The sequence below is a fragment of the Mesoplodon densirostris genome, chromosome 17 (assembly GCF_025265405.1).
Source record: "Mesoplodon densirostris isolate mMesDen1 chromosome 17, mMesDen1 primary haplotype, whole genome shotgun sequence".
NCBI lineage: Eukaryota > Metazoa > Chordata > Mammalia > Artiodactyla > Ziphiidae > Mesoplodon > Mesoplodon densirostris.
This window is the reverse complement of record NC_082677.1, coordinates 999,143-1,133,881: the sequence shown is the minus strand read 5'-3', so window position 1 is coordinate 1,133,881 and position 134,739 is coordinate 999,143. Positions and strand designations below refer to the sequence as shown.

At 43.2% G+C, this 134,739-nt stretch overlaps 1 protein-coding gene across 2 annotated transcripts; it reads left to right on the top strand.

The window, feature by feature from the left end:
* Positions 1-26,446: 26,446 nt before the first annotated feature.
* On the top strand, positions 26,447-134,021 carry XPO4 (exportin 4). 2 transcript variants are annotated; one of them, XM_060079910.1, is made up of 23 exons: positions 26,447-26,540; positions 42,005-42,110; positions 47,481-47,622; positions 51,797-51,935; positions 62,547-62,663; positions 63,379-63,532; positions 80,394-80,506; positions 85,012-85,169; positions 85,400-85,574; positions 113,888-114,064; positions 114,540-114,682; positions 115,185-115,330; positions 116,178-116,355; positions 120,025-120,184; positions 120,705-120,874; positions 121,649-121,823; positions 124,705-124,998; positions 125,917-126,100; positions 129,483-129,601; positions 130,981-131,112; positions 131,622-131,738; positions 132,130-132,222; positions 133,798-134,021. In XM_060079910.1, the coding sequence occupies exons 1-23, from the start codon at positions 26,472-26,474 to the stop codon at positions 133,993-133,995; spliced, it is 3,459 nt and encodes a 1,152-aa protein (XP_059935893.1). In that variant the 5' UTR covers positions 26,447-26,471; the 3' UTR covers positions 133,996-134,021. The 2 variants fall into 2 exon arrangements, with proteins under 2 accessions (XP_059935893.1, XP_059935894.1); XM_060079911.1 differs by lacking the exon at positions 26,447-26,540 and adding an exon at positions 47,219-47,373 and having other exon boundaries at positions 42,028-42,110.
* The last annotated feature ends 718 nt before the right edge of the window (positions 134,022-134,739 follow it).

Here is a 134,739-nt window from a genome sequence, read left to right as displayed (position 1 = left end):
TTTGCTTTAAGATGGTTGATGGTAGTAAGAAATACAGAAAATATCGTTTGTTTTACTCTGAGTTGGTCTTTTGAAAGGTGCAGTGACGTGGTCCCCACTGGGCACTCGCAACTGCACCAGGACAGGGAGGGGCCCCCCTTACTGCCGGCCCCCGCTTTCCTCTTAGGCTGCCACGTTGGGGAGGCATCGGCAGCCAACGGGCGTGGAGGTCCCAGCGTCCTGCCCTAGCAGGAGTTCTGGCACGTCACCCCAGCAGGACGCCGCGGGCTCTGCTGGCAAGGCCGGGGGCAGGGTTTTCTGGTCTGACTGGCTGTACTGGAGCAGTTACTGCCCGTCTGTCTGCCCGTCTCCTCTGGGACGGGGGGTCGGGCTGTCGCTGGGACCCGGCTTGCTGGCACTTGAAGGTTGCTGGCCTCAGCTCCAAGCCTGGAACCGAAAAGAAACCCCGGAGCACTTAGCGCCGCGTCGTTCCTCGGGCCCCGAGGCCCAGCTCCGCTGCCGCCGCCTCCCCACCTCTCAGCGTCTTCCGTTCCGCCTGCCGTGTCCAGGAGTTTGAGTTGTTCTTGGTGGGAGGCGTAGGAAAAATCTGCTGCACCTTCCTGTAGGTGGAAGTGGGTTTCGGTTTCAATTTCAGTTTTGAGTAACGAAGGCTCACAACTCACCTCCTCAGTCACGCCAGCCGCGTTTCGCAAGCTTGTCGCCGTGCGTGGTCAGCGGCCCACGCTGGGTAGCACGGGTCTGCGCAGAGTCCTCTGGCTGTGCGTTAGTCCTTGCGCTGGCATCTGGCAGAATCGGGGGACTAGCGGAGCGGTTGGCCTTCATCTCTTTCTCATGTGTCATTCCCTCCTGGGTAGTGGAGAGACCACCCTTCCTCGGCAGCGGGTCAGCTGACCTGACCACCCCCAGTGTCCAGCCTTCTGCTCTGCAGCAGCATCGCGCCCTCTGCCTTTCCTGCTTGTCCGCCGCTCGACCCTCCTAAAATCACCAGCTTCCTGCCTTTTCTAAGCCGATGATTGGTGTCTCCAAAAGGATCAGAGTAGCTTATGGATCCAGGACCCGGGTACAGACATGAAGCCCGCCTCCCTGCCCCTGCAGTGGGAGCTCGGAGTCTTAACCACTGGACCGCCTGGGAAGGCCCCAAATTATATTATTTTTAGAAAAAGAGTCTCTGTCCATGTCTCGCCATTTCCTGCTTCCCAAACACAGCCTCTCCCATGTCTTCTATGTCATTTTTCTGGCATTTTCACCAATAGGCTCTTAATGATATTTCTTGATTTACTTATTGTAAAATTTTCTACCAATGACACATGGTAATTCTCTTATAGGCCTTCCTCAACCTCTGTTTCCTAGTGTAAGTTCTCTCACAACTTTTAGTTAAATCAGTTATCAACGTAAATATTATTAAGACTATGTTGGGGAATTCCCTGGCAGTCCAGTGGTTAGGACTTTCACTGCCGTGGTCCCGGGTTCAATCCCTGGTTGGGAAAATAAGATCCCATAAGCCTCGAAGTGTGGCCAAAAACAAAACCCAAAAAAACAAAAAACAAAAGACTGCTAGGTTGTCTTTGAGCCAAATAGTGTATTCTGATTATGTTTCCTTCTCATACAAAAAAATTTTCCTCTTGGACTTAGTAATTACCTTGGTTTTTCATTTACTTGGTTTTCGTTGAAAGCACAGGCGTTTTGTCCATCCTTCCTTCCTTCCCTCTTTCCTCCCCTCCCTCTCTCCCTCCCTCCCGAGTTGCTGCCATGGATCTGTCAAATCCCAGACTGTTTTCCAGGAGCACAAGTGCTTTGTCCACCTTATCCTGCAGTCTGGACCACCTGCCCTTCAAGCCTGACAAACAGCTGTCATCTTGGGAATGCTCTTTGTCACTTTCGTATGTTGGATCCCATTTTGCCAAATGCCGTATCTTCCTTTTCCTCAGTTTACACCTGGAAAAAAGTTGGGGTTCTTGCTTGTCCAAAAATGTCCCTTTTCTACTTTATTGAAACTATAAATAAATCTAAGATTCTAGGATGAAATTCACACAGCATTTTGGAGGCATTAGTCCTCTGTTTCCCAGGTTCACAGTCTTGTTGAGTACCCTTTCTCTCTAGAAGCTTCTAGAATCATCTCTGTCTACCCTGTGGTCTACACTTCATGGCGATATTCCTCCATTGGTTTCATTTATTGTCCTGAACACTGAGGCTTCAACCTAGACATGTGTGCCCTTTGGCTCTGGGGAATTTTCTTGCATTATTTTTTTAAAATATTTATTTATTTATTTATTTATTTTGGCTACACTGGGTCTTAGTTGCAGCATGCATGGAGGGTCTAGTTCACCGACCAGGGATTGAACCTGGGCCCCCTGTATTGGGAGTGCCGAGTCTTACCCACTGGACCACCAGGGAAGCCCCTTCTTGCATTATTTTGAACTTTATTCTCTCCAAAGATTCTCCAACTCCTCAGCTGATTCTTTGATTTCTTATATTTATTTCCTGTCATCCATGTCTTTTTTATTCCACTTTCTGGAAGATTTCATTGACTTCATCTTACAGATTTCATATTAAATTTTGGGGGCGAAGGTATTCTCTTTTTAATTCCCAAGAGCTCATTCTTGTTCTCCAATCAGTCTGTCCTGGTTTTATGTCTTCAGTATTTGTGTTTGTTACCCCTCTTATCATTTCAAGGGTTTTTAATTCTGCTTCCAAATTGTCTGTATTTCCTCTGGGCTCCTTTGTATTATGTTTTTGCTGCTTGTTCTTTGTTTTACTCTTTCTCCAAATTCATGTTGGAGGCTTTCCTTAAATGACTCTGACCGACTTTTTTTTTTTTAAATAACTTGAATGAAAAAAAAAAATAATAAAAATAAATAAATAAATAACTTTAATGAGATATAATTCACATAAGTACAAAAATTCACCCACTTAAGGTATATCATTCAACAGTTTTTAGTATATTCACAGACTTGCAGAAACATCACCACAATCAACTTGAGAACATTTTTATCACTCAAGAAAGGCCCGGTTCCCTTCGGCCTTAACTCCCATTGTTCATGAGCATCACAAGTGCACTCCTCAGACAACCACTGATCTATCCTCTGTCTCTACGGGTTTGCCTCTACTGGACATTTCATATAGATGAAATCATACAGTAAGTGGCCTTTGGTGACTGGCTTCTTTCACTTAGCATCATACTTTAAAGGTTCACCCATGTGGTAGCACTGTCAGTATGTCATTCCTTTTTATTGTCAAATAGTATTGCATTGTGTAGATTTATCCCATTTTATTTCTGCTATTTATCCAGCAGTTAGTGAACGTTAGAGTTATTTCTGCCTTTCGGCTATTGTGCATAGTACTGCTCTGAGCGTTCATATGCAAGTGTTTGTGTGGACATACTTTATTTCTCTTGGGTGTAAGCCCAGCAGTGGCTTTACTGGGTCAAATGGCAACGCTAGGAACCTTCTGAGGTGGTGCCAGACTGTTTCCAGAACAAGTGCACCATCTTACATTCTCTCCAGCAATGTATGATGACTCTAATTTTTCCACATCCTCACCAATTTCATTTTTTCTTTGTGGTGTTCTTTGATGCCCCCCCCCCATTTTCTATTTTGCTGAGGTCCAACTTATCTATTTTTTTCTCTCGTTGTTTTTGCTTTGGGTGTCCTATCAGAGAAGACTTTGCTTAACCCAAGGCCATGAAAATTTACTCCTGTATTTTCTCCCAAGACTTTTATAGTTTAACCCTTCATTTAGGTCTGTGATCCATTTTTAGTTTATTTTTGTGCAGTGAGATGAGGGGTGTGATTTCACTAGTGTGCGCATGAGTACCAAGGAGTCCCAGAACCATTTCTTGAAAAGACTAACCATTCTTTCCCCGTTGCATTGACTTGGCACTCTTGCCAAAAATCAACTGACCCTGAAGTTTTGAAGGTCTGCCTCTGGACTGCCCATTATGTGTACTTGACCTAGCATCCGTCCTTACCGTCCATTCTCCTGTAAAGGCTCAGCACTGACCACTGACTGGAAGCCCCTCCGGGGGTCAGGGAGTGTGCTTTGGTGGCTGTGAGCCTGAGGTCTTTTTGTGTTTGCAGGGAGGGCATGCCTGCTGGTGCCTGCTGGTGGTCACACACCCAGGTACGGGCCTTCCCTGTGCACCCCCTCCCCCTCCCTCGAGAGCCCTGCCCCGCTGCTTCCACTTGGCCATGTGCTGCGTCTCCGGAAGGATCTTCCACGGTGTGGAAGGAAGCCTCCTTGCAGCTTGACGGCTACCTGAAAATGGTCCCTGGTTACTCGGCATCTGGCCCTGCCGGCGTGTCTGTGATCCTTAGATGGACCACTGCGGGCCCTCTTCACTCAGTGCCTTGTTCCCGTGCCTTCTGTTTGCACTGAGAGCTCTGTCTGTTTCCCTGGGACCAGAGGGGACCAGCTCCTCCTGCTGCTCTGCACCTCACCCTCTGTCACAGTGTGTTGTACGGGCCCAGCTGGCTACGGATCAGGCCTCTGGAGGTATCTGCATCCTCCCACTTCCCTGACACCATTGACATGACAGGAGAGAGATTTTGTAAATTAACACAACTTATTTTTCAGAGCAAAATGGAGCAGAAGTACAGAGAGTTCCTGTCCACCCCGTCCCCAGACACACAGCTTCCCCCCACCGTCAGCATCCCCCACAAGGTGGTAGCTTTGTTACAGTCAGAGAACTCACACTGACACGCCATCATCTCCCAGAGTCCACAGTGTGCATTAGGGGGTCACTCTTGGTGTCGTACTTGCTATGGTTTGGACAAATGTACAATGACGTGTATCCACCTTAGAGTCTCACATGGAGGAGGTTTTGCCCTACAAGCCCTCTGTGCTCCACCTATTCATCCCTCCCTCATGTAACTCCTGGAAACCACTGATGTTTTTTTACTGTCTCCATAGTTTTGGCTTTTCCACAACTATGGAATCACACAGTCTGTAACCTTCTCAAATTGGCTTCTTTCACTTAGTCATATGCACTTAATGTTCCTCCAGGTCTTTTCATGGCTGACAGCTCATTCCTTTTTAGCACTGAATTATATTCCATTTTCTGGATGGACCACAGTTTATTCATTCACCCACTGAAGGACATGTTATTTGCTACCCAGTTTTGGCAATTATGACTAAAACTTTTATAAACATCCAGGTGCAGATTTTTTTGTGGACATATTTTGACTCATTGGGGTAAGTACTAAGGAGTGCAGTTGCTAGATTGTATGGTGGGAGTGTGTTTAGTTTTGTAAGAAACTGCCAAACTACCTGCCACAGTGGCTCTTCCATTTTGCACTCCCACCAGCAGTGAATGAGAGTTCTGTTGCTCCACATCCTTGTCAGCTTTTGGTGTTGTCAGGGTTTGGGATTTTGGCCATTCTAATAGGTGTGTAGTGTGGGTCGTTTGAATTTGCTTGCATTCCCCTGATGATATGTGATGCTGAATGTGTTTCTGTGTGCTTTCTTGCTATCTGTACCCCTTCTTTGGTGAGGTTTCTGTTGAGATCTTTTGCCTATTTTTTGACAGGTTGTTTGTTTTCTTACTGCTGAATTTTAAGAGTTCTTTGTATATTCTGAATAACAGTACTTTATCAGATGTGTCGTTTGCAAATATTTTCTCCCAGTTTGTGGTTTATCATCTCATTCTCTTGACAGTGTCTTTCACAGAGAAGTTTTAAATTTTAATGAAGCTCAGATAATCAATTCTTCCTTTCATGGATTGTGCGTTTGGTGTTGTATCTAAAATGTCATCGTGGGTACTTCCCTGTCGGTCCACAGGTTAAGGCTGTGCTTCTAATGCAGGGGACGTGGGTTTGATCCCTGGTCGGGGAACTAAGATCCCACATGCCGTGCGGCTCAGCCAAAAAAAAAAGTCACTGTCATACCCAAGATCATCTAGGTTTTCTCCTATGTTATGCTCCAGGAGCTTTATAGTTTTCTGTTTTACATTGAGGACCATGATTTTTGGTGAAAATAGTTTTTGTGAAGGGTGTAAGGTATGTGTGTCTAGATTCACTTTTTTGCATGAGGATGTCCAAGTGTTCAGGGACCATTTGTTGAAAAGACAATCTTTGCCTTTTCTCCTTTGTCAAAGATCAGTTGACTATATTTATGTTTGTTTATTTGAATGTTGATCCAGCCTTTCTTACATGGGATAAATCACACTTGGTTGTGGTGTATAATTCTTTTTATACATTATTGGATTTGATTTGCTAATATTTGTTGAGGATCTTGCATCTATGTTCATGAGCGATATCGGTCTGTACTTTTCTTGTAACATCTTTGTCTGGTTTGGGTATTAGAGTAATGCTGGCCTTACAGAATAAGTTATATTCCCTTGGCTTCTATCTTCTGGAAGAGATTATAGAGAATTGGTATGATTTCTTCTTTAGTGTTTGGTAGAATTCACCGGTGAACCCATGTGGGCCTGGTGCTTTCTGTTTTGGAAGGTTATTCATTATTGGTGTAATTTCCTTAGTAGATACAGGCCTATTCAGATTATCTGTTTCTTCTTTTTCTTCTTCTTGTTTGTTTGGTTTTTTTTTTATCTATTTCTTCTTGTGTGAGTTTTGGCAGCTATTGTGTTTCAAAGAACTGGTCCATTTTATCTAGGTTGTCAGATTTACCCTTTTAATGCTCATGTGCTGGTGATAATCCCCTCCTGCATTTCTGATATTAGCAATTTGTGTTTTCTCTCTTTTTTTGTTAATAAGTCTGGCTAGAAGCTTATTGATTTTATTGATCTTTTCAGTGAACTGGCTTTTGGTTTTATTCATTTTTCTCTTCTGATTTCCTATTTTCAATGTCAGTGGTTTCTGCTCTCTTAAGTCTTTATCATTTACTTTCTTCTGCTTACTTTGTATTTAATTGCTCTTTTTCTAGTTTCCTAAGGTGAAAGTTTAGTTTATTGATTTTATATTCTTCTTCTTTTCTCATATACGCATTCAATACTATAAATTTCCCTCTTGTCACTGCTTCTGCCACATTCCACAAATTTTGATAAGCTGTATTTTCATTTTCTTTTAGTTTAAAATATTTTAAAATTTTCTTGAGATTTCTTCTTTGACCCATGTGTTATTTAGAAGCATGCTGCTTAATCTCCCAGTATTCTGGCATTTTCCAGACATCTTTCTGTTATTGATGTCTGGTTTAATTCCACTGAGGTCTGAGAGCTATGATTTCTATTTTTTGAAAGTATAAAAGTGTGTTTTGTGGCTCAGAATGCAGTCTATCTTGAATGTTCTTCCTAGAATAAAGAGGACTGGTTGAAAGTCTGCTTTAGAAGTTACCCAGGTCGTCTCCGCAGCTCCAGCCGGACACGTGGCTGCCCAGGAAAGTGTTCTCTGAGGATGGTAAGCTGCAGGGTTGCTATGGTTACAAGGCAGGGTTTGGGACAGAGCTATGAAGTGAGTATGTGCATACTGAACCCTTCAGCCCTCTTCTCCCACTCAGCTCTCGGAATACCGGCAACAGGATTGTCATCCTCTGGGCCGGAGATGGGTGGTCTCCTCTGGGGCCTCTGAACAGCCCAGGAGGAAAAGACTGGAAGATACTGATATCAGGGTTCCCCAGGTAGAGGGCCCGGCTGGATTACCTTGCGTGGCAGCTTCTCACCAGCATTTCCACGGCCAGCCCTCGGATGGGAACCTCTGAAGAGTAACGTGAAGCTGACATGGACGACGCAGACAAAAATGAGCCCAAATGAGATTGTACAAGAAGAGCGTCAACAAACTGTCACTGATATTTTCAAGATAAGAGAAGATGTTGCAACATCGAAACAAGAAGAGAATATATTTATTTATTTATTTATTATTTTTATTATTATTATTTTTTTTTGCGGTACGCGGCCCTCTCACTGTTGTGGCCTCTCCCGTTGCGGAGCACAGGCTCCACACGTGCAGGCTCAGTGGGCATGGTTCACGGGCCCAGCCGCTCCGCGGCATGTGGGATCTTCCTGGACCGGGGCACGAACCCGTGTCCCCTGCATTGGCAGGTGGACTCTCAACCACTGCGCCACCAGGGAAGCCCAAGAATATATTTAAAAGGAACATTCAGAGAACAAGAGGGAGGTCTTTGAAAAATTAACAATGATAGCAAAAATTAAAGTCCGTGGAAAGTTTGGACAGTAAAGTCAAGGAACTCCCCCAGAAGAAAAGAGTCAAAAAATGAAGAAATGGAAAACAAAAGGGAAATGTAAGGAAATTAGAAGATATGTCCATGTCCATATCTGAACTGTGGCAGTTTCAGAAAAAGAAAAATATGTTAATGGAGTTGAGGAAACCTTCAATTCAGTAATTCAGGAAAATGACCTAGAGCTAAAGGATATGTTTTTAGATTGAATGGAGCTGAAATGCCCAGAACAGTGGGTAGAAATAGACCCATACAAGTGTACATCATCAGATATTCCAGAATGTCTGGAACAAAGAGAGAATGCTACAAGCTTTGGAGAGATAAAACAGTTCATATACAAAGGATCAAGAATCAGAAGGGCTTTGAAGGTAACACCAGCTCTAGACATTAGAGGGTAATGGAACAAGGCCTTCAAATTTTGTGAAAATAATTGTTTTCAACCTTAAACTCTATCCCCAGACAAGCTATTAATCAAGTATGAGGGTAGAATAAAGACATTTCAGACATTCAAGAATTCAGAATGTTTTCCTCCCAAATCCTCTTTCTCAGGAAGCTGGAAGCAGACATGGGGTCCAAGAAACGGGTCTGACAAAGGGGAGGACGAAGGGGCTCAGTGGGAGCTGCTGAAGGGGTCCCAAGTGACAGCTGTGCCCCAGGGGCGGGGGGCAGGCTGCTCGCTCGGGACCAGCGGAGGGTCTAGGGTGGCCTTCGCCGGGAAGAGGTCCTTCGCCTGCCTTAGAGGAGATTCGGTACTTGGGGAACAGTTTGGGATTGGGTTTGGGTTGAGGATATAAAAAAAAAACTAAGCAAATGGAAAACATGAGCCAGTTATTAATTCTAGGGAAAACTAAAGGTTGTATGGAAAAGTGAAAGTGATTATAGGAATACTATGGTTCGTTTGGGGATAGCGTTTACATAGTCTTAGTAATATGTTAATTATTGACTTAACCAAACGTCCAAAAGTCTGACAACGTGCATTAGGAAGAAAAGGGAATGGGAAGGGCATGCCTGGGTATCAGGGGAAGAGGGTTTAAAAGGAGCTAAATTCTCATCGTCCATAACGGGAAGTAATTACATCATGCCGAGACAAAAACTCAAGACACTGCTTTACAAGGATGCAATCTGGATACAAGTCCTGCATATTGAGAATATTTTATCCCATTTCCTTAATGGTGTCTTTTAAGGAGCAGGTTTTAATTTTGATGAAGCCAAATGTATTATTTTTCTCTTATTGTTAGTGCTTTTGCTATTCTATTTAAGAAATCGTTTCCTTCCTCCAGATCGTGAAGAAATTCTCCTGTGTTTTCTTCTAGAAGCTTTTTAGCTTTAGCGTTTATATTTGGTCTGTGATCCACGTCAAAGTATTTTTGTGTTTAGTGATTTTTGCTAAAGTGAACATGTCTTACTCTTCCATTGACTTCCTGTGCCTTTTTTTTTTTTTTTTTTTTTTGCAGTACACGGGCCTCTCACTGCTGTGGCCTTTCCCGTTGCGGAGTACAGGCTCCGGACGCGCAGGCCCAGCGGCCATGGCTCATGGGCCCAGCCGCTCCGCGGCATGTGGGATCTTCCCGGACCGGGGCATGAGCCCGTGTCCCCTGCATCGGCAGGCAGACTCTCAACCACTGCGCCACCAGGGAAGCCCTTCCTGTGCCTTTTTGCACATAGCAGGCACTCGTATTTTTGTGGTATTTTATCTATATGCTTACCTATATGTTCCTTCTGAGCAGGACCTATGAGACAGTTATTTGTGTTCTCCCTGGCCCGTCCCCATCACACACTGCTCCACACGGTAACAACCCTCCGAAAAAGGAGCCCAGAGGAGCCAGGGCACCAGCCACAGCTGTTTGTCCCTGTGCCGCGGAGCCAGGCAATGCTGTGTTCCTCAGATCCAGAAGGTGCATCTCGCAGGCACAGGTAGAGCCCACCTGGGAAGGCCACACACTCTGGGCACTGGGCATGGGCAGTGGCTGGCCCTGGGGTCCGTCTTCTGGCCTTTTCTTCCTGGGATTTCACATGCCCAGATGCTGGCGTTCAGTTTCCGTGCTCTGAATTCTAAGCCAGCCTGTAAGCCAAGGCCACTTCTTTTCTCCCTGGGAACTCTTTGATCTTAAGCTTTATCTCCTAGTAGCATGGAGTCTCATTGTAAAATAAACCCCACCTGGGAGTGCACACAAAGTCAATATTAGTAAAACGTTAGTACTTAGACACAAACAGTTTTTTACTTTCATCTACCCAAATACAAAGTAAAATATCAACCACAATCATGGAATGCAGCCACCAGCTTCCTGCTGAGAAAACCCAAGTCTGCAGGGACTTCCCTGGTGGCGCAGTGGTTAAGAATCCACCTGCCAATGCAGGGGACATGGGTTTGAACCCTGGTCCAGGAAGATCCCACATGCCACGGAGCAACTAAGCCCGTACACCACAACTACTGAGCCTGTGCTCTAGAGCCCGCCAGCCACAACTACTGAGCCCACGTGCCACAACTACTGAAGCCCATGCGCCTAGAGCCCATGCTCTGCAACAAGAGAAGCCACTGCAGTGAGAAGCCCGCGCACTACAACAAAGAGTAGCCCCCGCTCGCTGCAGCTAGAGAAAGCCCGCACGCAGCAGCGAAGACCCAAGGCAGCCAAAAATAAATTAAAAAACCCCCCAAAACAAAAAACAACCAAATCTGCACTGGTTCCATCACCATCGAACAAGGACAGGAGCAGGAGGGACACTGAGGGCAGAGCTGGGGTGAGGTCCTGCCCCATCTCCCAGGACACTTGCCAGCTCTGGACTCGGGCACGGCTTCCAGCCCGGAGCATGTCCTTGTCCTCATTTTTCTGTGAGAAGGAATGACGTGAGGAGGCTGTGGAGGACCAGCCCTCCCCCACCCCCTTGGGGCCCTTGAGACCACTGCCCAGACGTGAGCTGCTGGTGCCCGCCTTCCGGAAACAGCCCCAGTCTGAGCGAATCATCTCCCTGATGAAGCGCCTTCCATGATTTCCGTTGCCCGAAGACAAGGTGGTCCAGTGCTGGAGAACCTGGCCAGCCCAGCCCAGGCCTCTCGCCTGTGGGGGATGGAATCGTGGGAAGCTTTGGCTTCGGATGGACTTGACTTTCAGTTCCTGGTGGGTCTGAAGCTGTGTGGCCTTGGGTGCTTTTCCTAACCTGGAAGAGTTGCTAAACACCTCAGAGGCTCAGGGCCCTTAATTCCTGAACACAAAATGATAACGGTGCCAGTGGGAGAATTAAATGAAAAGCATCTGCAAACTGATGCAGATACTCTAGATGCTCCTGCCCGGCCGGTTCCCCTCTCGGTTCCCCTCTCGCCTCCCGCCCAGCAGCCACCCGAAGCCACTCCTGCATGAATCCCTGTGCACTCGGCCCTCCTTTGCCTCTTTCCTTTACCTGAAAGGTGCTTGCCTTCAGGCCTTCACCCGAAATCTACCATGTCCCCTGAACACCAGGTCACTTGCCGGCATCACCGTGAAGGCCCGCCCACCCAAGGCACCCGTGGTCTAGCCCAGCCAGGGAGTGGGCCTCTGGCCCAGGAGCCACACCTGTGTTGTTAGGGCTAAGGCTTCTCTGAGGCTCCCTGGAGGCGTCGCTAGGACCCAGCACCGCTGGGCACACAAGGAAGCACTTGAAGTGTCTGCTGAGTAAATGAGTGAAAATTAGTACCTGTTGATCCCCTCCCACCCTGGTGTCTGAGGGAGGGCTGCCGCCCTTGTTAAATATGACCGTAATCTCTCTGAGCCTCAGTCTTCTTGTCTGTAAAATGGAGCTAATACTAGTGTCTATTTCAGAGACTTTATTGGTAAAAATGAAGGGATACACTGCAGGGAAGGGATGCACTGATGATCTTTTAAAGCATTAGGTCGCTGTCATCAAACTGTGCTGCCCTGGGTAAGTCACACAACTGCCCCTTCTCAGCCTGTGCATCTGTGAAAGGCCAGCGCAGAGCCAAGTCATTTCTAAAGCTATTCAAGCCTCCAAGGATTTCTGTAAAGTCAGTGTTTAACAAGCTCATATGATTCTGAAAGGGTGTTTATAGAATAAGCTCTCTTTTGTAGTAAGAAATTTGCAATTCAGGGGCGTGGGAGCACGGGATGGAGTCTAAAGCAGCTTTAGTAAATGAGTACAGCTGAGAAGTGATTCACTGAGAAGTGATTTTTATGGAATATTTTTTTAAAGTTTCTTAAATATCTACACAAAATAGAAAAACTAGTCTTCAGCTATTAACCTAACTGCGGATCCCTTTTTGTGTCAGGAAACGTCTCCACATCTGCCTTCACAGTGAACTGTCCATCACAAGAGCGTACTTTTTGTTGGTCACTCACAAAAATAACAGTTTACACTGGATGATATTTTTCAGCTTACAAGTATTTTCATGCCTATGACCTCATTTAAAATTTGTCACAGGGAGGGACTTCCCTGGTGGTCCAGTGGTTAAGACTTTGCCTTCCAATGCATGGGGTGTGGGTTTGATCCCCGGTTGGGGAACTGAGATCCCACAGGCCGCAGCCAAAAAGTAAAAAAAAAAATAAGTAAATAAAGAGAAGACAATTTAATAAAGAAAGAAAGAAAGAAAGAAAGAAAGAAAATTTGTCACAAACCTGAAAGATGGCAAATACTGGCAGTTCACCGTTCAGCTGGGGAAACCGAGGACGGGGAGACCTGCCTGGGAGAGCGAACATGTGTCACCTCTGTGCTCCCAGCCAAGCCTTCAGACTTCGTGTCCTTCTCAAAGATTCTGTTCAAAGGACACATGCATTCTTCAAAATAAACAGCCGCGTGGTGGTTAGTTTTATGTGTCAGCTCGACTGGCCACGGCCCGCGCAGATGAAATATTATCTGGGTGTGTGCGTGTGAGGGTGTTTCTGGATGAGATGAGCATTGAATCGATGGACTCATATTTTCTGTATATCTAAATTTTCTACAATGAAAGCGTGATCCTTTACATCCTAATTGTAAGAAGGTAGAAATGGGGGCTGGGCTCTAGGCTCTAAGTGCACTTTTCGCTCTAATATTCCACAGAGTTCACACTTCACAGCACACGAGGGTTTTTCCCTCCACTGGTATAGCAGGATGTGGTACAGGTTTGCTAACAGCAGTGCTGTCTGGCATTTCGCTTCTAAATCTCGGGCAAGACTGCATTGTTATCTGTAGAACTTAAGCGCTGGATCGTGTCCGTCTGCGAAGTTTGTCCACGCTGCCTGAGGACCAGACTGAGCTAAGACAGTAACGCATGGAGAAGGTGATAACATTTTACTTGTAAAGGTGACATCACAAGTGGCAGGGCAGTTGGTGCAGCACTTACTTATCCCAGGGGCGTGTTCCTTCCTCCAAGATGTGGTAACGCTTCTGACAGTTTCTTTAAGGCAAGGCGACGAGCCCAGCCTGCTCAGAAAGGCAGACCCAGGGGTGAACTCGGTGTCTGCGCGTGCGGCCATGTGTCAGTCCCGATTTCCTGTCTTTGTTCCCACCTGGGGAGGTGCTGTGTGCAGAGGGAGAGGCGGTCTGAACAGGCTGCCCCGGGGGGTTGGGTAGGAGGCCCCTGGCCGGCCAGGCCTGTCTTCGGGGCAGTCCGTGGCAAGGGAGGGCACTGCCTGCCTCGGGTCGCTGTGGGGGGCTGGCTGAGGCCCCGGCGGTCTCCTCTGGTGGCTCGTGCGAGGTGAAAGCAGGGCCTCCAGCCCAGATGGGTCCCGGCCTGAAGCCCCTCAGCTTCTTGACTCTGCCCTCACGGTCAAGGCGGTGGTGCCCCTTCTGGACAAGTATCCTGGACCGGGTCCCAGGCCTTGGGTGATGAGACACGGATTCCCGTTGGTCCCTCCCCTCCCCCGCCTGTCCCACGTTGAGTCCCCTCCCTGCAAAAGCCCGTTTCTCTACTTTCACAACCGACCTTTACACGCCCCCTTAAGGCCAGAACCCAAATCTTCAGCACTCCCCCCCCCCCCGCCCCCCCCCCGCCAAATGTGTTCCTCTCTCCTCCTGAGCCAGGATGGCTCCGTGTGGTGGGTGCATCTCTTCCACCAGCTCCTGGGTGGGTGCTTTGTGCTAGTCCCCCGAAGCCACAGTCTGGTCTGGAGGGGCAGGTGCTTTGTGTGCCTGCCCACGGTGTCCCGCTGGGGACTGCGCGCTGCTTCCCCTGCTCAGGCCACCCCGCCTGAGTGTCTCACGCTGTTCTTCCACAGGAAACAGAAATACGGTTGGTAGAAAAGAAACAGTTTCTTTTTAAAAATGCATGTCTTTGTACACAAGTCTTTTCTGCATCTCTCATTATACCCTTTAGACATTTCCGAGTGGATTTTCTGGAAGGGGTGTGCTAACTTACACCCCGTGGGAGCGTTAGCTCTTAATACCGTTTGTGAAGGTTCTCTTAGTCTTTAAGTTAAAAACATTTATGTATGTTATTTATTTGGCTGTTCCGGGTCTTAGTTGCGGCATGCAGTATCTTTAGTTGCGGCATGCGACATCTAGTTCCCTGACCAGGGATCGAACCAGGGCCCCCTGCATTGGGAGCGCGGAGCCTTACCCACTGGACCACCAGGGAAGTCCCTCATTTCTGTGTTTTGAATAAATGTACGACGTGATGTTTCCTGTGGGCTTTTCCTTCATTCCAGGCTCAAAGGCTTGGCCGGAGGTTGTTAACATCTCCACATTCCATTCCGGGAGCCTGGGGACACCCGGGCTTCCTGAGGCGTGCAGGGCGGCGGCCCACGTGCCACCTGTCAGCCCTCCAGACCCTCTCACTCCTGGCAGCAGAGACTTCTTCACTGGACGGACATCGGCTCAACCAGAGCTGTTGCCCGTCGGGAACCCTGTGTCCCCCCAGTGGGAGAAGGAAAGCTGGGGAGAGGTGAAGGTTCAGGGTGGGCAGGGGAGCAGCGCCCAGCTGGCCTCGGGGCCAACCCCTCCCTTGGGTGGAGTCGGGGCCGTGGGTGACCAGCGGACCGCAGGCAGCCAGCTTGAGAAGGTACGTGGGAGATCGGGTCCCAGGGCGAGCAGCAGCCTGGACACGGGGCCTCACCCCTCCGGCCCCTCCAGCGGCCGGCCTGGGACCCGTGCAGCCCCTGCGTGGGGAGGGCCACCCGCAGGGCTCGGGTCCCTCAGCGTCAGCCCGAGGGAAGGGGGTTACCGGTGGGAGCGGGGGACTTACCGTGAGGAGTCAGGTTCCAGCTCCAGGCCCCTCACCTGTGTGAGCCGTTTCTGTGTTACTACCTGAGGGTCCCCAACCTTTTGTACAGTTTTATGAGCTTCAGATCTCGACCTGCACGTGACGGGGGTCACAGGAGGAGCCCTCGGTCTCCCACACACTTCTTTCTCTGTCAGAGGTGCCAGGAAGGAGGAAAAAGGGGGCTGATGCACACCTCCTCGACTCCCACTTCAGGCACCAAAGCACTTATGCAGCGTGCATCAAAAGTCAGAGCATCTGCCCAAAATGTCTCTAAGGTACTGGCTACCCAGTGGAAGACGGTAGTTTGATTTTGGACAGAGTTCTTGGAGGTGAGGGTGGAGATAAATATGTGCTGTTCCAATGGATTGAGTCACCCAGGTTGGAAAGTTATAAAAGGATGTGTTGCTGTGGTTCTCAAACTGTGTGCCGAGGTGCCCATGTGCCGCCCACCCACAGGGGCAACGAGGGGGGTTTCAGATTCTCAGGGAGACAGTGATGCTGGTTGGATAGACTCTACCTACAAGCCAAGGTGGCTCACAGTTTCCACAGCACCTACACTACATTCCTCGCCATGACATACATCTTTGCAAAGCTGGGGTTTTACGGGTGCCTTGATAAAAAGCAAGCTCCTGGTGAAAGTCACTGTGGAATGGGAAACAAAGGTGGCCGCAGCGTCGGATCTTGTGCCAGGATTTGAGGAGTTGTGCAGTGCCCAACAGGCACACACGTCCCACTCGCAGTGGTGGTTACTTAAGAATGAAATTAAAATAGCATTTTTCTTTCAGTTTACTGTATTTTTTCCCAGATGGCTACTAGGTTTTTAGGACACAGACACTTCTTAAACTGTTTGGAACGAACTACCTAATAAACGAACTACTAGGCAGTCCTTTTGTCATAGAAGCCCTGAGAGAGATGCTAAGAACCCACGAAGTGAGAAAGTTTGGGAATCTGCCATGGGCATCCCACCCCACCCACGGAGGCAACCGCAGATGCTGGGTTTTGGTCCGTCCTAGAGATATTTAATGCACGTGATAGCAGCTAACATTTATTTAACTTCTACTTTGTGTCAAGCGCTGTTCTAAGCTTTGTGTTTCTTAACGAACTTAATCCTAGAGATGAGGCCACAAAAGCGCCTGAATCCACATCCCCCCACCCCACCCCCACTAAGGGCTTCAGGGGCTGAGCTGACACAGACCTGCTCTGCCTTACCTCTGTGCAAAGTCGGGGCATTAGCTTTATTTTTTATTTTATTTTATTTTTGCGGTACATGGGCCTCTCACTGTTGTGGCCTCTCCCATTGGGGAGCACAGGCTCCGGACGCTCAGGCTCAGCGGCCATGGCTCACGGGCCCAGCCGCTCCGCGGCATGTGGGATCTTCCCGGACCGGGGCACGAACCCGTGTCCCCTGCATCGGCAGGCGGACTCTCAACCACTGCGCCACCAGGGAAGCCCCGGGGCATTAGCTTTAAATACGTGTCAGTTTGATAGGAAAAAATAGCAGTTGTTAGAATATTAGTTTCATTAAATGCTTTTTTGTATCTTTTTTGGTCATTTATGTTTACTCTTTCCATGACTGACCTTTGTAAACATCTTTAAGCTTTTGAAATGTCACCGCTTTCTAGGTGTCTCTACAACATTAATGTGTTAATTATTTTGAAACACCCAGTCGTGCTAACTGGAACCTTCTCCTCCTCTAAACTTCAGTAGGTCAGATCCATTTTTTAAAATTAGATGTTTACCTGCTAGACTCAGAAAACGAATCCTGAGCTTTTCCCTCATAGCTTCTAGGTTAAAATGGTTATTTGAGAAAAAATAAAAAGAGAAGACTCTCCCTACCTCATAAAAGAAACCTTAGGGCTTGCCTGGTGGCGCAGTGGTTGAGAGTCCGCCTGCCGATGCAGGGGACACGGGTTCGTGCCCCGGTCCGGGAAGATCCCACATGCTGTGGAGCGGCTGAGCCCGTGAGCCATGGCCGCTGAGCCTGTGCGTCCGGAGCCTGTGCTCCGCAATGGGAGAGGCCACAACAGTGAGAGGCCCGCGTACAGCAAAAAAAAAAAAAAAAAAAAAGAACCCAACAACAACAGCAAAAAACCCTTAAAACGTTTGTCTCTGACAATCCGTGACTGTGAGCACTGCAGAAGTCACTTCTGCTGCTTGATTTTCTGGTAACAGGGGATTGTTTTTTTCCAAGTCTGAGGAAGAAATCGATGCTGTGTGACATTTTCTTATCCAGGTTTTCTGATGTTCACAACTGACCTTTGCTGACTGTCCTTCACTTCTCCATGTGAGACCTTGTTCCGCATCCTGGTTGGTCTGGAAGGGCTTTGGTCTCGCACTGCTGAGGCCTCCATTTACTGGCTGGCAGCCCCCTGAGTTCATGTGAGGAGTGGAGTTCTGAAGAGTCATGTAGGTTTCCTTTTATTATGTTACTAGTTAGTCCAGACAGGTTTAGTCCAGACAGCTAACCTGCAGCACAGGTGTTACGAAAACAAACTTGGGTCTGCTTGCCCCAGCATGGTAAAGCCAATCCACTGCCCCCAGGTTGTGGTGAGGAAAGGGCAGTGTTTACTGTGTTTAATTGCAGGCACCAAGCAAGGAGAACAGGGAGCTCAACGCTCAAAAGACCCAAACTCCCCGATGGCTTTCAGGGAAGGCCTTTTAAAGACAGGGGAGGGAGGGGGCTTGTGGAGGGCATGATCAGCTCATGGACATTCTTCTCATTGGTTGGTGGTGAGGTAATTGAGAGTCAACATCTTCAACCTTCTGGTTCCAATTGGTCTGGGGTCTCCGTGCTTGTGGGCAGCATGCAGTTAACTTCTCCCACCTGGAGGTGGTTTCAGTATCTGCAAAAGAGCTCAAAGAACATGGCTCAGAATATGATCTACAGCCCTGGAGGAGGAACTAAAGGTCCTTGACTTTGTTTAATGGCTAAACTATTATCATTTTGTCTTGCTTGACTGTTTTCCTTTCTTTCTGCATTTTCTCACTTCTCTGATTAATTTACTCTTTGGAACTCAGGGAAGACCTATGAGGCAAAGGTTTCTCTACAGACAAGAGGCAGGTGGAGGGCATAGCGGGGATGGGGGGGTGGGTGTGGGTGGTGTGTGTGGTGTGTGTGTGTGGGTGTGTGTGTCTCTCCTGGGAGGGCCCCACAGGGTCCCAAACAGTCACACATCAGCTATGATCTGGACTTCAAGAAAAGGTTGTTCCCATAGAGCGTGCTTTTTCTTGGATCACTTCACTTTTTTTACCCAAAGAGTGATTGTTGTATAAAAATATAAAGGATTCCTTTTTCCAAATAAACCTGTCTTTTCCAATTAATCTGGGGTCCTTAGAAACTAGTAAAATAATGTAGGTGAAAGACATTAGGTATATAGGTATAAACAGAGGAACAATATAGAAACTATGATAATGCACTTTATGAGTGGATCTATGAGTTTTTTTGTTTGTTTGTTTGTTTTTTGCGGTATGCGGGCCTCTCACCGTTGTGGCCTCTCCCGTTGCGGAGCACAGGCTCCGGACGCACAGGCTCAGCGGCCATGGCTCACGGGCCCAGCCGCTCCACGGCATGTGGGATCCTCCCAGAGCGGGGCACAAACCCGTGTCCCCTGCATCGGCAGGCGGACTCTCTACCACTGCGCCACCAGGGAAGCCCTATGAGTATTTTTTAAATTATTATTTACTTTAATTAAGGAGAAATAACTAGAATCCACCTTGGCGATTTCAAGAAGGCTTTAGTACTTGGAATGAAAAATAGTTTAAAGCTAGGGAAAGTAAATAAAATTGTTGCCCTAAATACAGCTGCAGGTTTTCTTCCTAATTAAATTAGTTGTTTTCCCCCCAGAATTGTGACCTTAAAGAGCTGATGAACTGAAGATGAAGGCTTCGGTTCAAGGCAGAGGTGGCCCCAGGGCATCATCTCAGCAGCTTGGGGATTTTCTGTTGAAGTGGCTAGTTGTTTGGATAAGTGGGGATTCACACCTAGAGGCTTTAGAACTCCATAGGTGGGGTTTGGCTACTCTGCCCTGATCTTCCACAAATAACTTACAGAGATCATCTGAATTTTGTTGAGCAGATTTTTTTTTTCATGTTTCTCTTCTGGCCCATGTAATTTGTACTAAATAGATATAAATAAATGTTGCAAGTCATTTCTTCACAATAAGAGGTTATATGATCACAGCTGAAACAAAAACAGAGATACTATTGAATATAATAGTAAGAATATATAGAGAAATGCTCTTGTGCAACTGTGTTTGGTGGTTTGATTTCCTTTACTCTGGAATATACATACAGAATAGACTCGCCTGTGCCTACTCCAGTAATAATGTATCCTGAATTCTATACAGAGTTTTAGTCCAGAAGGTACCACAGATTCTCTGAGTTCCAAGTTCAACCAACAGGCAGCAGAGGGAGCTGGATGCTTTTGCTACTGAGATTTGTGCTCACTTTGAGGGCTCACAAAATGTCTTGGCGTGCCCTTTCCACGGAGAGGAAAGTAAGGATTCTTATTAAACCACTCGCAAATTGCAGTGTTTTCTTTTCACATTTTTAAAAAATTGAAGTATAGTTGATTACAGTGTTGTGCTAATTTCTGCTGTACAACAAACTGACTCAGTTATATACATTTTAAAAAATATTCTTTTCCATTATGGTTTATCTCAGGAGATTGGATATAGTTCCCTGTGCTATATAGTAGGACCTTGTTGTTTATCCATGCAATGTTTTCTTTATTTCTTTTTATATCTATATATGCTAGGAAGGTGCAGTTGAACCTACACAGTCACTTAGAAGTGATAAGTACTGTGCAGATTTCTATGTTAAGGCAAGTCTGCGTTACGTGTCCTTCCCCTTCCCTCCTCCCCACAATTTAAAAACTAGACAATTGTCAAGGGACCCTGGAACGGCATGGCTTACTCGGTTCTTGAATCGCTGTGGGCACCTACTATTTGTTCATTACACATTGAGTCAACAGAAATATATCGGGCAGCACTGCGTTCAGTGTGTATATTGAGCGCCACCTGGCACATATTGAACCCTTCAAATGGAAGCTTGAATGTTTTAAAAGCCATGGGAGTCTCTACATAAATTTGTCACAAGTTTTTTGCAGGATGAACAGTATGAAGCAGATGGGATTAGCTGATTCAATGAATAAGTTCTCTAGTCATTACTTTCCTCAGACTTGGAGAGAAGATTATGTTAAGGCTACGGAAAGAACAGAGTTTTACCTGAAACGTGACTTTTCCTTTTATGTGAACAGTGCGGGGACACAGTCGGGCGAGCCAGCGGGGGCCGTCTTTGAGAAGGGGTGGGCTTGTGCTTTGTTGGAGGCTACACAGGACTGCAGTCATCACAGGAGGCAGGGATGCGGCTCCAGCTGAGGGTGGCAGTCGTGGGGACCGTGGGACCAGACTGGCCAAGGTTGTTAGAAAAGCAAGCAAGCCAGCACTTGCCAAATGCTGTGTTCCTTCCTACCAGACAAATTGGAGGACGCTCTTCCAGATGGCTGCATTCACCAGTGCAGCAGTTCTCATAGTTTTGTTTTGGATCCTTCACGGTCTTTTTTTTTTTATATATAAATGTATTTGTTTTATTTATTTATTTTTGGCTGTGTTGGGTCTTCATTGCTGCGTGCGGGCTTTCTCTGGTTGCGGTGAGAGGGGGCTACTCTTGGTTGCGGTGCGCAGGCTTCTCATTGCGGTGGCTTCTCTTGTTGCGGAGCATGGGCTCTAGGCACGCGGGCTTCAGTAGTTGTGGCACATGGGCTCAGTAGTTGTGGCTTGTGGGCTCTAGAGCGAAGGCTCAGTAGTTGTGGCTCACGGGCTTAGTTGCTCCGTGACATGTGGGATCTTCCCGGACCAGGGCTCGAACCCATGTCCCCTGCATTGGCAGGCGGATTCTTAACCACTGCATCACCAGGGAAGCCCTCCTTCACACTCCTAACAGGTACTGACAGCCCCACTGAGCAGGCTGCTGGCTGCGCTGTCAGGTCAGGAGAGGAGTTAACCGCTCTCCTTCTGGGCCTCTGTGAGCCAGGCCCCTCGCCCACCGTGGCCGCCGGATTTCCCTGTTTTGCTGGCATCAGGTCCACGCTGATGACACAGGGCTTTGTCCAGCAGGTAGAGGGATGGATCCAGAAGACCCTGCAGGGAGAGCCCATCCTCCCAGGAAGAACTGAGGAAGATAAAAATGAGACCAGAGGCTTTAAAAGGACCAGAATATTTTGGAATGTTTGGCAAAATATTGAAAGTTGCCATCAATAATGACACATAATACTCAGGTCAGAGGGTCCAAGTGCCAGTGTTAATGGTACCTGTGTCTGGTTGGAGGATGCTCTCAGGGCTCAAAGTGAGAAGACAGTTGGGTGGAGATGGCAGGACACCTCTGCCCCCAGGCCCAGAGCTCCTACGGGTCAGAGGACAAGGCCAAACACATCAAGAGCATGAACAGAAGCTGCTTCAAGACATGTATAAATTAAATCCCCACTTTCTCAAATTACCCGTTGGCTTAAAATGTGAAGAACAAAGCAGAGCTCTGCTGACAAAGCCCCAGATCCTCTCTTGGGGGCCTAGTGATTATTCCCAGGGGTGTCCAGCAGGAATAGCCTCCCCCAGGCCTTGTCCTGTGGAAACCCAGCCCAGGCGTCACTGTCGGTTCCTGGGTCGCAGGGCTCGAGCCTCTGTTGCAGGGGCAGGGACAGGGTCGCAGTTGCTGTTGAGACAAACCAACCCCGTCCCTGGGGGGCCTCCTCCCGGCCCAGTTCCTGGGGACTCACGGCAGAAGCCGGGCCGTGTTGTCCTTGGATGTCAGCCCTCTGAAGTCATTTAAGAGCCCCATCAGGCCTGCTTGAGGGGAACTTGGCCCCAGGCCGAGCCCGCCCTCGATCCCCTTGCTGCCTCCGCCCTCCGCTCTGCCGGGGCCCCGGCTCTGACCCTGACGTCCAGCAGCACCCCTGCTGCCGCCTCTGCATGACACCTTCTCAGTCGTGCCCCGAGGCGCCCGCAGTTTCCATCTTCTGGGCCCGGAAGCCCCTGCTCTTCGGTGGCCTTTCCCTGCAATGACATCATGCACTCTTGAACGGTACAGCAGCCGTTCAGATGGTCACTCCTTAGACGGAGTCTCCGGCCAGGGCGTCAGGAGGACTCCCAGCAGCAGGAGGCTCGGTTAAAGCCTTTGGGAATCTGTGAACAACTCATGCCTTTAGGTTGTTGGGTTGTAGGGACAATTCCAGAGATTTGTCTGGAAAAACAGAGGTCTTTATCACAATCTCAAAAAATTTTAATGGGATGGATGTCTTATAATGTTGAGCTTTATAAGGAAGGTGGCATATTCTACTTGGTTATTGATTAGAAGCATTTTACTTAATAGGAGAGTTGCTAAGTTTTTACATATATAAATTTAAAAAAGAAAGAAAAAGAAAAATAGACTCTATAATTATGGTGCCACCCTGCTGAATAGGGTTCAACAGCGTGAGAAAGTCTTGATTTCATGTTGTAAAATTAAAGTGGTTCAGAAATAAAGTTCAAGATGATAGGTTGTGAGAGCAGAAGGAATAAAGCCACTGACTACTTTTTGCAATTACTTTGATATACACACATCAAAACTGTGCTATATTAATCAAGTATTTAGTATTTAAGAACTCCAAAGAGTAACATTTCACAGACATATGTGCAGAAATACACTTTCTGTACAAGAGAACTATTTTAAAGACATATTTCCCTTTTGGTCTCATGTTTCTGTTTCTGGGGAAATATATTAAGTTCCTATAAATTTGACACCATAATACTTTCGGTTCTATACTGCTACCTTGAAAGGTTTCAGAACTTTGGGTTATAAGATCCCTTAACACTTTCTAGATCAGGTGTCTTCTATATCAAAAGGAATTATTAAGTGTTCCCATCTAATTTGGGCTTTAGAGATGCCTTCTAAAAGAGAGATTTTGTTCTTCTATGGAGTCTCTCAAGTAAAATAGAATAATCTCTCACTCTGTTGCATAATTCATCTATATTCGTATAGGGGCCTCACTGTAGTTTTGATTTGCGTGAAATTATTTTCTTAATTTCCTTTTCTGATGGTTCGTTGTTGGTATATAAAAATGCAACTGATTTTTTAAAATTGATTTTGTATCAGGCAACTTTGCTGAATTCATTTATTAGTTCTAATGGATTTTTGTGGAATCTTTAGGATTTTCTATATATATGATCACATCATCTGTGCACAGAGATAATTTTACTTCTTCCTTTCCAATTTGGTTGCCTTTTATTTCTTTATCATGCCTAATTGCTCTGGCTAGCACATCCATTAGTATGTTGAATAGAAGTGGTAAGAGGGAGCATATAGTTCGATCCTGTTTTTTATCCATTTAGCCAATCTATGTCTATTTTTAAAATTTATTAAAAAAATAAATTTATTTTATCTCTTTATTTTTGGCTGCGTTGGGTCTTCATTGCTGCGCATGGGCTTTCTCTGGTTGCGGCGAGCAGGGGCTACTCCTCGTTGCGGTGCATGGGCTTCTCATTGCAGTGGCCTCTCCTGTTGTGGAGCATGGGCTCTAGCCGCACAGGCCTCAGCAGTGTGGCACGCGGGCTCAGTAGCTGTGGCTCGTGGGCTCTAGAGCGCAGGCTCAGTAGTTGTAGTGCATGGGCTTAGTTGCTCTGCGGCATGTGGGATCTTCCCGGACCAGGGCTTGAACCCATGTCGCCTGCACTGGCAGGCAGATTCTTAACCACTGTGCCACCAGGGAAGCCCCCAGTCTATGTCTTTTGATTGGAGAGTTTAATCAATTTAAAGTAATTACTGATAGGATGATAGCCATATGAAAATTCTTTTGACCCAAGACCCTCTGATAGGATCTTAGGGACCTACTAGGTATTCTGGGACTTAACAAGTGTCCCCAGGCCACACTTTGAGAACTGCTGCTCTAAGGTATTTCATCAGTATGTTTATGTTGACAAGATGTTTATGACTTGACAAAAACAAACAAACCCAAGCCAAGCCTATGTTTCCAAGGAAAAATATATAATATACTCAACTAATCACTTTTGGTTAAGAATAAGTAGGAATAATTTTGCACCCCATGACATCATAGGTGTTAAAGGCATACCCTAAAAGTACAGGGGATGTAATATTTGTGAAATGGTTTTGATTCCAGGAACATTTCGAGCAGATTCTTAGGCCATAAATATTTTTCTTTTGTGTCTAGTGAGAAATTATTGGAATTTGCACAACTTTCTTCCCTTCTACTTCAGGATATGAAGAGCCTGTGGCTAGGCTGGACTACTACTCCTTACCCCGTCCCACACCCCCAGGAGGGTGCTACTGTTGCATAGTAAACCAAGAAATAACAAGAGTCAGGCATTGGAGGGGAGGTTAAATTAGTGGGTAAATTCTAGAATCTTCCAACAGTGAAATTCTACAACCCTGCCCTAAAATTCATGGCTCCATTATGGGAGATGTAACTTCAAAATGCTAATTTGAAAGGAAGCATACTCATCCTCACATTTAATACTTTTCCTTCTTCCTCTTTCTTAAAGAGTGTCCCGATGGAAAGTTCTTATGTAATTGCACAAAACAAATGCTTTGGAACACAGGGCCCAATCTGAAGCGTTGTAAGCCTCAAACATTTAATGTCACAAAATATTCATTTGTCTACACTTTTGCAGATATATCATGGAACTGCCGTAATTACTATTTGTAGTGGGTAGAGACATTTTGTAATCTTGTAGGTCGCTTTATATAAAGATCTTCCTTGACTTAGGATGGGATTATGTCCCAATAAACCCATCGTTAAGTTGAAAACATCCTAAGGTGAAAATGCTTTTAATACATCGAAACTACGAAACATCACAGCTTAGCCTCCCCTGCCTTAAACGTGGTTAGAACACTTAATATTAGCCTACAGTTGGGCAAAATCATCTAACACAGAGACTGTTTTAGAATAAAGTGTTGACTGTCTCATGTAGCTTGTTGAACACTGTACTGAAAGTAAAAACCAGAATGGTCGTAAGGGTACCAGTGGTTCACCCTCGTGATTGTGCGGCTGACTGGGCACTGTGCCCCACGAGGGTATATCGGACAGCGCATCGGGACCGTACATCGCAGCCCCGGAAGAGATCAAAAATCGAAGCACGGCTTCCAATGAATATGTAACGCTTTCACACCATCGAAATCGAAAAATCGTTAAGTCCAGACGTCTGTACTTAGTGAAGTATTTATTGAATGCCTACTACATGTTAACCACCTAGTTTCACACAATTCTTAAAGTAAAAAAGGCCATTCACTGCACTCTTTGCCCTTTTGTAACGAAATAAAAGGTACTTCGTTTCTCAAGCAATAAAAGCCTTGTTAATTCACTTCCTCAACTTCAAGTTGTAGAGATGCCCAATATAAGAAACCCGTTTTTCAATGGAGCTAATAATGCAATTCTGTTGCAGCAACATAAAAAAGGGAAAACCCCAAAGTATGGCTTATGTACCACTGGAAGAGATAAAGGAAGACGTCAACAGAGGAAACTTAACGAACACTTTAATGAACGTGACTTTCTGTGCAGCCCCAAGAAGCAGAACAGCACCAAGAACTAGAAACCTATGCGTAAGTAGGTGTCAGCTCAGAACAGAACAAGGTTTCCAGCAGTTGGAGCTGGTGTGAGCGCTGAAACAGTGAGGGGAGGAAGGGTGGGCTCCGAGGTCCCCTAACGGACCTTCCCTCCAGGCTCCACACCGAACATCGCTGCCGCGACGTCCCCACACGGCATAGCGGGGGCGGCGCGCTCCATCGACTCCGGCTGCCCGCCGAGGGGGCTCCGGCCTCGTCCCCGTCCGGTGCCCGCAGCTCGGGGCTGTGTGAGGGGAGGACGCGAGCGGGGAGGACGCGCGCTCCGCGGGGTCGCACACACTTCTAGTCCCGCAGGCCGCCCTACCCCAGAAGGAACGCGGCCGCAGAGGACACGTTCGGGCCGAAGGCGCCCCCGGGGCGGGAAGGCGAGCAAGCGGGCAGGCGGTGACCGGCCCAGGGCAGAGGAGCGCCCCGCCGCGTGCCCGCAGCCCTAACCCCGCGACCCCGCGTCGACGTCGGCGGCGGCGACGGCTCCGGCGGGAGCGCGCGAGCCCGAGGCGCCGCGCGATTGGCCGGCCGGGCGCCCGCTCCCAGAATGCAGCGCATGGCGCGTCATTGAAGAGAGACCATGATGGCGGCGGCGCTGGGGCCCCCAGAAGTGATCGCTCAGCTGGAGAACGCGGCCAAAGTTCTGATGGTGAGTGGCTGCGCCCCCGCGCCCAGCGTGCGCTGCCTCCGGCGGCCCTGCTGCGCTCGGCCTTGGCGCCCGCCGGGCTGGCGGCCGGCCGCGGCCTCCCGGGAGCCCGGGACTGGAGGGGGCGGCTGGCGTGGCGCAGGACTCTCCCTCCGGCTGTGCGCCTGCCTCCGTGCCCCTGGCCGGACTGTCCCTTCTCTGGGTGTCCGGCGCCCCCGCCGCGCCGTGGAGTGGGGAGCCGAAGGAAAGGGGCTTCTTGCGCCCCAGCTCTCCCGTGCGGGGTCGGGGGCTTGGGCGCGCCGCTGGGGAGTGAGTGCTGGCCTAGGGCTGGCCCGGCTCGGGTGCTGTTAGCAGCGCTCGTTCCCCTCGTGCCTTCGGGTCCTCGAGTGCTTTCTCCGGCCTGCAGCCACGGCTGGGCGACCTCAGTCGGCCGCACGTGGAAGGACCGGCGGGCGGGCGGGAGGGGAGTCTTAGAGACCAAGGTCATTGGGGGAAAACTTTGTCTAGTACTGAGCTCCGTGCGGGTCGCGCGTTGAGAAGAGTTGGGTCTTTGGCCCTCGTTGACTTCTTTCTTCCCCTTACAGTACAGTGAACAGAGCAATTTAGTGAGTAGGTTATTTACCGACTCAAGGAGGAGGTGAGGCCGAGTCAGAGGGTAAAGCCTTCCACGCAGGGAGTAGAAGTAAGGCTAAACCATATTTAATTACTCAGTAAACTGTATTTGCTGTCTCAGGTTTGTTTTTTGTAAATCATGACTTCCGTGCTTGTAGATCTCTTTGGAAGTTAGAGGCTTATTTGATTCCTTGAATTGACACAGTCTTTCTAAGAATTGAATGTAGCCAGCTTCGTTACCTTTTTGCACCTTTTTTCCCCTTTTGGTTCGGTGTTTGGGTTATGTTTTCAAGCATCACATTTTAAAATATTTGAACTAATTCTAGCATAGTTTGTAGTTCCTTTTCTCAAGTTTTGTTTTCACACACAACACCAGGTAGCTCATGAAATTTAGCTCATGAAACTGAGAAGCCTAATTAAAAGCAGGATTTACTTGCTGCATTATGAGCAAAGTTAGGTGAATCCTAAATCTTACTTGGCTAGTCAAATTCATAGAAACAGTGTAGGATGGTGGTTACCAAGGGCTGGAGGGAGGTGAAAAGGGGGAATTTTGTCACAAAAACTGACTTAGAGAACGTTTTCAGACTCTTGCAAGTTAAGTCCAGAAAAAAGTAGCTAGTATTCCCCCTTAATACAAAGTTCTTAAAATCTCTGACTTACAGCATTTCCTGAAATATCTGAAAAATGTCTAGGAGCTAGAGGCCCCATTTTCATTAGACTTTGGAAGGAGTATGTGACCCCCAAAACACTGCTTTAGTTCTTAGGTCGATAAGGTAAAAACGTGCCTTTCATCATTGGCCTGAGTATTAATTAGCATTTGTGCTTGCTAGGACCTTCTCTCTTCCCCGGCAAAGCTAGTTTTATCACTTATAAAGGAGTGGCTGAGAAGAATCGGAATACTGTTAATTGAGTGCACATTACCTGCCAGATGCTGTGCTTGATGCTTTACATACTTTGTTAATCCTTGCAGCCGCCTTACAAGGTTGAGAGAGAGCTTAAGGTGGCCCAGGTTATGTAATTACTAAGTGGCTGAATTAGGTCTAGAACTTGCATCTGTCTGGCTCTAATACTCGCTCTCTTTCTACTCTACCTTACCACCTCTCATATGTGTTGTATAGGTATCATTTACGTACTTTTAAACCTTTCCAGAAGAGAAGAGTATTGAAAAAAATGTTATTAAAAATAGGAAATTCCTGGGACTTTCCTGGCGGTCCAGTGGTTAGGACTCCATGCTTCCACTGCAGGGGGCCCGAGTTCCGTCCCTGGTCAGGGGAGTAGGACCCCACAAGCCTCGAAGCATGGCTGGAAAAAAAAAAAAAGGAAATTCCTTTTTGGAAGTGTCCACTTACTATTTAAAAATGTGGAAGAGTAGCACTTACTGCATGATTTCTCAGTATGAAAACTGCATTCCATTTTATTATAATTAATAATAATAGCTCACATTTTATTGGGTGCTTACCGTGTGTGAGGCACTGTGCAGGCACTTTGCATATATTACCGTATTTAATCATCAGTAACTATGGTAGTTATTACTTTCATTTCCATTTTATGGACTAAGGGACTGAAACATGTAGATGCTAAGTAATTTACCCAGGTTTTCAAGGCATTTAGTAGAGTGGGGACTCCAGCTCAGGTTTGTCTGTTATCAGCCTGTGGTTCTTGGCCTATGCGGTAGTGGGATTAGAAAGCAGGTAGATTAATTAATTTGGGGATAGTTAAGATTGTCAAATCTCCTTCAGTTACTTAGCATTAGAAGATTAAAAAAAAAAAAGAATGGGTGATTGTAGCATTTATCGGTCTGTGGGTCGGATGGATATCCATCTGAAGAAATTTTTTTTTTTTTTTTTTTTTTTTTTTTTTTGGCCGCGCCACGCGGCTTGTGAGATCCTAGTTCCCCGGCCAGGGATCAAACCTGTGCCCCCTGCAGTGGAAGCTTGGAATCCTAACCACTGGACCGCCAGGGAAGTCCTTGAAGAAATCTTGTTTGTAGAAAACTGCTGTGTATTTTAGCTGTTAATATGTTTTGGAATTCAAAGTAATTAGTGATGTCTTTCACAATTATTTTTGCTTAATTTTTCCATTTGGTAGTCTGTATATTTCTTTCATGAAAATCAGCTTGGAGTTTTAGTGTGTAAAACAATCTCAGGAGATCTTTTCGTGCAGAGGTCTTAGGGAGTTCACGATGGGTATTAGAAGGAAATTGTAAGTAAATTTTTGGATGCAGAGATACATTTTTGGTAATAGGGTTATTTTTGGTAATAGGGTTTATAGCTTTTATCAGCCTCTCTCAGGAAATAGAGACCCTGAAAAAAAATCTAGTTTAAGTGTTTTGCCTTCCATTCTACGGATGGGGAAACTGAGGTTCAAAGAGAGAAGTGACTTGCCAAAGGTAGGTCACAGAACAAATTTGTGATAAGAGTGATCCAGAACCTAGATCACCAGACTCCCATTTTAGAACTCTTTTAAAGTTTACTTACCCAACCATGTTACTTCTCAAAGTCAACATATTATAATACTATAAATGTTAAATTTTATTGCTTGATGGGAAATTTCAAAATGTGTTTTTGGTTATTGCAGTTGCTTCACTGTGAACACCTATATTCTTTCCTCTTTAGGTTATTGGATAAGCTGCCAATAAAGTAGTATATTAGACCTTTAGAGTAAAAAAGATATTTATGGGATTTATAGATGTAGGTCTCAACATAAAGCCTGATCCCCCCCCCAAAAGTAGTAATAGGGAGTATTTTCTGTACATGTTTGTGAATACTGCTTAGTCTTCTGATTCAAGACAGTGAGGTTACTTGCTGGAAAATAAATTTGAAGGTGAACAGACTAGAATGAGGAAGGGCTTTTGTAAATTAGTAACAGTATGCACGTGACACCATCTATTCTGAAAACAGTGTGCAAATGGAGCGTTGTTTAAAGAGGTCTTGAAATTTTCTTTTCCAAAAAGATTCCAGTTGTGGGCTTCTGCTTAAGATACCTAACCATGCATCTTTTGAGAGGATATTAAATACATACAGAGTAAGTAAAGTGGACCACACTTCTGTGCTGACATTCTCAGCAGTGAGAGAGTGTCTCTGACTGTAAGAACTTATAGCAGGTTACAGTTCCAGAGCTGAGAATTTGGTGTTGCTGATACATTTTATGTCATTTACAAATTAGGACAGTAATACTGGAACGTGTTATTTTAAAGTACATCAACAGCACACAGTGTACAGAATAAAAAGTGTTCCCTCCTTTCCCCACTCTCCGTCCCCCTTCCTAAGCAATCTGTATTAAGTTTGAATGTACTGTGACCTTATTTCCTATGCTTTTACAATATACATTATGTAGTGCTTTTTGTATAAATGATACACTGTAAATATTATCCTTGATTTAAAAAAATCTTATCAATGCCTTTCTGAATAGTAAGAAATTCAAGCTGTGCAGAAAGGTATATGGGGAAAGTAAAGGCTCCCTAAGCTCCCATCTCCTCTCTTCAGAGGTCACTGTTCCTTGGGTATCCATCTTGAAGATCTCTGAGCATATAAAAGCACACATATGTCCTTTTTTAAAATAATCAATCTATTTATTTATTTATTTATTTATGGCTGCATTGGGTCCTCATTGCTGTGCGCGGGCTTTTCTCTAGTTGCGGTGAGCGGGGGCTACTCTTCCTTGCGGTGTGCGAGCTTCTCATTGCGGCAGCTTCTCTTGTTGTGGAGCACAGGCTCTAGGCGTGCGGGCTTCAGTAATTGTGGCACAGGGCTCAGTAGTTGTGGCTCGCGGGCTCTAGAGCGCAGGCTCAGTAGTTGTGGCGCACGGGCTTAGTTGCTTTGTGGCATGTGGGATCTTCCCGGACCAGGGCTCGAACCCGTGTCCCCTGCAGTGGCAGGCGGATTCTTAACCACTGCGTCACCAGGGAAGTCCCTAATGTATTTTTTTACATAAATGAGATGGTGTGATCCATATCCTCCTGCACTTTTCTTTGTTGATTTCATCGTGGATGAATTTTAAAGAAGTTTATTTCCATTTTCTCCTTTATGTGAATAGATATAAAATAAAGGATGTGTTAGGATTTTACAGACACCATAATGGAGAAACCTAGTATTCTTTTGTTATTAATATTGCATTTGTTTGAACCATAAATCCAAAGAGTGATTTATTTATTGTCTTAAATTTCCTTGGTTTTGCTCCCCTGTCTCCCTTGGATAAAGGGTTGTCCATAACGAGTGTGTGCAGTGATAATATAAAATAATGCAGAGCAGGGGCCTCCCTGGTGGCGCAGTGGTTGAGAGTCCGCCTGCTGATGCAGGGGACACGGGTTCGTGCCCCGATCCCGGAGGATCCCACATGCTGCGGAGCGGCTGGGCCCGCGAGCCATGGCCGCGGGGCCTGTGTGTCCGGAGCCTGTGCTCCGCAACGGGAGAGGCCACAGCAGTGAGAGGCCAGCGTACAGCAAAAAAAAAAAAAAAAAAAAAAAAAAAAATGCAGAGCACATATGTTAACTGATACTTTATAGGAAAGTAATTTCATATGTATGTTAATTGATACTTTATAGGAAAGTAATTTCATATATTTGTTTTAAAGCTGGAATGGATTTTAAAATTTTTTTTTAATTTTTTTATTTTTTTGCGGTATGCGGGCCTCTCACTGCCGCGGCCTCTCCGGTTGCGGAGCACAGGCTCTGGACGCGCAGGCTCAGCGGCCATGGCTCACGGGCCCAGCTGCTCCGCAGCATGTGGGATCCTCCCGGACTGGGGCACGAACCCGTGTCCCCTGCATCGGCAGGCGGACTCTCAACCACTGCGCCACCAGGGAAGCCCTGGAATGGATTTTAATAAATCTAAATGCAACTTTAATGAGAGGGATTCATGATTGGTTTTCATGGCTTTTATTTTGGAATTTGGTTAACATTTTAAAAGCATCTGCAAAAATGTAGTGCTGTAGAAAAATTCTTACCATCTTGTTTGATTCACTTATTCTGCAGCATTTCTTCAGTACATGTGTGCTGGGCACGATGCTATGTATGCTGAGGAGACAGGAGAAACAGGCCTTGTTTTCAAGGAGAACAAAAGTCTAACGGGGAAGAAAGGCAAAACTATTAGCAAGTATTAGGTGATGTTATAATAGGAGCGTATGCTGCTGCTCTGTGAGAGTACAGAGGAGGGACGTCTATCTGAGGCTGAGATGGGACCTAGAGAGGGCTTCTCAAAACCTAGGTGATCCTTAAGCTGAGACGTGAAGGACAAATTGGAGTTCTCCAGTTGCATAGGGGTGCTCCAGGTAGAGGGGTGTATTTGTGTGAAGGCCTGAGAGAACCAAGTGCAGTGTGTTTGGGGAATAGTTGAGCATTTATTTAGTGTTTCCTGAGCCCCTTCTATGTATAAGGTATAATGCTTTGTGTGTGTGTGTGTGTGCGTGCGATCAATAGTGCACGTCAGGGCTTCCCTGGTGGCGCAGTGGTTGAGAGTCCGCCTGCCGATGCAGGGGACACGGGTTCGTGCCCCGGTCTGGGAAGATCCCACATGCCGCGGAGCGGCTGGGCCCGTGAGCCATGGCCGTTGAGCCTGCGCGTCCGGAGCCTGTGCTCCACAACGGGAGAGGCCACAACAGTGAGAGGCCCACATACCGCAAAAAAAAAAAAAAAAAATAGTGCACGTCATAAAATTAATAATTTTGCTTATAGCATATACTTTTCGTATTGAAAAGATTCATTGTATCGTGTAAGCATTTTTATTTATTTCAACCTTGTCTTTTCATCTCTGCTGTGGTGCTAGATATTAGACTGGCACTAACAGTTCTTATTCTCAAAAAACTAGATAATGGGAAATTTTTATTTAAAATTCAGTTTAATTAAATTTCTATTTTTCAGTTGGATTTGTGTCAAACTCAGCTAACTGGAACATAGCCAGTGATCCAAAGAAATGTGAAAGACGTTTGAAATCATCCATAGACACCTAAAAGGCAGTTGATAAAATTTAACAGCATTTTATGATTAAAAATTCAATAAACTAGGAAATGATAAATATATGATAAAAAATAATTATTTGAAACCACCAGTAAATGGAGATAGTCTTAAGAGTAAAATAGGGAGTTCTAATAAAACTATTTATTATTCAACACTTTCTGAAGGGGAGGGCCTAGCTGATACAGTAAGATAAGAGAAAGGAATAAGGGACTAACCTGGTGGTCCAGTGGCTAAGGCTCCGTGCTCCCAGTGCAGGGGCCCGGGGTTCGATCCCTCGTCAGGGAACTAGATCCCACACGCTCCAACTAAGAGTTCACATGCCGTAACTAAAGATCCTACATGCTGCACCTACAAAAAAGAAAAAAAAAAAAGATTCCGCATACCTCAACTAAAGATCTGCATGCTGCAACGAAGACCCAGTGCAGCTAAATAAGTAAATATTGCAAAGAAAAGTAAAAAGATCATAATTTGCAGGTGATATTCAGAAAGAAGAAATCCAAGGAAATTAACTAAACTATTACTAGAACCAATAATTGTTTGGTAAGGTGGCCAGATATAAGGCAAATCAACCAGTTGTAAGATTTCCTTTATACCAACAATGGTCAGCCTAAAAATGGAAAAAAAATCTCATTCTGTTAAGAATAAAAACTGGAGGAATAAACTATAGGGCACTATTTAATAAGAAATATACAACATTTTTGTGACAAAAACTAGACAGCTTATTTGAAGAATGTAAAAGAAGATCTGAATTAAATGAAGGTTATGTTCTTCAATCCAAAGAGTTAATCTGGTTAAGGTGGCAGTTCCTTCCTCATTAGTCTATCTACTGAATGTAATAGCAGTAAAAATCCCTCATCTCTCCTCACCCTTTTTTGAGGTGGGAGAAAAGCTTGACTGATTAATTAGAAAATATATGTTATCTGGAAGAGTATTGCATGACAGTAACAAAAAATGTTAAGAAAAAGAAGAAAGGAGGGTTTGGGGGAGTTTGTACCAGTTATTGAAATGTATTCAGAAGCTACAGTAATTGCAGGGTTGTGGTGCTGGCGTGGAAAAAGAATGGGAAGTTGGAATAGAATAGTGCAGAAACAGACCTGTGATTGAGATGATATTTCAGGCTGTGACTGTATGGAGATGGACAGCGTTCGTGGACGCGTAGCAGGCTGCAAGTTTGGAGATGGTCTGGAGCTGTGTTACAGGAGCCTTGAAAGTCTGCATGCCCTTTGACCCAGCTGTTCCACTTCTGCCCATTCATTCAGCCTTCCGAAATACTCGCACATATGGGAAAAGCACTTACTGTAGTGTCTATATACCTTGCTCTAGCAAAGAACTGAAACAGTGTGAATGTCTAGTTGGAAGAAATTTTGGTAAATAAACTGTGGTATTCTGTATAGTGGAATATTATGGAACTTTCAAGAAATGTGGGTCTAATATGTGATCGTTTTTTTGTTTGTTTTTTAATTTTTTGGCTGTGCCGCATGGCATGCAGGCTCTTAGTTCCCTGACCAGGGATCAGACCCGTGCCCCCTGCAGTGGAAGTGTGGAGTCTTAACCACTGGACCTCCAGAGAAGTCCCAAATTCAGGTTTTGCTTTTTGGAACTTTCTGGAATTTTTTCCCCAAATATTTACCCTCTGTAGTTGGTTGAATCCACAGATGTGGAACCTGAGGATTCAGAGGGAAGATGATAATTATTTACAAGTGTAAATTGTAGTACATTTACAGCTCATGATTCTTGCAGAACATTTTTTCTAAAAAGATTGAACTCTTCACATAAATCAGTTTCATGTGAGTTTGAATTTAATTTTAGGTGTAAATTTATGAATATTTTAATGTTCCTGTGACAGTTCTTGTTACTTGCAGAGGTTATACAAGAAACCACAAGTAGCTTAATGATTTGTATGTAATTAAAAACACTGATTTATGTATCCTGTGGTTGTGTCTTCAACTGTAGGAAAAAAGTAAAATTGTCTTCCTCATTAATAAATGGTTCATACAGAGCTTTATGTTAAAATAGCATTCTTCTCCATTGAATGTGGCAATCTCTAAATTTAATTTCTATTTCTAAACCTGTAGATGTTTGCTTTGCTGTAGCAGTTTGAAAATCAGAGATTCTTTTTTAAAAATATTTGTTTATTATTTGGTTGCACTGGGTCTTAGTTGCGGCAGGCGGGCTCCTTAGTTGCAGCTCGCCAACTCCTTAGTTGCAGCTTGCCAGCTCCTTAGTTGCGGCATGTGGGATCTAGTTCCCTGACTAGGGATTGAACCTGGGCCCTCTGCACTGGGAGCACAGAGTCTTAACCAGTGCGCCACCAGGGAAGTCTCCAGAGAGAAGAATCAAACTTTTTGAAAAATTCGAATAACTCCCTGAAATGCTTTATTGTGGTGTCCATTTTTGTTTTGTAGTTTACTGAGAAAGTTTACCGAGTTCCTGTCACAGTGCTCAGGCTGGAGAGTTAATGTTTGTGCAGGTGCCTCAGGGACATGGACAGGCAAGCTGGCCTCGCCATGGGTCCGGGTGCTGCTGCCTGTTTGGGCCCAGCTCCCACCCCAGCCACCTTGACCCGGTGCCCCAGGCTGCCTCGAGACACGTGCACGTGTGCCTGGCCACCAGCCTGTCCTCACTACTCCCATGCATGCTCCATTGTCCCACTGGCCTTCGCTTACAAAACACAGGTTCAGAGATAAAATGATTCAGAATTTCAGGATGGTGAGCGCGGAGTACCGCGTTAAGCATGGGGCCCTGTGGAGAGTTGGGCCCCATGCTGCTGCCCTGGTCACACATTGAGGAAGCTGCCCTTGGGCTGCGCAGACTGGGCATCAGTCCCCACACTGGATCTGCTCCCTCCTGCCTGAACCTTTCCCGCATGGACTCCCTCGGCTTGGAACACCCTTCTCCCTCTTTTGCCTAGTTGACATTTAATTTTTCAGATCTCAGTGTAGGTGTTTACTTTGACAGAAAAGTCTGACCACTCCGAACTAGATTAAATTCTCTTCCCATGGCACCATTTGCTTTAGTAACATTGATGGCATCCACAGTTTTATGCTGCTTATTTGATTATATGATTGACTTCTCTGCTGGATTGTAAGCTCCTTGGGAACACGGATTCTGTTTGTTTTTGTTTATCAATGACTCACTGTTGTGTCTGAAGCATCTAGCACATTGCCTGGCACGTAGTGGACATTCGATCGTAATTTATGGATGGAAATATGCTGTAAGGGAAGGGTTCCAGAGACAGATTACCCAGGTTTGAACTGAAGTTTTATTAGTGCTTTCTCTTTGTGAGGCTTTGGATAAGTTTTTATCTTTTCAGCTTCTTCCTTTTTTTTTTAAAAATTTATTTTATGTATTTATTTTTGGCTGTGTTGGGTCTTTGCTACTGTGCGTGGGCTTTCTCTAGTTGCGGCGAGCGGGGGCTACTCTTCATTGCAGTGCGCGGGCTTCTCATTGCGGTGGCTTCTCTTGTTGCGGAGCATGGGCTCTAGGTGTGCGGGCTTCAGTAGTTGTGGCTCGCGGGCTCAGTAGTTGTGGCGCACGGGCTTAGTTGCTCCGCGGCATGTGGGATCTTCCCGAAGCAGGGATGGAACCTGTGACCCCTGCACTGGCAGGCAGATTCTCAACCACTGCGCCACCAGGGAAGCCCATATTTCCAGCTTCTGAGGACCCTTCTCCCATCTCTTTTTTTCTGCATCAGCCACACCAGTTCTTTCTCCATCCTTCCCTCTCCTGTCCTTGGTCTTGTCACAGAACCTTTCATACACTGTTCCCTCTGCCTAAAGCGCTCTTCCTCTCTCTCACCTGATCCTTCAGGTCTCCCCATAGTCGCTTTCTCAGGAAAGCCTGCCTTAGCTTCTCAGAAAGGTGAGACTCACCTGTCCTATACTCAGATAACACCTGCCCCATCTGGAATTTTACATTTATTTGTGTGGTTAATGAATGTTGGTCTCCCTAGCTAGATGCTAATATGTGTTAGTTTAGGGACCTTGTTTGCACGTAATAGTTGCTTGGTAATATTTGTTGAATGAAAGAAATAAATGAAGGGGGAAGGGAGATGAGCCTAGGGAAATGGGCAGGGGCTGGGCTATCTAAGGTCTTATTTGCACAATAATTAGCTTGGACTCACCCTGTAGTGTGACATGTCAGTTCTGTGGTTTCACTCTGACAGCAGTGTGAAAATCTGATCTGAGGGAAGCAAGATGTGAGGTGGAAGACCAGTTAGGAGGCTGTTAAGTTCTGCAAAGAGATGATGAGACTCTGAACAAAGCCAGGGTGGAAGGGAATATATTAATATTCTTAAAAATTTTTTACTGCTAAGGTGACTCTTATGGTAAAAGAGAGTGAATATATATTTGGGGGGAGCTAGGGAGTACCCCAAAACAGCTTGTATAAGCTAAAATTTCTCAATTTTTATCTCAAAAAGTTAATAGAGGAACTTCCCTGGTGGTCCAGCAGTTAAGACAGCACGCTCCCAATGCAGGGGGCCCGGGTTTGATCCATAGTCAGGGAACTAGATCCCACGTGCTGCAACTAAAGATCCCGCATGCTGCAACTAAGACGGCACAGCCAAATAAATAAAATAAATATTTAAGAAAAGGTTAATAGAAGTTTTATTCTAGTCCATAATATATCCATGTTTTAATATAAAATTATTTGACCCCAGTCTTGCTGGTCTATCTATATTTTGTGGATTTGTGGCAGGGATTAGAGAACTAATTAGAAAACAACAGTAGTAAGATAGTGACCTAATCAGATAAGATGTTAGAAAAATCACCCTATTGCTAGACTAGGCAGCACACACGGAGCAGTGTTGACATTTAGGAATTGAGCAGCAGTAGAACATACAGGGTCTGGAGCCAGACTGTTTGCATTGCTCTTGACTCCACCCTGTGACTAGCTGTGTGACATTTGGCAAGTCACTTAACCTCTATGCGTCTGTTTCTTCATCTCTAAACTAGGAAAATAATTATTTCCAGGGAGTTAACGTGTAGATTAAATGATTTCGTTTACATTAAAAGGAAAGTGTTTAGAATAGTGCCTCATACATAATAAGTGCTGTATAAGTGATAGCAGTTATTTTATTTATTTATTTATTTATTTATTTTTGATAGCAGTTATTTTGCACATTAATCTATCACATAACATCGCATCAAATCATATGAATCTAGGTAACCTTATAGTAAGCACTCTGTAAATATTTGTTGAATTAATTAAATTTCTTCAAGAGTAGTGTCTTCTGTATCTGCACTCTCCAGTGTGGTGGCCAGTAGCCACATGTGGATGTTGAGCTCTTGAAACGTGCCTTGTGCAGAGGAGGAGCTGAATTTTTTACTTTAATTAATTTACATAGTCAGTGGGGGTAGGAGTTCCATATTGGGCGGCGCGAGTCTGGAGTGTGACTGTATCTCTTTGCGTTCATCTTCTGCTCTGTGAATACTGAGTCCAGGTTTCAAATACTCCTCATGGGTCCTGTCTCTACTCCTGGTTGTTACAAGCTCACCCTCAAAATGTCGTACTGATTCTAGACATCAGATGAATCTTTAATACATTTTCGCTTATTATTCTGATTCTTCTTCCTGCTTTAGAATCATCAAGACAATACTTTTGAAAACATTGATGGCATTTAATATTTTATGTATGTATGTATGTATGTATGTATGTATGTATGTCTGTGTTGGGTTTGTTGCTGCACATGGGCTTTCTTTAGTTGCAGCGAGCGGGGGCTACTCTTTGTTGCGGTGCGTGGGCTTCTCATTGCAGTGCCTTCTCCTGTTGGGGAGCACGGGCTCTAGGCGCGCGGGCTCAGTAGTTGTGGCACGTGGGCTCAGTAGTTGTGGCTCGCGGGCTCTAGAGCGCAGGCAGAGTAGTTGTGGTGCACGGGCTCAGTTGCTCCGCGGCATGTGGGATCTTCCCAGACGAGGGCTCGAACCCGTGTCCCCTGCATTGGCAGACGGATTATTAACCACTGCGCCACCAGGGAAGTCCCAATGGCATATAATATTGATGAACAGAAGATGACCATACTTTTTGCTTCCTAACTGTGAGTCATTTTTATTTTTAGATTTATAGACACCAGTTAGAATGAGCAAGACAATTTTTAAATTATCTTTGTATACACACCTGCCTTTAGCATTTATCCTTTTTTTTTTTTTTTTTTTTTTGCGGTACGCAGGCCTCTCACTGTTGTGGCCTCTCCCGTTGTGGAGCACAGGCTCAGCGGCCATGGCTCACGGGCCCAGCTGCTCCGTGGCATGTGGGATCTTCCCGGACCGGGGCACGAACCCGTGTCCCCTGCAGCGGCAGGCGGACTCTCAACCACTGCGCCACCAGGGAAGCCCTAGCATTTATCCTTTAATGAACTGTATCAAGCAAACTTTTTACACAGATATCGTAAGAGAGTAAAAAATATTGTCATATCCTTTTAGCAAAACAAGTTGGTTCCAGTTCTTGTCACAGAATATTGGGTAATAAAGTAATTCTAGCGTAATGACTGACTGGATGAGAATACCATGTTTCCTTTTTGTCCTTGGAAGTATATTGTTCATTCACTGATTCTTGAGTTTGAGAAAATTCACCTAGGGCAGGGTTTCTCAACTTTGTCACTGTTGGTGTTTTGGGCTGGGTTGTGCATTGTAGGATGTTTAGCAGCATCCCTGCCCTTTATACACTAGTTGCCAATAGCACTCCCCAGTGTGGCAACCAAAAATGTCTCCAGACACTGCTAGATGTCCCTTGTGGGACAAAGTTGCCTCAGTTGAGAACCACTGATCTAGAATATCATCATCTCAAGACTCAAGTTCTGAGGTTATACTTATATGATTAGTTTTATCATCATTAATGGAGTTTGTCCGTTAAAACTTTCTGCAGTGATAGGAGTGTTCTGAATCTGTGTTGCAGTGTGGTAGCCACCAGCCATGAGTGCTGTTAAGCACTTGAAATGTGGCTAGTGCAGCCAAGGAACTGAATTTTTTTTGTTTAATTTAATTTTAACAAATGAGGCTAGTGGCTGCTGTTTTGGACAGTGCAGGTTTAGTGTGCTGCTGTATGTCTTTTTGCATTCAGCTTCTTACTTATCTCTTAATTGTGAAGTGCCTTTCCTTATCAATTTTTTTCTCTTTGTCATTATGGGTAGAAAATTCTCAATTCTCAACACTCTTCAATGAAACCTTAAAAAAAAAAAAGACTACAAAGGTGGTGTTCCCAGATTTCATTTATACCTTGTTGAAAGATCATATTATACTCTGAGCAATGTAGTAAAAAAGTTGAAGATAATGTAATAGTGCTGATTTATTTTTATTTTGTTATTATATTACTTTTCTAGGTGATTGTATCATTTCTTATTTATCTTTTTAATAAATTTATTTTATTTATTTTTGGCTGTGTTGGGTCTTCATTGCTGCGCACGGGCTTCCTCTAGTTGCGGCGAGCAGGGGCTACTCTTTGTTGTAGTGCGTGGGCTTCTCATTGCGGTGGCTTCTCTTGTTGCAGAGCACGGGCTCTAGGCGCGCGGGCTTCAGTAGTTGTGACGCATGGGCTTAGTTGCTCCGCGGCATGTGGGATCTTTCCGGACCAGGGATCAAACCCGTGTCCCCTGCATTGGCAGGCGGACACAACCACTGCACCACCAGGGAAGCCCCCATACTCAGTATTTTTGTAGATTATATTCCATTATAGGTTATTACAAGATAATGGCCGTAATTCCCTGTGTATCCTTGTTATCTATTTAACGTAGTTCTTTAATGGAAATATTTTCATTTTTATCTAGAGAGCTGTAGAGGGTGCTATATCATTAGGAATAGTAGTCTGAACTGGCTTTAGCTAATTATAAGAATTCCTTTAGGCAAGAGATTCAAAGTTAATTTTTCTTGGATTTACTTCTTTTTTTTTCTTTTTTACTATTTTAACTGAAAGTAGAGTAACTAATGTTGCATAATTGATATAGTTTATAATGAATATTAATGTACCTGGTTATGTTTTTCATCTTCCAGAGTCTTTGAATACAGTTGAAATGATGGTTTCCCCACTTTATATTGGTTACAATAACAAAGGTTTATTTTCCTGCCACCTACCCTCCCCCTCCCCTCCCCTCCCGAATTGAGAAATCTGATATTTTGATCTGTATGCTGTATAAGCAATCTCTTCTCCTTCCTTCAGATGGGTCTCAGTGAGGTCAAAGATAACCTTTGAATGTATATTTTAGGAATGTATATTTTAGGTACAGCTGGTTCAGAAGAGTATTATTATCTTTGGAAGAAAGGCTATTAGAACAAAATGGAATTTAAAAACCTGAGCAGACTCTTAGAAGCTGTTTTTGTTGAGAGAGAAGTCTGGCTTTTCTGGCTGATTAATTTATTACTCAGAAAGGAGTTTTGTAAACTCCAAACTTTGCTGTTCCTAATTTTTCTGGTTTAATAGTGATTTTAGAAAACTTGAGGTAGAATTATCTGATAATATTTCTAAAAGGATTGTTTTTAGAAGTCAATTTTTAGTAAGTTTGGATTCGATTTCACCAGGGCTGAAGAATAGAAATTATTTGAACTTGGTCAATTTAGATGGAGTGGTATATTTCGGAATAAAAGGCAATGAGTAGGCTATGTTTTTTTTTAAAAAATTACAAAAAAATGTTAAATAAATAAATATATCTTTCTTAAATGTAGGCAACTTGAAAGGATTCTGATCCAAACCTTGCCAGGAATTTCTTTCTTTTCCCTGAAACTGTATTTTAAATATTTATCATGAAGTTTAATACTATAGTTACTTAAGAAAAATTAAGCAAGAATTTGTACTCCCGTAGTCCCCTGAAAGTGAAAATATTTCTCTTGTTGTGGGTAAAAGGATTGCTGTTGTTCAAGCTTCCTTATTAAACAAGTGTGCTCTGTGTTTGTGTTTGTTTTTAAATCTCAAGGCACCACCTTCCATGGTTAACACTGAGCAGCGCCAGCATGCTGAGCACATATTCTTATCGTTTAGGAAATCAAAATCACCATTTGCAGTTTGCAAGCATATTTTGGGTAAGTGTTTACTTTAAAAATACCTAGTTTTTCTATCTTGAACTTTAGATATTTTAAATTGCTTTAAAAATGAGCAGGTTTGTACAGTTATAATTTTCCATTAATAACCATTCCACTGAAGTGGCTTTAAAGATATTCCATAAAGCCAGAGAGAAGACTCTGATTTTGCTTTGGATTTCTCTTCCCTAAATAAAACATTCAATAAGTTGTTTTATTATTGACCATAATATCAAGGCTGTTAATGGTGGGAGGAAAATCTAATGTTTTTTCTGTCGTTTTCAAGTATGATATCACTTATAGGAAATGTACTATAATGTATCCCAGTGTTTTAAAATTAAGATTATTTTTTGGGTTTCTACAGTTTCTTTTAGTTGTTTTTTCATCGTTTTTTAAAAACCATATAGTTTGTACTCCGCTCGCTTAGCGAATATTGGTCAGTTCTATGTAGGATCTGCATTGTGTGTCCTAAAATGAAGCATTGATTTTTACTCTTGTAAAAAATGTTTTGTGAGTACCTTATATCTGACATACGTATGGAAGTGATCTCTTTCCTTTAAAAATTATCACAGAAGTCATAACTTATTCAGAGATGGCATTTTCTCTGCCTCTTAGGTATTTTTCAATAATAGTTAAGAGATTTCATTGGTTATTGTTATTTTATAGTCTGATAATTGTTGGCTGTTTTTCTTAATTAGAGCCACTTTTTTTGTAACCCATATTGAAGGCTCTGAAAGGAAGGCTATTTGAGTTGTCCATGACCACAGAATTGGTTAGTTCAGTTAGGAACTAAGCTATCTGACCTTTTATCCTTGTGCTTTTAGGAAGACTCATCTGTAGCCGCCAGCACTCTGGTTTCTGGATGGAAACAGCCTGCCATTCCAGCTCTGTGTGCGGCGTGCTCCCCAGCTCAGGGCTGGGGCGAGGACTGTGGGGCTCAGTGGGCAGGGCCAGGCACCAGGGTGCCTGCGGCCTGGAAGCAGCTTGAGGAAGTCACTTCACCTCTCAGGCCCTTTTTTCATCTGTGAAATGGGCATAATGATGTTGTTTGCCTGAAATTGGCTTGACTGTCTTAAGTCGTAGTGAGGTGCAGATGTAGTGACATATGAAAGCACTTTGTGAACAGTCATGTCAGTGTCACGGCCCCGTTCCTTCATTTCAGACGGCCTTTGAGAATCGCTCAGTCCCCTGCACGGAGGCGGCCTTGTCTCCTTCAGGAGTTCGATCTCACATTAGAGAAGCAGTTGAATCACCACCTTGAATTCTAAATGAGGCGGGGATTTCTGTTTTTTTGGGTTTTTTTGAGTAGTCTGTTTTTATACTTGGTTGAATTTGCTTCTGGCACTGAGAAAATTTGTTACCTTGTGGAGAACAACTCGGTGTTAAATTAAAAGAAGCAAAACGAACCATCGTTAAGGATTTAGGGGAGCCTGACTTCATCCTTACTGACTTGAAACTGTTCAGCATTAATAGACGTAGAAAACCTCAGATGATCTGAGTGTGGCTTTTGTGGCTGTGCCTGCACTGCATAAACAGGGTCCCAGCGGTGTTTCATCTGACTTCGACGGACTGTGACTCAGTTGTCCTTCTAGGCTAGCTGGAAATACCCAATCTAAGTGATAAGTATGTTATTAAGAGTGTATTTGCTTATACCGCTCTTTCCTTTTTAGAGTATGTATATTTTATGAAGGACTATTGCTTTGTTATGATGTGAGCTTGTTTTAGAATACTTTTGTTTTCCTGATAAAAATTTCTAAAGAATAGTATTGCTAGTTCCAGCCACGCTATTGGAAGCAGTTTGGGTTTTGAGACATTAACTGTTTAAAAGGTTGGGTGCATGTGTTACAAGCATAATCATTAATGTACTGCAAAGCCTTGTGTTACATTAATGTTTACATCTAAACTTCACAGAAAATCTTAACTCCTTACTCAGTTGCCACCAGCCCAGAAAGGTTAATTCCTCTAAGAAGACTTCTCATGCACGTGGCAGTCGATCGCAATCCAGAATTTTCACATTCTTATTTCGGGATTATAAGCCATTTTTATAGAATGTCTGGGTGATAGATTCTAATGAAGGGGAGACTTTCTCTTGGATGCTTCCCTTTTCTGGCCTCTTAAAATTCTTCCTTCTCACTTCTAACTTAAGTTTTATTATGTTTCTCATTTTATCTCATTTCCTTCTCGTCATATTCTTTTGTTTTCACTGTAGTTTTAATTTCTTTGCTCTTTTCTGTGTGTTTGTGTGCGTGTGCATGTTGCATGCTTGTGCGTTTTGTTAGAAGAGCACTTTCAGACTTCTTGGCCTCAGAAGTCTTTGGCACTTAGGAATTTACTAGTTTTGTAGGGTCAGGTGTTCCTTCAGAAAAACCTGTGAGTTCTGCTCTTGTTAAAGAAATACCCCCAGACTTTGAGGGGTTGGTCCAGCACTTCTGGAGCTAACTTAGCAGCTTTCTTTTGCCCTTTTCTCAGGGAGAAACGGATTTCTTTCATTTCTTATCTCAGGTAGCCGAGACAAAACAGAACGAGCCTGAGACTTATTACATTACTGTTGGTGTGCGTGTGTGTCACTGTGCAGCTTACGTTGCCTCTGCTTTGGACAGGAACCCCAAGGCCAGAGAGGGGGGTGTAGTTGCTGGAAGCCAGAATGCAGTGCTTTTCCTCTCGGCCCTTAACTTCACTCTCGCTTTAGTCTTCCTGGCTCTAATTTCAGATGGCCGACAAGATACATGTGAATTTTATTTACGTAATTATTATTAAAGAGTTACTGTGGTAGGAAGTGAAAGCTTCCTGCTAAAGTGGCTTAAACTAATTTGTCATCTAAACAGTGTCCTAGTCAGTGGGAAATCATCCCTAAGAGTATTAGAAATTCTAGATGAACTGTGAGTTCTGCACAAGGACCTTGCAATTTTGAGCATCTTTCCAGCAGAGAGCAAGAATAAGGCTCCTGTATGTGTCAAGTCCTCATCTTCTGCTGGCAGGCTTCCAGAGTTCCGGCGAGCATCTTCTGCACATTTCTGTTATGTTTAAGTGCAGTTTATGAAGGCCAGTGGCAGTTTTTATGAGAAAGTATAATTTATTAGGTTAGGAAAACTTTTAAATTTGGAATCTGGCTTTCTTTTTTTCAGATTCCTCCATTCTTAGAGACAGTTTCTTATAGGAATAGTAATTTAGAGATCTTCATTTGATACCAAACAGAGAAATCTAAGGAAAAGAGTTATCTTGAAAACTTCTGAATGTGATTTACTTTCTGTAATTGTCCCCCTACTGACCCCTGCAAAAATGGGAAGGGGGCAGAAGAGAGCTAGGCTGTACGCACAAGGAGTCAGACGGGAGTGCGTTTCATGGCTCACAAGAAGCAGGAGGGTGTGCTGGGCCTGGGCTAGTTGGCGCCTGCATTTAGGGCAAGGCGCGTGTCACCAGAGGACATCAGCCAGCCACGTGGCCTGCAGCTTCCTCTCACAGTCTCTTGGTGCGTCAGTTTCTTCAACAGTCCAACGCAGGGATCGGATTAGATGATCTTCGGAGTTCTATTTCTAAAATTCTGTGAGTCCCTACAATTTTGCTTCCTTGTTAAAATCCATGGTTAAGAATTTCAGGTCCTTAAAATGTTTACTATTTCAGTATAAAGTGCAGATAGGCAAACAACCATCATTTTCTTTCAAGAGGAGGTTTATAATAAGAGATGATTTGAATTACCTTTATGAGGCGGTGCCATATTTCTCCTTAGTGAGCGAAATAGATAGAACTGGTTTCTGTTTCAAGTCCTCTTTGAATAAAACACTTTTTTTTTTCCTCCTGGAACTTTAAACACATTTTTTTTTTTTGCGGTACGCGGGCCTCTCACTGCTGTGGCCTCTCCCGTTGCGGAGCCCAGGCTCCGGACACACAGGCTCAGCAGCCATGGCTCACGGGCCCAGCCGCTCCGTGGCATGTGGGATCTTCCCGGACCGGGGCACGAACCCGTGTCCCCTGCATCAGCAGGCGGACTCTCAACCACTGCGCCACCAGGGGAGCCCCTAAACACGTCTTTTTATAACAGGTTTACATTTTTGGAAGCTGTTACTTTATTTATTCATTATATTTTAAGGTTTCTCAATTTTTGTGAGTTCTGATTACCATCTCAATTAGAATTCGTGTTAAGATGGCATGGACTAATCAAACTTAAAAAAAAATAAAGGTCCAGATTGGTTCCTCTTATTAGTTTTAATATGTTCAAAACTCCTGTGCTGTAGTCTAGTGTGATAGGAATTGATGTAGGCATACCTTTTCTCACACATTTTTATAGAAAATTGTGTCAAGATCACTTGTAATATTTTTAAATGATCTGTGCTTGAAATGGAGAGAAAATGATGTGCCTGCCTGTATCTTCATGCTCTTCTGAGAAGTTCTTGAAGGTGCTATTCTGTGCCTAGAGGTATTTCTCGGGCTTCCAGGCACTCCTGTCTAGTGATCTTGGCAGATACCCAGGAGTTGAATCAGACTCTGCATGGGTTTCGCATGATGGTTATTTTGTAGAGCTTCAAAAAATTTCTGCTTTTTCTTGACTTCATTTTGACTGTTTCTCCCTTTTGATAATGCTATTTGGAAACTGATTGTAGTGGTATTGCTGAATTAAAGAAAAAATAGAAAATTAATGTAAAATATTTCTTCAGTATGTTAATTTTCTATTTTTCCCCCTCCTGATTCAGTTCTTAGTTCAGATACTGTAACTTGCTAGTTAAAGCTGGATCTTTCTGAGTGTAGCTTTGGGATTTTACTCAGTTTGATCAGTATTGCAATCAGAAAATGCACAAGAACTTCTCACCTTGTGTAAATGTGATCCCCCCCCCTTTTTTTTTTAAATTTTGAGAGAAAGAACATGAACATGATTGTGTTTATTTCTGAACTTGCTATTGGAGATGGGCCATCCTGCTGAAAGCTTAATTAATTACTGAACAAACAGATATTTTAAAACAGCATGGCACCTCGCAGATAGTAATGTTCAAAGACTAGTTTATTAGATACTTTTCTGATACAAAGTTCTGTTTTGCACAGGGTGAGAATCTCTTAGGAAATTTTCTGATTGCTTTATATTTTTATTTTATTTTTTTTAAAGCTGTGTTATTTTTTAGTTCTTCATGCTTTGGAAGTAACAGTTGAAGAGAGGTGAGGAAAGTTTGTGAAAATTGTGATCGGTGATTAGCTGCCACCTGCCTGAGGTGTCTTCTGAGAGGAACTAACCTCTTTGTGGTGCTAGAGCAAAGGTCACTGGATAAAAAAGGAACAGGTAACCATCTCATTCCTTGTCTGAAAGTTCTCTTTAAAATTAACAAATGCAGAATGTTCAGGGGAAGGTGAGCTGCTGTTTGAAGAAGGTGTCTGTTTCCTCCTTAGAAACGAGTAAGGTAGACTACGTCCTCTTTCAAGCTGCCACAGCCGTCATGGAGGCCGTTGTCCGCGAGTGGATCCTCCTGGAGAGAGGGAGCGTCGAGTCACTGCGCACATTCCTCTTAACCTACGTCTTACAGAGGCCTCAGTAAGTGTGCAGGGGAGGCGCCGCCAGACGCTTCCCTGAGCCACCCTTTGGGATGCTTTTTCCTTTGCTTTTTAATGATTGACATTTATGGTTAAGCTCTGTGTGGGCTTGTATTTTAAAAACCCACACACGATTGTAGGTTGTTTTGGGACTTAATGAAAGAATACTTTTTAATTTAAGCTTGGGTCACTGGGTTTTGTTTCTTTGAAGAGATTGTGCTTCGATGTTAGGGTTTTTTGTTGTCGTTTAGTTCCGGGATTTTGGTTATAAATAAAAGTTGATCTTTGACTCTGTCGAAAATCCTTTATACTTAACTTGATCTTTTGGTTCTTGGTATGTATTATAAGACGTAAGTGAGTAGCCAGGAGGGTGAGGGGATATCAGGCACCATTATCAAACCATATGTTACACATATATATATGTGTGTCAGTACGTAGAAACGTGCATTGAAAAGGTTGTAGAAGAAAAAGTACCAAATTCTTTAACGATTTTTTTCGGATAGGGGATCAGATTTGAGGAATGGGATGAAAGTGAATTTTCTTTTTATATCATACACATATTGTTTAAAAAATTTACAAGATTGTGTGTATTCATTGCTTGTATGATTTAAAAACAAATGAGGAAAATCTGTTAGCCATACAACTTCGGGAGAAATTCATTCACTCTGTACCTTTTTTTTTAAAGTCCCCTTAATTCCAAGTTGTCTTCTAAGACGAGGCAGTGTACATCGTATGTATGCAGTTTGTGCCGTTGAATACTTTTTTCATAGATACTTATTTTCACACTCAGTGAAGAAAATGTTACATAATCAGAAATGCTGGTAATTCGGAACGTTGATTGATGGTGATAAAGATGCATAAAACTTTACAAGTGAGTCGAGCGTGCAGTCACGCCTTCGTTCCTGCTGACTTCACTGGCAGCCTCTGAGTTCATACTATTTAATAATAATTACTGGCATGACTTTTGCACTCAGTAAAGTGCTGATAAGTGCTTCACATATCGAAAAATGTATGAGAGAAAAAAACCAAGTGTTACTTAGCCTATTAGCATTACAGGTTTAATGGACAGCGTGTTCCAGGGATGAGCAGGTGTACATATCTCTGAGTGAGGGTGTGGCTTATTTTTTCTGATTTTAACAGAATAAGGAAAACTTGCCCCCGTTTCAAACCTTTCTCTTCTCCTTCATGCTGGTTTTTTTCCTTTATTTAAATTTTAATCCGTTGTTTAATGAGCCCTTTTGGGTGGATACCAACTTGCCCTGGATCTGCTGATTTATCACAGCCCCACCTCCACCCCCCACTGAGTTCGGCCGGTTTCAGCTGTGTGTATGCATGTCATCTCTTGTGTTATCCAGAATCATCTCACCGCAATAATTTTGATTCAGGAGTTCTTTTAGAGTTGATTGTAGGGTTCCACATTGAAATAGTTCACTTATACATTGTCTCCCAAACTCTTTCTTTTTTTTGCTGCACAGCTTGTGGGATCTCAGTACCCCCACTAGGGATTGAACCTGGGCCGTGGTACTGAAAGCCCAGATTCCTAACTACTAGGCCGCAGGGAACTCCCCCAAACTCTTATTTTGGAAAAAAGAAAAAAAAAAGTTTTCAGCCAAGTTGAAAGAGTAGTACTGGGAACACTCACGTGCCCTCTCCTTAGTAGAGGCTCAGCCAGCATTCAGTGATACTACATCCCTGAAGACTGCAGCCTGTCTCTCCTAAGAGGTCATCTCAATACTCTGGATATAATTACTGTATTTATATTATTTAATATAATTCTGACCTCATATTTTGATATTCCCAATTTTCTGAAAAATGCTATTTATATCCTTTTCCTCCTTTATAGGTTACCTTTTTGATCCAGGATTTAGCCTCAGATTACGTGTTGTATTTAGCTGTTGTGTCTCTCTTTTTTTTTTTTTTTTTTTTAAATTTTTTTGTGGTACGCGGGCATCTCACTGTTGTGGCCTCTCCCGTGGCGGAGCACAGGCTCTGGACGCGCAGGCTCAGCGGCCATGGCTCACGGGTCTAGCCGCTCCGCGGCATGTGGGATCTTCCTGGACCGGGGCACGAACCCGTGTCCCCTGCATCAGCAGGCGGACTCTCAACTACTGCGCCACCAGGGAAGCACCCTGTTGTGTCTCTTTTAATCTAGAATACTTCTGCCTTTTTTTGGTCTTTCATGACACAGACATTTTAATCTTGTAGAATGTCCGGCGAATGGATTAGAGTCAAGTTAAACCTGTTGGTGCTCTGTGTAGGTAGAACGCTGCAGGTTATAGACTGTAGGATGCTAAGTACGTAATGTTGTGTACTTCCCATTGCATGCATGGAAGTTTTCCTTTTCTATTTTTTTCCTCCTAATTGTGATTAAAATTTGCACAGAGTGAAATGCAGGGTACACTTTTTCATTTTTATTTATTTTATTTTTTGGCCACACCGCATGACATGTGGGATCTAGTTCCCTGACCAGGGATCGAACCTGCACCCCCTGCATTGGAAGTGCAGAGTCTTAAGCACTGGGCCACCAGGGCATACTTTTGTGAATGCAGTGTGGCATAGTGGTTGAGAAGGGGACTGTGAGTCCCCCTTCTGCCGCTTAACTCCATGACCGTGGGCAAATTATTTAACCTCTCTGTGCATTAATTTTCTGATTATTAAATAGAGTGAATAACAGTACTGATAGTACTTTACTAAAAAGATTGTGAGGATTAAGTGTACTAATTTTTGTGAAGTTAGTTTATATAAAGACAGGTCATAGGCACTCAATAAATGTTGGGAATTATTATTTATTTTCCTAGTAATTTATAATTTTTGCCAGTAACAATGTTTAAAGCTAGCTTTATGTACATTTCTAGTAGCAGTCAGTGTGTCTGAAACTATTGTGTCCCCTCAAAAGTACGAATATTCCCTTTGGTCAGTTCACATTCTTGCACACAGTAGGATCTTTGCTTTTATTCCCTTAATGAATGCTTCAAGTCTGTTTTGAAGGAACACTTTTCGTTCTTGACAGAGCGAGACACGTTCGTTCGTTTGTATGAATGTCTGGTGAGTGCGTGCTACACGGCAGGCGGCGTGCTTTTCTGTGGGACTACAGCCTGCCCGGCGCGGCGCGCTGCGTGTCGTGTGAAGTGTGAGGGAGCCCTTCTGTGTGTTGACCAGCCACGTGCAGAGAGTGGCGTTTACAGGCCAGGAACTGAAAGAGGTTCGGTGTAGCTGTGGTCGTGAGAGTGTGTGGAGGGGCAGCGGTGAGAGGGGAGCACATCCCTGGCCATGCAGGGCCTTAGACGTGGGTGTCCATCTCGCTTATGTCCAAATGGGGACACCTTTCAGAGTAAAAGAAAGCACTGTTCATCATTGTTCTGGACAGCAGGTAAATTGGGAGTGCCCCAGGAAGGCTGGGATGGGACCCACTGCTATAAGCCGTGTTAGGGAATTTGGGTTTTATCCCAAGGGCATGTGGTGGTTGTATCTGTACGGCATTCTAGAGGCTGGATTATAAAGTTCAGGGTTACGTTTTCTGAGCCTTCTTTTTAAGAAACCGTTGTGAAAAGGCAGTTAAATCCGTGTGCCCTTGTGGCCCAAGGGCCCTTTGTAGGAGGCCTCCATCAGATGGGTGCTTCTGCCACCACACTGAGGGACAGATATGAACGTTTACAAAGGTTTAGCAGAACGTGTATGTTTCCATAATGCTGTATCTCGACTAGCTAGCACGTCGCCTTTCCGTGTTGAAGGGAATGGGTCTAGACGGCACTGCTGGTTGGAGATGGAGATTCGGTCCGAATGTGCCTCTTAACTGGTGGAATGTTCTTCTGGCTCTTAGTGGGCTGGTAACACCGCCCGGAGCTGCCGACACTCACGTAGCGCTTAGTGCGCGCGGGGTGCGCTGTTCAGAATGTGTAAGGCTTGTGACGACCCTGCTCCTGGTATCCCCATTTCACACGTGAGAAAACTGAGGCTCTGAGTGCGAACGGTCTTGCCCAGGGCCACATAGCCAGTAATAACTGGAGTGTGGATTGGAACCCAGGTCTCTGGCTGTGGAGTCAGCGCATCACCAGGGGCACGCTACCTTAGCTGTGAGCCGTGCTGTCAGCAGCTGCAGGCACAGTGAGAAATTCGGGAGTATTTTTATATTGGATTTGTGTAAAAGTTTTCACAATGATTTTTATGTTTTACAGCCTCCAAAAGTATGTTCGGGAACAGATTCTATTAGCAGTAGCAGTAATTGTAAAACGAGGATCATTAGATAAATCAATTGACTGCAAAAGCATTTTTCATGAAGTCAGCCAGTTGATAAGTAGTGGCAACCCCACTGTGGTAAGTGTGCTCACTATTCGTAAATACTTAAAAGTTTTATTTTGTATTACGCAAATACCGTTATAGCAACAGTAATGGGTATCTACATAAAAGAAAAAAGGCACAGTCTAAGAAATCAAGCAATTTCCATTTGTTTATGTTTTCCTCTAGTCCGTTTTTTACATGTGTACATACTGTAGATACAGTATACTTTGCTTTTTCATTTGATTCTGTTTTTTATGTTGCCAGTGTTCATAATCATCATAAGTTCATAAACCTCGTATAGTTTTCATAATCCTGTTTAATGGTGTCAAATATTACAAGCTAATGTACCATAATATTCTTAACCATTTCCCTTCTGTTGAACATTTCCCCCATTTTTAATAAACCTTTGACAAGTACTAGTGATAATGGAAATGTGAATAAAATATAAAATGATATCTGACATAAAAATTCTTAAATGTTGCAATACTAATAGGCCAAGGTATGCCATGACTACCAGGTGTGACTGTCAGCTTCCTGAGTTTTCTGGGAAGCCTGGTTGGTTTTTCCCCCCTCCACCTCCTGTCTGCCTGTGAGAACCGGTCAGCCGGGAGAGTGACGGGTTGTGGCCGCCCTGTCAGAGGCCAGGGGAGCTGGAGCCGGTGTTACTGATCAGCTGTGGTTGTTGGCTGGAACCACTGACTTATAGCAGCTGGGTGAGCTTTGACTCATGTTGAACTGGGGTTGGCAATACCTGGCTCTTCTTTGTTCTCTTGTTTCATTGAATCACAGGTGACTTACAACGTTGTGCCAGTCCTGGTTCTTCTGATTCTCAGGTGTTAAATCTTTAAATATTCTGGGGAGTCTTTTCACTTTCCCAGTTTCTTTTCTTTAATCATTTGAAAGATATCTGTGAGGCTGTACCCCTTACGATTCTGTATGGATGGCGTCTTCCTTGGGCCCTCAGCGCGCGGTGTGATTTTGGGATGTTTGTGGTGTGAGTTGGGGTGCGGTGGTCATTTTAGGGGGACCGTGCGCACTGTCCCTTCCCTTTCCCGGTGTCTGGGTCTCTCCTTGCCACACAGAGACGTGCACTCACCTTCCCGCTCCTGCCGTCTGCCCTCTACTCTGCTGGGAGTGACCCAGCAGGGTCTCCACTGAAGGAATAAATGAGCAAGTTGTCAGGATTTCCTGTATCTACCCTAGGTATTTTTTCTCTTTCCTTTGGAATTTTCCTTATCAACTTTATTGAGGAATAATTTACATGCGTTACTGCGTCCACTGAAAATATACACTTCAGTGAGTTGTGACAGTTCTGTGTACCAGTGAACAGTCACACAGTCAAGATACAGAGTGTCTCTATCTGTGTTTTGGTTATCGGTTGTGTAGGTATATTGTGTTCTCTGTCAGTTTTGTGGCAGGTGTCCTCCAAGAGTAGTGCTGTCCAGTCGAACCTTCGGTGTTGATGCGGTGTTCAGTATCTTTCCTCTCCAGGGTGTGGGAACGCACTAGCCACGTGCTGCTTTTCAGTGTTTAAAATGTGACTTGTGTGACCAAGGAACTGAATTTTTAATTTTATATAATTTTAATTAAATTTTATTTGAATTCAAATAGCCACATGTTGCTAATGGCAACCATATTGGACCATGTAGTCTAGAGACTTTAATATCTAAAGGTCTAATTTTATGTTCCTAACAATCTTAGTATTCTAAAATTTAATTGTTTATCTAAAACTAACAACTTCGAAGATGTGCATGTTTGAATCATTACATTTTTCTTGTTTGTTTGTTTGTTTGTGGCGGTACGCGGGCCTCTCACTGTTGTGACCTCTCCCGTTGCGGAGCACAGGCTCCGGATGCGCAGGCTCAGCGGCCATGGCTCACGGGCCCAGCCGCTCCGCGGCATGTGGGATCTTCCCGGACCGGCGCACGAACCCGCGTCCCCCGCATCGGCAGGCGGACTCTCAACCACTGCGCCACCAGGGAAGCCCAATCATTACGTTTTATGAGTTATTTTGGCTTTGTTTTATGTAGTGAGGAGCTCTGTTGAAAATAGTCCCCAGATAAGATTCCATTTACAATTATTTGAGGTGAAAATGATTGGGAAGCTACTTTTTACTAATAATAATCTATATGCTCTCAAAATTCTATTGGTAGACATAGTCTCCCATTTCTGATGAAGAGCTTTGCTCTCAAGATACTGATGCTTCAGGGCTGCCCACATTCATTGTATCAATATATCCGTAGTCTTACATTTCCGTGGATTTTTGTTAGCATTTCCTGCCTAACTAATGGCCGTGTGCGCAGTCCAAGGGGACGTCACTGTTGCTCAAGGGAAAATCAAGTGGTGGTCTGACTACCCAGAACTCGTAGGGAAAAGGCTTGGAACTGAGGCTGCTACTTGGAAATATTATCCCAGCCCCTACTGCTCTAAATCAAGTTACTCCTCATAATTTTGGTTCTCTTTGTAATGTGTCAGGTGACACATTGTTTCACTTGACAATCTGCAGTGAAGGAGTCCAGCTCATTGCGATTGACCAGGATTTAAACTTTAGGAACTTAAGCAGCAACTCTGGGATCTCTGCTTTTATGATTGTAGTTGGGTGATCATGTTGACTGGGGTTTCAGTATTAAGGTAGGATTTCTACAGTCTGTTCTCACCCCCACGAGTAGCTTCTTGGCAGCCGGATGCCAAAGGATCCGGAGCCCTTGCCCCTCAGGAATGAGCACACACTCGGGAATTGTGTTCTCCGCTTCCTCTCCCCTGGGTAATTTGACCCACCACAAAAAGTGGGCCCACTGCAACCTGGCAATTGGTTTTTTTGAGCCACTGAAATAACTGATGTTCTGAGAATGATTGGAACAGATGTAGCTGTCTAGTTAGAGAGGATTTTGCTTTGTTCACAGTACATACACTTTGAGGGGAGTGGATAAATTTAATATCCTCGTGAAATATTCCAAAGCAGGAGGAGTTTTTTAAAGTTGAATTTCTGCTGACAGGGTTGAGAACTTCTGTAGCGCTAAGAATTCAGTAGCAGGAGGTAGAATTTAATTTCAAGATTGCTGGATGAGTTTATTTTGGTGACCACACTGAAAACACAACTCAGAAAGCATTCCTGCATTTATATGGCAAGTTCAGAATTCCTGCCTGGAGCCATTCCTGCTCATTCAGCAGGTCTAAAAAATGAGCTTACAGACCAGTAAAACATTTTAATCTATCTTCCTCTCTGTCTTCTTCTCAGACTGTTAAGAATTTGTGCGAGTGCTTCAGGAATTTACTTAAGATTTTCTTAGTCTCAGAGACATGAATAGCAGTGGGAGGGAGGTTTAAAACTTTGATAAGAAAGTAAAATGGTAAAATCAGAACATTGATATAATGTTGGCTAGAAACTTTCTTAAGGTGACTTTAAGATATATTTGAAAGGAAGAGATAACTGACTCTGGTTTTCTTTGGATGAAAGAAAGGGTTGACCTCATGAATTACTAAGTTAGGTGACTAACTTTACCCTTGCACATCTTCTAGAATGATGCTTCCAGTCAACCCTAATTGACTGGAAACTGTATGTAGTCTGGCTTTCCTGCTTGCTTTCTAAGAGTGTATTTTTTGGTCCAGCATCTTGCTAGTCGAGTATGCATGTTTAAATGAGTTTAGGGGCAGGATAACATGATACAACATGATACAGATTTTGATTTTGGATTCACACTTAGGTTCAAATCCTAGCTCTGCCATTTACTACTTACTTAACTTGAAAAATTGTTTAACTTCTCTAGGTGGTGATTTACTAATACGTGGAATAAATGTGGTAATATCCAGGCCCAGAAGAGGAAAGACAATATTAAGTGCATTTAGTAAGCATTCAGCGAATGTTTGTTTTATGTCCCTAGTGGTTTCACAACCCTTTGTTTATAGAATCTTAGGACATGAACTATCATCTCTTTCAAATAATATTTTAAGTGTTGAAAATCAGAAGAAAGTATTTATACTATTATCCATGAACAGAAACTAATTGAGTATTTAAAAAATACATAACCAACGTATTAGCTTTCCTTTAAACGCTCTGAGAAGTATCTTATGGTCTCTGTTCCCTGTAGATATTTATGAGATAAACGATTTCCTATGGAGATGGTCTTTTGTAGCCCCATTCAGGTTTCTGTGTGTCGTGATGTCCTCTCAGAGGGACGGGGCTCGCGCGGCTCTCAGGTCCGGTGCTGTCTGCTCCAGTCTGTGCACAGGCTGCCGTCCCTCTGTGGCTGCTTCACCTTGCTTTGCAGTGGTTAGACCTGGGAGGGATACATACAGAGGCCTCACTTCCCAAAGGAAAGTGGTCACATTTTAAATTTTAATTAACATTTAAGCTAAATTTTTAACCTATTTCATGTTGGTTTTATTTCCTTTGAGAGCAGTAGGCCTATTTAAATCACTTTTAAAGCTGTTGAACATATCGTTTAAGCCTCCTTTCTTCCTCTTTGCTGTGCTAGAGAGAAGAGGGTGAGAAATTCCCCGTCTGCTGCAGTGCTGGCCTGGACGTGATAGCAGCTTAATCTCTCTTATCACAAGTCTCATTGATGTTTGCTTAGAGGAGCAGCTGGAAGTCTGCTTTATGTATGGCAACCTTTCATAAAGTTTATTCTTGGTAATAAAGCTCCTGGGGTAAGAGCCAGGCTATTATAAGAGACAGTCCTCTCTCTGAACAAGAGTATTTTATTTTGTCAGCTGGAGATAGTGTTTGAGTATCTTGTTCTTGTGACAATAAGCTGGAGAGTAAGGCAAACTATCTCTGAAGGGTGTTTTTCCACTGTCATGAAATTAATGTCTTTTACTGGAAATGAGAATTCTGCTGAAAACTTTTTAATGCGAAGGCAGCAGTTACTTCAGTTATTAGCCAGTGAATTAACTTGTGGTTTTTTAGTGCTTCAGTGAAAGAAAACATATTAGACTCTTTGATAATCTCGAGACCTCATTGAATTTCTTCTACTTGTTTTACATATTTAACTTTTCTCTTTGAAATTCATCAGTAGGGAAAAAAAATAGGGAGCACATCATTTATTCATTTTCCACCTTCCCTTGTGTTAATGTTGTGTCAGGCACAGAGGCAAACATTGGTTTATTAATCCAGGTGATGTTTAGTGAGTACGCGCTCTATTGATGCTTTAGTTTTTTTTTTTTAATCGATAACTTATTTTGTGATTTTGATTTGGTGGATTGCAGGTAATAGTCAAGAAGGACTAAGACGCCAAAATAGGTGTTGTTTTTTTTTTTTTTCTTGCGGTACGTGGGCCTCTCACTGTTGTGGCCTCTCCCGTTGTGGAGCACAGGCTCCGGACGCGCAGGCTCAGCGGCCATGGCTCATGGGCCCAGCCGCTCCGCGGCATGTGGGAGGATCCCGGGGCGCAAACCCGTGTCCCCTGCATCGGCAGGTGGACTCTCAACCACTGCGCCACAAGGGAAGCCCCCAAAATAGGTTATTTTTTATGATAAGGATGAGAATACTGTTGCCGTTTCACCTTATCTTATCAGAACCTGCTACACTTACATAGCACTATTTGTTGCGTTATCTGATTTGAAAGTTAGGACAATCGTGTGAATTCTGCAGTGTCCAGGGTAGTAGCCATTTTCATAGATAAGCAAATCAAGGCTCAGGTAGATGAAGTGGTTTGCTCTCAGTTACTTGAAGTGATAAATCTTGGACTCTCAGAGCCCAGATTTTCTGACTTCTTTTTCTGCACTATTGAAAGAGACTGCAGAGTGTTGTTATTCAGAACTTATTTGGGAGATAGCTGTGATAACGATTATTGTTTGGTTCCTGACTTACTGTACATGAAAGTTGTCACTTTGGGACTGCTTGTTAGTGCTGGTCAAGTGGCTAGCAGCAGCGAGTGACAGGCACAGACAGTGACTGGGCAGAGCTGTGGGCAGACGTGCATCGGGGCTTGGGGCTCAGCCCCCAAGTGTCGTAGGCTGGGAGCCCCGCCCTGTGTGTTTCAGCAGAGTCCAGGTGCTCTCCTTGTCACCACGTCAATCATTGCCTTAGAAATGATTCTCTTGGAAAATTTTACATGAAGTAAGTTTCATTAAAAGTGTTTGCTTGTTGCATTTGGAAAATTCACAGATACTACCTGCATTCTTTATGATCCTGGATGAATGAAGCATTGCCATGGGAGCCTGTTAGAAGGCTAAGATTTGTACTAGTGGTACCCTATACTGGCTTCATGCCTGTTAACTTCAGTGTTACAGCCTCACATATACTGCTTACCAGGCAGTCCGTCACCTTTCAGCTGGTGTCATTGAGACTCCCCTCTCTGCAGTACCCACCACAGGTTTTGTCTCCGACCCTCTGAAGTGCTGGAGTCACCATCTCTAGTGCAGAAATAAGATCAGCCCCGCCTGAGGCAGAGGCAGCCCTGGAGGCCCTGGTCCCTTGGGGGAGGGAGGGGGGTTCAAGAGGCCACACACTCCGGGGACCCCTGACACCTAGAGTGTGAAGCAGGCAGACGGGAACCTCCACAAGGGTAAGGACGACAAGAACTCGTGGGTGCCTTTCCTCCGTTTCTTTGTCCTGAGAAGGAGCTTCCTCTTTCCTGCCTCTCGGCTGCTTCCCTATCTGTCTCAGTGCCCCTGCTCCGCAAGTCACTTTATGTTACTGAGATTTAGTTGACAAATGGTTGTGGAAACGAATAAGCGTATCGGGTAATGCATCTTAGACACACGGTGTGTGCTTGATTCCTCTGTGAAGAGGGAGAAGTGCTTTGCTGATCTGTGCAGAGTGCTTTGCTCTTTTAATGTACAATCAGTGCTTCCTATTCATCATTCACCAGGAATTTCTTAATTAGCACCTCTGAGCCACAGTAGTATAATCTTTTTTTTTTTTTTTTGGCCACACCATGCAGCAGGTGGGATACTGGTTCCCCCACCAGGGATCGAACCCGGGCCCTGACAGTGAAAGTGCCAAGTCCTAACCACTGGACCGCCAGGGAGTTCCCTATAATTAATGTTTATGATGCTAATCTCAAATCCTTTCAGGGCTTTCAGGTTAAGGAGTGATTAAACTGTTTGGTTATCTTTTTTTTTTTTTTTTTTTTTTTGCGGTACGCAGGCCTCTCACTGTTGTGGCCTCCTGTTGTGGAGCACAGGCTCCAGACGCGCAGGGTCAGCGGCCACGGCTCATGGGCCCAGCCGCTCCGCGGCATGTGGGGTCTTCCCGGACCAGGGCACGAACCTGTGTCCCCTGCATCGGCAGGCGGACTCCCAACCACTGCACCACCAGTGAAGCCCTGTTTGGTTATCTTTTAATGATGAAAATATCTTACTGAATTTTAGTTCTTACAAAGCTGGTAATTTTAGGTGGGTCAAGGCCAGGACATTTGACTTCTGGCATTACCACTAACCATGCTGCATAATTTATTTTTATGTATTTCTTAAGTCCTTGAGTGGTAAATTTGGTAAGGAGACACTTGTTTTGGAAAATTTGTCCTTTTATTTCATAAGTGGAAAGTGGAAAAAGTAGAATACAAAATAGTACATTGGGTTAATAGTAATGGTATTGTAATAAATAATGTATAATTGCATTTCAAAATTGGAAAGCTGTAAACAAATGTTACAGTAGTAACCTATTGGTGGTTATTTTTGTAGGAAGAAAAAGTTATTTAAAAACAAAATATTCTTATGTTCAACAAGCTAAGTCCACAATAAGAATGTGTTTTGTTCATACTTATGCACTAAGAACACACTTTCTTTTTTCTTTCTTTTTTTTTTTTTTTATGCAGTACGTGGGCCTCTCACTGTTGTGGCCTCTCCCGTTGCGGAGCACAGGCTCCGGACGCGCAGGCTCAGCGGCCACGGCTCACGGGCCCAGCCACTCCGTGGCATGTGGGATCTTCCCGGACTGGGGCACGAACCCGCGTCCCCTGCATCGGCAGGTGGACTCTCAACCACTGCGCCACCAGGGAAGCCCAGAACACACTTTTTTTTTTTTTTGCGGTACGCAGGCCTCTCACTGTTGTGGCCTCTCCCGTTGCGGAGCACAGGCTCTGGACGCGCAGGCTCAGCGGCCATGGCTCATGGGCCCAGCCGCTCCGCGGCATGTGGGGTCTTCCCGGACCAGGGCACGAACCCGTGTCCCCTGCATCGGCAGGCGGACTCTTAACCACTGCGCCACCAGGGAAGCCCCACACTTTCTTTTATGGGTGAATTTGTACTTCATTGTCGTGAAGTTTGTAGTTGTGGTGGGATGTCTTTATTGCTACATCTCAAAAGCAGTCCCATCCCACCGAGGGCTCCTTGTTTGTCTGCTGAGGTTTTTACTTTTAAAAACTCTTCCTTTTCCTAAGTAGTAACCTCAAAAAAAAGTTGTCCCTTTTCACTGCTCCTGCCCTTTCCTGCGCTCACTGACCACAAACATGTGCTTGTAATCCTAGGAAGTGTTTATTTCACAGAAAAATAAAGATTTATTGTGAGTACATGTTGGCTTCAATCATTAATTAGAGTCGTGTTACTAAAAATTTAAATATGGTTGTAGTCTAAAAATATGCCGTTTTGTGGTGAATATAATTTGGCACTAAAAAACAATTTGTGGCAAGTTTTAAATTACTTGTGCAAAACTACTATAGATAATTTATTTGTAAGAACGATAAGTTTGTGTTTGATAGTGCTTCTGGATTCTTTTCAGCTTGCATGTTTTTGTATAAGTTGTGCATGAATTCTGTTTTCAGTACATTGATTATCTTACCTGAGATTCCAAAATTAGTTTCCTTTTTTTAGTAAGACACATTTTCTTAAACATTTAGGTATCTGTTCATAGTGTCCTGTTCACTGAAGTCTTATTTAGAAAGGGTAGGAGAAGAGCAAAAAATATGGGGAAAGTTTGTTTTCAGAATCATACTGGCTTGTAATCCATCATGGTAGATGGTTGTAAATTAACTTTTCCTTTTGAATTTCATTAATTTGAATTTAATACTACCCACTTTCCCCACCAAAGCCTAGCTGTATTTAAAAACTGTGTTCATGGTTGATCCCGATGGTGTTTAAGTGTATCTGAACTTTTGATTGCTGGCACTTTGATCATTAATCACCATTTTAAAAGAAAGCCATTTTTTAAAATACAATTTTGTTAACTAAAAAAATGAACGATTGTGCTTGATGTGTTTCTAAGGTCTCTTTCAACTGTAAGATGAAGTGAGTATGTGATAAACTGTGTCTCCATAAGAGGCTCTTTAGTGCTTGGTTTCTTCCTCCTTGTGCCTGGGTCCATGCAAAGGCAGTTGAACTTATGCACTTTTCTTGAAGATTGGGTAAAAGGGGACATTTTAATGTTAAAACAGATGTATCAATATATTTTGAAGTACAATGAGAGAGAGAGAGAGAGAGAGAGAGAGAGAGTGTGTGTGTGTGTGTGTGTGTGTGTGTTTAAGCTAATGGAGCTATAGTCAGAGGACTTACTGTTGAACACAGCCCTGTCTGTATACCCCCGGGTTCCCAAGGGTATTTGCACGTATTCTGTGTTGTTAGGGCTTCTTGGTGTGGAAAAGTCTGAGAAACTGCTTGAGTCTGGCATCGTGTGCCATCATAATTGTTAATTATACATCATACTTACCCTAGTTAAGATTGAGGCAAATAGGAATTTAATTCTTTTTTACATTTTCTTAGAGGAAAATTTTAGACATATACAAAAATATACAAATATACTACAAATAGTCTGTTGGTCACCTATGTAACCATCATTCACCTTCAACAAATATCAACTCATGCTAATCTTCAGGAATTTAATTTTATGTATATTTGCTAAGATTTGCCAAGATAAGCATCTGTAAGGTCAAGGTACTGACATCAGAAGCATTTCTGAGCAAAGATGTTGCAGTTGGTGGGCGGGTAGGACTGTGCTCAGCTGTTGTATAAGCTGCATAAATAGCATCATCTTGACTTTAATCTTTCGGTTGTTCAGAGGTAGTGTGCATATTTCTGTGTAACCCTTGGGAACTTGCCAGAATAATTTGTATCGTCCCCATCATGGCACCTTGAGTCTGAATAGTCCATGAATAAAAGCAGCGAGTTGAGAGTAGACGCTTGTTGGATACAGCCATTGAGAAGGAAAATTGTCATTTTCAATTTTAAAAACTTGGGAGTACTATGTGGTTAATGTTTTGGAGACTATAAAATCCGTTTCACTTTTCATCTATTTGGAAATACATTTTACAGACATCAGAACGTAGAGTCAGACAGACCTGGGTTCAAATCTCAGCTGGCCTGAATTACTTGTCCTTTGAATCTCACTTCTTTCAAATGTAAAATGGGGATAGGGATTGTTGTGTGAATTCAACGAAACGATATGTTAAATACTGATCATCTTAAAATATCATTTACACTCTGTAGTTGAGTACTAGCAGGAGTACTCAGGAGTGTGTCCTGAGTTCAGGTCTCAGATAGGTTTGTGTAACTGGAGTGAGGAGGAATACTAAGCAGTCTCAAGGCCACTGGGAAAGGAGAGCTGATCTTTATCTTGTCGTATCTGACTTTCTGACGGGTAGGTATAAGATCTAAAGATACGATGGAAGATCTAAAGATAAAAATGTTTCATTATGTTTGAACAAATATTGTATTGAAACAAAGCATCGGAAAAATAATGCCTCACAATAATTTGTTATCAAATAATTACAGCAAACTCTGGCCTGTTCTATTCTAACTGCACTATTGAGTGAATTCTCAAGTTCAAGTAAAACTAGCAACATTGGACTGAGTATGGAGTTCCACGGCAACTGCAAAAGAGTTTTTCAGGTACTGGTATTTTTGTTCTTGTGTTTTAATTATTAGATCACTCACTTTTCACTCAATTTGTTGCTAATGGAGTGAGGACATTGCTGCTATCTAGTTGAACAATAGCCTATACTTAAAGGTTTGCGTTGTGATTTCATAGGATATAGTAAAGCGATAGGTTTGGTGAGCATAGTTGACGGTTTAAGATTATTTGTTTAATTCTAGTCTTAAGACAAAGAGGAAATGCTACTATGAAGACGCTTAGCTTATTAATTTTGTTCTTATTGTGTTTAGATAGAACTGATTCAATTGGTGGACTCCGCTGGCCTTAAAAATAGGCCTGGCTCTATGCCAGCGAGGGCTGTGTACTTCAGTGTTATTGCAGATGGTGTGGGCGCTTTGTTTCGTGTGTATTGTTAGGCTCTGAAGTAAAGTTGTCTGAAGGCACTGGTTTCAATCCGAGGGCTCCCACTGAAGCTGCTGAGCCCTCAGCTCTGTCGTGGTCGTCAAGACCTGCTTCTCTAGGGAGCGGCATTTATGTGACGGTAAATGTATTCAGACCGGCATCACCGTAAAGTATAAGCAGGCCTAAAAATGGAAGATGTCCTTAAAGAAGTGATGTTTTCCGTTGGAAGTTTTAAGGTTTTTATTTGTTTGTTTTGTTTTATGGTTCTAAAAGGGAACATATCTTGAATAAGCTTTAGATACAAAAACACATGTGGTTAATTTACTGCAGGAAGAAGACCTCCGTCAGATCTTCCTGCTGACGGTGGAAGTCCTGCAGGAATTCAGCAGGCGGGAGCCCCTCAGCGCCCAGATGTCGTCCGTGTTCCAGCGCTACCTGGCCCTCGCCAACCAGGTCCTGAGCTGGAACTTCCTGCCTCCAAACCATATCCTTTCAATGGCCAAACGGTCTATGTGTGGGCATTTGCATAGATTGAATTAATTATGGCTAAAAGTACTTTATCTCTGCAGGTTTATGAAACGTGTTTTTGAAAGAAAATAAGAATCTTTTAGAAATGGAATTTTACTTTATTTTATAATACCACAATGCAGTAGAGTACTTAGAAAATTTTCAATTTCATTCATAACTTTGTAGAGGAGGGTTGAATAAATGGAAGCATTTGGTGGATCCTTGGGCTGTTGCTAACCAAGGGATAGGCGTATGCCTTAGGAAGGGAAGGGAAAAAGGTGGGAAGTGCGTTTTACCAAGAAGACGAATCGTTTTCTCCTGTGACGTGTAAATTCCAATCAGATTTTGACTGACTTTCCTTAAGGTGGGTTTGGAGTTCTCTATTTGATCTTTGTGGATTACAGTTGCTCAAGTGTAGATAATAAGGTAGTAACACGTTTACCCTTTGGAGAGTGTTCCCAGTATAAAAATAGGAAAATTCCATTTCTAGCAAGTTATTTATTAGGAATACAAATTAAGTTTAAAATGGGTTATATTATAGATACAAAGTGTCTGCTTTTTTATCATTTACTAAAGTGGAGAAATTTGTGTTAGAAAGCAGTTCCTTAGTTCAGAGTTTATGATTTGCTTTTCTAGAACATTGCTACCTTGATAGATTAAAAGCAGTAATGTATGGTGGGCTGCCTGTGTGTATCATAGTTGAGTCACACAGATCCAGGCTCAAGGTTCAGCCGATCTCAGGCAGATTACTTAACGTCTCTGAGTCTCAGTTTCTCCAAATGTAAAAGGAGGATATGGATTGTTGAGCGAATTGAAGGAAACAGTACACTTAAAATACACTCAGGAGTTAGCTACTGTTTATTGAGCTCTTGGTAGCCTCCTTGAATGAAGAAGCTCCTCAGCCTGCTGTCTGTGCTGTGCTCTTTCTTCTTGATCTGGAATACTCCTTATGGTAGAGGAAATTACAGGAAGTTTACTTTAACCTGTTCTAGGTGTTGTTAACAGGAGGACGGGGTGGGGTCTATTTAGGAGAAAAGGGCAGATGATAAGCAAATAGGATATAGGCCATTTCAGAGATGAGGATGGCCGGAGCCCTGCACTCACCTACACATATCTGAGCTAATTACCTGGGCTGTAAACTGTGAGGTTTTTAAAGGGGCAGGGGCAGGGTGTAACTCCTCCTTCTGTTTTCAAGCTAATACATTCATGTAATAGAAAATGAGTTGTAAGATGCCATGTAGGGTGATAGGTCTTTGACGGGAACCCCGAGTTCTCCAGTTCTTTCTCAGAGGCGGTCGTGGTGAGTGGCTGCCTTGCAGGGCAGAGCTCACAGGGAGGTTAGTCATGCCCCCTTCTACCCTAGTCTCTAACCCTCCTTCTCCTAATAGTCAATTTTATATCTTCAATATATTCCTTTTGGTTGTCAAGAGGCACATACTGTCTTAGGTTTGCTTTTAAAAAATTTTCCCCTTGTGTTTTGCAATCTAATTTTTGCTCTAGTTTTTGTTAGGGAAAAAAAAGATGTTGAAAAACTTTGAGACAGATTTAAAAAGTAACAGGCCATATGGAGCTATCAAAACATTAATTATATATGGGAAAATCAAGGAAAGTTACACTGCATATATTGTAGCCAATTTTAAAGTCTCTGTTTTAGGAGAAAATTCAGTTGGCTGAAAAGTGACTGTTTTGTAAAGGGAAACAGTGCTCTGGGAGTTTGGAAACAAAGTTTGTCTAAAGATACATACACATAAAATATTTTTATAAAGCATGTAGATGAAGCTTTGGAAAACTTGTCATCTAAAAATGATAGGCAGGACTACAGTGCCGCTGAAGGAAAGAATTCATTGTTTAAAGAAAAGTAGATCTTGCACTTGATGTACAGTGTTCTGTTTCATGGCTTACAAGTGAGTTTCTTTGTGCCTATATATGTTCCTACAGCAGCCATTTGTTGGCCAACAGCTACAGTTAAGCATTCCTTCCTTTAAGTGGATTAGCTTAAGTGTAGGAGAAAGAATATGGCAATGGAATTAAACGAAGCTGCATTGTCAATGCTAACTAAGAAAACTAGTTTCAAGGAACCCAGTTCTGCCATAATTTCTAATTTTGGCGATTACTTGCAGATCTGCTGTTCAATAAGCTGGGACAGAGTTGAATAATTATTTAGTTTTTAAAATTAATTAATTAATTAATTAATTTTTGGCTGCGTTGGGTCTTCGTTGCTGCGTGCGGCTTTCCCTAGTTGCGGCGAGCGGGGTCTACTCTCCGTTGTACTGCACGGGCTTCTCGTTGTCGTGGCTTCTCTTATTGCGGAGCACGGACTCTAGGCGCGCGGGCTTCAGTAGTTGTGGCACGTGGGCTCAGTGGTTGTGGCTTGCGGGCTCTAGAACGCAGGCTCATTAGTTGTGGCGTATGGGCTTAGTTGCTCTGTGGCGTGTGGGTTCTTCCTGGACCAGGGATCGAACCCTTGTTCTCTGCAGTGGCAGGTGGATTCTTAACTACTGCACCACCAGGGAAGTCCCAATTATTTAGTTTTATACCTTGAAAAAGGTCTAATGATCATATTTAACTTAATTAATATATTGAGTTGATGTCTTTTTAAAATATGATTTGTCTTTTAGGGCAGACAGAATAGCAAGTAGACCTTGTAAAAAATATGTTGTGTGTTTTGTATCACATCTATTTGATCATTTAGAATGGTACGTTAAATGAGTCTGTGTTAAATTACCAGTATCAATTCCTATTCATAATTTTTGTAATCTGCAATCTTTTTTGTATCTTTTTATTTTGAAGTAATTTTAAGCATGCAGGAAATACTACAAGGGTAGTTGAAAGAATTGCCATATGCCCTTTACCAAGATTCACCAGCTGTTAACATTTTGTCCCATTTCTTATTCTTCTGTCTCTGTCTCTCATTACACACACACACACACGTGTACGTGTGTTTGTATGACAGTATGTGTATATTTAAACACATTTCTTCTGAATCATTTGAGAGTACTTGCAGACATTATACCCATATACCTCTGAGTACTTCACTGTTTGTTTTCTTGTGATCAAGAATTCTCAAATTGCACTGCGGTTCTTATAGGAGAATGTCTTACAAAACTCTAGTATGATTTTCAAAACCAAGAATTTAATGTTGACACATTGTTATTATCTAATCTGCAGTCCATATTCAAATTTTGTCAGTTGTCTCACTAATACCTTTTATAACTGTTTTCAGTACTTTGTATGTAGTTGTCCTAAGTCATCTTTGATCTGGAAAGCTCCTCAGCTTTTCTTTGTCTTTCATGAATTTGACATATTTGATGTGTATGGATCAATTACTTTAAAAAACTGCCTCTCAGTTTGGGTCTGCTGGATGTTCCCTCCTGATAGTTTCGGGTTATTCATTTTCGTAGGACTACTGAGTAGTGGTTCCCTTATGTCAGGAGGAGTGTGATCCAGTTTGCCCCATTTGTGGGGTTGGGGGGGGTTCTCTTTGATCTCTTGGTTAAGGTGGTGTGTGCCAGGTTTTTCCAGTGTAAAGTTTTCCAGTGTAATTGCTGTTTCTTTTTGTAATTAATAAATGGTTTGTGGTGGTGTACTTTATATAAATATCCTGTTCCTCCTAAAATTTCAACCATTAGTTCTAGCATCTCTTGGTACTCCTGGCCTGAAACAGTTAGTATGGTCGTTGCACATTGGTGATTTTTCTGATCCCATCATCTCCTTTTGTGCTTATTTGCAGCTTTCTGCCATAAAGAAGAGGTTTCCTTTCTTCATTGGTTTATTCATTTATATCAGTATTGACTCAGGGATTCTTCTTCTTCAGAATGGATTGTAATCTGTTGCTGTCATTGTGTATTTTGCTGCCCAAATTGTGCCAGGTCTGGCCCTTGTCAGCTGACTTCTGTGTCCTTTTGGTTTGTCCCACTGTTCTGAGTTTTAACTGAAACAACCTGGGTTTAAAGTTTTAGGAATGAGTGACTTATTTTAGATGTTCTATGAAGAGTTCACTCTAATTATTTAAAAGTTTTCTTTTAAATGTTAAGAAATTTAAACACTGAGCTCCCTTAAAGAAAATATCTGCAGGGACCCACTTTGTCTGTGCTTGTGCTCAGGTAGTGTCTGTTGCAGTGATAATTGGCTATTTTCTAGAACAGCTTTATTGAGATTTATTTCACATACCAAACCATCTGCCCATTTAAAGGATACAATTCACTGGTTCTTTGTGTGATCATAGACTTGTACAGCACGACTGTCATTAACATTAGAACATTTTCATCACCCCCAAAAAGAAGCCCTTGTATCTGTTAGTGGTCATTCCCTGTTTCCCCCAAATTCACCAGCCCATGACACTTACTCTTCTCCTTTCTGTCTCTATGCTGGACATTTCATGTAAATCGAGTCATATCATATATGGTCTTTTGTGACTGCCTTTCATTTAGCCTGATGTTTTCAAGATTCATTCATATTGTAGCATGCATCAGCACTTCATTCCTTTTTATTGACACATAATATTCTGTTGTAAGGATATACCATATTTTTATTTATTCATTGATTAGTTGATTGACAGATTGTTTCAACTTTTTGGCTATTATGAATAATGCTGCTATGAACATTCGTGTGTAGTACAAGTTTTTGTGTGGAATTAATATTTTTATTCCTCTTGGGTATACCTAGGAGTGGAATTGCTGGATCATAAGGAAACTCATTGTTTAACCTTTTGAGGAACTGCCAAGCTGTTTTCCAAGGTGGCTGTACCATTTTACAGTCCCAGTAGCATTATATGAGGGTTCCAGTTTCTCCACATCCTGTTCAACACTTGTTATCTGGTTTTTGTTTATAACTGTCTTATTTCGTATGGAGTGGTATCTCATTGTGATTTTGATTTGCATTACCCTCATGGTTAATGTATCAAACATCTTTTTTGTGGTTATGGGCCATTTGTGTATCTTCTTTGAAGAAATGTTTATTCATATCCTTTGTCCATTTTTAAATTGGGTTGTCTCTTTAAAATTGAGTTGTTGGGCCTCCCTGGTGGCGCAGTGGTTGAGAGTCCGCCTGCCGATGCAGGGGATACGGGTTCGTGCCCCGGTCCGGGAGGATCCCACATGCCGCGGAGCGGCTGGGCCCGTGAGCCATGGCCGCTGGGCCTGCGCGTCCGGAGCCTGTGCTCTGCAACGGGAGAGGCCACAACAGTGAGAGGCCCACATACTGCAAAAAAAAAAAAAAAAAAAAAAAATTGAGTTGTAACAATTTTTTTTCTTTTTTTTTTTTTTGCGGTACGCGGGCCTCTCACTGTTGTGGCCTCTCCCGTTGCGGAGCACAGGCTCCGGACGCGCAGGCCCAGCGGCCATGGCTCACGGGCCCAGCCGCTCCGTGGCATGTGGGATCTTCCCGGACCGGGGCACGAACCCGTGTCCCCTGCATCGGCAGGCGGACTCTCAACCACTGCGCCACCAGGGAAGCCCGAGTTGTAACAATTTTTTATATCTTCTTATAAAAGTCCCTTAGCAGATAAATGATTTTCAAATATGTCCTCCCTTTCTGTGAGTTGTATTTTTACCTTTTTTTAAACATTTATTTATTTAGTTAGTTATTTAGTTATTTATTCATTCATTCATTCATTTATTCATTTATTGATGGCTGCATTGGGTCTTCGTTGAGATGTGCAGGCTTCTCATTGCAGTGGCTTCTCTTGTTGCGGAGCATGGGCTCCAGGTGCCAGGCTTCAGTAGTTGCGGCACACCGGCTCAGTAGTTGTGGCTCATGGGCTCTAGAGCGCAGGCTCAGCAGCTGTGGCGCACGGAATTAGTTGCTCTGCGGCATGTGGGATCTTCCCAGAACAGGGCTCAAACCCGTGTCACCTTCATTGGCAGGCAGATTCTTAACCACTGCGCCACCAGGGAAGTTCCTATTTTTACTTTTTTATGGTGAACTTCGAAGCACAGAAGGTTTCAATTTTTATGATATTTAATTTATGTCTTTTTTTCTCTTGTCCTGTCTCAGAAACCATTGCCTGATCCAAGGCCATGAAGGCTTATGCCAGTGTTTTTTTCTAAGACTGACTTCTTACATATAGCCTCTTATATTGAGGTCTTTGATCCATTTGAGTTAATTTCTGTATATCATGAGAAATGATGCAACTTGATTCTGTTGCATGTGGATATCCAGTTATCCTAGCAGATCACTGACTGTTGATGAGAAGGAGGAAGAGTCTGGTGGAGTAGGAAGCACTGGAGAGAGTGTGGTGGTGGGTGGTGACTGACTGCAACTTCGTTGCCCTAACATCATTTGTGGGTTATTCGTCTTTTTAAGATTTATGAGTTGTGGGACTTCCCTGGTGGTTTAGTGGTTAAGACTTTGCCTTCCAGTGTAGGGGATGCGGGTTTGATCCCTGGTAGGGGAGCTAAGGTCCCACGTGCCTTGCAGCAAAAAAACCCAAAACATAAAACAGAAGCAATGTTGTAACAAATTCAGTAAAGACTTAAAAAATGGTCCACATCAGGGGCTTCCCTGGTGGCACAGTGGTTAAGAATTCACCTGCCAGTGCAGGGGACACGGGTTCGAGCCCTGGTCCCGGAAGATCCCACATGCTGCAAAGCTACTAAGCCTGTGGCCCACAACTACTGAAGCCTGCACTCTAGAGCCCGTGAACCACAACAGCTGAGCCCGCGTGCCTAGAGCCCGTGCTCTGCAGCAAGAGAAGCCACCGCAATGAGAAGCCCGTGCACTGCAACGAAGAGTAGCCCCCGCTTGCCGCAACTAGAGAAAGCCCGTGCGCAGCAACGGGGACCCAATGCAGCCAAAAATAAATAAATAAAATAAAAATTTAAATAAACAAATAAAAATGGTCCACATGAAATAAAATCTTAAAAAAAAAGGTTTATGAGTTGTAAGAGTTCTTTGTGAACTCTGAATATATAACACAAATTCTTTAGCGGATGTATGATTTTCACATATTTTCTCCCATTTGGTGGGTTGCCTTTTTACTTTCTTGATGATGTCCTTTGAAACATAGAAATTTTTAATTTTGTTGATGTCCGATTTATCTATTTTTTCTTTTCTTGCTTTTGATATATTTAAGGTGGCTTTGCATAATCCAAGGTCACGAAGATTTTTTAAAATAGACTTTTATTTTTTAGAGCAGTTTTCGGTCCATAGCAGTCTTGAGCAGGAGGTACAGAAAGTTCCCGTGTGCCCTCTCCCCAACATGTGCATGGTCTTCCCGTCATCAGCACCCTACCAGAGGGGGGCTTTTTTTTTTAATAATGGAAGAACCTGTATTGACACATCATTGTCCCCAAAGTCCGTAGTTTATATTAGGGGTCACTCTTGGTGTTCTGTAGGTTTTGACAAATGTACAATGACATGTATCCACATTACAGTCTCACATAGAGTAGTTTCACTGCCCTGCAAGTCCTTTGTGATCCACCTGTTCACCCCTTCCTCTTCCCGTACGCTAGGGACCTGCTGATCTGTTCACTGTCTCCACAGTTGTGCCTTTTCCAGAACGCCATATGGTTGGGATCATACAGTGTGTAGCCTTTTCAGATGGGCTTTCCCTGAGTCACATGCAGTTAAGCTTCCTCCACGCTCCTCCATGGCTGATAGCTGATTTCTTTATGTCGCTGATTAATATTCCACTGTCTGGATGACAGTGGACTCAGCCATTCCACCAATGAAGGACAGCTTGGTTGCTTCCAAGTTTTGGCAGTTATGAATAAACATGTGTGTGCAGGTTTTTGTGTGGATATAAAATTTCAGCTCCTTTTGGTAAATTCCAAGGAGTGCAATTGCTGGATTGTTTGGTGGGGGGTATGTTTGGTAAGAAACTGCTAAACTGTCTTCCGAAGTGGCTGCACCAGAGTCTGCGTTCCCACTGACAGTGAGTGAGCGCTCCTGCTGCTCCACACCCTCAGCAGCGTTCGGTGCTGTCGGTGTTCCGGATTCTGGCCCTTCTCATAGGGGTGGAGTGGTATCTTGTTCTTTTACTTTGCATTTCCCTAAAGACCATGTGATGTTGAACATCTTTTCACGTGCTTATTTGACACCTGTATGTCTTCTTTGGTGAGGTGTCTGTTAAGGACCTGGCTCCATTTTTAACCAGATGGTTTGTTTTCTTATTGTTAAATTTTAAGAGTTCTTTTTATATGTTGGATAATAGTCTTTTATCAGAGATGTCTTTTGTAAATATTTCCTCCCAGTCTGTGGCTTATTGTCTTAGTCTCTTGACAGTGTCTTTCACAGAGCAGAGGTGTTTAATTTTAGTGAGGTCCAGCTTATCAATTCTTTCTTTCATGGATCATGCCTTGTTATTTTGCTAAAAAGTCATTGCCAAACCCAAGGTCATCTAGATTTTCTCCTATGTTATATTTTAGGAATTTTACAAGTTTTTGGTTTTGTTTTTGTTTTTTTGACCACACTGTGTGTCATGTGGGATCTTAGTTCTCCGACCAGGGGTCAAACCCGCACCCCCTGCATTGGAAGCATGGAGTCGTAACCACTGGACTGCCAGGGAATTCCCTTACAGTTACACATTTTACATTTAGGTCTATGATCCAGTTTGAGTTGATTTTTGTGAAAGGCGTAAGGTCTATCCGTATCTTGATTCTTTTTTTTTTTTTTGTATGTGGATGTCCAGTAGTTAAGTACCATTTGTTGAAGACTTTTTGTTGCTCCATTGCAGTTTACTCCTTTGTTAAAGATCATTTGACTTCATGTATGTAGGTCTATTTCTGGTTTCTGTATTCTGTGCCATTGATCTATTTATTCTTTCTCCAATACCATACTGTCTTGGTTATTGTAGATTTGTAGTAAGTTGAGTTGTGTCAGTTCTCTGACTTTGTTCTTGTCCTTAAGGTCACAAAGATTTAGTCCTATATTTTCTTCTGAGAGTTTTATGTAGGTCTGTCATACGGTAGGTCTATATCTGTTTTATGTTTTGTGGAGATATAAGGTATAACAGGATCCTGTTGTTCCTGCATCATTTGTTGAAAAAGGTTTTTTTTTTTCCAGTCGAATTGTTTTGGCCCCCTTGTATAAAATCACCTGGCTGTAAATGTGACAATATTTCAAGATTATTTAGTCTTCTCTCTGTCTCTTTCATATCCATTTGAAGTTTAGGATCAGTTTATCAATTTCTGCAAAAAAGGCAGCTGGGATTTTGATAGGGATTATGTTGAATCTGTAGATGAGTTTGAGGAGAACTGACATGTTAACAAATGGCAAAATATTAAGTTTTCCAATGCATGAACATGGGATGTCTTTCCATTTTTTTAGATCTTTAGTTTCTTTCAACACTGTTTTATAGTTTTCAGAGTAGAAGTTTGAACTTCTTCTGTTAAATTTATTCTGAGTATTTTACTTTTTGATTCAATTATAAATGGAGTTGATTTTACAATTATTTTTGTGTTCATAGCAGTGTATAGAAAAACAAATTTTTGTATATTGATCTTGTACCATGTAACTTTGCTGAACTTGCTTATTAGTTCACATAGTATTTTTTTGGATTTTCTGTGTATATGTCTTCTGCAAACCTTTTTTTGGGGGTGGGGGCAGTGCCATGCAGCATGTGGGATCTTAGTTCCCCCACCAGGGATGGAACCTGTGCTCCATGCATTGGGAGCGTGGGGTCTTAACCACTGGACTGCCAGGGAAGTCCCTGCAAACCATTATTTTTCTTAAAGGATTATTACATGTAGGGTTTTTTTTTTTTTTTTTTTCTTTTTCGGTGTGCGGGCCTCTCACTGCTGTGGCCTCTCCCGTTGCGGAGCACAGGCTCCGGACGCGCAGGCTCAGCGGCCATGGCTCACGGGCCCAGCCGCTCCGCGGCATGTGGGATCTTCCCGGACCGGGGCACGAACCCATGTCCCCTGCATCGGCAGGTAGATTCTCAACCACTGCGCCACCAGGGAGGCCCTACATGTAGGTTTTATACATGTAGAAGGTGATTTAGGAAAGCATCCTCCACTCCAGGCCTGGTGCAAAGTCTGTAGCTCCTGGGCTTTGGCAGGTGTTAAAATCATCTCCTGGCCCGGTGAGCTAATTGCTCTGGCCGTTCTGCCCTGGTCTTACTATCTTGAAAGATCTGAGATGAAATCCACCTGCTTTTCATTCTGTTTTAGATTATTATTGTCTAAAGAAAGTACCCTCGTCCTAGGATCCTCTGTTACACCACCACCCCATTTACAAGTGGGCGCTAGGGTTCTGCATGATCTGGTCTCTCCCCTTCTCCCCGAGCTCTCTTCGTCCTCTTTCCGTTGGTGCTGCCCCCACAGGCCAAGCTTCCTTCTGCCCTGGCACCTTTGCAGGTGGACTTTTCTCTCGTCTCCTAGTTGTGCCTCCGTCATTCACTCCAGACAGACCAGGTCAGGTTTCTTTTGATGTGGCTTTTTTTGTTTTTTAATTTACATTTTTGGCTGCATTGGGTCTTTGTTGCTGCGTGTGGGCTTTCTCTAGTTGCGGCGAACAGGGGCTACTCTTGGTTGTGGTGCACAGGCTTCTCATTGGAGTGGCTTCTCTTGTTGTGGAGCACGGGCTGTAGGCGCGTGGGCTTCAGTAGTTGTGGGTCGTGGGCTCAGTAGTTGTAGCTCGCAGACTCTAGAGCACAGGCTCAGTAGTTGTGGCGCAGGGACCCAGTTGCTCCACGGCATGTGGGATCTTCCTGGACCAGGGCTCGAACCCGTGTCCCCTGCATTGGCAGGCAGATTCTTAACCGCTGCGCCACCAGGGAAGCCCCTGCTGTGGCTCCCGATATGCATGTTATACACACTTCTCTCCCATTTGGCCCACTTCTCAATTGTAATTTTCCTTTTGTTAGCTTGCTGGAGCAGTACCTGTTTACTGCTTGTCTGGAAGCTCAGGAAAGCACAGGCCGTGTTTTGTCCACTGTGTTGTCCCCACCGTGCAGTATCTAGCGTGTAGTAACAGATGCCTGACAAATACGTATGTTTTAGTTACTGAGGCAAGGTGATTCAGAAGTAGAGTCTCAGTTTTTGGATGTTTGTTTACGCTGCTCATATTGTTTAGCCATTAGCTCACCTAGCGTCCATAAATGCTTAGGGGTTTTGGCAATGCTAATCATAAATGACAATATCATTTTGTAATAAGAATGCTTGGCAGGTATGTTTGGTATGTTGGCTTCAGTAATAATTCTTTTTTTAGTTTGGTTACACTGCCTTTTATTGGTATTCTATTTTTGTGTATCTGATTTGGTTTTGGTAAAAATTTTTTCAACTTAAGCTCTTGGGGAAAGCCAACTAGATCATAAAATAGTAACGGCACACAGAAGCTTTCACCTAAATTAGGATTTCCAGTAAAGCCAACGTTACTATTTGGAGGCAAGGCTTTGGAAAACATTCAGGTGAGATCAGTTCTCCTTTATTTCAAAGGACTTTGGTTACTTGGACTAAGTGCTGTGTGAGACCGGGCTCAGTGGTTCCGTGCTGTGCCAGAAATAGCAGTTTTTGTTGTTAGAAAAATGAGTAGTGACAGAGATTAAATATATAACAAGAAAAGCTGGGCTTGCCCTTGCTTCTGAAATTTTGTTTTACTAATGAGGTGGGATAAAAAGAACATGGGAAGATGGGGAAATTAAAGTATTCCTTTTGTAAAATGTCCATTGTTGCTACAGAATCTTCCTGTATTATGAAGTTCTTATAAGAATAGGCAGTGGAGATTTTCAGACTGTCCATGTTTGCCTGAGGGTAATTTGTAGCTGTTGTGTGCCTCGTTTGTTGTGTTACTGTCGGGCACCACCACAAGATGATCCCCATACAGAAGGTGTTCATAGAGGGACTGGACCTCATTTGCATGTGGAAGGCCCGGTGTGTTTCAGAGGTGACCTCCCCCCTTCTGTTAAGAGCATGCACTTACAGGTCACACTGTGTGGTTGAGACAGAAGACTTTGTGGGTTTATCCAGTGGCAGTCGTGGCCGCTGCGGCTGAGCTCTGTCCTCCTGGCTCCTCGGGTGTGTGTGGCGCTGGCCGGCGTGTCCAGGGCAGGGCAGGTGCTGCGTGTCTGTGCCTCTGGTTTCTCAGGAGCGGGTGAGCTTCCCCAGCAGAGAGCTTTAGAGCTCGGTAGGATGGCCGTGGGAGAAGGGCCAGGAGACAGAGAGTTAAGTCTTCAGTGTGTGTGTGCGAGGTTGAGTTGACTTCCAGCTGTGACTGATATCCAGGGGACTGAGAGCTATAGTGCTCAGAAGACAGGCTGGGTTTTCAGACTTCAGAATTGCAGCCTTTCTCGCAGACGGGCTTGTACGGTGTCCAGTGACAGGAGAGTCTTTGTATGGTAGCTCCTGGTTCTCGAAGTTGGTGAAAACATGGGAAGGTGAAGTGACGTTGATGCGATGACAGATTTTTAAAAAGACATAGGATTATTAAAGGCTGAAAGCAGCTCTCTGTGACTGTCATGTGGGTTGAATTTTATTTGATGCCCAAATGAATGATTCTGATACAAAATATAAATTACCTGAGTTTAGTATTTATTTTAGAAAAATATGTAAAGCCATAGCCCCAGAAAATTCTTGGTTTAAAATCTGATTTGAATTTTGGTAAATGATTGCTATTTAATGGTATCAATCTGGTGTGCCTCATATGTCTCCTAAAATCTGACAAGCATATAATAAATGATCAATTAGTAAATAATCACTTCATTGTCAGACTTCTCTTTTATTGGTAATATATTTGGATAAAAAATAAAGCAATATAATGTTGATAGTTTGACATGGATGTTAAAGTAGTTCTGTAAACGGAAACTTTTGCAACTTTTAAATAGGAACCTGCTGTTTTATTAAAACTGTTAGAGACTATTGCTTTGTGTAACAATTTTTTGGGAAAAGTTATTTTTGGATATCAGGAAAAGAGAAACATGATTAACATTTGTATATGATAGTCTAGGCTTGGAGCGAATTATAGGTTATTAAACGAGAACTTGAAAAAAGTAAAGATTTTTGAGGAGAGAAGGAATAAAGGAAGACGCAAAACTAAGGAAGAAGGAGGAAATGCTGCTTTATTTACATTTTAAATCGTTTTAAACAATGTCGTCTTAAGAGGAGCAGTGCTAGGATTTCAGTGATGGTCTTCTTGCTGTTTTTAAAGGATTCCACATTAAGAATTATCTGGGGAGAAGTGGTGTTTTGGGGGTCACTTATACATAGATACAGAAATAATTGGTAATACCAAATTAAAAGTTGAATTGAATGTGCAGAAATGGTCCAGATCTGCATGTGAAAGTCTGTTCACACTGTGATAAGCTTCTAACTAGCTTTTTAATTGAAAAGTAGTGCATGTGCCTTCTTAATAACAGTATTTCAGGCAACACAGAAGGGCCCTTATTCCCTCCTCTTTACAGACAGCGCCTTCAGCAGATTCACAGTCCAGTGTGCTGACTACAACGTGTATTTCTTGTTTGAATAGCACTGTTCTTAAAAATTTGTTCCATTCATTACTGTACTGTTCTTCTTGCTGTTTTTTTGTTAAGTTTGTATTAAAATGCTTTTGAAGATAATTACATGTTCTTTTCGTAGAGAGAGATTATTTATAACTAAGTCATACGGTTGTGTCTCACTGTACACACTGGAGCATGTGTTCATTCTTATTATGAACAACTGGTACCGGGTGGCAGTGCTAGGCTGGCTGGTAAAAGGGAAGGTGGGTTAGTCTGCAGTGCTGTAGGGTAACTCTTCAAAGAACAGTTAGTGTGGCCTCTTTGCCAGGAGCGCTACCAGTGAGCTTTCTTAATAGGAGGCAAATGTCATGCCAGAGGTAAAGATCGTTTCCAGGTTTGGAGTTAAAAACAAAACTCACATGGAACTTTAAAATAGTTATTGGAGAAAAGTATTTTATGATTGTGTCAGATATTAAAGTCTCAGGTCTCCTTGTGCTGTGGGCAACATGTAAGGAATGACAATTCTAAAACCATGCTGGTTGTTGGCTTTTTAAGAACATTTGGCCATACAGACTGGGCACTGGGAACAGTGTGTTTAAAACCGACCAAGATCAAGAGAAGCTAACATCAGGATTAAAAAAAATAAATAAAAGATTTGAGGATTATTTTGCACCTGATGTTCAGGTGAGCAATTGCATTTAATTCCATCTCATAGCTGGAAAAAAGGCTTCTCTCAAACTTACATCCTTCTGTTGCCTCTTAATATAGGTAACTGATATCTACAAGTATGTATGGAGTGTCCGCATTTTGTAATTGAATGAAAGATAGGAAAGAGATCTTGGTCTAGGTCTCCTTTCCTTTTGTAGTATTTATTAATCTTTGGCGTTAATCAACTCTCACTTGCTAAAGGACCTGGACGACCCCCTCGTTGTTTTGTAACTGGCAGGCTTGGTCAGTTTCAGGACTCTTCACTCACTTGAAATGAGCTTTTCCACATTTCCAAGACTAGCAAAGTCCATAAACACTACTCTTTGCTTCCGCTCCCAGCCCCCCTCCTCTGTGTTGGGCCTCCGAGGGGCCTCCGCTGCTCTTCACCTGAGGGCTGCGTGCATTTGCTCTGCCCAGGTGGCTGTGTGAACGAGACCCAGGACAGGTGGCCTGACCATTTTATTACGGTCCAGTGACTCTGTCGCACACCCCACCTAAGGTAAAAGTAAAATCATGACACCGACAGTGAGCAGATAAAGTATTAAGACATTCTGTTATTTTCCTCATGGAAAGTGTTCAGTGGTTATACACATATTTTGTTTGTGAGATTTGGGTGTCTGACAGATAAACAGTTTCTTACCATTTTAATGTCAGATTGCGACTCCTTAAAAAATGTAACTAGATTGTCATAATTTGTGCATCTTTGTTCAACGTAGAACTCAATGTAAGTATTTTATAAATACTTTTCATTACTGAACAATTTATATACCAAAAAACTGCCTTTTAATTGAAAAAATAGGACATTGAAAGTTAAGGGAATTAACCTGAAAAGAAGTGGAATATTTTTTATGAAGTACAAAAACTTTATTGCCTTACTCTCAGGTGCTTTATTTCATGTGCTTGAGCCTCCTTGTTTTATGCCCCAACTTTTACTGTGGAAAATTCCAAAGGTGCACAAAAATAGAATACCCAGCTTCACCAGCTGTAAGTTTTATTTCCTCTCTGCTCTTCCACCCCCACATTATTGTGAAGCACATCCCAGACATCAGATAATTTCACCCACCACCATTTCAGTTTGTTTCTCTAAAGGATAATCAAGCCCCCGTTTTTAGACAACACATGGAAAGACCTAGTGTTTAGCTGTTGTGTTCTCTTCTGGGTGAGAGCCCATTACTAACAGTCTCACACCAGCTAGGTGCCTCGCGAGAAGATGAAGTCGTTCTAGAAGCTACGGACACAGCGGTGGCTCCGGGTCAGGAGGCCCCACGCTGCTGCTGTTGCAGAGTCCGGCCGCTCCTTCCTTTTGGCCCCAGTTCTCCCTGCCCTCCACAAGGGGGCAGAGAGAGGAAGAGAAAAGTGAGATTTAAACGAACCTGGTTTGAGTTTCACTTTTCTTCAGCAGTTAAGTGCAGTCACGGAACGTTTCTGGAGGGATTGTTTAGAAACAAGCGATGGCTTCTGTTCTGAAAGAACTCTCGGTGCCCCTTCTTGCTCTTCAGACACAAAATAATATTAGATATTTTAAAAGAGGGTTAGACAAAAATCTTTTTAAAAAATTTCCATAGCATTGCCTTTAAGTTTCTCTGTTAATGATTTGGGCTTTAATGAACATGTAGAATTTGAACTTATATCTAATTTTTGCAAACCATAGTTTGGATAACTTGCTGAAATTTCTCATTGGGTGATGAGAATGGTCTAGCTCAGGGGTCCCCAACCTTTTTGGCACTGGGGACCGGTTTCATGGAAGACGGTTTTTCCACAGGCGGGGCGGGGGGCGTGTTTCAGACGGTGATGCGAGCGATGGCGGGGTGGGGGGTGGGGGGTGTTGGGGAGCCGCAGATGAAGCTTCACTTGCTCGCCCGCCGTGTGGCCCGTTTCCTAACGGGCCGCGGGGCCGATGCTGGTCCTCGGCCTGGGGGTTGGGGACCCCTGGTCTAGCTGATGTATTTCTGTTGGGCATTTGATGAGCATGGAAGGGGCATAACACCGTCTGTGCCCAGACGGCTTTCTCCTTTCCTGAAACCTCAGTTACCATGTCTGTGTCCCTGACTGAGTTGTGTTCACAGACGCCTGCAGGTGTATTGTATGGTTACTCTCTGTGTGGTACAGACGGTGTTCTGTTTGAAGCAGCTCGATGGTGAACACCTGAACATCGTAAGCATTGCTTTTTAGCCTGGGATAGAGTTTTATGTAAAGTGATCATTGTCTTTGTGTGGAGTCGGATACTCTGATGTTTGGAAGTTCTTCTTCTTCAGTAGGATGTATATTTGCTCTTCCTGTTCTTTTTTGTTTCCCAGTAAGTGTATTTCTTTTGGGAAAATGCTATTTTTCCAAGCAGACTGTATGAGGCTCACATTTTGTATAAGTGGTTTTAGCTGCTGTAAGATGTTGGGGGACATGATGGGATCAACATGTAGAAATTGGTTCTTTTCTTGCGTGTGTTTTGGCATCTGTTTTGTGTTAGTGTTTCTCCTCCTGTAGCCACCGCTCAGATCACCTGCGCTCAGACGTTATGTACCCCTGCAGCGTGACATATAATTATGATGAAACTGTTAGCTACATTCCTCTAGCATTCTTTTTTCCAGCACTTAATGCCTTTTATTCCTTAGCTTCAGGCATGAATTATGTAGCATATGTGAAGAGGCTTAAACTGTTTCCATTACATTCTTTCTGGATGGCTCCGTTATATTTAGGATATACTTACATTTTAGACAAAGTCGGAATGTTATTGTGGTTGACCTTGACCCCAGCTAACTGGGCAGACATTATATAGCCATGTTTGAGTCCTCGCAAAATGTGCTTCTGAAGCCCACGGAGTCCTGGCGGGAGGCCCTTCTGGACAGCAGGGTCATGGAGCTTTTCTTTACCGTAAGTCCTACCCTCCCTCGCCACAGGGAAGCCACAGAAAAGTGCCACGGGAAGAATGCGTGCTTTTGTATTTTTTTTAGGTAAATCAAGACAGATTGCTTTTCTCCTCCAAAGCCTTCTCTCCTGATCAGTATATTTGCTTAAACAAAGATTATATAGAAATGTTTTTGCTGGTTTATTAAAATGTTATATAATTATGAAGGGTTTAACGTCGTAGAGCTCAAGCTTTTTGGTCTCAGGACCTCTTTACACTCTTAAAAATCATCGAGGACCCCGAAGAGCTTTTGTTATGTGGGTCATAGCTATTAGTGTTTACCATGTTAAAAATTCAAACTGAGAACTTTAAAAAATAATTTGTTAATTCACTTAAAAATAGCAATACCAAACCACTACATATTAACATAAATAACATTTCAGTGAACAAATAGCTATGTTTTTTAAAACAAGCAGACAAAAAGTTTAGTGAGAAGAGTGGCATTGTTGACCTTTTTGCAGACCTCTCCAGTGTCTGGCGTCACAGAAGAGCCAGGCCCTCTCACCTGCTGCTGCGCTTGCTCAGCTGCAGTGTTACAGTCACGTAGAGCATGGGTGTGTGACGGTAGGAGTGGAAAAGGCAAACACTGCCTTAGTGGCGTTATGAGAGTAGTTTTGACCTTACAGACAATCTGACAGGGTGTCAGGAACCTTTCGGAATCCCTGGGCCACACTTTGAGAAGTGCTATTCTAGAGCAGTACACTTTTTTTTTTTTTTTTTTTGCTGTACGCGGGCCTCTCACTGCTGTGGCCTCTCCCGTTGCGGAGCACAGGCTCCGGACACACAGGCCCCGCGGCCATGGCTCGCGGGCCCAGCCGCTCCGCGGCATGTGGGATCCTCCGGGATCGGGGCACGAACCCGTGTCCCCTGCATCGGCAGGCGGACTCTCAACCACTGCGCCACCAGGGAGGCCCAGCAGTACACTTTTTGCGTACTGATTAGCAGCCATGGGTTAGTTAGTGTTACTGAATCACAGTTTCTTTCAGCTGTAACTTTCAGTGGTCCTGTTTATTGTTTACTAAATATCAAGAAGTTAGGAATGTGCTCCCATGTTTGCCCAAGAGGGCCCCCAATGTAATAGTCAAAAGCTGGAGAAAATATGGAAAATACGTGTGTGTGTGTGTGTGTGTGTGTGTGTGTGTGTGTGTGTTTTGGATACAGGTTTGCAGATGTAGGGCAAGCATACAAGTTCGTTAGGTATAATGACTGGGGCAAAAGTCCAAATAAAGACCAATTAAAAAGAAAAAAGAAAGCTATTTTGCTAAATCCTAACCATTAATTATAGTTTACCTTTTCATGTGTTTTAAAGGTACTATTCACTAGCCTTACAAATTTCACCCCTAGGTGTACATAAAAATATTTTTCTATAGAAATGTTCAGACGGAGCATTACCTTGCATTTTCTTCTTTAAATCCGAGAAATGATGGCTAGAAACGTTATCAGTATCAAAGATATTGTAACTACATTTTAACATTCTGTTGCCTGCCTCTGGCAGAAATTGTTTTGATGTGTATCCAAGTTCAGTTCTCTGTGTTATTCATTTGACTGAAATTGGATACCATTCCAGCAGTTTTTGCAAAGGTGAAAAACTTCCTGGCAGTGCTGGAAACAGCTCCCCTGTCTGAACAGCTGTCTGGACGCAGTAGACAGCTGCTCCTGTCAGCTGGGAGCCTCCACATGCAGATAACTTCTGCAGCTGAAAGTTAACCCCTTTCACCTTGTGATTTTAACAGTTTTGTGTTTGTGGCCTATTACTTTCATGTATGCACTTTATGAACAATTTTAATTTTGTTATTTGTTAGAAAAATGTCAGTGACTAATCTTTTTATTTCATTCAGGTTTTTTTTTAAGTTTATCTTCAATTATGTGAATTCATTGCCTCTTTGAAGCAGTTTTCCACTGCATGTCACTTTTTCTCTAGATTTGAATCACTGCACTTACGTGTACTATGTCGTGGCCTCGAGACCCAGATGTGACCCGTCTGGGTTCAGGAGACCTTAGATGGCCTTCTGCTCCCTGCAAGTTGACAGACTTCTCCAGTTTTCTTTTTTCCATTAGGTGTTGGAGAAACCACTCTCCTTAGTTTTTCCTTTTTGACATATTCTTCCTGATCTCATTTATGGACTCTCCTTACTCTGCTCGTTGGATAAATACTGGTGTTCCTATCTCAGTTCTCAGCTTTGCTGACTGTGTACGTGTTCCTTGGGCTTCTTTTTCCACTCGTAGCTCACCGAGCGCCACTTGTGCACCAAGGACTCCTCGTCTGTATTCAGCACAGGCTGCTCCTGTGTCCCAGAGCCTCGTAATCGTCGCGCTGGGCGCTTTAACTTGGATGCCCAAAGTCGTCTTGGATTCAGTGTGTTCCCATAGAACTCAGCGTCTTACTAACGTACTTTTCTTTATTTCTTGTCCGTATTTCTTGTCTTGCTTCTCCAGTCACCTCCCTGGGTCTTCCGCTAGACTTTGCTTTTCTTTATCCCTCTGCTTTTCCCTATTCAGGTGGTGAATTCAGGTTTTAATTCGTGTAACATAGTTCAGATATGGTAGAATTCTTTTGTAATGGAAGAAGAGCAAGAATCTACCATGTTACATAAGAATCAACCATTGATTTATGTTTTATGTGGTTCATATTTTAGGAAGCATAAGTATGCCCAGTAAAGTCAGGCTCTGAGGACAGTTTCTTATTTTCATTTTATTTAATTACATAATCCATGTTGGCTGTTTCTTTTGCTTCCTCATGTCTGGACCAGGATCGAGCAACCATTTGGCTGTGTGGGTGGAGAAGCAGCCCTCTGTGGTCCCAGGTTGCGTTGTCTCTGTCATGTTTAAATGTTGATAAGGTTAAAAAAACACGGTGACAGAAATGTAGTTACAGTTTTCAGATAAGGAACTTCAGAATAAGCTGTGTTCAGAAGTTCTTGAATAGAATGGATATATGGATTTGTGATTGTGCTTTAAATTTACTATATATAAAACTTAGAATGTATTTTGAAAAACACTTGTGTTGTTCTAGACCAGGGATTGGCTGGGTAGAATATTAGGCTTTGCAGGTCATTAGTTCTCTGGGGCAGCCTCAGCTCTGCCCTCCCAGTACAAGAAGTTACAGCAAAACTTCACTGATGGCTGTTAAAACGTGAATTTTGTATAATTTTCACATGTCTTGAAATATTATTCTTTGGTTTTGTTTTTCTCAACCACATAAAAAGGTAAAAACCATTCTTACCTCACAGGCCACACAAAAGCAGGCAGGAGGCCAGGTCTGGCCTGTGGGCTGTGGTTTGACAACCCCTTTTCTAAACCCCTTTCAGCATGTCAGTAGATAAATTATCTTTGTAACTTAACAGTGAGTTTTTAATATTTTAAATTTCTTAGAACCTTAAGAAGTTCAGGAATTAAAGATTAATGGAATCAACCAGTGAATTAAGGGTTTATGAGTATTCACTGTGTCCCCGCACTGTACCAGTGAATAGTTGGGAAGCATCCTAACTTCAAGTAATTTATAAATGATTTGCAGAGTCAGAGTGAAATAACCTGACACAGGTAGAGAATAACTGTTTAAATTGTGTGACACTCAGAAAGCACAGAGATTTGTGTAGGGAAAGGGGCTGGAAAAGTCAAATCCTTGTGGAAAGTAGAAAGTGGCCACAGTAAATGTGGTGGATTAAGATAACAATTACCTGTGATTTCTCTGCTCAAAATATTATCCTTGTCTGTTTTAATTATGTAAGTCTGAGAATATTAATGACACTGTAAAATTAGGGAGCAATATTTTGGGAGTGTTTCCTTCATCAGAACACTGTATGCCAGGTGTTTCACTTCAGTATTGCAGTATTGAAATAAATTCTACGTGAGGTTTAAAGTGAATTTAAATATAATTTAAGTAAAATTTAAACATTTAGAAAATTTATTAATAGCACTGATATAGGATAAAATGAGATTCAAATAAATTGTAGGCAATATCAGAGTTGATGAAAGACCATGTTAATATATTGTTTGAATGAGTGAATTTCTAGGGATTGAGGGGCATGTTGGTTTTGCGAGTGTGTAACTGCCTGCTTCCAGCGAAGCAGCATCTATATGCTCTTGCCCGAACTTTGCTAACTTTAGTAAGAAGCTGCAGCGAGGCATAGTTAGCATAATACAGATGACTGTCGTTGCTGCTGTTTTTAGAAGAAGCTGTATGTCTGACTGGCCGGCATCTGTTTCTCTCTTTGTCATAACACGCTGGGGACAGTTCAGTTTTCAAAATGTAGGTAGCTCTCCACTGACAATTAATTGGTGTGTTTAAAATCATGGCCTATAACATAAAATGGACTGAGGGACAATTTTCAAATTTAGTTTAACTCGGGAATTAGTTTTCTAGAAATGCTCAGCTACAGTGAATTTTTCTCTCACCTCATTTGGCGCGATAGACATGTGACCCTTACAAAAGAAGAATTTATGTTTATGGATTAGCGATTCTTTCTAACAGGTACATCGAAAAATCAGAGAAGATTCCGACATGGCACAAGACTCCCTGCAGTGCCTCGCCCAGTTAGCTTCTCTTCACGGACCCATCTTCCCCGACGAAGGGTCCCAAGTGGATTATCTCGCACACTTCATTGAGGGCTTACTGAATACCATCAATGGGTAGGTATCCTGGGCCTTAGAACCAAAAAGGAGCTTCCGTTCTTCTTCATGATTAACAGTGGAGGAAAAAAGAAACTAGCGATCCCCCTGCTTTTATATTTTAGAGTAGAGTTGTATGTGTCCTTTGAAATGAGTTCACAGAGACGTGCCTTTGAAAATGAATGGGTGCATGTGTGGAAACGAGTTACCTCTGTTCCACTTAACGCTGATGCTCATGCCTTGGGTTGTAGAATTGAGATAGAAGATTCTGAAGCTGTGGGCATCTCCAGCATCATCAGCAACCTGATAACCGTGTTCCCTCGCAACGTCTTAACCGCCATTCCAAGCGAGCTCTTCTCGTCCTTTGTGAGCTGCCTGACACACCTCACGTGCTCTTTCGGGCGCAGTGCTGCACTGGAGGAGGTGGTGAGTGGCCCCGACTGAACCCGCGCGGTCTCGCAGGGGGACCTGCTGTGCCTCTGAAGCGTGTCTCGTGGCCACTGATTGTTTTAAAGGAGTGCGTGTTTGTTTATATGTGCAAATCATTTGGCAATCTGTGCGTGGGAACATGACTTTTTAAAAATTTGTGGAAAATCACTTTAGTAGACTCAATTTTATTTGTCTCAAGATTTTATTTTATTTATTTATTTATTTATTTATTTTTAATTTTTGGCTGCGTTGGGTCTTAGTTGCTGCGCGCAGGCTTTCTCTAGTTGCGGCGAGCGGGGGCTACTCTGTGTCGCGGTGCGCGGGCTTCTCATTGCGGTGGCTTCTCTTGTTGAGGAGCACGGGCTCTAGGCGCACGGACTCAGTAGTTGTGGCTTGAGGGCTCTAGAGCTCAGGCTCAGTAGTTGTGGCACACGGGCTTATTTGCTTTGCAGCATGTGGGATCCTCTTGGACCAGGGCTCGACCCTAAGTCCCCTGCATTGGCAAGTGGATCCTTAACCACTGTGCCACCAGGGAAGCCCCTGGTCTCAAGATTTTAAGTTGAGATAACTTAGTACCTGAAAGTAGGAAATGGAATGGAATGTTTTTATTAAAAACTATGTTGAAAGCCATTTTAATAATAAACTCTTTAAGTTCAAGGGGCGCTAGGAACTTTATGGTATGGTTGTGATTGTGTATAATTTTAAGTGTTTTATGAGAATTTAAAAATTTTGGGCTTATCTGGAAATTATGTAAATATAATTTGGTTCAAATAATTGTAACCCTGCTTATTTTGATTAATTTTTTTTGGTGTTTTTTATGGTTTTAATAATATATCTTGGTAAATTTTAATTTGCATTAAAATTAAGACCAACTACTGTAGTAAAGATGTTTTTTGGTACAGATTCTTAAATGCTTATCTTCCACATTTTATATTTAATTTGGAAAACTCGTACTAAGCTCCTTGACAACACAGCTGTGTTTGTAACAGTTACTGGGAATAAATATGTTAATCTTGGGAAGTAATTGATTTTTTCCCTACCAAGTAGTTATTAAATTGTTGAAACTAATTTTTTTTAATGAAATGCAGATTCTTTTCAAAGATTGTAAGGGTAAAAAGAATATTTGTAGACCTCTGATAGAATTTCATGTTCAGTCAGAGCGGTGGTTTTGTTGGGGGTTTGGCAACATGCGTGGGAGTGATTTGCGCCCCTTCAGAGGTGTCAGAGCATGAAGACCTCGGGAGTGACTGTTCACAACGGTGGGCGCCCCAGTGGTTTGACAGGAAAGGAGCCAGGCCAGGAAGTTACTTATGTGTTGGAAAGTGTCGGTCATGGAGGAATAGAAGTTTACGGGCCTCCATGTGAGGTCTGAATTTCTAGGGAGAAAAATTATGTACTAAGCATGGAAACATAGGGAAATTTCAAGTATTTAAGCTGTACTCAAACTCTTTTCAAATGATCACAAATTCTGAATCGGGTTTCACGTAACATCCCCCTTTCCCCCACCCCCTCCCCCTTGGTTAAATGGCACGTTGATCACATGTTTAGAAACACAGCTGCCTTTTATTATAGTTTGTGGGTTAAGGATGCTTCTCGAGGAATTGCTGGAAGATTTGTAACATTCTTGGCTTGCAGATTTGAGGTTTAGAATTTATTTATTTTGCCTAGGGGACTAACAACTTGGAAAACAATTTTTCTGCTGAGGTTTGACCTAGAAGTATTGGGACACAGGGAGCCTGGATGCGCTTTCAGAGAGTAGATGTTTAATTGTGCTTCACAGGGAGGCGTGCACTGTACCTAATGGGCTTCATTCGGGAAAAGGGCTATTTCTTTTCCTTTCTTTTAATCGGTCGATTTCTTTTAATCTGTTTATGACGTTTAAAAAATGATGTTAGAAACAATTGGTTACCCATTGAAAGAGACAGAGGGAATAGATTTGTCTGATGCTTTTGCATGACTCATAGCAGTCAGATTGGCGAGGGTTGGTGAAGTTGAGGGCTGACGGGGGTCCCTGCATGATGAGTTACCAGAAGACTAAGCGAATCCTAAATGTATCTCAGCCGCGTGGGGTTTTCACTCTGGCTGTGTGAGTTGGGGGCGGGGCCTGGGGAGTGGGCGGCGAGGTGCAGGGACAGACCCAGCCGGCCGCAGTGGAGCTTCTGGGACGCAGGCCAGGGCACCTCGTGCACAATACATAGTTGTTGACCTGAGATGGCAAAAGGTATAAAGAAATGAGCTTATATGTAAAAATCGAAAAGTTGAGGCATATTTAAAAAAACTGCTTTGGGGAGTCAGCGTGGTGAGAAAGATCATGAACTTTTGAGGGAGACACTGCGGTGTGAGCCAGAAGTAGTCCTCAGCTGCAGGGCCTTGGCAGGTTGCTTCACCTTCTGTGAGCATGTTTCCTTGGGGTGTAGTTAGGATACTGGTCTCTTCTGATGTCTCGTGGGGTGGATTAACAATGTGAAAGTGCCCCTACGGTGTGCACAATAAAATGTGGAATTATAATGATACAAATGAACCTTTATAATGGGCTTTACTAACAGCCTGTATTATGTGTACTGTCCTAGGAGTAAGACCAGTTCTTGAGTTTTGTTGTTTCATGCAAATCAGTAATTTTGTTTGTTTATTTACTTTTTTACTTTTTTTTTTTTTTTTTTTTTTTTGCGGTACACGGGCCTCTCACTGTTGTGGCCTCTCCCGCTGCGGAGCACAGGCTCCGGACGCGCAGGCTCAGAGGCCATGGCTCACGGGCCCAGCCGCTCCGCAGCATGTGGGATCTTCCCGGACCGGCACAAAGCCGTGTCCCCTGCATCGGCAGGCGGACTCTCAACCACTGCGCCACCAGGGAAGCCCTATTTGCTTATTTTAAAAAATGTTGTCTTTTGTGATTTGCTCTCAAATTATATCTTTTTTTTAAAATACAAATTTATTTATTTATTTACTTTTGGCTGTGTTGGGTCTTCATTGCTGTGCGTGGGCTTCTCATTGCAGTGGCTTCTCTTGTGGTGGAGCATGGGCTTCAGTAATTGCAGCACGTGGGCTCAGTAGTTGTGGCACATGGGCTTAGTTGCTCCATGGAGTGTGGGATCTTCCCAGACCAGGGCTCGAACCCGTGTCCTCTGCGTTGGCAGGCAGATTCTTAACCACTGTGCCACCAGGAAAGCCCCAAATCAATAATTTTAATATTAGGTTTTTAAAAACAATTTTAATCTTGTGAAATGTTTTGTTTTTCTTTAATATTGAAAGAGTTTATTTTCCCAATAGGAAAACAGGTTCCGCAAAACACTTTTTTTTTTTAGTTGTGCTCAGGCAGGAAGGTTTTATTTTTATTTTTTAATTTTTAAAATGTGTTTATTTATTAACATCTTTATTGGAGCATAATTGCTTTACAGTGGTGTGTTAGCTTCTGCGTTATAACAAAGTGAATCAGCTATACATATACACACATCCCCATAGCTCCTCCCACTTGCGTCTCCCTCCCACCCTCCCTATCCCACCCCTCTAGGTGGTCACAGCACCAAGCTGATCTCCCTGTGCTATGCGGCTGCTTCCCACTAGCTATCTGTTTTACGTTTGGTAGTGTATATATGTCCATGCCACTCTCTCACTTCGTCTCAGCTTACCCTTCCCCCTCCCCGTGTCCTCAAGTCCATTCTCTACGTCTGCGTCTTTATTCCTGTCTTGCCCCTAGGTTCATTAGAACCTTTTTTTTTTTTTAGATTCCATATGTATGTGTTAGCATACGGTACTTGTTTTTCTCTCTCTGACTTACTTCACTCTGTATGACAGACTCTAGGTCCATCCACCTCACTACAAATAACTCAATTTCGTTTCTTTTTATTGCTGAGTAATATTCCATTGTGTATATGTGCGACATCTTCTTTATCCATTCATCTGTCGATGGCCACTTAGGTTGCTTCCATGTCCTGCCTATTGTGAATAGTGCTGCAATGAACATCATGGTACCCAGCAATACACTTTTGTTTTACTGTGGTATTTTTTCAAAACTGTATTTATTTAGGAATACATATAGATTGTTTCTTGTTTTAGGAACTCATGTCTTAGATGGTGGTTATGTTGCTGTAGCAAGAAGAAAAAAAAGCAACTTCATGGGAAGAAAAATTCTTGATACTAACATGTATTCTTGAACTATGTCCTTGTTTGGTGGCTGTAGTGTGTGTATGAAGAGAGGCTATTACTTATGACTGCCCTCAACTTGCAGTGAACTGAAAGTCTCTGCTCAAAAAGAGCAACTCCAGTCTTCAGCCACTTTATTCTGTTGGCTGTTAAAATTTCTTGGTGTTACTTGAGGCTTCCTGAAGCCAAGAATTTTTTCATTGCACCCGAGAAATCAAAGTTTTGTCTATTGCTAGGCTGGAGAGGTGAGATGGATTATAAGATGAAATTATTGCCTTAAAAATTAAAATCCTAACCAAATAATTGTTCATATTATTATGTCAACTATTTTATAAAATGTTTATAATACTAGTATATGCATTTGAATTGATTGAGTGAAATTTTAAGAGAATATGGCTTGAGCTCTAGACTCTCATTTGTTTCTTGGTTTCTTTTGTCTGTTAAGTTCAGCCCCCAGTAGGTTCATCAGCCAGAAGCCACATAACATGTTAACTGAACAGAGCAACCATCATGGTCCTTAAACTTTGAAGTGTGTGTGTGTGTGTGCGTGTGTGTGTGTGTGTGTGTGTGTGTACGTGTGCGTGGGGGCTGTGGGTTGGATATGTAAAGGAGGTGGGAGGTGATGGTAGTAAACTTCACAAAGGAAGAACTTCACATTTAATTTTAGTACATTTGTTCCCTAACCTCAAGACCAGCAGGACAAGGCAGAGGAAGAATCTTGATAAAGTTGTTGGGAAGTCCATTATAGAATGTAATGCAGTAAAATAATTTTGCAGTTCCTTAGGTGAGTGAGTGCATTTAAAGTTCAGCATTCTTAACTCAAAATCTAGTTTCTCCAGCTCTATGGATAATTACTCTGTGGAGAGGAGGTGTGGTGAAAGAAATGCATTGAAGCCAAGTTACAAATGGAGAGGTGAGAAGCAGGAATTTGGGGGGTATTTCAGGGAGAAGAGGGAATAACTTACCATCTGGAATGGTGATGTCAGTACAACACAAATGTGTGGTCGACCCTGCACCTTAACTCCCGGGGGAAGGGATGGTTTGAGAAGCTGTGCCAACCTCCCTACCCAGCATTCTGCTGGCCAGGGAGGAATGAATGGATGATAGTCCGGAGGGCGACACAGCTGTCCAGCTGCACTGTGTGCACTCATTTCCTCTGCTTGTTGATCAGAGAAGAATTAAATGAGATGCATGAGTAACCTTGAACATTTGAAGTATGCTTTTTTTAAATCCTAACAGTGGCTTTACCTCTGTTCAGGATATTTGAAAGAAAATTGGTTACTATTACAACTTAAAATACAGATTCTTATTAAAAGAAATCCTTAAAATAATTTCCATGTTTCATTTAATTCTGGTTGGATCGTAATTTTGCCATGCAGTGTTTCCTAACTTGTATATGAGTCAGCCCTGATTTTTCAGTCTGCTTCCAGTCCTAGCACAGAACCAATGTTGGTTTTACAGAATTCTTGCACTTGAGATAGAATGTAGTGGATTTAGATTAAAGCTTATTTATTGTCATAACTGTGGTTTCATATAGTAACCTTTGTATTGCTTACAAGACTAGCATTAAAAACATAACCAGATCTAATGGGCCAGGGTTTTGAAAATGGACGCTAGAATGAGGTGGAAGAAGAGATGGCCTCCTACCTCGGGTAAGGCAGGTGAGTCCCAGCAGTGCCGGCCCCTTGGGAGTACTGCTGGGTCATTTCAGTTCCGTGAATATTTACCCATCATCTACATGTGGCAGGGACTGTGTTTGATGAATATACGTTCTTTAGCATTAAGAATTTGGAAATACATATATGTTTCCAGAAGGAAAAAGTTATGTTAATCTAGGAGTGTAACATTTAAGAACTCTCTGAAAATTACACCTCGGACTCTTGGTGTTTTTGTGGGGAGTCGATTTTTTTTTAAGTGATCTATTTATAGGATTCTTCTAACAGCTGCAGTGCTTGTCCACTAAATCAATTTCTCTTGGGGGATTTCAGAAGCCAGGAATACTGTCAGCTGCATAGGTAGTCTGGAGTCAAATTAATTCTGTGCTGTAGGGACCGGCTAGGGAAAAAAAATGAGAGAATGAATTAATTTCTTTTGCATTTGACATTCAAAGACTTCTAAATTCTTTTTCAAATGGAGAGCTCGTGATCTGTTTGTGACATTTCTGCGATTTTTCTCCGTATTGCCGTTGTTGCTTTATATGATGCTACACTAGGAAAGGGTATTTATAGCAGATGAGTAGCAGCATAAACTATTATAATTCAGCCTTTAATCTTTCATATGCCCTTTCTTATTGTTTTACACCGTGCAGTACATGTATTATTTGACCTGTCATTGGACTTGGGGGTTATGGCAATGCCTGTAAATTTTAAACTTACTGTGGAATATTCTGTTCACGTAAAGTAAAAGCTTTATATATATATATAAACATTTGTAAAGAATAAGAAAATGAACAACTGTGTGCCAGCCGTGCAGATAAAGAAACAGTATATTGATAGGACCTTTCCCGCCTTCGTTTACCTGGAGTTTCCCCCTCTGTTGTTATAAGCACGGTTTACGTTGTGCAGACTTATTTCTGCCAGTTGATTTTGTATCATGTTTGCAGATCAGCGCTGCCAGGGAACCCCTGGCCAGTGCCGTGGGCTCCTTTCCCACCCTCTGCGACCTCTGATTGTCACTTTGCTTTCGCTACCAAGTCCTTAGGAGAGCAGTAGAGCCAGCCCCAGGCTCGAAATAGGGAACAGAGTTAAACAGGGTTATTCCTCAGAAATGAAACATTCCATGTGTGAGAACTAATGGCCCACACCCACCTTATTGCAATTTGTATGTCTATGAATCATAATGCTTTTCCTTTTTGTTAATAAATAAATTTTTCTTTTTTGGCTGTGTTGAGTCCTCGTTGCTGTGCATGGGCTTTCTCTAGTTGCGGCGAGTGGGGGCTACTGTTCGTTGTGGTGCGCAGGGTTCTCATTGCGGTGGCTTCTCTTGTTGCAGAGCACGGGCTCTAGGCGCACGGGCTTCAGTAGTTGTGGCTTGTGGGCTCAGTAGTTGTGGCTCACGGGCTCTAGAGCACAGGCTCCGTAGTTGTGGCGCACGGGCTTAGTTGCTCCATGGCATGTGGAATCTTCCAGGACCAGGGCTCGAACCCGTGTCCCCTGCATTGGCAGGCGGACTCTTAACCACTGCGCCACCAGGGACGTCCCTGTGAATCATAATGCTTTTCTTAACTGACTCATGTAACTTATGTTTACATGTGAAGATAGCACTCAAGTTCAAAGAAAGAGCTTTCCAGTTTCATGGAAATGATTTGGAGTTGTCACGTTGGTTATTTGCTGTTTGTAGAAAAAAAGCTGTAGGAGTTCTTTGCAGCATAACAGATATTAGAACTACTCTAGCACAGGATTTATCATGTATACTTTTACAGTATCTAATGTTAAGGACACATGCACACACTTAATTTTTTTAGAGCAGTTTTAGATTCACAGCAAACTCGAGTGAAAATACAGAGTTCCCACCCCTGCCCCAGTACACCCAGCCCCCCACCATCAGCATCCCTACCAGAGAGTGCATGTGTTACACCTGATGAACCTGCACCGAGGCCATCATCATCCCGAGCCCATGGTCTACATCAGAGTTCACTCTTTGTGTTGTACACTCTACGGGTTTGGACGAATGTGCAGGGATGTGTAGCCACCATTACAGTCTCATGCAGGCTAGTGTCACTGCCCTGAAAATCCTCTGAGCTCTGCTCTTCATGCCCCCACCCAGCCCCTGGCAACCACGGATCCTTTTATTGTCTCCATAGTTTGGCCTTTTCCAAAATGTCGTATAGTTGGAATCGTACGGTGATGTTAGATTTTAATCTGAAGTCCACGTCATTGTTAAAAGGCGGAGCAGACCACATACTGAAGGCTGTCTTTCCCGGGCTTCATTTGCCAGCATGTCCAGAGGCAACATGAACTGCTGTTTCTATATGTCCAAATAGTCACCAGACGCAAAAGCAGATTTCTTTCTGCGGCTGAAGAGCTGCAGGTTCACCCCCAGTACGCTCGCAGGTTAATTTTGGGCGTTGACATGTCAGTGCTGATAGCACGTTTTGGTTACCTTCTCCACCCTCCGTTCCCAACTGGGGGAAAGTGGAGTCCAGTAGCCTCCTAAGCTCTGCGCCCCTCTCCAAAGCCCTCCTGGCAGCAGGCCCGAGGCACCCCAGCCACGAGCAGAGTGTCTGGCTTGGGCCCTCGTCATCCTGGGGCACGTGCTCCGGCTTGGCGGCTGGGTCTTGGCCAGAGGGGCTATGGAGCAGGGCCAAGGTATTAGGAAAAACCACTCGGCCTGGTTTCAGTTCTCTGTGATGAGACGGAAAGATTTGGCTGCCCATTGTCATCAGCCAGATTTCTCACGCTTTGCCTGATGAGTTCCTTGTACTGGTTTCCAAGTGGAACAGACGCCCTGTACAAGTTTGCAGTTCTTACTTTAAACCAGCGTCCAGTGAGTAGGGGCTCTGATGGTCCGCTGTGATCTTCTCTTTTGTCTAATGTCAGGGCTCTATGGGAGGAATTATGGAGTGCTCTTCCACTAGTAAAAGGCTTATAAGGCTTTTCCATTTTATTTGTACTTTTCTGTATCTGAATGATTAAACCGTGATAAGCATGCATTGTATATGTGCTAGGGAACAACAGAGAGAGTTCTTAGAAATGCCCTGCTGCTCCCTTCTGAGCGGTGGGGTCAGAGGATGCTGTTCCTCTTAAGATATGTTACCAGTCTGTTTATTTTGGCAACATAAACTGTTAAGACTTAACAAATGAGTTCTGCAAAGCACATGCTTTAAGTATGCAGAAACGGTCTTATTCATCTCCTGCTCCAGTACTTAGCTGGCATTAGTGTTTTCTGCTGCAGGCATACATCAGCTGCTGCTGCGACCAGATGGGCACTTACCTGGCCTTTTGTTTAAAATTTTTTTAACATCTTTATTGGAGTATAATTGCTTTACAATGGTGTGTTAACTTCTGCTTTATAACAAAGTGAATCAGCTATACATATACATATATCCCCATATCTCCTCCCTCTTGCATCTCCCTCCCACCCTCCCTATCCCACCCCTCTAGGGGGTCACAGAGCACCGAGCTGATCTCCCTGTGCTATGCGGCTGCTTCCCACTAGCTATCTATTTTACGTTTGGTAGTGTATATATGTCCATGCCACTCTCTCACTTCGTCCCAGCTTACCCTTCCCCCTCCCCATGTCCTCAAGTCCAACTTCTATGTCTGCGTCTTTATTCCTGTCCTGCCCCTAGGTTCATCAGAACCATTTTTTTAAAGATTCCATATATATGCGTTAGCATACGGTATTTGTTTTTCTCTTTCTGACTTACTTCACTCTGTATGACAGACTCTAGGTCCATCCACCTCACTACAAATAACTCAATTTCGTTTCTTTATATGGCTGAGTAATATTCCATTGTATATATGTGCCAATCTTCCTTATCCATTCATCTGTCGATGGCCACTTAGGTTGCTTCCATATCTTGGCTATTGTAAATACTACTGCAGTGAATATTGTGATACATATCTCTTTTTGAATTATGGTTTTCTCAGGGTATATGCCCAGTAGTGAGATTGCTGGGTCATATGGTAGTTCTATTTTTAGTTTTTTTGGGTTTTTTTTTTTTTTTTTTTCTTTTTGGCGGTACGCGGGCCTCTCACTGTTGTGGCCTCTCCCGTTGCAGAGCACAGGCTCTGGATGCGCAGGCCTAGGAGCCATGGCTCACGGGCCCAGCCGCTCCGCGGCATGTGGGATCTTCCCGAACCGGGGCACGAACCTGTGTCCCCTGCATTGGCAGGCGGACTATCAACCACTGCGCCACCAGGGAAGCCCCTATTTTTAGTTTTTTAAGGAACCTCCATACTGTTCTCCATAGTGGCTGTATCAATTTACATTCCCACCAGCAGTGCAAGAGGGTTCCCTTTTCTCCACGCCCTCTCCAGCATTTATTGTTTGTAGATTTTTTGATGGTGGCCATTCTGACTGGTATGAGGTGATACCTCATTGTAGTTTTGATTTGCATTTCTCTAATGATTAGTGATGTTGAGCATCCTTTCATGTGTTTGCTGGGAATATGTATATCTTCTTTGGAGAAACGAGGTCTTCTGCCCATTTTTGGATTGGGTTGTTTGTTTTTTTGATATTGAGCTGCATGAGCTGCTTGTATGTTTTGGAGATTAATCCTTTGTCAGTTGCTTCATTTACGAATATTTTATCCCTTCATGTTGTTTATGGTTTCCTTTGCTGTACAAAAGCTTTTAAGTTTCATTAGGTCCCATTTGTTTATTCTTGTTTTTATTTCCATTTTTGTAGGAGGTGGGTCAAAAATGATCTTGCTGTGATTTATGTCATAGAGCGTTCTGCCTATGTTTTACTCTAAGAGTTTTATAGTGTCTGGCCTTACATTTATTATTTTTTTTAAGTAAATTTATTTATTTATTTATTGTCTGAGTTGGGTCTTTGTGGCTGTGCGCGGGCTTTCTCTAGTTGCGGTGAGCAGGGGCTGCTCTTCATTGCGGTGCATGGGCTTCTCATTGTGGTGGCTTCTCTTGTTGTGGAGCACAGGCTCTAGGCTCGCGGGCTTCAGTAGTTGTACCATGCGGGCTCTAGAGCGCAGGTTCAGTAGTTGTGGCGCATGGGCTTAGTTGCTCTGTTCCATGTGGGATCTTCCCAGACCAGGGCTCGAACCCGTGTCCCCTGCATTGGCAGGCGGATTCTTAACCACTGCACCACCAGGGAAGCGCTGGCCTTACATTTAGGTCTTCAGTCCATTTTGAGTTTATTTTTGTGTACAGTGTTAGGGAGTGTTCTAATATCATTCTTGTACATGTAGCTGTCCAGTTTTCCCAGCACCACTTATTGAAGAGGCTGTCTTTTCTCCATTGTATATTCTTGCCTTCTTTATCAAAGATAAGGTGACAATATGTGCATGGGTTTATCTCTGGGCTTTCTATCCTGTTCCATTGATCTATATTTCTGTTTTTGTGCCAGTACCATACTGCCTTGTTTACTGTAGCTTTTGTAGTGTAGTCTGAAGTCTGGGAGCCTGATTCCTCCAGCTCCGTTTTTCTTTCTCAAGATTGCTTTGGCTATTAAGGGTCTTTTGTGTTTCCATACAAATTGTGAAATTTTTTGTTCTAGTTCTGTGAAAAATGCCATTGGTAGTTTGATAGGGATTGCATTGAATCTGTAGATTGCTTTGGGTAGTATAGTCATTTTCACAGTGTTGATTCTTCCAATCCAAGAACATGGTATATCTCTCCATCTCTTTGTATCGTCTTTAATTTCTTTCATCAGTGTCTTAGTTTTCTGCATACAGGTCTTTTGTGTCCTTAGGTAGGTTTATTCCTAAGTATTTTACTCTTTTTTGTTGCAGTGGTAAATGGGAGTGTTTCCTTAATTTCTTTTTCAGATTTTTCATCATCAGTGTACAGGAATACAAGAGATTTTTGTGCATTAATTTTGTATCCTGCTACTTTACCAAATTCATTGATTAACTCTAGTAGTTTTCTGGTAGCTTCTTTAGGATTCTCTGTGTATAGTATCATGTCATCTGCAAACAGTGACAGTTTTACTTCTTCTTTTCTGATTTGGGTTTGTATTATTTCTTTTTCTTCTCTGAATGCTATGGCTAAAGCTTCCAAAACTATGTTGAATAATAGTGGTGAGAGTGGGCAACCTTGTCTTGTTCCTGATCTTAGAGGAAGTGGTTTTAGTTTTTCACCATTGAGGCTGATGTTGGCTGTGGGTTTGTCATATATGGCCTTTATTATGTTGAGGTAGGTTACCTCTATGCCTACTTTCTGGAAAGTTTTATCAAAAATAGGTGTTGAATTTTGTTGAAAGCTTTTTCTGCATCTGTTGAGATTATCTTTTTTTTTTTTTTTGCGGTACGTGGGCCTCTCACTGTTGTGGCCTCTCCCGTTGTGGAGCACAGGCTCTGGATGCGCAGGCTCAGCGGCCATGGCTCACGGGCCCAGCCGCTCCGCGGCATGTGGGATCCTCCCGGACCAGGGCACGAACCCATGTCCCCTGCATCGGCTGGCGGACTCTCAACCACTGCGCCGCCAGGGAAGCCCTATCATATTGTTTTTATCCTTCAGTTTGTTAATATGGTGTATCACATTGATTGATTTGTGTATACTGAAGAATCCTTGCATTCCTGGGATAAACCCCACTTGATCATGGTGCATGATCCTTTTAATGTGCTGTTGGATTCTGTTTGCTAGTATTTTGTTGAGGATTTTTGCATCTATATTCATCAGAGATGAATATAGTTTTTTTCTTCGTGACGTCTTTGTCTGGTTTTGGTATCAGGGTGATGGTGGCCTCGTAGAATGAGTTTGAGAGTGTTCTTCCCTCTACTATATTTTGGAAGAGTTTGAGAAGGATGGGTGTTAATAGAATTCGCCTGTGAAGCCATCTGGTCCTGGGCTTTTGTTTGAATTTCAGTGCTTGTGATTGGTCTGTTTATATTTTCTACTTCTTCCTGGTTCAGACTCAGAAGGTTGTGCTTTTCTAAGAATGTGTCCATTACTTCCAGGTTGTCCATTTTATTGGCATAGAGTTGCTTGTAGTAATCTCTCATGATCTTTCATATTTCTGCAGTGTCAGTTGTTACTTGTCCTTTTTCATTTCTAATTTTATTGATTTGAGTCTTCTCCCTTTTTTTCTTGATGAGTCTGGCTAATGGTTTATCAATTTTGTTTATCTTCTCAAAGAACCAGCTTTTAGTTTTATTGATCTTTGCTGTTGTTTCCTTCATTTCTTTTTCATTTATTTCTGATCTGATCGTTATGACTTCTTTCCTTCTGCTAACTTTGGGGTTTTTTTGTTCTTCTTTCTGTATTCTTGTTTCTTGAGGTAGGATTGTATTGCTATAAACTTCCGTCTTAGAACTGCTTTTACTGCATCCCATAGGCTTTGGGTCGTCGTATGTTCATTGTCATTTGTTTCTTGGTATTTTTTTTATTTCCTCTTTGATTTTTTTCAGTAATCTCTTGGTTATTTAGTAGCGTACTGTTTAGCCTCCACGTTTGTGTGTGTATATGTATGTATGTATATATATATATATATATATATTTTTTTTTTTTTTTTTTTTGCGGTATGCAGGCCTCTCACTGTTGTGGCCTCTCCTGTTGCAGAGCACAGGCTCCGGATGCACAGGCTCAGCGGCCATGGCTCACGGGCCCAGCCGCTCCGTGGCATGTGGGATCTTCCCGGACCAGGGCCCGACCCCATGTCCCCTGCATCGGCAGGCGGACTCTCAACCACTGCGCCACCAGGGAAGCCAACGTTTGTATTTTTTTAGTTTTTTTTCTGTAATTGATATCTAGTCTCATAGTGTTGGTGGTCAGAAAAGATAATCGATATGCTTTCAACTTTCTTAAATTTACCAAGGCTTGATTTGTGACCCAAGATATGACCTATCCTAGAGAATGTTCCATGAGCACTTGAGAAGAAAGTGTATTCTGTTGTTTTTGGATGGAATGTCCTGTAAATATCAGTTAAGTCTATCTTGTTTAATGTGTCATTTAAAGCTTGTGTTTCCTTATTTATTTTCATCCTGGATGATCTGTCCATTGGTGAAAGTGGGGTGTTAAAGTCCCCTACTATTATTGTGTTACTGTCAATTTCCCTTTTTATGGCTGTTAGCATTTGCCTTATGTATTGAGGTGCTCCTATGTTGGATGCCGAAATATTTACAATTATTATATCTTCTTCCTGGATTGACCCCTTGATCATTATGTAGTGTCTTTCTTTGTCTCTTGTATTAGTCTTTATTTTAAAGTCTATTTTGTTCGATATGAGAATTGCTACTCCAGCTTTCTTTTGGTTTTCATTTGCATGGAATATCTTTTTCCGTCCCCTCACTTTCAGTTTGTATGTGTCCCTAGGTCTGAAGTGGGTGTCTTGTAGACAGCATATATACGGGTCTTGTTTTTGTGTCCATTCAGCCAGTCTGTGTCTTTTGGTTGGAGCATTTAATCCATTTACATTTAAGGTAATTATCAATATGTATGTTCCTATTACCATTTTCTTAATTGTTTTGGGTTTGTTATTGTAGGTCTTTTCCTTCTCCTGTGTTTCCTGTCTAGAGAAGTTCCTTTATTTGTTGTAAAGCTGGTTTGGTGATACTGAATTCTCGTAACTTTTGCTTGTCTGTAAAGGTTTCAATTTCTCTGTCAAATCTGAATGAGATCCTTGCTGGGTAGAGTAATGTTGGTTGTAGGTTTTTCCCTTTCATCACTTTAAATATGTCCTGCCACTCCCTTCTGGCTTGCAGAGTTTCTGCTGAACTATCAACCGTTAACCTTATGGGGATTCCCTTGTATGTTATTTGTTGCTTTTCCCTTGCTGCTTTTAATATTTTTTCTTTGTATTTAATTTTTGATAGTTTGATTAGTATGTGTCTTGGTGTGTTTCTCCTTGGATTTATCCTGTATGGGACTCTCTGCGCTTCCTGGACTTGATTGACTGTTTCTTTTCTCATGTTAGGGAAGTTTTCAACTATAATCTCTTCAGAAATTTTCTCAGACCCTTTCTCTTTCTTCTTCTTCTGGGACCCCTGTAATTCGACTCTTGGTACGTTTAATGTTGTCCCAGAGGTCTCTGAGACTGTCCTCAATTCTTTTCATTCTTTTTTCTCTATTCTGCTCTGAAGTAGTTATTTCCACTATTTTATCTTCCAGCTCACTTATCCGTTCTTCTGCCTCAGTTATTCTGCTATTCATTCCTTCTAGATAATTTTTAATTAATTTATTGTGTTGTTCATCATTGTTTATTTGCTCTTTAGTTCTTCTAGGTCCTTGTTAAACCTTTCTTGTATTTTCTCCATTCTATTTCCAAGATTTTGCATCATCTTTGCTGTCATTACTCTGAATTCTTTTTCAAGTAGGCTGCCTATCTCCTCTTCATTAGTTTGGTCTGGTGGGTTTTACCTTTCTCCTTTATCTGCTGCATATTTCTCTGTCTTCTCATTTTGTTTCACTTACTGTGTTTGGGGTCTCCTTTTCGCAGGCTGCAGGTTTGTAGTTCCCGTTGTTTTTGGTGTCTGTCCCCAGTGGATGAGGTTGGTTCAGTGGGTTGCATAGGCTTCCTGGTGGAGGGGACTAGTGCCTGTGTTCTGGTGGGTGGGGCTGGATCTTGTCTTTCTGGTGGGCAGGGCTGCGTCCAGTGGTGTGTTTTGGGGTGTCTGTGAACTTATTATGATTTTAGGCAGTCTCTCTCTTAATGGGTGGGGTTGCGTTCCTGTCTTGCTAGTTGATTGGCATGGGGCGTCCAGCACTGGAGCTTGCTGGCCGTTGGGTGGAGCTGCGTCTTAGTGTGGAGACAGAGGTCTCTGGGAGAGCTCTCGCCGATTGATATTATGTGGGACCGCGAGGTCCCTGGTGGTCCAGTGTCCTGAACTCAGCTCTCCCACCTCAGACGCTCAGGCCTGACATCAGGCCGGAGCACCAAGACCGTGTCAGCTACACAGCAACTCGTGCAGATGTCGCAGTGCCAACCTGGTTCCAACTGACGCTGTCAGGAAGGAAGGAACGCCGAACCGCCCTCACCAGCAGAGCGGGAGAGGCGAGCGCCTCCCCCATCCCCCGTCATGCCCACTGTTCCCGCGCTCTAGCATCCGACGCCTCTATCTGGCCATTTTATATGCCTTTTCTTCTGTCCTCAGAACCAGTATCATATATGATGAAGAGAAAAAATAAAACAGATAATAAAGTGACTGTGGGAGAGTCCACAGCCCAACTCGAGAACTTTCCTGGTCCTGAGGTTGCTGTAACTGGAGTGGTCATCCACTCCTGTTGCTAGCTGGCCCCCCCTGCCAACCCTGCAGGAGAGGTGGCCGCTGTGCTAAATTTTAACATTCGCTTGTCTTAAGTTCTCTGATCATTTACATGGTAAGCTGTGTCGTTGTGTGAATATTATACCACACCTTGTTTTCCCATTCTGCTGTAAAGGAAATTTTGGGTTTCCCTTTTCTGCCATTACAGTGTTAAAGTAAACGTTCTTCCACGTGTTTCCTAGCACACTTTCGTGAGACTTTCCTAAGGTCTAAACCTCAGAATGGAAGTTTTGGATCATAGGCTATGTAACATTCAGTTTTCAAAGATAGTTTCCTGGGACTTCCCTGGTGGTCCAGTGATAAGACTCTGTGCTCCCAGTGTGGGGGGCCCGGATTCAATCCCTGGTCAGGGAACTAGATCCTGCATGCTACAACTAAGAGTCCGCATGCCACAACTAAAGGTCCCACGTGCTGCAACTAAGACCCAGCGCAGTCAAATAAATAAAATAAATGAATAATAATAATAATATTAAAAAGATAGTTTCCCATTGTTTGCTCAAGTGACTGGACTCCATGCTTATGGTGGTGTCTGCATTCCCATTGACCCACATCTTCACCAGCACAGCTTCTGCCAGACTCACAATATGGAATATAATCTTAATTTGCTTTCCCAGGTACTAATAACATTGAGCATCTTTTCATAGATATCAATACATAATACCCATGATTATTCTTATGAAATGCTTGTTTACTCTGTTGCTTGTTTTCCTATCAGATTGTCTTTTCCTTACTGATTTAAAGAAATTATTTATATATTCTGCACACTAATTTCTTATTGGTTTATTTGTATTGCAGATCTCCTAGTTTTGTGGCTCCTCTTTTCACTTTATGGTATCTTTTTTTAAATTTGGAATACTTTTAGATTTACAGAAAAGTTGCAAAGCTAATATGGTATTCCCATATACCTAGTTTCCCCTAATATTACCATCTTGTATAGCCATGGTACATTTATTAAAACTAAGAGATTAACATTGGTGCATTTTTTAAAACAAATTTATTTATTTACCTATTTATTTTTGGCTGGGTTGGGTCTTCATTGCTGTGTGCAGGCTTTCTCTAGTTGTGGCGAGCGGGGGCTACTCTGTGTTGAGGTGCACAGGCTTCTCATTGTGGTGGCTTCTCTTGTTGTGGAGCATGGGATCTAGGCATGCGGGCTTCAGTAGTTGTGGCACACGTGCTCAGTAGTTGTGGCTCGCAGGCTTTAGAGCGCAGGCTCAGTAGTTGTGGCACACGGGGTTAGTTGCTCCATGGAATGTGGGATCTTCTTGGACAAGGGCTCTAACCCGTGTCCCCTGCATTGGCAGGTGGATTCTTAACCACTGTGCCACCAGGGAAGTCCCAACATGGGTGCATTTTTATTAGGTAATATGTAGGCTTTATTTGGGTTTAACCATTTTTCCAACCATGTTCTTTTTCTGTTCGAGGATCCAGTTATATCACACCGTATTGCATTTAGACTTAATGGTATTTTTTTTCTTTTTAAATATTTATTTATTTATTTTGGCTGCGCTGTGTCTTAGTTGCGGGATCGTTTAGTTGTGGCATGTGGACTGTTAGTTGTGTCATGCATGTGGGATCTAGTTCTCCAACCAGGTATTGAACCCTGGCCCCCTGCGTTAGGAGCGTGGAGTCTTACCCAGTGGACCACCAGGGAAGTCCCTAGACTTGATGGTATCTTTTGATGAACAAATGTTCTTCATCTTAGTGTAGTTGTCATTGTCAAATGAACTTATTGACATTTCTTTTATAATTTGTTTTATTAGTTTCCTGCTTCAGACACCTACCCTTCCAGTGCTTTCTTCTAAATGCTTTAAAGGTTTGCCTTTCATGACATTGCCATCTTAGAATTTACTTTCGAATATGGTATCAAGTAGGGATCCCATTTTACTTTTTCCCATATGGATAACAGGTTTTTTCAGCAGCATACATACATACATTCATTCATTCATTTATATTTCTGTTTCCTTTTCTGTTTTTGCCGCCAGTTTTATTAAGAAATGATTCACATAGATCACCATATAAGTTTAAGGTGTACAGCATAATTTTGATTTACACATCTATAGTTTGGTTTATATGTATTGTGAAATGATTATCACAATAGGTTTAATTAACATTCATTATCTCATAGACACAATAAAAAGAAAAGAATAAAATTTTTTCCTTGTGATGAGAACTGTTAAGATCTTCTCTCTGAACACTTTCCTGTACACCACACAGCAGTGTTAGCTGTAGTCACCATGTGTGCGTTACATTCCCAGAACTTAATTATCATATGACTGGAAGTTTGTAACTTTTGACCACATTCCTCCAATTTCCCTCCCCCGATACCCCACCTCTGGTAACCCCAAATCTGATCTGTTAAGATTCCATATAGCATTTGTCTTTCTGTCTGATTCCTTCACTTAGCGTAATGCCCTCAAGATCCATCCATGTTGTCACAAAAACATGGTGGGATTTCCTCTTTTTTTATGGCTGAATAATATTTCATTGTTATGTGTACCACCGTATCTTTATTCATTCATCCATCCATGGACACTTAGGTTGTCTCCGTGTCTTGGCTATTGTAAATACTGATGCTATGAACATGGGGGTGCAGGTATCTTCTGGAGTTAGTGTTTTTGTCTCCTTTGGAAAATACTCTGAAGTGGAATTGCTGGATCATATGGCAGTTCTGTTTTTAATGTTTTGAAGAGCCTCCATACTGTTTTCCACAGTGGCTGCACCAGTTTCAGTCCCACCAACAATGCACAATGGTTCTCTTTTCTCCATATTGTCACTGATGCTTGTTATCGCTTATCTTTTTGATGGTGGCCATTCTAAGAGGTGTGAGGTGATAATCTCCTTGTAGTTTTTATTTGCATTTTCCTGATGATTAGTAACGTTAAGCATCTTTCATGTACGTGTTGGCCATTTGTACATCTTTTTTGGAAAAATGTCTATTTGGGGGCTCTGCCCAGGTTTTAATCAGATTCTTTTTTTTTTTTTAATTGAAGTATAGTTGATTTACAATGTTGTGTTAGTTTCTGGTATCCACCAAAGTGATTCAGATATATATATCTGAATATATATATGTTCTTTTCCTTTATGGTTTATTACAAGATATTGGATATAGTTCTTTGTGCTAGACAATAGGACCTTGTTGTTTATCTATTTTATTTATAGTAGTTTGTATCTGCTAATTCCAGACTCCTAATTTAACCCTCCCTCCCTCCCTCTCCCCTTTGGTAACCTTAAGTTTGTTTTCTATGTCTGTGAGTCTGTTTCTGCTTTGTAAATAAGTTCATTTACATCTTTTTTTTTTTTTTTTGGCTGCGTTGGGGCTAAGTTGCTCTGCGGCATATGGGATCTTCCCACACCAGGGATCTAACCTGTGTCCCCTGCATTGGCAGGCGGATTCTTAACCGCTGCAACACCAGGGAAGTCCCTGCAGAATTTTTAAGGATGGCCGTTCTGACCGGTGTGAGGTGATACCTCACTGTAGTTTTGATTTGCATTTCTCTGATAATTAGCGATGTTGAGCATCTTCTCATGTGCCTGTTGGCCATCTGTGTGTCTTCTTCAGAGAAATGACTATTTAGGTCTTCTCACTTTTTTTGATTGGGTTGTTTGTTTTTTTGTTACTAACTTGTTTGAGCTTTGTGTATATTTTGGAAACTAAACCCTTGTCAGCTGCATCATTTGCAAATATTTTCTCCCAGTCAGTAGGTTGTCTTTTTGTTCTGCTTATGGTTTCCTGTGCTGTGCAAAAGCTTACAAGTTTGATTAGGTCCCATTTGTTTATTTTTGCTTTTATTTTTACTGCCTTGGGAGACTGACCTAAGAAAACTTTGCTATGATTTATCTCAGAGAATGTTTTTTTGTCTATGCTCTCTTCTAGGAGTTTTATGGCATCATGTCTTATATTTAAGTCTTTAAGCCATTTTGAGTTCATTTTTGTGCATGGTGTGAGGGTGTGTTCTAACTTCAGTAATTTACATGCAGCTGTCCAACTTTCCCAGCACCACTGCTGACTCTTTCTCCCATTGTATATTTTTGCCTCCTTTGTTGAAGATTAATTGACCGTAGTTAGTTTATTTCTGGGCTCTCTATTCTGTTCCATTAATCCATATGTCTGTTTTTGTGCCAGTACCACACTATTTTGATTACCGTAGCTTTGTAGTATTGTCTGAAGGCTGGGTGGGTTATGCCTCCAGATTTGTTCTTTTTCCTCAAAATTGCTTTGGCAATCCTGGATCTTTTGTGGTTCCATATAAATTTTAGGATTATTTATTCTAGTTCTGTGAAAAATGTCATGGGTAGTTTGGTGGGGATTGCATTAAATCTGTAGATTTTTTTGGGTAGTATGGCCATTTTAACAATATTAATTCTTCCAGTACAAGAGGATGGGATGTCTTTGCATTTCTTTGTACCATCTTCAGTTTCCTTTATCAACTTTTTATAGTTCTCAGCATATAAGTCTTTCACCTCCTTGGCCAGGTTTATTCCTAAGTATTTTATTTTTTTGTGATTTTAAAAGGGATTATTTTTTTACTTTCCCTTTCTGATATTTCATCATTAGTGTAAAGAAATGCAGCCATTTCTGCATGTTAACCTCGTATCCTGCTACCTTGCGGAATTCATTCATCAGTTTATGAAGTTTCTGTGGTGGCCCTGGCCCACCCTTCATGGGCACTAACAATGGGGCTTTTGTGGTGGACTTGGGCTCATTCCTGCACACACCCCTGGTTGTGGCTTGGACTACACTTCAGCCCCTTTAGGCTGTCTCCACGCAGCCAACCCCAGTCCTCCCCCTGCATGTGTCCTCTGAAGCCCGAGTTCAGCCCCCAGTCCCTGCCCGCACCAGCAGATGCATCTAGGACTGGGGAGTGCAAGGGAGATGGCCAGGACCCTCTGCACGTCTCTCTGTCCTGCCTGCCTCAGTCCACCTGCTGTGCTCTCCTCCGAGTCTCTGAAGCTCCCTGTGTGTCCTGCTCATCTCACAGCTGGTGAAGGGGCTTCCCAGGGTGAGGGCACCTTTCCTTTTTCAGAGCTCCCTCCCAGAGGCACAGGTCCCACCCCAATTCCTTTTTTTTTTTTTCCTTTTTGTCTTGCCTAGCTACGTGATGATCTTTCTTCCAGTTTTGGTTGTATGAGGTCTTTTGTCAGCGTTCAGTGGGTATTCTGTGAGAATTCTTCCACATGTAGATGTAGTTTTACGGGAGGGGGTGAGCTCCACATTCTTCCCTTCTGCCATCTTGATCTCCCAGCCTTAATCATATTCTTAATCTGTTTCTTTAATGTGTTTTTCTTTTTGCTTTTATTTTGTTGGGTTTTTAATTTAATTTATTTTATTTTTGAGTGGCAAGAGTTTCTTATATATTTTGGATATTAACCCCTTATCAAATATATGGTTTGCAAATATTTTTTCCCCATTTGTTAGGTTGTCTTTTTGCTTTGTTGCTGGTTTCCTTTGCTGCCAGCAACATTCACCGAATAGCCCTTCATTTCTCAATTATTTGTAGGACTCTTGGTGTCATATATCTAGTGTTCACATATTAGTGGTTCCTTCCTGAGCTCTCTAATCACTTCCATTGGTCAGTTAGTCTAGTTTTGCACCTATGTTTTGCTTTGTTATTTATTTATTTATTTATTTTTTATTTTTTATTTTTTTTGCGGTATGCAGGCCTCTCACTGTTGTGGCCTCTCCCGTTGCGGAGCACAGGCTCCGGACGCGCAGGCCCAGCGGCCATGGCTCACGGGCCCAGCCGCTCCGCGGCATATGGGATCCTCCCAGACCGGGGCACGAACCCGTATCCCCTGCATCAGCAGGCGGACTCTCAACCACTGCGCCACCAGGGAGGCCCTGTTTTTTATTGATTGATTGATTGATTGATTGATGGCTGCATTGGGTCTTCGTTGCGGTGCGTGGGCTTCTTATTACAGTGGCTTCTCGTTGAGGAGCATGGGCTCTAGGTGCGTGGGCTTCAGTAGTTGTGGCTCACGGGCTCTAGAGTGCAGGCTCAGTCATTGTGGTGCAGGGACTTAGTTGCTCTGTGGCATGTGGGATCTTCCCGGACCAGGGCTCAAACCTGTGCCCCCACTGCTCCATCAGGGAAGCCCTGTTTTGCTTTGTTTTAAGGGGATGTCAATTCCCATCCCCCTCCCATCCCAGATTTTCAGAAGGAATTTGGATGTATTTGGCTTTTTATTCTTCTATATAAATTTTGTCAGTTTTTCAGATTGGATTGTGCCTGGGATTTTAGGGATTCTTTAGTGAAGAATGGACATCTCTATTGTATTAACTCTATCCATAAATGTGGTACTTATACTAATTTAGGTCTAAAATTTTCTTTAGTACCTTTAATATTTGTTGCTGTTATAAATAGTATCTTTTGTAAGCCTAATTTTTGAGATTGCTGCTGGCATAGAGAAGTGAAGTTGGCGTTTGTATGTTGATCTGATATTTACTACTTTTTCAAAATTCTTATTGATTCTAAAAACTTACTTTAGAAGCTTTTTAGTCTTTTCAGTCGTCACAATTTGTATTTCTGATGCTTATCATATGATACGTTTCTTTTTCTTACAGTGCAGTGTTGAATACAAGTGGTAATAGAAATCTTTTCTGGTTCATCATTAGGAGTAACGTTTACTAAAGGTTTTTGAGCTCTCCTTTATCAGAACCGCAACATGACTGAGTATTGAATATTATTAACTGTGTTTCTACTTAATCCGTTGGTGTGATAAATTGGTTTCATAACGTTTCTAATCTTAAAATTGCCCCTGCATTTCTGGGGTCAACCCAGCTTGAGCATGTGTCATGGCCGTTGTGAACGGCTGGGTTTGTTTGGTATCAGGGTTATAGCACTTACTGGATCACTGTCCAGCTCATTCTCTTTTCCTCTCTCTGTGGATCAATTTGTATAATAAGGTTGGTTGTTTTTGTTTTGTTTTTTGCTAGTTCAGTAGATCTCACGTATAAATTTACTAAGCCTGGTGTTTTCTTTGGGGGGAAAATTTAAACTAAAAAGTTTCAACAGTTAGTTATGGGAGTATTCAGGTTTTCTTTTTTCTTTTTTCTTTTTTTCCTTGATCCAAATATAAAGATACATTTTTCTAGTAATACATTTATTAGAGTGGAATATATCTATTTCTTGTAATTTTGTTCCTAATATTTCAGAATACAGTTTAAATGTGAAAATGGTATATGCTCATTGGTGAAAATAACTCAAACAGTGCATGAAGTTAAAATTCTCCAATAATCCATCATTTATTATTTTCTTGGCATCTGTTTATTCACACGTAGACCTATATAATACCTTTATATTATGATAATTTTATGTCATTAATTGGTGTTAGAAGTTATGTTTTTAATGTAAAAAATTAGGGGAATCGTGCAGTGAATGGTTCAATAAAGTTATTTGTACTGTTTTCAGTAATGCTGCAGCAAATACTCTCATACACAAATCACCGAGTGACTCTCCTGTTAAGTAGACATTCTTAAATCAGTTCCATTTTCAGTTAACCCCTCAAATGGTGTCTTGGTCTAGGTAAGGCTACCTTTCACAGCTGCTCTTCCATGAATCGGGCAGCCTTTAAAAGAGTGGATGTGTCCTAGAGAGATAGAACAAAGGGTAATAAGCATAGTCGTGAAAACTATAATAGAGATTATTTAATTTTTTTATAATTTTTTGTTTCATGCAAAATTTCTGATGGCTTATTATAAAAAGAACATTTAGAATGAAATAATCTTTTCAGAGCTTGCCAAAGACAGAGTAGAAAGTCAAGCCTAGAGAAAAAGAGCAGTCGTGATATTCAGGCTGTAATATCTGTACATACAAGTTTGACTTTTTAGAAGGGTCTGAAGATACAGTTCCTTAGGAGGATCTCATGCAAAAAGAGGAAGCACACCTGCTTCTCAGAGGAATGTTTCCGAATAATAAGTAAAAAGAAAAAAGAAAAAATCTCTTGCAAAGCTTCATATAGTGAATGATATGGAATCCTCAATCCCATGACAACAGATGATGCTTGAACAGGTTTTATTTGGCTCTTTCTTACAACATTGTTTAACCCTCAGTATACCACCAGGGTCTAGTTTTTGAGTTTCGTTTTTGAACAGTTCTATTTTTTTTTTTTTCTTTGCGGTACGCGGGCCTCTCACCGCCGCGGCCTCTCCCGTTGCGGAGCACAGGCTCCGGACGCGCAGGCTCAGCGGCCATGGCTCACGGGCCCAGCCGCTCCGCGGCATGTGGGATCTTCCCGGACCCGGGCACAAACCCGTGCCCCCTGCATCGGCAGGCCGATGGGAAGCCCGTAACTGTGCAGGGAAGCCCCTAACTATTTTAAAATGTCAGTTTTTCATGACTTTTATTCTTTCTTAGAGACTTCAGAACGAAAAGAACGTTTATTACCATGTAAATTATCTTAGTGTAAACCTAAAACACATTATGGATTTTTAGTGATCTGATTTCTTGCATATCTTGAAGCATTTTGCTATTTCCTGATCTTAGGAAGTATTTCACCATTACTCATCACCTCCCATCCATAATAAAAGAGAGACTAAAAGAATAAGAAAATGGAGGAACGATAGTCACCTACAAGGATGGTATAGTAGTGAAATGAACCCCCACAAATAGAATAAATGGCTGCTCTTCATTATTTTTCAGTTTTCTAATTGCATCTTCCAAAATACAGCACAGTCTTTTAAGAAGTCTTGAGGTAACCATGTTTTACGTTTTGTTGTTACTTGTTGTTTTTAACGTTTCATTGGATGCTATTTGAAATTCAGAATTTTTCATTTTCTGCCCATAGTAACAAAGAAAAGGAAGTTGTCAGAATAAGATGTTTCCGTGATAAATCAAATCAGAAGGTGACTGTACAGAGACAGCTGCACTCTGAGCTGTACTGATGGTGGTAAACCTGACAGTATAAGTAAAATCCGAGACCGAGTTGTAGGCGATCAGGTTCCTCAAACTCAGTAATTTATGAGCAAACAGTATGTTTCCAAGGACACAACGAAAATATGGCATTCCTATCCGGTCAGTGATTCCATGGAAAACCTTCACCCAGTACTTTGTGAGTTTAGAGTTTACTAAAGGGTATGGACAGTATTTCTGTATCTTTTTTGATGCTCATGCAACAGCATTTACTTAATATGGTTTGTAATTGTATTGATGGTGAAAGCAGTATTTACAAAAGGGGTTGGAAGGAAATAAATGATGTAATGAAAAATATTGGTTGAATTGATCATTTTTATGGGTATTTATAAAAATGAATATGTTACTGCATTTATGGAACCAGGAATATGGCTGTCCTTCAACAAAAGTATGAGCTGTCACAGTTTTAAACAGTGTAAAGCATTTGGATGGTCCAGGAGCAAGCAGAGCCAGCATTAGTAGCCAGTTAGAACCTCCTAGAGTTAGAGTTTGCAAGTACAGTTGGTCCTCATCATCCGTGGATTCCATCTTTACAAATGCACTTCCTTGCTAAAAATCCTCTGCAACCCCAAAATCAGCACTTGTGGAACTTTTCATGATTATTCCTGGACATGTGTGTGCAAAGAGTGACAGAAAGTGTGATCCGCCGGCTTGCTTGTTCCCAGCAGGGGTCAAGCCGGGTAGTCGCGCTCTGCCTTGTTGTTTTCACCCTCACACCATAAACAGGTGTCCTTCTCACTGTCTCCAGTGCTTCATTTTTCGCATTTTTGTGTGAAACAGCGTTTTCCAAAACTCTGTCACAAAATTTGAAGTTCTTGCAGTGCAATGACTGATGAGATGGTTTTGCTGTTTCCGATGACCTCCGGGTGTTGTGCCCAAGTGCAGGGAGGGTGGGGTGACCCTTAGGGAGAAAATGTGGGTGTTAGATGAGCTTTGCTGGACAGGCTGCTAGCCATGAATCAGCAGTGCATGTGAAATAAGGTGTCTGTACACAGAAACACACATAAACAAGGTGGTTATTGACCTCTCCACCTGCGCATGATGAAAGCTGCAGTGACCAGAGTATTAGCTAATTCAGTGTTTGCGGGGAGTTTGTAGGACACAAACACCACAGGTAATAGTAAGAGTCCAGTATTCACAACGTGAACATATCCTAGTTAGTTACATTCAAAGAATGTTGCCTGTTTTCAGTATAAACACTTTCAAGGCCAGAAAAATAGGAATAAAATTTGGGTTTGCTATTTTAAAATTCTTAATAAAATTATCTGTGAAGTTTTTTTCACTTTCCCTTTAGTCTTATGTAAAGTTTTCACAAAATTACTTTAAAAATTATTTATTTATGCTTGGCTATGTTGGATCTTCGTTGCAGTGCACGGGCTTCTCATTGTGGTGGCTTCTCTTGTTGCGGAGCACGGCTCTAGGCGCACGGGCTTCAGTAGTTGCAGCACGTGGGCTCAGTAGTTGTGGTGCGCAGGCTCAGTAGTTGTGGTGCACGGGCTTAGCTGCTCCGCAGCATGTGGGATCTTACCAGACCAGGGATCGGATCTGTGTCCCCTGCATTGGCAGACGAATTCTCAACCACTGCGCCACCAGGGAAGTCCCCACAAAATTACTTTTAAATATTTTTATTTTTATTTATTTATATTTATTTATTTATTTTGTGGTACGCGGACCTCTCACTGCTGTGGCCTCTCCCGTTGCGGAGCACAGGCTCTGGACATGCAGGCTCAGCGGCCATGGCTCACGGGCCCGGCCACTCAGCGACATGTGGGATCTTCCCAGACCGGGGCACAAACCCGTGTCCCCTGCATCGGCAGACGGACTCTCAACCACTGTGCCACCAAGGAAGCCCCACTTTTAAATAGTTTTTAAAAATTGAAAGGTTCATTTGATCCAGAATATGACAATTTTTCTTTGTATTCCGTGGGCTAATAAAAGCAAAAGACATAAAACACCATTTACTGGAAGCAGTTCCTTAGGTGCTTGTGTATTCTCACCTGGAGGTGGTATTCTGATGGTCCAGCTTATTACTCTGGAATACTAGAAATAGATCTCCCATTACTTTCTTTTTTGAGTCATTGACAAATTGCTGCAATAACAGTTTGGGGTGGCGTTCTCTGATGGAGGTTCTGGAGTTGGTGTATTTGTAGGCTGAGGCCTGTCTGCTTTGGAAGCCAGGAGAGCACGTTGTAGACCAGAGCTGTAGACCTTTCGTGTTCGTGGTTCCTGGTTCGCTACCTGTCAACAGAACATCAGAAACTGGATTGTGCGAAACAAAACCTTAAGGTCGGATACATAGCTCGCAGGCTCTGCCCCTTTCTTTTTAGCAAATTACTTACGAGAGACACCATCATTCAAAACTGACCCCGGAGTGTCTGCTTATCTCTTGTGGCCTGTAGTGTATTTTCTGCAAGTGTTTTGCTTGCTTCTCACTTTTTTCCATTGGGTTGAGCTTGAACGTCAATGAATGGTGTGTTATTTATGTTTTTGCACCAAACACAGCGCTGGACACCTAAGTGTTCTGAGTTTCACTGAATAGCGATCTAGTGAATTTGTGCATGAAGAAGTTGATGCACCACATTACTAACGAATGGCAGAATTCGGACGTGGATTCTTCCAGGCGTGTGAGACGATGAGCAGAGCTGCCTGGCGTCCTCCGTGTGGCCTCTTCCTCCTCAAGTGGCGGAATCCTTTGCTCTGAAGCTGTGTTAGGGCCCAGCCTGTACATGGTGGTCGCATCCAGGCCTGGCCCCTTCCGGTCCATCTGCTCGCCGTCCGCAGGGCTTCCCCGGGGGTCCTCACACACGCTGCGCTTTTCCCGAGTGTCCTCCTGCCTCGGCGCCCTCCTCCGGCTTCTGTGAGGCCCATCCTTGCCTTCCTGGTTTCTAATAAAATGTCAAGGAGCATCTGTGAAGCTCTCCCTGTGTGTTCTTAAATATGCTAATTAGGCCAGTCTGTTCTCATCATTCTTCAGTTTTTCTAAAATCATTTAATCTTACTTTAATCTAACAGTTCTCATCTTGACTACAGAAAAACGTTAACATTATTTTTGTTTGAAAAACACATGATCTGCAAAGCGCTAAATGGCTAGTCTTTTACAGAAATAAACATTAATTCTTGTTTGCCTAAGAATTTAGATTAAGTTAGAAAGATTTTAGAAAGTTTAATAAAAAGCCTACACATATTTACTGCAATGTTTGAATTAATCAGTTAATTTTAAGACGAGCCCAGTTAGCTTGATCATTGATTAATAATTGGGAACCTTTGTTAAAGGAAAACCTGTAAACCTGTCTGTCTCTATGGCTGTGGGATGCTTGCTGTGATGTCGGTCTTACTCTCTGGCCATCTGTCTTGTGAATGTCCTTTGCTCTTAGCTGGATAAAGACGACATGGTGTACATGGAAGCATATGACAGACTGCTGGAGTCCTGGCTGACGCTGGTCCAAGACGACAAGCATTTCCATAAAGGCTTTTTCACCCAACACGCAGTTCAAGTGTTCAATTCCTATATTCAGTGCCACCTAGCAGCTCCCGATGGCACAAGGAATTTGGTAAGTTTTAAGCCAGATTGTAATTAACAATCTATTTCATCATATAATAAATACTAGAAACATAGGTGAGCTCCTTCAGAGGACTTGCTGAGAGCATAAGATGGAGAGCAAAAGTCTAAACAGGTTCGTGTTTTGAGGGATGTGGCTTGTAGTTACCTTCATCTCCTTAGTTTTCAGTAACCCACCTGTGTCCTGCTGGTTGTCAGGTGATATCCAGAGGACTGTGAATCTTAAAGGTGTCAGATCTTTTCAGTGACAGAAGTCGAAGTCTCTGGTGTGGGAGGCGGGTGGTAGGTGTGCGCCGGCTGTGTTTACGTGCGATAGTGGGGGGTCCGTACCCCCACTCTTGCTCTTCGAGTTTCCCCCCTTTGGGTACCTGCCTGGGCGGCCGGCATGGCACTGCTCGGCCTTCCCCTTCGCGTGTGGTGGTGCGGTTACGTGACAGCTCGGTCTTTATTTCTTTCATCGATAACAGACTGCCAACGGAGTGGCCTCTCGTGAGGAAGAAGAGATAAGTGAACTTCAGGAGGATGATCGAGACCAGTTTTCCGATCAACTAGCCAGTGTAGGAATGCTAGGACGCATTGCCGCAGAACACTGTATGCCTCTCCTGACAAGGTACACACGGTCCAAAGACCCCCATGGACAAACACTGTCTATTCACAGCCCCCCGGCGAGCACTTACAGTGTTTAAGGACTTTAAACACCCCCTCCCCGTACCCCAGCACACGGAGCAAATGGACAGAAACACACTCATGATTGCGTTCCTTGGCTTGTACATTTGGAGCCCAGGCACTACAGCATAGATGGCAGAGAGATTATGGAAAACATGGTATGAGAAGTGATGGGACCCGTATGAGTGACAACTTGGAATAACCGGTTTTCAAATGCCTTTTGTAATAAACCTTGATTGTTTGTAAAGCGATGTTTTAATTCTATGTCATAAACAATAAATCACAATTCTTAGAGCGCCATGAGAACATTGTGTACATAATAAATATTTTTCCATATGTGTTTTGTGCTAACATCTTAATTTCTGCTGTCTAATAAGGGGCAATAGGTCGTTCTGGGTCTTTGCTTACTGAGCTTCATGAAGCCGTTGATATTTTCCTTCTTGTAGTTTATTAGAGGACAGAGTAACGCGGCTCCACGGGCAGTTGCAGCGGCGGCAACAGCAGCTCCTCGCTTCACCTGCTCCAGGCTCTGCTGACGGCAAGGTGCTGGATGATCTGTATGAAGACATCCACTGGCTTATCTTAGTTACAGGTCGGTGGGTCGTTTCTTTGTAACACGCCATTGCCAGCTGAGCAGGCTCAGCCTTAAGAGAAGCTTCATGAGTTGATAACAGTAGTTCATACGTAGGGTTGACCTTGAGATCTGGATCCAGCTGTTGGGTGTCACAGAGCTCTGGATGCTTTTGCTTACAGTATTGGCTGGCATGTGTTCAGGGCCTGTTCTGTACCACATGTTCTATGTGGAATTCATTGTAGCCCCTGCAGTAGTACTATTTGTAGGTATTATGGTTGTCCTTGTTGCTGTTATTATTACTGTCATTATCAATTATCACCCCATCCTTTACGCAGAGAATCTGAGACTTGGAGACCAGCCCTGGTCACACGGGTGTTAATGTTTGGAGCCAGAGTTCAAATCCCAGCAGTCTGACTTTTCTTTAGGGTCTTCTTCTGTAACCATGTTGTCAGTGTTTCTGTATTTTAAATAATCAGGGGAAAAAAAAAAAACCTTAATGTTTGGAAAGGCATTCCCAAATATTGACTTTTGATAAAGATAATAGTAGAATTCCTATTAACTTTACAGAATATAGTACTGAAAATTATTAAAAGGTCACAAAGTAAAAAGCCTACATGTCAGTATGAATTATCAAATTGGTGAATAAAACTTTTGTCCTTTGTCCTTTCCTGTGTTTTTGAGGGTTAATTATCTTAGAAACAAAGTTTCTTCTCATCAAACTTGAATTAACATATTAATATTTATAATTTACTTTTACATCAATTTATATGGTGTATATAAATCAAATAAAATTGAAAACATTTATAGTGCAATTTGTTAAATGTAGATTGTTAAGTGTTCACTTTTAATTTTTTTTAAACTGAAGGCTACCTCTTAGCTGATGATACTCAGGGAGAGACTCCGCTAATACCTCCAGAAATTATGGAATATTCCATTAAGCATTCATCTGAAGTTGACATTAATACAACACTTCAAATTTTGGGATCTCCAGGAGAAAAGGCTTCTTCCATCCCAGGGTACAACAGGACAGATTCTGTGATTAGGTAATATGACCTCTATAGCTGTGCTCTTGTAATTTATTCTGTTTTATAAGTTCTGAGTTGACGGGTAGATGACTCGAGTGACAGGCGGGTTGTTAAGCTGACACACAAAAGAAGACAAAACTCGGAGAAGCCTTGAAACAAACAAGGATGGCAAGTACTCAGCACATTTAAGCAGTGCCACTCTGGTGGGAATTGACAGCTGTGTCCAGTACCGAGGAGGACAAGTATAAGATTATTCTGGATGCAGTGAGGCCTTGAAGGGACATTTGGTCTAATTCCTGCAAACACATCCCTTGACCATCAGAAAGCAGTGCTCATGCGGGTTCAGGCACCTGAATGAAAGCACCAAGAATGGAAATTCTTAGAAACCAGGTGAACATGAACACGTATTTATTGTTCAGGAAGCTGGAATGACTTTCCAGTGGCTTTCCTGGCCTCTCTCATAAAGTAGAAATATTTGTCCTGAGTGTGTGCGAACCTTGAGAGCCCTGTTGTAAGATGGCAGTGTGCCTCAAATGAAAGAATTCACTGTGATCTTCCTGAGAGGAGTGGTAAAACTTCCATTAATTCTTGATGGTGAAGTTAAGGAGGGATGAACGTGAACTAAATATCCTCCTAAAAGTGGGTTTGAAAACAGCAATTTAAGTTTCAGCATCTTAAACTTTAAATTTAGGTTGCAGACAGAATAATGACATAATACTGGTTTTAGTCTGTTGCAAAATCATGAACTCAAACAAGGTGCTGTCCCCGCATTCTTTTTATTTTAATGCAAAATAACATAGATACCATTTAAACCTGTGCAATAGAAAATATGTTTTTTTAAAAAATTAAACTGTTAAGCGGATATCAAGGAAATGTTTGGGAATTTATTTCCTTTATTGTTGCATTCTCTGACTTGCAATAAAATGTCAATGTCAATGTCAATGCTCTATTGGAAACGTTTTATTTCTTCCTTTTGGGGATGCTTTCGGCATTAGATGGAGTAATTACTTTGGTCTGGTTCATGGTGAATGTTAACTGCAGAGTCAGTTCATTTCAGGGTTGCTGTCCTGTTGTGTTCTGTGCCACTGTTGTTGCCTGGGCAGTACCCTCAGGAATGCTTTCCTTGTATTTTCAGTGCTTTTACAGTTTTTGCCAGTCTTGGGTCTCAGTGAGGGAGCAAAACATTTTGGTGTCTGAGAGCAAAGCCTGTGAAGGGTTGAGGTGGGGACCGGAACAGCAGGAGTCACCGTTGTCCTTCAGTCCAAAGAGCGAGTGTGACATTGAACAGCCGGAGGGTGACAGGCCTTGTTTACTAGGAAAGTGGTTCGCATTTCTTGAAGAAATCATCATTTGACAAGTAACTATCGAGCGCTTGCTACGTACCAGGCACTGTTCTAGAGCAGACAGATCGCTCCCCCTTTCAAGCTCCTCGTGTGGAGAGGGAGGAAGGAAGGGAATGGCGTTGTTGTTAGCCGACTGTCGGTGCCGACTGTCGGTGCCGTGGGAAGGAGGCCGGCTGCCCGAGGGCCAGGTGTGCAGGCCTCAGGGCTGTGTCGGTGTTACAGGGTGCCGTCAGCGTGAGCTTTACTTCACGTACTTGAGGGGCCCCAGTGTTCTAAAGACGCCTCCCATTAATTTATGTGAACGTGATTTCTCAGTGCTCATATCTATTGAAGTGAAAAACAGGAATTAAATAACACATGGACTAATTTGGAAAAATCAAACCCTGCCACATTAATCTTATTAAGATACATCCATTTTATTTATTTATTTATTTATTTATTTATTTATTTATTTATTTATTTAACTAATTTATTTATTTTTGCTGTGTTGGGTCTTCGTTTCTGTGCGAGGGCTTTCTGTAGTTGTGGCAAACGGGGGCCACTCTTCATCGCGGTGCACGGGCCTCTCACTATCGCAACCTCTCTTGTTGTGGAGCACAGGCTCCGGACGCACAGGCTCAGTAGTTGTGGCTCACGGGCCTAGTTGCTCCGCGGCATATGGGATCCTCCCAGACCAGGGCTCGAACCCGTGTCGCAGGCAGATTCTCAACCACTGCGCCACCAGGGAAGCCCCTATTTTAATTTTTTTAAATTGCAGTATAGCTGGCCTACAATATTGTGTAAGTTACTGGTGTAGAATACAGTAATTCACAATTTTTAAAGTTTATACTCCATTTATAGTTATTATAAAATATTGGCTATATTCCTTGTGTTGTACGTAAAGTTTCATTTTTAATAAATGTGTTTAATAATTTATTTAAATTTGTGTGATATTTTGCTCAATTGTGTACTACTAAGTTTTGTAACGATAACTCAATCCAGAAGACATTTTTAACACAGTCTTATCACTGGAAATTTTAAAAAATTATATTTTAATATCTATACATACTTGTTTCAGAGAAGTATATGGTGTGATCGATAAAGCAAGTATAAGAAGCTTATTATATTAGGATAATAGTCTGTGGGGAAATGAAATAGGAATAAAAATTTAAGGAGAAAAAGAAGCAGTGTAAAGCTTCCAACTGTGAAGGAAAAACTTGTTTCTCTTTCACATGGATGGTGATGGGTGTCAGAACTCTAGGATGATTAAATCCCAGTGCATACATTTACACGGTTACTGTGATTGCTTAATGCACGTTCTGTGGGGCTGCAGATCACATCCTTTAAGCTGTTTGTTCTTAAGGGGAGAATTTGGTACTTCAACGTAAAATGCATTGTGAGATCGTTGGGTTAGTTTTGCTCACATACCCTCTAAAATCATTTTTAAAACTTTGAGCACTGTTGGCGCAGTGAGCGTATGTAGTGAAACAAGAAGACCGTAAACCCACCTGTGTAAAGAAGAAGGTCAGAGAAGGGGGGTGTCGCCAGCTGGGAAGGAGGTAGCAGTGGGTCAGGGGCTGAAACTGCCCGTGAGGTTTCACGGCCAGGAGATGGCTTCACTCACCCTGAGAGCAGCGGTGAAAGCAGCGTTCCTGCCTTCGCGCCGATATTCCTAGAATGGTGTCGTGATGGGCTCTTTCGCTTAAGTCCTTTGCCTCTTTGCCTTTTAGCTAAAGTCAGGTTAAATATAGATCCCTTGTGCCTCCCCTCCAAACCCAGAACAAAGCCTTTTTTTTTTTTTTTTTTTTTTTTACTGGTCTGCATATCGTGCTGTGTTAACGCTGCTCAGCGTATGAATTCTGTAGTGTAGAAAGGACAATACATGCACTTCTGTAGGTAATTCTAGCAACGTTTTTATTTAAAAATACCGTTAAAAGTCAAGTTTGTTAGGAAATAAATAGGACTGTCAGATTTAGAGGCAAGACTGAATATTCAGAACATTCTGGATAAGTCACTGACCCGTCCCCACACCATAAAATGACCAGTGTCCATGGGTTTTAAGTAGCTTTTAACTGTGTGCATTTCTCTGTTTTGAACCTGAAAAATCTCTTTAGACAGTAGTGCTGAGACTCGCACGTGTGATCACAGCCCAACAGAGGCCATGACTAGTCTAGCCATGACTCTCTTCCTTTTCTTTTCTCCTGCTTCCTGAAAGGTCAGCAATAAAATGGGGCATTTGTCTCCAACCCTCTTGAAGAAAATTTCAGAGAGTTGAGAAACAGAAAAGGGCTTTTTAGGAAAAAAATATGGTTAGACAGCCAAGAAACTGATAAAGGAATAAATGACTTCCTTTTTGTACCTACAGGCTGTTGTCTGCTGTTCTCAGAGTTTCAGAAGTTGAGTCTCGGGCGATAAGGGCAGATCTCACGCACCTGCTAAGCCCTCAGATGGGCAAAGATATTGTTTGGTTTCTAAAACGCTGGGCAAAGACTTATCTCCTGGTGGATGAGAAACTGTACGATCAGGTCAGAATGTAAAACCATTTGACTTCGTTTGGATTTATGAGGATGGGAATTATAGAAATGAGAACATTTTTCTTGGTGATTTTCTCATCAGAATGTGAGTAAGAGCTGAGCATCTTCCACACCGGAGAAAACTGTGTGGACAGCATGCTGTTTTGTTAACTTCTTCCTAGAGCATATCATGTGATTTCTGCTTATTTTAACCTATATTAAGTTCAGAGCACTGTTTGGGAATGGATTAATTTATGTTCTTTGTATTTGGTGTGAATATGTGACTGTGTTTGTAATATGAGAATAATGAAAGCTAATAGGAAAACCACACTGGGAAACGTCAGTGCATTGACGATGTCCTTATTTAGACTTCGGAAATGAATACATTTAGAAAAGTGGTGTGAAGTCAGCAGTACTTCAGATTTAGTGCTCATTTCAGTTTGATTTCTCTACGGGGTTTTTTGTTTTTGTTTTCTTTCCTTTTTCCGGCAGATCTTTCTTTCTGACCTTAAAAAATGTGTTTTCTCTGAAGATAAGCGTGCCATTCAGTACAGCGTTTGGAGCAGACACAGAGGGCTCTCAGTGGATCGTTGGCTACCTCTTGCAGAAGGTCCTCAGCAACCTCTCGGTGTGCAGCAGTGAGCAGGACCTCGCAAATGACACGGTGCAGCTGCTCGTCACCTTGGTGGAGAGAAGGGAGAGGTGAGCTGACATGTGTGACTTCAGTGGAGTCTTTTCAAGTGGTGAACGGTTACATGGTCCTAAGGTCTAGGTAGACCCTGCGTTTTTGGAGCAATGTGTTTTTAAAAATATAGTCTTGTTACAAATGCAAACAGGGCTTTTCCATGTTATGACTGAAGATTGCGTAGATGTTCAAGGACTTGTCATCAAAGAATCTTTGTGAGTAACATACATATTTAATTTAGTAATTTACAGTTTTAATATAGAATAGTCTTATTTGAATTTTCAGCTATCGCATTAGTATTATCCCATTTTAAAGATGAGAAAAACTGATAATTTGACAATTAATAATTTAACTGTGCAAAGTAAACCTTTCAGTGCTTTCTACCACAAATTCTGGAGATGTTTTCAGTTTTCTTACTTCATAGGAAAGTGATTGTTATGACTACTGTCGCTGGCTACTAGTTGTTGAATTCTTGTAGTTTATTAGGTACTGTTGCAAACACTTCATATGTAGTATCTGATTTAATCATTTCATCAGTCTCAGCCATGAAATTTAGGGCTGTTATTACTGTTGTTACCTTTATTTTACAGGTCAGGAAACTGATAATTAAGAGAGATTAAATAAACTTTACATTGACAAACGGCTAATTGGGTCCGAATACAAGACTCCAAAGTCTATACCAAGTTGTCTGTGCTGGACTTTAAACAGAAGTTGAAGCCCGTAGCCCTGCACTTTGTTTACTTAGTGCACATGCAGTGTAAGCAAGTAATGCGTCTTGTCTCTCCCTGCAGGGCAAACCTGGTGATCCAGTGTGAAAGCTGGTGGAACCTAGCCAAGCAGTTTGCGAGCCGAAGCCCACCTCTGAACTTCTTGTCCAGCCCCGTGCAGAGGACGCTGATGAAGGCTCTTGTCTTGGGGGGCTTCGCTCACATGGACGCAGAGGCCAAGCAGCAGTACTGGACAGAGGTAACCATTCCCCTGCCTTTGGCGGCTTTTCCGCGTCGCCTTGCCGGGGTTTCATCTGTGTGTTGCCACAGACGGTCTGTGGAAACATCGCTTTTCTGGTATTTTCCCTCCTAACGAGTGGGTTGGCGCTTAGGGTTTGTCTGAGCTGCTGACCTGCTTGCGTGAGGCCGTTGAACGCTGTCGAGTGCCCGGCAGTTTAGACACCTTTTCCCCAACGCGAATGACAGCCTGAGCGGGTGTGTTGCTTCTCCATGAAGAACCTGTGACGTGTTCCTTTGTCTTGGACAAGGACACGCACATTAACCCCTGTGTTGGCTTGCTGGGGCTGCTGTGGCAGAAGGCCGCAGACTTGGTGGATTAAACGGTGGAGACGCACTGTCCCGCGGTGCTGGAGGCCAGAACTCCGAGAGCAAGGTGTGGGCGGGGCTGGTTCCTTCTGAGGCTGGGACACAGGGTCTGGGGTTCCCGGCCTTTCCCGGAGCTCCTGGTGCTTTGCGGGCAGTCTGCGGTTTTCCTCGGCTTGTGGGTGCACCACCCTGGTTCCCCTGCATCTCTGTGTGCCCGTGTCTGTTGCAAATTTCCCCTTCTTGTAGGAACACCAGTCATACTGGGTTAGGGGCCCGCCCAAAGGACCTCATCTTAGTAACTAATTACCTCTGAAACAGCCCTATTTCCAAATAAGGTCATGTTCTGAGGTACCAGGGGTTTGGGCTTCAACACATCAGTTTTGGCGGGACGTAATTCAACCCATAGCCACCACCCTGGCCACGTCGTCTTATATAATAAGGTTTAAATTGGGAACCAAGAGTTACCAGTGCATGTAGGTTGCCAGCCTGTAATCCCTGTGACTGGATGCCCTTAGTGTTGAGAAAGGGCACAGTAACAGAAATAGGCAGTAGTCTGTGACTTCAGAGCCAGAATGAAAATCAGCCTGACCATGTGTTTCCAGTTTAAATAATTTATTTTCATACGTGCAGCTTTAAATAGAATTAAGAGATCCTCTTCATGAATATGCCTGTTTACTCTTATACCCAGGGGAGTTGGAAGGGGGAAAACAGGCTGGAGCTTTGTGTTGGTCTTCACCCAGTAGGACAGAGGTTGGAGACTGCAGCCCACAGACCAAATCTGGCCTGCTGTTTTTATAAATAAAGTTTTAAAAAAATATTTATTTATATATTTGGCCGTGACAGGTCTTTGTTGCGGCATACGAACTTCTAGTTGCAGCATGTGGGATCTAGTTTCCTGACCAGGGTGGGGATCGAACCCGGGCCCCCTGCATTGGGAACGTGGAGTCTTAAGCCACTGGACCACCAGGGAAGTCCCTATAAATAAAGTTTTATTGAAACGCAGTTATGCTTAACCGATTACATCTTTTCCGTGGCTACTTCTGCACTACAGTGAAATCGTAATTGAATAGTTGGGCCAGAAATAGTATGTCCTGTGAAGTGTAAAAGATTTACCCTCTGGCCCTTTATGAAATATCTTTTTTTTTTTTTGTTAATGGGAAAGAGATGAAGATAGTGGCAGAATCCTGTGAATGGCGTCGAGGAAGTCTTTTTTTTTTTTTTTTTTTTTACGGTACGCGGGCCTCTCACTGTTGTGGCCTCTCCCGTTGTGGAGCACAGGCTCAGCGGCCATGACTCACGGGCCCAGCCACTCCGCGGCATGTGGGCTCTTCCCGGACCGGGACATGAACCCGTGTCCCCTGCATCGGCAGGCAGACTCTCAACCACTGCGCCACCAGGGAAGCCCAAGGAAGTCTTTTTTTTTTTCTTCTTTTGAACTTAAATTACATAAGGAAGTATGATGATAGCATATACTTACATTCTTTTCCATAAGTAATAATTTCTTTTTTCAGTTTTACTGAGATGTAATGGACATACATCATTGTATAACTTTAAGGTGTACAGCATAATGGTTTGACTTACATATATTGTGACACGCACAGCATCCGTCATCTCATGGATACCAAAAGAAGAAAAAGAAATAATTAAGGAGAATTTTCTCCCTTGAGATGAGAACTCTCCGATCTTCTCTCTTCACTTTCCTACATCTCATATAGTCATCATGATGTACGTTACATCCCCAGGACTTATTAATCCTGTAACTGAAAGTTTGTATCTTTGTCTTCCTCCCTCCTCGATTCCACGTATAAATGAGATCGTACAGTATTTGTCTTTCTCTGTCTGACTTATTTTACTTAGCATAATGCCCTCAAGATCCATCCATGTTGTCGTGAGTGGCACGATTTCCTTGCTTTTTATGGCTGAGTAATATTCCATCGTATATATGTACCACATCTCCTTTATCCATTCATCTGTCGATGGACACTTGGGTTGCTTCCATGTCCTGGCTGTTGTAAATAGTGCTGCTGTGAACATAGGGGTGCGTGTATCTTTTCGAATTAGTGTTTTCACTTTTTCAGATAAATATGCGAGGTGGAATTGCTGGATCCTATGGTAATTCTATTTTTAATTTTTTGAGGAACATCTGTACTGTTTCCAAAGTGGCCGTACCAATTTGAGTTCCCACCAACAGTGTACGAGGGTTCCCTTTCCTCCACACCCTCGCCAGCACTTGTTATTTCTTGTCTTTTTGGTGGCCATTCTGATAGATGTGAGGTAATACCTCATTGTGGTTTTGATTTCTGTTTTCCTGTTGACTGGTGATGTGGGCACCTTTGCATGTGCTGTGTTCTTTATTTGTTTGCCAGAAGTTAGGATCACCTTCAAAGTGGGGCTTGTAACATGTGGTTCAGGTATTTTTTGTGCTTTTTGGCCTCCAGCAATTAGAAATGTTTTGGAAGGTGAATATTTACCCAAGTTGAAGAAATAAGCATGTGAATCAGACTTTTAAAAAAATCCACGCTTTATGTTTGTAGGTTCTACAGCCTCTTCAGCAGCGATTCTTAAGAGTGATAAACCAGGAAAACTTTCCACAGATGTGCCAGCAGGAGGAGGTGAAGCAGGAGATCACTGCCACGCTGGAGGCCCTGTGTGGCATCGCTGAGGCTACCCAGGTTGACAATGTAGCCATCCTTTTTAACTTTTTAATGGACTTCCTTACCAATTGCATTGGATTGATGGAAGTTTACAAAAATACCCCCGAGACTGTCAATCTCATTATAGAAGTTTTTGTTGAAGTTGCACATAAGCAGATATGCTATCTTGGAGAGGTGAGCACGGTCTACTTTGATCCCTTCCAGATCAAAACTCCTTATAGCTATAACAAAATGATAGATACTTTGCTTCAGATTGAATGAACGTTATTTGAAATAATATTTTTATGCCTCCATAAGATTTTTCAAAAGAACTCAGAGTTTAGAGGAAGGCATGTTGAATGAATATAAATTCTTGTCCTAAAAATGTTAATAATCAGGCATTTCTTTGGACTAATATGTTACTTTGTCAAACTCATGCACATGAGGAATATTTGATAAAACAAATGGATTAGGGTAGAAAATGTTAACAAATTTCTCTGTGGTGGAACCCTAGGGCTTAACCATTTTAAGTGGCAGTTTGCACCTTTGTTTTGTAAGTCAGATGAATGTTCAGATACACTAAGTTCTTTTATATTCATTCAGCAAAGATATTCCTGATTTGTGTGTTTGTTGTTGTAGATCAAAGGAACCTGCTTAAAAGTGAGGTTACATTTGGTCAGTGTTACACAGGTCGTCCCAGGTGCACTGTTCAGAGGTTAGGCCGGTGCCGTGTATTCTGATGCTTGGAGCTCTGCGCTTCTGCACGTTAAACCATTTTACATCTTAAAATAATACACGTTGTACAAGAAGTTGAACAGCAGGAGTAAAGCAGTTCTGTTGCCAAAATTACATTGCCTTTCTAGTGGGCACAATCAAATGCACACAAAAAGAGTGTCCAATTTTATTGTTAGAAAACTAATATTTTAAATATAACTGTAATCTTTATGCTTTTTCATTTTTGTTAATGCTTTAATATAGTTTAAGACAAGCATTACAGCTGCTGTTGGAATTCAGAGTAAATTTATTAGATTACATCTTAAACTTCTGTAGTATTTATGTTTGTTTCCCAGCCAGGCTCCCCCAGTAGCCTGATTTCTGCCTGCTTTTTCCCAGTCCAAAGCCATGAACTTGTACGAGGCGTGCCTCACCCTGCTGCGCGTGTACTCCAAGAACAACGTGGGGCGGCAGAGGGCCGACGTCACCGCGGAGGAGGAGGAGCAGTACCAGGACCTGCTTCTCATCATGGAGCTCCTTACCAACCTCCTGTCCAAGGAGTTCATAGACTTCAGCGACACAGGTAAAGCCTGCACAAGGGCTCCTGCACTTGGCTGTCGTGCTTGTTTCTATTAAAGCAAAGCAGTGTTTTCATTATGTGACATCCCACGAGGTGGTCCCATTTGCAGAACGGGTGGAAGTCGGTCCCCGTGGCCACGGGGCGGGCGGGACCAACAGCCCTGTGTGCTTGGCCTTCCTGTGGTAGAGATGAAAGTGCTGGTGTCTTCCCTGCCCTAGGCTCCTAGCCAGTGCCGGGCACTGTCCCTGTCACAGCAGCATGAGGCCGGTGCCACTGTTGCACGCATTTTAGAGGCGAGGAAACAGGCCCAGGAGTTTCCACCACTTGCCTGCAGACGCGCAGCTCGCGCGCCCCAGTGTCTGACTTCAGAGGCCAGTGTCCAGAGCTCGCTTTGCTGACGAGTTCCCCCTCCGTGTCCTCTGAGGAAACCCCAGCCCTGTGCCCACTGCAGTTTGGGAGCCACTGGACTTGGGGGCTGAGAGGCGACGCTTCGGAGCCCTAACCTGGGGCTCTCCAGCAGCATGACCTTGCGGAGTCTGGTGCCTTCCTGGGCCTCCCTTGCTGTTACAGGGGCTGTGACAGCCGGCGCCCGCCAAAGCATGTCCACAGCGAGCTGGCAGGTGCCTCCGGCGCCTGCCGTTGGCGTTGGCGTCACTGCCGTTGTCACAGGCGGGCACGTCCGGGTGCCCGGGGCCTGGTGTGTCGCAGCTCTCCGTCACCGCCTCTTGCCCACTGCCTGCCTCGCCTCAGGACACAAGGACCTCCTGCTCCACGAGGAGGATATGCTGTCCACGTCTCCTCCCTGGGCTGAGCTGACCCCCGGGCAGCGGGTGCTGCTGCTCCTTCCTTGTCCGATCCCTTCTCGCCCCCTGGGCTCAGCACACCTGACACTGGACACTGTTCCTCTCTGTTCCCTCCACCGGTTCACTTCCCTGGTTCACTCAGCACAGGTTTCTGGCAGAGCTGCCCTGTGCCAGGCACTGTCAGCTTCAGCCCGGGAGGTGTACTGCCCTGGGCAGGTGACGGGGCGCCAAGGTGAAGGGCTTCCGCTGCCGCTGTTTCCAGGCCCAGCCACTCGCACGGGTGTCGGTCCCAGGCTTTCTGATTCCTTCAGGCCGGGGTTGCTTCACCTTTTCTAGCTCAGATGTGCCTCTAAGGCCTCAAGTTGTTCTGAGCCTTTGCCTTGAAGGGTGTATGTTACACGACCCGCTGAGGTTCACATGCCGTGTTAGTTGATTTGTAGACTTGGCAGGGGAGTAAGGACCAGGATACGAGCCCTGTACCCTGAGGAACTGACTCTCAGTTAAGAACTGGTATTGAGAGGGATGGGAGAGCTGTGTACGAAGGGCATTTGGAGGGGCCAGAAGCCCTCTCAGGCTCCCCTAGGGGCGAGCTGTGGGGTAGACAGTATGGGTAAGGGTGGACGGGCAGGTTTTCAAAGTAAAAAAGCAGAAGGATTGAAATCGTAATACAATGTTAGAAAAGAAATTGAGGCCAAAGTGCTCAGGATTGAACGTACAAAATAAGGGTAAAAAGAATAGAATAAGGTGGATAGGGTTGAGGTCCAGAAAAAAGAAAATGAAGACAATTAAAATAGGAAATGATAAAGCAACAGATAAAATAGATGGTAAAAAGGGAGAGAATATTTTTAAGTAATTATTTTAAAAATAAAATACAGATAATAGGTGAGATAAGAGATTTTTTTTTTTTTTTTTTTTTTTTTTTTTGCTGTACACGGGCCCCTCACTGCTGTGGCCTCTCCCGTTGCGGAGCACAGGCTCCGGACGCGCAGGCTCAGCGGCCATGGCTCACGGGCCCAGCTGTTCCGCGGCATGTGGGATCTTCCCGGAACGGGGCACGAACCCGCGTCCCCTGCATCGGCAGGTGGACTCTCAACCACTGCGCCACCAGGGAAGCCCAAGAAAATATTTTAAATATTATAAAATAAAATTAACATACCAGGTGAGATATAAAAGCATAACTGAAAATGAGCCTCTGCACGACATTCTTGAGCCCCTGGCAGAGCCCGTGGCTGCAGAGCTGAGTCCCACAGCCCAGGCCAGGAGCCGTCTCTCGAGCAGACCCAGCGGCGGTGGCCAGCCTGCCGTGGCCCTGGCCCAGCAGGCCCAGGCTTCCTACCAGATGGATCCAGGCTGGCCAGTGCCCAGCTTTGGAAAATGGGATTCTTCCAGCTAGAACTGAGGCTCTTGGAGAAAAGTACAGAATTAGGCTGAAAAAGTGGTTTTTAAGTAGAAGTGCTTTTTTACCACATTATGTCCTTTTTATCCCCCCTTGTTGTGAAAGTAAATATGCTCATAATAGAAAACATTTGAAGTACAGGGACAGAAAAATCACCCATACTTTGACATAATCTAGAGTAATTGCATTTTGTTGATTTCCCTTTTGGTTATTTTGTATAATTTTTTTGTGATTATGCTCCAAATATAATTTTATATTCTGCCTTTTTCATTAATGTATTATTAGCCTCTTCCTTGTTGTTAAAATTTTTCATGACTTTTTGATGGCTGTGTGGTAGTCCACATTTTGGAACCTAACCCTGTTTTTGTAATATAGGACATCTGGAGTATTTACAACTTTGCTGTTACAGTGATAAACTAATTACTTCTGTGGATGAATCACTGTCTAAATTTATGTTTATATCCTTACTATATACAGTGCCCAAAAGTCTCTTACTACATTGCTTTTGAGGGTAACTATCACACTGTATCCTCACCAGCATTTAAATGTTATCATTCAGAAGTCACTTGTAATCTAATGAATCAGAAGTAGTATCTTCAAAAACTTTGTATTGCTTGCTTAATGATTGGATTGAACTTGTTTTTCATTGGGCTTATGGTTTTGTTAGGTGTTTGTTTGTGGATTTTGGTCCTTTATCTGTTTAGGTTTTAAGATTCTGAGTAATTTATATGCCTCCTTTATGGATTAAGGGTAACAATCCTTTGTCATATTAGTAGCTTTTTTAAAAAAAACTTTTTTTATGCAATATTTAATTCCTATATTTCCCCCCATTCCTTTCCAGCTTAGAAAAATCCCACACACCTAGGAGAAGAGTGAATAGTGCTGTGGAAATTATTTAACTCACAGTATGACCGATGTGTCAGCGGGGTCAATTTTACTTTTCAAAGAACATTGATTAAGTGTTAGTTTTACTTTCATCGTCATAGAATGATAATGTAAACACAGAATATCTGCATCCAGTATTCAGACCCTGAACAGTACAACACGAAAGGCTGTATTATCCCCTTGTAGATTTATTTAGTCTTAGGGGCTTGACTCCACTTTCACTTTCATGCGGGAGAACATACCCACCTTCGTAGGCTTATTGATGTTACAGCTGTACGACTGCGTTGTTCTCATTTTATAGATGAGGTGTTTAGGGGTCAGGAGCCTGGGCCAGCAGCAAACAGATCTGTGTCGGCAGCCGATGTTGTGTTGTACGGAGTGAACCTGATTCTGCCCTTGATGTCACAGGACCTCTTGAAGGTAAGTGAAGAAAGGAATGTGAACATTAAAACCGCATATGCTTGAACTCGAAGGTTCAAGATATTTCAGACACGAATACATGTCCGATTTAATTCAGGGGGCCAGTACCTACTCATCTGTTAAGTGTGTGTGGAAATAAAGTGTTTGTGTTGCTGTTCTGTGTCCTTCACACCCATGCCTTCCCTGGAGCCCTGCACTCACTGATGGCTCAGTGTCAGGGAAAGACTGGTTCTTCCAGAACCTGAGTGCCGATGTTCGCGGTTTTGATTCCCTCATCATTTGTCGTTCAGCACATACAGTAAGTTTCATGTGTAGTGTATTTCTCTGGTGCTTTCCCAACATCATTCTCAGGCTGAGGGTTTGGGCAACAGAAGGCATTTCCCAGCCGCTCCGTGGAGAAATGGGATGGTAAGAAACCAGGGCTCATACAGCCGGTCAAGTTCCGTACGTTCTGACTGCACTGGGCCTCGGTTTCTCTCACTGGTTGATGTCAAGGGTGTGGTGGTGATGAGGCTGCCCTTTCTCCCCCTCTGAGTACCATCGAGGGAGGGTCTCTTCTCCTGCGTTGTCAGGAGGTGGGAGGTTGGAGAGGAAGAGTGAGGTGGACAAGATAGAGGGGCGAAGGGAGGGGTCTGGGGAGGAAGCGGGGCTGGGAGGGGCCTGTGCAGGTGAGGGTCAGAGTGAGAGCTGTTAGGTTCCCGGCGCGCGGCTGTGACTAGGCTTGTCCCTCCTGGAGAAGTGTCTCTGCGGAGAGCAGCCAGCAGGATGGGAAGTTGAGGAAGCTCTGTGTATTGATTTGCTTTTCGGGTTTTTTTGTTTTTTGTTGTTTATTCATCAAATAAACCATTAGACATTTAGATGTGTATTTTCTTAAATGAGGTTAGCTGTAGATTACCTACTTTTTTACCTCAGTTCTCTAGGACTGTGCAACCAGGAAGTAGATGTTGGAAGTGCAGGACTGAATACTCCGTTCTAATCACAATTTTAACAGTTTGTATTACGTTCTTGTATTTTTCCAACATGCTTGAATGCAAATAAATACATTTGCAAAATGGTTTTATTCACAGGTCATTTAATAATTTCAGATTTGGCTGCTTTGTTCAATTTTTCAAGGTAAACATAGAATATCTGGAATTGGCTATGGCTTTTGTAACTATCCAGAAGATGACTGTTTCTACTACATATCACCTTCATATTAGTTACTAAAGTGTTCCCATTCTTGTAACTCATTTTTACATTTAATTAGGTCTTTATGTTTTCTATATCCTGTATACCTTTTAAACAAATCATTATACTTAGAAGCTTGATGGTTATTACTTTATTCCATTAATGGAAAACAAGTAGTTTGCTCATCTAAATATTTAATATTTCTTTTTCAGTTTCCAACCCTTTGTAATCAATACTACAAATTAATCACATTTATCTGTGAGATTTTTCCTGAAAAGATACCACAGCTTCCTGAAGATCTTTTTAAAAGTCTGATGTACTCGTTGGAGCTAGGAATGACGTCATATCCTTTGCATGAGCGTCGTGATGATTTGTCACGAGGGAAAAAGGTTGCTAGGAGAAACGTTTTCAAAATTTGCATTTTTTCTTGTGTGGTTCAGTCTTATTTCTTTAAAAAGCAGTCATGCCTATAGCGGCCCCACTTCTGTGTTTCTTTCATTAACGCGCCCCCTCGTCCTCCTTTCACAGACCCAGAGGCGTTTGGCCCCTGGCCCCAAAGTCACTGTCTCATGGAGCCCAAGTAGTAGCGCCACGTCCTGTTGCCGCGTCTCTGATCTTTGCCACTTGGTTGTGTGCGTCACAGTCAGAACACTCACAAACCTCCAGTCCTGGGCCCCAGACACATAAGGATAATCTCGGAAACACTGGGAATCTCCTGTCCTCACCTAGCTCAGTAAAGACGCACCGAAGTACTCACCTTCTAGAAATAGACATCCGTTGGATAATAGCTTTAGTTTTTTTATCTTTGGTAAGTCAAGTATCTCTAGCTTGTTCTTTGACCTTCGTGATCAGAATGAGTTCGGAGGTTTGCCAGCTGTGCCTGGAAGCTTTGACCCCGTTAGCTGAACAGTGTGCAAAAGCACAGGAGACAGAGTCGCCACTGTTCCTGGCCACACGGCACTTCCTCAAGGTGAGATGTGTGGGTGCAGTCATGGCCCCGGGGTCTTCCCTCCCGGGCGCAGTGCTGACGCCTTCACCCACGAGGAGATCATGCCTCCTGTTCGCTGCAGTCTTTGGAGATCAGCTTTCTTGGATACGTTATCCTCCACGGTTATTTTGAGTTCTTGAAATTTTATGTGGTGAATGTCACATGGAATTTGATAATTTGATTATTTCATACACCACAGCAAGCAATAACATCTTCACGTTATCCTTGGATTTTTAAAAAACCGTTTTCTTTACTTCTCAGATTTACTTAATAAAGAAGAATAACCTCTTTTTCCCTTTTGGAATGGGGCGGGGCTGGAGGGTTATATGGTCATCGTATGTCTTTATTGAGAGTTGTTACTGTGTACTTTCAGCTGGTGTTTGATATGCTGGTTTTGCAAAAGCACAACACAGAGATGACCACCGCGGCTGGCGAGGCGTTCTACACGCTGGTGTGCTTGCATCAGGTACTGGACACGCCTCCCTGGGCCCCTCGCTCTGTGTAGTGAGGGGATTTTCAGACAGATGGGCCGTTTGTCCCTCAGTCCTCAGAGGGTCTGTGCCTCGGTGCTTCCACACCATTCAGTGAGGCTGTATTTCTTTTCTTTTTTCTTTTTGGCTGTGTTGGGCCTTCGTTGCTGCGCGCGGGCTTCCTCTAGTTGCGGCGACTGGGGGCTACTCTTCGTTGTGGTGCGTGGGCTTCTCACTGTGGTGGCTTCTCTTGTTGCGGAGCACGGGCTCTAGGCGCGCAGGCTTCAGTAGTTGTGGCTCGCAGGCTCAGTAGTTGTGGCGCACGGGCTCAGTCGTTGTGGCGCACGGGCTCTAGAGCGCAGGCTCAGTAGCTGTGGCGCACGGGCTTAGTTGCTCGGTGGCATGTGGGATCTTCCCGGACCAGGGCTCGAACCCGCATCCCCTGTATCGGCAGGCGGACTCTCAACCACTGCGCCACCAGGGAAGCCCCCGTGATGTCCTTTTAAAAACCTGGGTGCACGTTGTAGCCAAGGGAGCAGGGACTGGGGCTGGGCTGGCCCTGGAGGCACTGCCGTTTCTCGGGCAGGGGGCGCGGGGGGCACTTGAGTCTATCCTTAGCCCCGTGCGCAGGCCTGCCTCTGGAAAGGGCAGGTAGCGCGGCCCCCTGGCCCCGTGCGGGGGGGCGGGGGCGTGCCTTACTGCTCTTTTCCAAACGGAACTAACATATGGTTTCCCCATTTGCGTCTGTCCTGACATCCCAAGAAGCTAATGAGGAAGAGTGGCAGGCCTGCTCTTGTCAGGAGAGCTTCGCTTGGAGAGCTGCCCTGGTTGCGTTCCCCTTGACCCCACACCCTCTCCTCTGTGTAAGGCTGTACATGCAGGGCAGTAGAACCAGGAAAACTCCAGCCACGCCCTCCTGTTGTGTGTCGCTGAGCCCGTTCCTCAGGGAGCCCTTCCTCAGGGAGCCCTTCCTCAGGGAGCCCCTCTGCGCGGCGCTCCCTTCCGCCCCTCGCCACCTCCCACACAGCCCCTGTCGGCACGTGTGTGCACCTGCTGTGTCGTGGGCTGCTGCCGTGTGGGCAAGACGTCTGCGTAAACCTCCAGGAAATCTTGAGAGTCAGCGTGCAGACTTAGGGCCTGAGAATCTACCATAAATCTGTCGTACTAAGAATCTATCATAAAATGCCAAAAAAAAAAAGGGCTTTGAAAACACGGAACGAAGAGGCAACGTGACAAGGTACGTGATCGTTTGGGTTCTGGAGCCGCATGGCCAGTTCTTGCTCAGAGGCCTGTGCTCTTGGGTAGGTTATGTAATCTCACCGTGTGGAAGAACTTTGGTGTGTAAAACAGGGATATAAACTATATCTTCCTCACACGGTTGTTATAAAACAGTGAGTTACTAATGGAAAAGCTTGGAACAGTACCTAGATGACAGTACACTTTTAGTAAATGTTAAATATTAAAAAGAGCTGTCAGAGCCTGCCTTTTGGACCCCCATAGCCCACTAATTTGTATTTCGTGTGGTATTTGAGGAAGGTGCGTGTTCTTACGTGTACTTATCTCTTCAACAGGCGGAATATTCGGAACTGGTTGAAACATTACTGTCAAGTCAGCAAGACCCAGTTATTTACCAGAGATTAGCAGACGCCTTCAACAAGCTCACTGCAAGCAGCACGCCCCCCGTGCTGGACCGGAAGCAGAAGATGGCCTTCCTGAAGAGTTTAGAAGAGTTTATGGCAAATGTTGGTGGTCTCCTTTGTGTAAAATAAACGACAGAGCTTTATGCTTAATCAGATCCTTCCTGCAAAGTGCACTGAATTGCTAACAGTTGACTTGAGTCTTGTTCTTTTTGTCAGTTCGTTGGCCGTTTGGATTTTGGGAGCCTGGCAGGGCATTGTGTGGTGCAGGGAAGCATTAGCCTCAGTCCGTCGTAGGTCTTGTAGCTTTTGAATGGTGATTTCAGACTCTCAAAATGAAATTCCACATATGTGCAAAGAGATATGGGCACCATGAAACACGTATTCAGTGCCTTTTCCCTCTTTATCAGAGCGTTAGGTGGCTATCCACAGTTCAGCGTTTTCATTGTCAGCTGGATATCTGTTCATCTGCATCACTGAGGAGCTGGTTGACAAGGCAGGTTCTTGGGCCCGCCTGTAGACAGGCCCTGGGAGTCAGCATTTGTTTGTTGGACCTTGGATTCTTGGTCGTCATAAGCCCCTCTCCTCTGCCACCCCGCAGTTTTCAGTCAGTGCAGAAGACCCGGCAAGCTTTGAGCGGTGTGTGCTGTCCCAGCCCTCCCTTTGATGAGGAGGAGGTGACTCGGCGGGGGAAGGGCACCACCAGGTGTTTGTGGCTTCTTGTAACCACGCTCTCCCTGTCTGTCTTGTGTCACGGCAGCGTGGTAATCGCAGGTTTTGTGAATCTACTCTGATGCCTGAACTTGAGGAGGAAAATACATGTATATTTTTGTTCCACAAGAAGAACTTTAGGAACTGTAGCCATCTCATTGCCTT

Coding starts and splice junctions, on each gene's coding strand:
- XPO4 (XM_060079910.1), top strand. CDS start 26,472: ATGATGGCGGCGGCGCTGGGGCCCCCAGAAGTGATCGCTCAGCTGGAG. Junction 51,936..62,546: donor GTAGTGGCAACCCCACTGTG/GTAAGTGTGCTC, acceptor AAATAATTACAG/CAAACTCTGGCCTGTTCTAT. Junction 114,065..114,539: donor CCGATGGCACAAGGAATTTG/GTAAGTTTTAAG, acceptor CATCGATAACAG/ACTGCCAACGGAGTGGCCTC.